A 115609-nucleotide genomic window follows, 5' to 3' on the forward strand; every position below is an offset into this window, starting at 1 on the left:
ATAGTCCCAGATATAGTAATGTACCTTGAAGGTCAAAATGACTTTTTGACAAATTATATTTCAAAACCAAAGTTGAATAAAGTAAATTAAAGTGACTTAAGTAGTTTTTATTTGACCTACAGACTTAAACAGAGCAACTAAGTTCCAGTCATTAAGTACAATCAACACAAATGGATAACATTAGCAAAGCTTTAATAAATTGAACTTAATCAGGTCATGTTAGTTCAAGCTATAGTCATTAAATTCAAGACAATAATTTACATTTATTCAAAATAATTGTGTGATGTACCATTTAATTAATACAGTTATGAACGATTTACTTAAAACATTATGTTAAAATTAATTGTATATTACCTTTTCCATTTAAGCAACTAAGTTTTGTGGGACTGGTTGACATAACTTTATTAATTAAATACACCATTTAATTTCTAAGAGTGCACTCTAAAAAAAATGCTATGTTGGCTTTAACTTTTTTATGTCAACAGTTGGTTTTAATTGACTTTTTTATGTCAACAGGTTCCACGTAACTAGGTTACATTGGATTTACGTAACATTATTTATTTCAATTAACTTAAGTTAATTACATAAGGTTAATCCAATGCCGTTTAGTTGAATAAGGTTAACAGTCTTAATTTTGTCCAAAACAATTAAGTTCAATTATCCTAAAATTAATATTTTTACATTCAACCAAAACAAATAATCCAGAAACTGGTTACACAAACAAATATTCATGCAACAATGATGGGTATGACATACCTGACACAAATCCTTGGTACGTAGTCTGGGTCACTATCAGAACTGCAGGCTTCCTCTTGGTAATCCTCTGCCAAATATAACTGGTCCTCTGGGACCTCGTCTGGACAGCTTGTGGTGTCCTCGTCTGGACAGGTTATGGTGTCCTCACAGTCTATACTACACAAAGTGTAAAAAAAAAAAAAACCCGAATAATCTGGTATGCTTTGAACAACGTGAGATCTCCCTGAAAAATACACAACCACAATTACTTACGTGGCATTCCTAAGGTCATTGAAGACGTTCTCGTCGATTGTATGTGCAGTGACTGTGGCCTCATTCAGATCAACTGATGACATACTAGAAAAGACATGAAAACAGTATCAGACTATGCCTTGGGGAATACAGCAGGGGTGTAAAACAAACATAGCTATGTGTGTGCTGCTGCAGTGGCCAATGACAATGTGTGTGATAGCAATATTCATGCGCCATGATATTTTACAAAAGTTGTCTTTATGACAGCAGGTAGTGAAATAGCGTTGTGTTTTTCAAAGAGCCCTATCCAGTGTATTGAACAACATTAGAAAGTAAAGTGCACATCCATAAGAAAGGAGGGAGATATTTTGTGTTCCTGCAACCAGGATAAACGTGAGTTCATCACAAAATTACTCATCAATGAATAATCAAAGAAAGCTCAATCGACAACAAACAAGATAAGGATTCAAGTGCTTGTAGTTATTTTGTACACACCTGGCTTCCAACTGTTCAATCACTGATAAAGTGCTCCTGTCCATGTCTTCCACTCCCTCGATGGCAAACTCATCTCTGTTCCCCAGCACCACCAACACAAATAGAAAAAAAGAGAGATTAGCACATAATTACAGTATGCATACCAAAAATGTGGACAGTAATCAATGACAAATTGTCTCACCGCCCGAACAAAGACTGGGAGCCAATGCTTGATAATTGTGGTGGGGAAGGTCTCCTGGTCCCAGCCTTGAATGGCGTGGAGGTACATTTGTCCTTATCGTAGCTGTGGCGGCAAGAAAGTGAAATGATTGTTAGAAAATAAAATGACTGAGCACTTATAGCTTTAGGTTCCCTTGTGAAAAAGAAGTGTACTTAACTGTATTGAAAGCGTACTTTTTGTGTGCTTAAAATAATAAAAGTATACTTTTTAAAAAGTGCACTTGCAGATAATATAATATCATTAAAATTAAAGCCCACTTAAGTGTACTTAAATGGAATACACTTTAATGACAATATTTCTTAACACACTTAAGTGCACTTTTTACAAATGCACTTTGTAATAATATATAATTAAGCTTAACTTAAAGTAAGTACACTTTCATGACAATATTTATAAACACACTTAAGTGTACTTTTTAAAAATGCACGTTGTAATAATGTCTAATTAAGTTTTACTTGAAGAAAGTACACTTTCTTCACAATATTTCTTAACACACTTAAGTGCACTTTGTAATAATGTCTAATTAAAGGACAACTCCGGTGAAAAATGAACCTAGGGGTAATTAACACATGGTTACCGAGTCGATTGTTCCCTGGGATGCGTTTTCATGAAAATCGGATGCAAAGAGTTTTATCTCTAAAAACAGAATAGCTTATAACGCTAGTATATGGGGCACAGAGTAAGTAAAAGTAAATCGCTAGTTAATACCACTAACAAGGCTCAAAATAGCCTCACACTAACACAGTAGCATAATGAGGGTCCCTACATGCAAACCGAAGCATTGAGAACTTTGTAAGTGTACAGACAGTTTAATAAGAAGATACTTTATAAAGACAGTACATTACGCGTTTACAGACAGGATCCATCTTGGAAAACAGTCTCGACTAATCGAGTCACGAACGCCGTGCTACGTTAGATTTCACAAACGTAATTCTACCGTGTTAGTGTGAGGCTATTTTGAGCCTTGTTAGTGGTATTAACTAGCGATTTACTTTTACTTACTCTGTGCCCCATATACTAGCGTTATAAGCTAATCTGTTTTTAAAGATAAAACTCTTTAAATTCTATAATCATGAAAACGCATTCCAGGGAACAATCGACTCAGTAACCATGTGTTAATTAACCCCAGGTTCATTTTGTCCTTTAAGTTTTACTTGAAGAAAGTACACTTTCCTCACAATATTTCTAAACACACTTAAGTGTACTTTTTAAAAATGTACTTTGTAATAATATCTAATTAAGTTTTACTTAAGGAAAGTACACTTTCATCACAATATTTCTAAACACACTTAAGTGTACTTTTTAAAAATGCACATTATAATAATGTCTAATTAATTTTATTTAAAGAAAGTACACTTTTATGATAATATTTCTAAACACACTTAAGTGCATGTTTTAAAAAATGCACTTTTTAATAATGTCTACTTAAGTTTTACTTAAACAAACATTTTAAATAATTATGATTTTATAGTGTTTTAAAATTATTAAAGTTAAAGTTATAAGTTATTAAAGGAAATTTAATTTGATGTATTGACTAATATACTAAATAAAATAAGAACTTTAAAGGTGCATTAAGCAACTTTCTGAGTTTTTGCAGAACTATGCCACCTCTGGCGGCAAGCGAAACTGCAGCCAGAGATGTGCACGCGTCGCTCATGGACCACACGCACACGCACGCTTGCACGAGCACGAGCTATTCATAACCAAAGGAGCATCAGCCGCAAATCTTTTGTTTACAATCATAATGTCTTCAGAGGTAAGAAAGTTATAAATCTGCAAGTCATTTTAAATATGTGAAAGGAAAGGCAATTGAGTAAATTACACACTTGTGTGTGAGGGAAAAACGGGGGTAGTAGAAAACTTCGTTTTTTATTTCCATCTATCTCCATGTTGAACTGTGTTATGTGTTTACTGTATCCACTTATGATTGTATTATTATGGAAACACGTTCATGAACAATATAAGTTGTTACTTTGTAAAAGCTCAAAGCTACACAGTTGGTCAAAAAAGTACACTCAATTGTCTCAAGGTAATAAAAAATTAAATGGCACTATGACGTTACCATAAAAGCCAAACAGGCTAATCCGCTGAAGATTTGCGGGGGTTTAGCCTGTTTTATTGATCTGCTAAGTAGCATATTCCAATAGCAATACATCCTAATTAAGCAGTAATTTGCTCAAAATTTGTGTCTAATTATCTAACTTATATATCAGCCTTCCCTATGTTTACTCTCGTCTGATTCCGACGCCTGTCTGAGTCCAATTTGGCCCTTTTGGTTGCACTAGACAAAAGTTTTCTTTTTTTTATCTTACGTGGAGTTTGCGTTGGTGTTTGAAATGAACTACAGTACAAGCAGGTCTCTTACAATCCATCTTCTACGGAGAATGCCGGCGAATACACAAACCTGGCAGACATAGCTATGTGAGCGTGCCGTGAACGCGCATGACGTCACGCCCAGTCTAAAATTCCGGCCCGAATCCCTCTTATTTATTTTACTTTACAGGATTATAGAGACAATCTCAGTGATCAGAGAAGGGCTCATTCAGCCCATCGGGCAATTGTTTAAGCATGTATGGGTTAGAAAACAGGTATTTTTAACATGAAAAGTTGCTTAATGCACCTTTAATGGAAAACATGGAAAATAATTGATTTTAATTACAACTTAGGTGTGTTGTCCAAAAATAATTTGTTAATGTATTTTAAATATGTTTAGTCTATAATATATATTTGTGCATTAATGCACTTGAAATGTATTTTCCAATACATTTGCTTGTACATTATAATCAAGTACAACATATTGTTGACATTTTTGTCTGTTTTATACATAATATTTGACAATAAAATGTAATTTATGAGAGGAGTCTTAGCATAATAGTAATGTGTTGTACTTTACAACAGTGAACAGAATACTTTCAATATCATTATGTTGTTCTTAGTCAATTAAACACACATATAATTGTAATCAGACTACACTACACTGAACAAAAATATTGATTTTTAGTTAGGTGAAAGAGTCAAGTTTTGTGAATTTAGGCTACAGAGTCTAACAACACAATGAGTTAGAACAACTTCAACTTAAATAGAAAAGCTGAAATAAATAACCCTTTTATATACTGTCTATGGAAATAACATTTAATCATGCATGAAATATACGAACATGTTGTTTAATGCGCATGCGCCGGAAATACTACGTCATGATGACGCACTACTTCACTAGAGTTTGAAAAATGCGCTGTTAGGAGCTGTGTGCGCCTGCGCCCTCACATCTGGTCTCTGCTAAGGATTTGGTGCGACGTGACACAGTGGCTCCTGTCTCATCAGTTTTTCCTGTTATTTTGCAGGTATTATTGTTACAACAACTTAATAATATGCACACGAGATCTGTAATGCAAATGTATATGCCGCAGATATTTCGAGTAATGACGTTCGGGGTTGTGAATATGTTGATATGCAGCTGTCCGCCATTTTGTGAACGCTGTAACACGAGGTGATTGTGAAATGCGTTTAATTCGATTCAAATTGACTCCATTTACAAGGTTATAGTGTTTATTATGAATTTACTTTAAAATTGTGTTTGGTTTATTAAGTTATGTATACATATAAAGATCGGATGCACTTTCTCAGGCAAATGTTTCAGACATACATTCAGCTGATGTAATACTGTGTTATTTCCTGCCGCTGCAGAAAGAAAAATTAATGTTAAATATGTATGGTTTACATATGTTTCAGGGTTCCCGCGGGTCCTTAAAAAGTCTTAAAATGTCTTAAATTAAAATCCGGGAAATTAAGGTCTTAAATTGTCTTAAATTTACCGTAAAGTTGCTGTAGGTATTCAATTTTCAGCCGGTGTGCTTAATGACGATAGGGAAGCACAGTGGTCCACTGTAAACATCCAATAGTTGATCAATTTAGTATGTGTGAAACAGGTGTGAAATGACAGTCTCCGTGATTTATTAGCTTATTACGGTAGGTCGGCTATAGACGCTGACGTCGGTCTGCGCCTGCGTGCTGCCATTACGCGGTTGTCGAGGTGAGGTTCAAAATGCAAAGATGGGAAAGTGTAAATTTAACGACAAGTGGATGGAAGAGGATGCATTTAGGAGGTGGTTGGCGCCGGCTGAAAATAACAATGAGGCAATGTGTAAATTCTGCAAAAAGACCTTTTCGTTAGGGACCATGGGGCTCAAAGCCGTCGAGTCGCACATGAAAGGAGGAAAGCACCAGCGGTACGTTGCAGCAGCTAGTCATAGCGGGTCCAGGTTAATCCCTGCATTGTTTGCAGCTCGACCTAACGATGTGACTAGTTCAGACGCCACCTCACAGTCGGCTATAACAAGTTTCATTTCACCGCCAGACACCCAAAAGGCAGAGGTACTGTGGGTTCTCCATACTGTGACGAGGCACAATTCATTTAAATCTAACGAGGACATACGTGACATCTTTGCTGCCATGTTCCCCGATTCGCAGCTTGCAAAGTCATTCACCTGTGGTGAAAATAAAACTGCATATGTCGCCAAATATGGCATCTCTTCATTCATCAAGAAGGAGCTATCATGCAGCGTTAGTGAGAAGCCATATGTCGTCATGTTTGACGAAAGTTTGAATAAAACGACAAAGAACAAACAAATGGACCTTCATTTGCGATTCTGGACTACTGATGATGAGACTGGCACACACTACGTCATCTCCCGCTACTATGGCTCGGTGTTCATGGGTCACTCCAGAGCCGAGGACGTGCTGGGTCATTTCAATGTAAGTAATGTTACGATTGTGTTTGAAATCGCATACTATTATTCATACGAAGTGTGGTGTAAAATTGAGTAATGTTAGTGCGGTTTAAAGCTCATATGCTAGCGGTGTAAACACCAACACTCCCCCGGTGCTCAGTGTTCCCACTCCGGGCAGAGGACTGGTTATGTGCTCCAGTCAGGTCACAGGTCTATGGTCACTTTGACAATCTAACAGGTAACAACACATAGCTCAGAGTTTTAGGGGTATAACTGTTGGTATATGTGGTTTATAGTTTAAATATGCCAAATTGTGATTTTATGGGCTGTTGGGCAAATGTAGCTGCTAATGTAGGCTGGCACTTACTGCCATAGCAACAGTAAACATTCACTTAAGGGTTAATGAGCTGTAAATAGAGATGCAGAAACAAGCTATGTTTGTAAATACACATTAGATATGTTGTATTTTACCACAAAATACATGATTTTACCAGTTAGTAAACCTATAGAAAATAATTAATTTAATTAGCAAAATTTACCATTACATTTATAGGCCACGCACATAGAAAGACCACTGTGACCATATACTGACTTGAAAAGAGCACACATTAACCAGTACTACTGTTACAATCTGCATAAAGTATTTTAATGTCAAAGCTCACATTTTTAATGTACGAAGGCATCCTGTATCATAACTAATGTCTGTCGTTTGTAATAAAACAAATCTGAACTGAACTCACTGAACATATACCCATATAACGTTACCAATTATATAATGATTAGCGTTAATTATGTTTATAATTACGTTTGTGTATGTTTGCATTTTATTGTTGTGGATTACTTGGCACATTGAGTTGATCTTTTTCTTTTTTTTTTACAAATGTGCAGGAAGGTACAAAGGAGCTGAATCTGAACAACTTGCTCTCACTATCAATGGATGGGCCTGCTGTAAACTGGAAGTTTGTTGAACTCTTACAAGAGGAACACAGAGAGCAGTGTGGTGGAGCCCAACTACAAATAATTGGGAGTTGTGGCCTTCACACGATGCACAACTCGTTCAAGAACGGCTTCGCAGTGTGGCAAGTTGAGAAAGTCCTGAAAGCCCTGCACTACCTGTTTCATTGTGCACCTGCAAGGAGAGAGGACTTTGTGTTAGTGACAAAGTGTGATACATTTCCTCTGCCATTTTGCGGACATCGATGGCTGGAAAACCTTCCAGCAGTGGAGCGAGCCATTGAAATTTGGCCATACATTGTCACCTATGTGGATCAGGTCAAAGCCAAGAAGCTCCCCAATCCAAGGTCATCGTCATATGACACCATCGCAGAAGCCCGGATGGACGTCCAGGTTGATGTTTCCCCAGTAAAACTGGTCAAGCTTGATGTGACAGACCAAAAGCTTTGGGTCAGTCCAAAGCAAGTGGACATTGGCATGGGAGCCACAGCTGCCCTCAAGGTAATATTTATCTTAGATTACTTTATCATTGTGCTATATGCGCTGCAAAGTCATTTGACTAGTGAAGTATTTATGTTGAGAAATTAAGAGATCAGATTAATTGTTTTGACATCAAGCAGTTGACCTATTAACTGGATCTGTCAAATGTTGTGTAGTGTAAGTTACACATAGGGAGAGTTTATTTGATGTTTCAGGTGATGTGACTTTTGTGCTTTTGTCAGGGAATGTCAGGCAGTCAGAGTGGTGGAAGTGAGCGTGAGGTGTTACTGTTCATGCGAGACAGCCAGAGTGCCCTGTCAAAAATTTGTCAGAACCTTCTATTGAAGTGCCCCCTGAAGTACCCCTCTGTCCGAAATATGATGTGCCTGGACCCCCAAAATATGCACAAAGAACCAGACATGTGCCTGCAAAAAATTAAGGCCCTCATCATGAAATTTGTGCAGGATAAGAAGCTGTCAGGAGGCGTCACAGCAGGTAACATCTGTAGACATATCAGAAATGTGAACAGTTAGCCTAGTGTTTATCAAAGGGAGTCTTATTTTAGATCTCAAATTATACTAGCCTATTATTTTGCAGTTCATTTTTAAATAGTATATGTATGAGTTATAATAAATGTATGTAGGCCTAATATATGTTCTTAGACATAATAATTGAAATATAGTTGAACATATGAGATGCATTTTCCAGAGTATAGTGAAAATAAATCTCTTGTGACAACAAAGTATAATTTTAACTAGAAAATATTACAGATGTGCTTGTCTTTATCTAAATGCAGGTGATAAGATTGCCCAACAATTTCAGAAGTTCCTCTTCAGTGAGGCCAGAGGAGAGGAATTCATGGCCTTCGGTGCATTGGATGGAAAATCGCGAGTTGACAGCTTCCTGCATAAGGCCATGAATGGATATGCAGAACTTTGGAGCTTTGTGGAAAAGCTGCTGCTTCTGTCCCATGGACAAGCTACTGTGGAGCGTGGGTTCCCCTTCGAGGGAACTCGCACTGCGTCGTCGTCGTGACGACACTTTGGGGAACGCCCTTAGCGTAGCGCGTCTGAAGCATGAATGAAATCTGTCCAATCCTGATTGGTGCTGCGTCATGACGTAGTAGATGACGGCATAACCGGAAGATACAAAGGGACGCCGGCACAAACACACGTTAGCTTTTTGCTCTTCAGCAAGCGCTCTGTGTGAAACTGTTTGTCCTATTTGGTGTTGTTTGTCCCATAAGAATTGTCCCAAATAACGTCTGCATTACAATATAGAATCTAGTGTCTCGATTTGCCGAGGCAGTGCATAGGTTGCGGGTCTACTCTGCAGTAAAGATTCTGTGACTGGGATCCAGCGTTTGCCGAGGCAGCGCGTAGTTTAAAGGTCTGCATTGCAATACAGAATCTATAGTGGCTCGGATCTCGCGTTTGCCGAGGCAGCGCATAGATTACGGCTACTCTGCAATAAAGATTCTGTGACTAATCTCACGTTTGCCGAGGCAGCGCGTAGATTAATGTCTGCATTGCAATACAGAATCTATTCTATAGTAGCTCGGGTCTCGCGTTTGCCGAGGCAGCGCGTAGATTACGGGACTACTCTGCAATAAAGATTCTGTGTGGGTGCGAGGCATGCACAGTCAGCTCCTGAGGGTGCTGGCTGTGTGTTCATTGAGAAAAATCTTGACGCACACGTGCGTTTCGGGTGTTTCAGCCTCGCGCCCGTTGGCTTTCTTCTCGAGAGATGAAAGCCAAATATATTGTGAACGACTCGAATCTCGCGTTTGCTGAGGCAGCGCGTAGATTACGAGTCTGCTATAAAAGGGACACATGCGATCTGTGAAATAATACTGTTTGGGTGCGAGGCATTCACAGTCAGCTCCTGAGGGTGCTGGCAGTGTTCATTGAGAAATATCTCGGCGCGCGTGCATAGAAAAAAGCCGTGCGCTGTCGAATGTTTCAACCTCGCACCTGTTGACTTTCTTCTCGAGGGATGAAAGCCGATATATTGTGACGGCTCGAATCTCACGTTTGCCGAGGCAGCGCGTAGATTACGAAACCGTATAAATCAATATTAAACAGTATTGTCTGGTGATTATGGCTGCATTTAATTCTATGGAATTAAAATGATGGAATATTATCTGACTTTGAGAAGTTAGATATTTTAATTCAGCCTACCATCCAGACCGTGTTTCACTTATCCAGTGTTTTTGGCTGCATTTAATTTTGAGGAATTAAAATGTTGAGCCTCGCACCGACAGGTGCAAAAAGAGAGTGTCGCCTCCCGCGCCCCTCCCGAGGGAGCCTGGCAAAGGAGGCGGCACTGTCTCGCGGCAAGCCTTCTGAGCTTAAGGTCGATCTTAGGGTCGATCCTTCAGGCAAAGAAGGCTTCCGCCAAGCGGTCCTAGCTGCGGCCGGACCACTCAGAGCTGTCCCCCCCGGGGTGGAGCGATCGAGGTCGCCTCCCCCCCGGAGCTCTCGGGAAATCAGTGCTGTGTTCCCGCCGTCCAGTACGCTTCGGGCCACACTGATTTCCCGTGCACGCACGCCGCTCCAGCCGCCTCTAGAAAGACCTGCGGCTGGGCAGCGAACGCGTCCGCACACTGAAAATCATTCTCGACTGCTCCCTGCCGGTCAGCCGCTTCAGGGGGTCGGGAACGAGGCTCGGTTGACACCCGAGGCTGTCGAGGCTGGTTCCCTTAGTAGATTATCTCGGCGCATGGTCATGCCTTCCGAATATATCTGCGTGGGCAATGCGTACTGTAGAGCTGGGTTACAGACTGCAGTTCAGCTCCCCTCCCCCGAAGTTCAACGGGGTGGTCTGAACTGTGGTCGGCCCAGAGCAGGTTCGGGTTATGGAACAGGAAGTTCAATCCCTGTTGGTCAAGGAGGCCATAGAACGTTTTCCTCTGCCAGACAGGGAGTCCGGGTTCTACAGCCGGTACTTCATATTTCCCAAGAAGGATGGGGGGTTGCGTCCAATAATAGATCTCAGGCACTTGAATCGTTCTCTAAGGAGATTCAGGTTCAAGATGCTCACAATTCCAGCCATCGTGAGTCAGATCCAGTTCGAGGACTGGTTCGTCACGATAGATCTGAAGGACGCATACTTCCATATATCCATCCTTCCATGTCACAGGAAGTTCCTGAGGTTCGCTTTCGGGGGCGAAGCATACCAATATCGGGTTCTTCCCTTTGGCCTAGCTCTCTCCCCTCGCACCTTCACCAAGTGCATGGATGCAGTGCTGGCTCCGCTGAGACTCCAGGGCATCCGTGTACTCAACTATATCGATGACTGGCTAATATTGGCCAAGTCGCGTGAGATGGCAGTTCGGCATCGAGATGTCGTTCTGGCCCATATCAGGTGCCTGGGGCTGAGACTCAACACAAAAAAAAGAGTGTGTTGATGCCCTCCCAGAGGACTACGTTCCTGGGAGTTGTATGGGACTCCACGACGATGCGGGCACAATGCCTCCTGCACGCATGGAGTCCATACGGGCGATGGTCTCCAGAGCAAAGCTAGGCCACAACCTCACTGTGAAGCAGTTTCAGAGACTGCTGGGGCTCATGGCAGCAGCGTCCAACGTCATACCTTTTGGCCTGCTACACATGAGACCCCTACAATGGTGGTTGAGAGCCAAAGGATTTTCCCCGAGGGGAAATCCATTCCGTATGATCAGGGTAACGCGCAGATGCCTTTGTTCCCTTGTCATATGGAGGAAACCTTGGTTCCTGTCCCAGGGACCGGTGCTGGGAGCATCATGTTGCCGGAAAACCGTTTCAACAGATGCCTCCCTCACTGGTTGGGGCGCGGTCATAGACAGCCGTTTTGCGAGAGGTCTGTGGGAGACCCGGCATTCTTCCTGGCACATCAACTGCCTGGAAATGCTGGCGGTGTACAAAGCTCTGAGGAGCTTTTTCCCGGACCTCCGCGGCCACCATGTCCTGATACGCTCGGACAACACTTCTGTAGTCGCGTATCTGAATCATCAGGGGGATCTGAGGTTGCGCCCTCTATGCAGACTGGCACACCAGATCCTTCTGTGGTCCCAGGAGAAACTGTCGTCTCTCGGAGCGGTGTATGTCCCCGGGGACCAAAATCAGGGAGCAGACGTCCTGTCGAGGCAGGGGCTGAGGCCCGGGGAGTGGCGACTCCACCCCGAGGTGGTGGAGGCCATGTGCGTGAGATTTGGCCCAGTGGAAGTGGATCTGTTCGCGTCTCAAGAGACGTCCCACTGCGGTTCTCTCTCAGGTATCCAGCTTCGCTGGGGCTGGACGCCATGATGCAGACGTGGCCGAGGCTGCGTCTGTACGCATTTCCCCCAATCGTTCTGCTCCCGGGAGTCTTGGAGCTTGGTTGTACGTTTACTCCGTGGGGCTCGGAGGATGAGGCCTGTGGCTCACTCCAGAGTCCCAACTTGGGACCTGGCGGTGGTACTTGAAGGGTTGGCTGAGGCCCCCTTCGAGCCACTGGAGTCGGCTGAGGCAAAGAACCTGACCTACAAGGTGGCCTTTCTCCTTGCTATCACCTCTCTGAGGAGAGTGGGGGATCTCCAGGCCTTGGCTATAACGCCAACTTGCCTGGAGTTTGCCCCTGGTGGAGATAAGGCCATCTTACATCCTAGACCGGGCTATGTGCCCAAGGTGCGTCTAGTGTGGCGCGGTCAGTGGTTCTTCAGGCCTTCCATCCTCCACCTCACGTGACGGCCGAAGAGGGGAGACTTAACCTGCTCTGCCCAGTCAGAGCCCTAAGGGTTTACTTGGAGAAGTCTTCTCAGTGGAGGAAGTCAGACCAGTTGTTGGTGTGCTTTGGTTCACCCAAGAAAGGGCTGCCTGCATCTAAACAGACAATCAGCAATTGGATTGTTCAGGCTATAGCCACGGCTTATCAGGTGCGCAATTTGCCTTCACCTATGACCGTGAGGGCTCATTCCACCAGGGGCATGGCCTTCTCGGTGGCCCTCCTTTCTGGCGTCTCGCTTCAGGAGATTTGCGAGGCGGCCGGGTGGGCCACCCCTCACACTACTTTCTACAGTCTGCAACTCCCTGTGACGCCTGGCGCCAGAGTGCTCGCGTCCTAAGTGTGCCTGGTTTCCCAGCATCGCACTAGGGCGGGCGTGATTACGGTGTGGCATAGTGGGCATTACGTTCCCCAAAGTGTCGTCACGACGACGACGCAGTGCGAGTTCCCTCGAAGGGGAACGTCTCGGGTTACGACTGTAACCCTTGTTCCCCGAGAAGGGAACTGCGTCTCATATCTTCCGGTTATGCCGTCATCTACTACGTCATGACGCAGCACCAATCAGGATTGGACAGATTTCATTCATGCTTCAGACGCGCTACGCTAAGGGCGTTCCCCAAAGTGTCGTCATGACGACGACGCAGTGTCTCGTTCCCTTCTCGGGGAACAAGGGTTACAGTCGTAACCCGAGACGTTCTCCATAAACAAGGAGGTGGAGATGTGCAATATGAACGAAGACACTATAGTCTCACAGAGACTAATCTGCGAATATGTGAGGATGTGTGGTGGAGTGGTCAAAGTGCCTCTAACTAAAGAGCTGCTAAATGAGTGTGCATCTGCACGCAACCGGTACAGGATCTTCTTGGAAGATGAGAGGAAGAAAAAGGAAAAGACAAAACAGATGAACAAGAGAAAAGGGGTTGAAGATGAGCTTGAAGAGCTACGCAAGAAAAGAAGAACAATCTCAACTGTGTGTGAAACTCTAGAAAAGGATGCAGATGGCCTTGCAGAGAAGGCTGAGAATACAGCAGGGACCAAGATGGCATAACTTATCACTAAATCTAATTCCATGAGAAAAAGATGCAAGGAAAAGAGAAGGGAGTTGGTGGACCTAGACCATGAAATTGAGAAGAGAGCAGCAGAGCTACGCCACATGTCTTGAGGAGAATTTTGGATGTTACAAAACAAAGAGTTTCTCTCATTAAAAGTCATGTAACAACATTTGTGTTTTCTAACAGTTATGTAGATTATTTGTCAACTTTTTGGCTTGTGAAAGGCTGTTTTGAGGACTTTCATTATTGAGCTTATTTTCAGTATTCTATTCTATATGGTTCCTTCATACAAGGCATTGTGTTGTTTAGTGTAATCCAACTTATCTGTTACGTTGGCTCTGTTCTACATCACAAAGGAACAAAAAATAGAAAAGAAAAAGGTCTCAAAGAAAAGCTGCGTTACTTACCAAGTTTACACATTGCACATAATTGATATCAAATGGAAAACTTTAAGTTTTGATTTCCATTGTAGGAGGCAATAAATTGAGTATTCCAAAGAAATTATGACATTTTCGGGTCTTAAATTATATTTGTTGAGGTCTTAAAAAGGTCTTAAAAAGCATTAAATTTTACTTTTAAAATGGTGCAAGAACCCTGATGTTTATAAGGATCTTATGCATAACATGTTCAGTCAACATAATTGTTATATGCATAAAATATTCTTTTGACTCAGATTTGAGTAGATGTACAAGAGTCTGTACAAAATGTATTGCCAAGACAGCACACCTTGATCAAGCTAAAACACTACTATCAAGTCACTAACTATCCCTATAGCTTTAATGCTTTGAATCTTTTCCACCTGTGCATTTACATATGCCCCTATAATCACCATGTATTTTACAGGTAACAAACCAAAGGAAGAAGGCTGCAGCATTGCTGTGTCAACCGTGGTAAATAGCCTACAGGAACATCCTTCATGAAGATAGCTATGTGCGGCAAGCTTAAAATTCAAGATTACCTTTCTCAATTTGCATGGGTCTTGGGTTTGCATGGGTCATTTATCTATATTTGTGTAATTGATAAGTTATGTTTAATTCCCTGTAAAGTAGCAATACAAATGTTCTCTATTTTTAATCACTTTAAGCCCAGTGTCAGTGAAGATGGTGTGGTCAGTGGAATCCTGGTGTTTGTGGGAAATAGAAGGAACCTTGCCCAGTACTACGATGTGACCCTGATGACCAGGGCCGGATTAACATAAGGGCTAGGTGGGGTTGAAGCCCCAGGGCCCGCGGGATTAGGGGGCCCATGATTGGCTGGAGGAAATGAGATTGTCAAGTCATAGGTGGTTGATTTGTGTATAATAAAATAACAAGAAGTTATTGGAAAATGTGCCTGACTGCTATAATTCACCGCCCAATCAAATGAACTCTACAATTTGCGCCATGACGTTGGGAAACGCCTCTTTTCGTTATGCTTTCATGTAGAACATGGGTATAAATCGCTCACTGGAGTTTAAAAATGATGAAAAAAAAAGTGATAGTGGTGCACAAAAAAGGGAAAACAAACTCGAAAGGCAGAAAAGGGATGCAAAAATTCCTAAACTAACTAACTACTTTGGTTCACTTTCATCCGTGCCCGTGGAAGACGAAGACCCCGAGTGCAGCGGCAGCAGCCACAGTTAGCTTCACCCTCCTGCGTCGTCACCGATCCGCGTGTTTTATATGTCGAAGAAGGTAAGCAAGCGGCTGAAGTAAGTTAATGAGTTAAGCACTATTTGGATGGTAATTGTTTCTCGTGGAGGCGTAAGGTATTTTCAATATTTATAGGGGCTATATAGTCGGTGATTTTATTGCAGTCTGAATCCAGAATGTCAGTGTTTTTTCTCCCACCACCCACCCGCGTAAAAATCCCCGGCCGAATTACTGTTTTTTGACGAACATCAAGGTCCAATATCCAAGGTACATGGGCATTTTTTTGCCCCGATGAGTTTTTGTCTTATTGTAATATTACATAATATAAAATAAATATATCACTCAAGTAAAAGCGCAATTTTCCCCAAATATGTTATGCAACAATAAATGAGTTGACCAATAAGTTAACATTGAGAGTTACGTTTTGGTTTATCGTCATTTCGCCGATGAAAATTCCAAAATGAAACCACAGCTGAAACAATCTCTGAAACTGATAGTGGTGATTCGTTACTGAATGATCCGCGTTTTGAACGAATGGGTTCATTTAATGATTCGTTGACTCCTCGTTTGCTTCGTCGTTGAATCAAACAGCCGTTTGAAATCGGTTGAATGAATGACTCGCTTATTAAGACAGTGACTTGCCGCCACCTACTGTTAGTTTTAGTTTCATAAGTAAAGTACCCTTTAATTAAAAATTAAAAATTAGAAATCATTTTATATTTAAATATTAAATAAAATAATAATCATAGCATTTATGTAATTGTAAATGCAGTGTAAATGTATTAATATTTTTTTACAGATATCCACATGAGAAACAATTACCATCTGAATAGGGCTTTAGAAAGCAAATGTTTTATTAATGCTTACTTTGTCCCTTTAGATAAAATGAGATAAATAGCCATAAATGCACTTATGGAAGGGGAGGGGGGAAAAATGTTTTATCAATAAAATGTTCCCAAAATGAACCAAGAAATTATGTGGAGTAATTTTTATCATGATGTTCCATCAAAATCTGTGCAGTAGAGGATTAATGTGTTAAATAGCCTGGACTATTTAGTGTGCAAAAATAATAATAATAAATAATGATAAAGAAAAACATTGATTAATAACAATAAAAAAAAATATTTATTGTGGTAGAAGACTGTGGCGTGGCGATCAGATGAAAGGGGGCCCTTGGTATTGCTATAGCCCCAGGGCCCAAAGTCCTCTTAATCCGGGCCTGCTGATGACTGAGGTAATTCATCACACATTCATCAACAGTTAGCAGTCAAAAGTTTACGTACGCTTTGCAGAACTGAAACTGCTTCATCAGGGTAGTACTAATTAAAAAGAGAACATATACATTTTTGTGATCCCTCTTATTGCTCAAATTAAAGGACAATTCCGGTGAAAAATGAACCTAGGGGTAATTAACACATGGTTACCGAGTCGATCGTTCCCTGGGATGCGTTTTCATGAAAATCGAATGTAAAGAGTTTTATCTTTAAAAACAGATTAGCTTATAACGCTAGTATATGGGGCACAGAGTAAGTAAAAGTAAATCGCTAGTTAATACCACTAACAAGGCTCAAAATAGCCTCACACTAACACGGTAGCATAATGAGGGTCCCTACATGCAAACTGAAGCATTGAGAACTTTGTAAGTGTACAGACAGTTTAATAAGAAGATAAAGACAGTACATTACGCGTATACAGGCAGGCGTCATCTTGGAAAACAGTCTCGACTAATCGAGTCACGAACGCCGTGCTAAGTGAGCTGGTTGATAGGAATTACGTTTGTGAAATCTAGCGTAGCACGGCGTTCGTGGCTCGTGGCTCGACTTCACATTTTGTTTGTATTAATTCATGGGTTGTGTGTTTGAGGTACTGTGTGCTTGCTTCTAAAATGATGTGTGTACTGGTAATCCCTAGGTTATGGGGACCAAATTACCCCAAAAGTATAGTAATACCAGTAAATTACATGCAAACAATCTTATAAATCCATACAGAATGATGTTTTCTGAAAATGTAAAAATGCTAAATGTTTTCTGTGATGGATAGGTTTAGGTACCTTTGTATGAGGGAGAAAATGATTGTGCATAATAAGAATCATTGTCCTCCAGACTCTTTATAAATGAGTTAAAGGGATAGTTCACTTTAAAATGAAAATTCTGTCATCAATACTCGCCCTCAAAAGTTGTTTCAAACCTGTATGAATTTATTTCTTCTGCTGAACACAAAGGAAGATATTTAAAAAAATGTCTGTAACCAAACAGTTAACTGGTCCCATTGACTTCCATAGTATTTTTTTTCCTACTATGGAAGTTAATGGGACCAGTTAACTGGTTGGTTACTGACATTCTTCTACTGATTATTCTTCAATTCATACAGGTTTGAAACAACTTGAGGGCGAGTATGATGACATAATTTTCATTTTAAAGTGAACTATCCCTTTAAGGTGTTGTAACTGTTTATGTATAGTGTTTTTTTGTGCATCAACAGTTTTTATGTATTTATTTTAGAGATTTTGTCAGTAAATGTACGTAGAGGGTTTTAAATTGAATTTGTGTTGATTGTAACTAGGTTAAGATTTTTTTTATTCAAATTTGAAATAAATTGCAACTTTATTATTATTTTTTTTAATTACAAATGTATTTAATTATATAATAGTGTACATGTATATTACATTAAAGTATATTTTAGTCCACATTAATTGCTTGTCAGTATATTTGGAAGTACACTTTTATCATATTTCAAAGTTCAAATAAAAATGTATTAAAGTCCCACTTAAGTTGTTCCAAAAAAGCACTCTTAATTTCAACTAATTTCATTTAATTTGAGCTTAATCTGTGATGCATTTGAAATCAATTACATGCAATACGTTTGTCAAAAACATTACACTTAATTCACATTTAAGTGTATTGTTAACTTACATTAAAGTATATTTTAGTTCACATGAATTGCTTGTCAGTTCATTAAACTACACTTTAACTATATTTTAAATACACTGAAAGTACTTATTAAATATGTATTAAAGTCCAATTTATGTTTAAAAAAAGCATTCAAAAGTTCAACTAATTGCATTTAATATGAACTTAATTTGTGATACATTTGAAATTAAATACAAATAAAATGCACTTAAGCGGTGAAAACATTATATTTAATTCACACTTAAGTGTATTGTTAACTGACATTAAAGTACATTTTAGTTCACATTAATTGCTTGTCAGTGTATTGAGCAAAATCAATTTTAAAGACACTAGAAGCAATTATGAAAGTAAATATAAAGTTGTATTAAAGTCCCACTTAAGTGGTACCAAAAAATCACTCTTAATGACAACTTATTGCATTTTTATTTCAACTTAATATGTGATATATTTCAAATCAATTATACTTAATGTGCATTCAGACCGGTGAAAACATTGCATTTGAGTTACACTTAAGTGTATACATTTAAAGTATATTATTTGTATAATAAGTACACTTTATAAAAGTACACTAAAGTGCTTTTTTTTTTCACAAGGGTTAGCAGGTGCGGGTGATTTGTGTGGGCATAAAGGCAAGTCAAAGTAGTCACTTCAAACAGTGTAGTGTAGTTTTACTGATATTTCATTCAAAGTGTAATGTCGCCAAGTTAGATAAATGCTTTCATAAATGGTCATGCAGAAAAAGAGAAACATTACCAGAAACGCACTATAAAACGTTTCGCCACCTGAGGTTATAACTTTAGCTTCCATACAAGGCAACGCAATAATAGCAAGATAAAGTTAGCTTCGCGTTTCCTAGTGAGCATAAATAACGGCTCTGTCGTAAACAAATTTAGTCAAAGTTGTCAATAGGCTATAAATGAACATTCAAATTCATAACAAACAGTGAGTGAAAACAATCATTTACACAAACTGTCGCCCTACTGTGAGTTTGCTTGATCATTTACAATAGAGATCGAGCGCTAGCTGCTAGAAACCTATATGGCGTTATTTTCCTGTCAAATGTCGAGAGCGCATTATTGTAGTGCGAAAGTACATTAATATAATGTGCGAGCGCGAATCTCTCTGCGCGAGCGCGGGGACTGGGCGAGCGCTCTCAGATACACGCTGCTCTTGTAAGAATTTTCTCTGGGCTGGCTCAGAGAATATGCCTGCACTTAAAACGTGTTCAGTGCAATCGCGAATCTCTCCTCTTCGCTTAAGCGTGTATGTGCTTAGACTGTGTCCCGTGCATTTCTTTCTTCTGCTGAACAGAAAGGAAGATATTTAGAAGGATGTCAGTAACCAGACAGTTTCTGGGTCCCATTGTCTTCCATAGTATATATTTTTCCTACTATGGAAGTCAATGGGACCCAGAAACTGTCTGGTTACTGACATTCTTCTAAATATATTCCTTTCTGTTCAGCAGAAGAAAGAAATTCATACAGGTTTGAAACAACATGAGGGTGAGTATATGATGACAGAATTTTTATTTTAAAGTGAACTATTCCTTTAAACTTAGAATCACCTAACAACACAGGGGAAAAAAAGGAACAGAAAATAGCCCTATATTAAAATATTAAATATCAATATATTATTCTTTTTCAATAATCAATCAACATAATCAATTTAACAGATTATTATTATTATTTTTATTTATTTTTTTAACTAATTATCAAAATAAAATATATTCCTACAAAGCTATTATTACCAGAGCATGTGATCAGAGCAGGTTATTTTACCATTGTTGCCCAGCATGACTATACCAGCTCAGCAAAAAGAAGTCTACAGAGAACTTTACTTTTCCAGTGCTCGGTACATGATTGAAGCGTTTGGGCCGTTAACGACAGAGCCGCCGACACACACACACACACGGAACGGAGAGCGCGCCGCTGGGCCGTTAACGACAGAGCGCGCCGACACACACACACACACACACACACGGAACACAGAGCGCGGCGCACACACGGAGCGGAAAAGACCCGCTCATGAAAGCTGTGCGAGAATGAAACCTGATCGCCGAACACGGAGAGGCGGGACGGCGTATTTCGGTCTTTTCAATAGCAGCCGCAACAGGAAATCATTAAAACGAGGCAAAAAAAGTGCTGCGTTAATTGCGTTATTTATTTTTTTAACGCGTTAAAGTGCAAACGACTTTTCTCCAGTGCTGTGACGTATTTCCCAGTGAAACGGAATATTGCACAGAGGGCAGGGTTTTACTCTAGCGCTCCTCTCCATCTCTCGCTCATTACAGACTAACGGTTTGAGGGGAGTGGTTAAGCGTTTCCCAAACCAAGCCGTCAAACCTACGTCATCAGAGAAGGAACGCCATTCCAGACCGGAAGTAACTTTTCAGACTTTGATTAAAGATTACGACGGCAAACAATTTTTTTCTGTGTTTTAACTTGCACGGATTAATTGTTCACCACAAGACTAGTAATATGCGCTAACAAAGTAAATAGGGTCAATTTTGATTTCAGTTGGACTTTAAACATTTCAAATTAATCGCAAAGATTAACGCGTTAATTCCCCCAGCCCTAATATATATATATATATATATATATATATATATATATATATATATATACATACATACATACATACATATAGCCTGTACATATGCTCATAAAAAATAAAATAAAAAAACAGAGCAGAAAGCTTTAATGAAATAAATTAAAAAGTTGAAACAAGTTTATTGTCTTAAGAGCTTTAAGATTCTTAGATAACGAAATGCTTTGGATGTATTATTGGACCTCTCTTCTAAAAACAATGAATAAGGGATTCTGGTGAGTGAATTTACTATGGTGAATGTGAAATTTTGCAAGGAACAATAATAGATTAATAATAAAATACTCATTAAATGTAGCTTTAGTTCCCACGCGCGAGCAGAGAGATTCGCACTCGGCACATTATATTCCGCGCGCAAGCAGAGAGATTCGCGCTCGCGCATTATATTCCACGCGCGAGCAGAGAGATTCGCGCTCGCGCTTTATATTAATGTACTTTCGCGCTACAATAATGCGCTCTCGACATTCTGCCGGCGGAGTTCTCGCCACCCCTTGACCGCTTTTCAAATGTAAATTCGGGACTTTGCCTGTTCCTCCTCCGTTCCTTCATTTTCGTTTTCTAGGACATCTCTCCTCTAGCTTACTGTACTTCCCTCCTCATGCTTCTCTCTCCTCCACTCCCCACACACCCCTTCATGTGCACGCGCACTAACCCCACCCCCAAATCATTCTTGTCGGTTATTGGCTGGAACACTGTTTGTTATGTTTCGTGGTCCAGGCTGGGCCAGTTTGTTTTTCTTGCCGTTTGTGGAGCCTGGGCTGTCTACAGAGACCGCGTTTTTTTACAGTGTGTTCAGGGGACAGGCAGCTAGCGGATAGTGAGGAGATGTTTGCTGTATGTGACAAAAAATGTTTCGGCCTAAAAAACGTGTGACATCGCTTAGAGCATCTTTAACATACTGTATATTACTGTAAAGAACTGTACAATTTTGCAACAAAAGAATGATATGGAGTGAAAAAACCCAAGTCAACAGTGGTAAGATCAGTTTTTTCATAAGGCCCAAACAGAACAATTTGTGTTTTGTCATCGTTCAGATGCAGAAAATGATTGGTTAGCCATGTTTTCAAATCTTGAATACAAGCTATTAATTGAGTATCATCGGCACATCAATGATACGACACACCAAATCTCTTAAATATTGTACCAATGGGTAACATGTATTATGAAAACTGTAACAGTGCAAGGGTTGACATGGCTGCCTGACAGCTACGCTTGACTCTCCCTCGATGTCCAATTCCTTGAAACTGGACTTGGCAGAAGGCAGGTCCTCGTCCAGACTGGAAGAAATAGCAGAGTGTAAAGACATTAGCTCAAAGGGGAAATAAAAATAATAATCCATAATTACTAATTATGATTAATTATTAATATTTGGGTCAGTTAATTAGATTAACTTTGAGGTAAGCTAATTAATATTACAATCAATTAATCAGTTCCAATGAACTCTTTGATTATTCATTTATTCTAGGAAAAGTGTATCTTTCATCGTCACTGAAAAATAATTATTCCTTAGCATGTACAGAAATTAGAGCATACTGTAACAAGATCAAAATCGTAAAAGGGACTTTGTATGCAAACAGAGGATCAGAAATCAAATTCATAATTGTGCACAAGTTTTATTAACTAAATCACAAACATAACTAACACTAAACAAACAAATACATTCATACATCCATACATATGTCACCGCTAGGGCCGAGGACAACCACCACTCCGGAGGAGCTACACCAAGAACACCACCAAAAGCCAGACGACGACTTGATGTAAAAGCTTGATTCTTTTTATTGAATATAAAAAGCACTTTAAAGGAATGTCACTGCCACAGAACTCTTCGTAGGGGCCGCTCGTCGGAACGGGGCTTTGGTGGAGGAAGGCTCAGGTCAGCCGCCAGTTGATCATCTTTTTTTTACTGAACCACAGTGTGGGGGGACAAAGTCCAACAGTTCATAACTGAGTCTTCTCTTCCCACAGGACAGCAATAGCAGAGTACAGCGGCGGATAACGGGACCTCCCTGTTCATAGCAGACAGTGGGCTTTCTCTTTTCACAGGACATCATCAGATAACTGAGCGTCACCTTTCTTTCACAGGTCAGCAGCAGTCGGATTGCAGCAGCGAATAACAGGTTCTCTCTGTTCACAGAACAACAATGATGAGTACAGAATCCAGCAGATAACAACTGAGTCTTCTTACCACAGGGCAGCGATGGCGGATAGCAGTTTCTCTATGTTCACAGAACAGCAGTGGTGAGTGCAGAATCCAGCAGTTAACAACTGAGTCTTCTTACCACAGGGCAGCAACGGCAGATCGCAGTGGCGGATAGCAGTTTCTCTATGTTCACAGAACAGCAGTGGTGAGTACAGAATCCAGCAGTTAACAACTGAGTCTTCTTTCCACAGAACAGCGATGACAGCATGCAGTGGCGGATAGCAGTTTCTCTATGTTCACAGAACAACAGTGGTGAGTACAGAATCCAACAGTTAACAACTGAGTTTTCTTACCACAGGGCAGCGATGGCAGAATGCAGTGGCAGATAGCAGTTTATCTATGTTCACAGAACAACAGTGGTGAGTACAGAATCCAACAGTTAACGACTGAGTCTTCTTACCACAGGGCAGCAACGGCAGATTGCAGTGGCGGATAGCAGTTTCTCTATGTTCACATTAATTGTTGGTTCCCCACCGGGCTGGACGATCTCCGACTAAGCTTTCAGAGTGCTGGTAACATCAAACTTTCAAATACTCGTGCATGTATCAAACCACTTTAAATCTTCACATGTGCTCACTTCAATCGTCAGACACTGCAATGACACACCACCTAACAGTGACAAGGGTACCTTCACTTCAGCTCGCCGGGCCGGCAGATCCACTATGATGATACTTTCAAAGGGAGACACCAAGTTCGATCGACAATCCATAATTCAGAGCACACTCGTGTCTTCAAACTGCCGCCTCTGCCTCTCGTCTTCTCATAACCTCGACTTTGATCAAGACCGCTCTGCTTGCCTGCACACTCTTTCAAACTGCCGCTTCTCTCTTTTCAAACCGCCACGCACTGCACTTTATCTTTCTCGTCACTTTTGCCTCTTTCCTCTCCTCCGCCCTCCTCGGCCTCGGCCGCGGCCGCTCTCTCTCGCCTGCTGCCTGCTGCCCGCTGCTCAACACGCGCTCAAATAGCTGCTTGATTATCCACGGCAGCTGTTTCTCATCACTATGGGCGGCCATGACAGGCCGCCGGAACCGGCCTGGTGTTACACCGTAACTTCTTCCCCAAGGGAACTCATTCCGTTTGTCGAAGTTCCTGTTCGTCACCCGGTGACACATACATGCATAGGTAAAGGGGTCAGCTTATTTCAGTGCACCTCATGAAATTTATACTTGCATAGTCAATTCTTGAAGTGGTTGAAGATTGAATTCGTCGTTGGGTCCTTGAGTGTTGAATGTCACTGTATGAGTTGCAATCCTTTCTTCTCCGTTGGGTGAAGGAGATAGGATGAACTTGTATTGTCGCTGTTCTCATGGCTGGAGTGCAGATTGTGGCCTACACACTCTGGGCCGGCAGGACACAAAGAGCACATGGTGAGAGTTGCGAGGGGCTTCGTCCGTGTTGAATGTAGTCACTGAACTCCTGAGGTTGTCCTTGATGCTGGAGTGAGCACATGTCCTGTTGAGGCCACGCTGGACCACACGGCATCCTTAAGGCAAGAGTTGTCCGTTTCCTTCTTGGTTGGATTTCAGAAAGGCAGTCTGACTAGGCCTGCAGAGGCCTGCAGGGCCCAGTGGGGGAGGAAAGGGGTCCCCCCCCACAGGTTTCACTTGGAGCTGCAGTTTAGGTCCGAGGACAAGAGCTAAGAGGGTCGGATCTTGTGGTCGGTGACTTTTAAAGCTTGACAAAGGACAGCCCTATGTGGGCTGGTTCACCCAATGAGAAGGGTAGAATTTCTGGCGGGAGTTTCCTCTGTCACCAGGATTTACAAGCCTTTGTCTTAAGCGTGCTCACTCGGACTGGCATGCTGGATTGGTGTTTAATGACACTACTAAGGAAGATTCTTAGTAATACTAATGTGTTGCACAGCTATTGGCATATCATGTACCCAATCATTTCGATCTTACACTGATTGTTGGTCCTGTAATACCTACATAGTATCAAAGAGATCATAGTATCAACAGAATTATTACAAGACACAACACACAACAGTAAATCATTCTCAAAATGTTCTGGAATGCATGTTAATTTCATGTTAGTCAATTCATCACTAAATGAATGCAGGAGAGTCTGTTTTGCAGAGTGTTTCTGTCTTGCCATGGTCTCTCTCTCTTGCATTTGGCCACATTCCTTTAACACCCATAAAACCTTATCGGATCGTGGTCATGACAACAAGGACCATCTTGGCTGGTTTGGGGGATGGGATCCCAGAGAAGTTTGAAAGTTTTTATGGTACATGTACCAACAATTGTGTCTGATTTGGTCTTATTCGCTACAAGAGTGAGTTTCCAAGCCAGGAACTGGACCCTCGGAGTCTGTAGAAAGAGCGAGACAGGAGCGAGGAATTAAGTCAAACTTAAAATACTGTGTTAAAAATGTATTCTAAAATACAGACAGACAATTGTATGAACAATACAGACAAATGGCTTCTGAAGACAAAGAAGCTGGTGACGCCGTGTCAGACGGCATTTTATAGACACAAGTCACATAGCGTCACCTGACTTTGTACGTGGCCAAAGAGATTGGTGCGTGTGTACACGAGATTCAGACACCGGTCACACTGAATATGTTCCCATAGCGTCAACACAATGACACAGCGTCGATGTTCCCTCAAAAAGGAAAAAAAAAAATCTGAAATATATGTATTCCACAGTTATTGGCACCCCTACAAATTTTAATGAGTAAAAATCAAACTGAAGTATATTAATATTCATTTGCTATGTTGTTAAGTTCACCTTTGTGTCACTTTTGTCATGACTTCCTGTTTCACGGGGCTCTAAATATGATGTGACACACAGGCTAAATAGTGGCAGTCAATACCGGCAGGAAATAAGAGCAAGCCACCTAATCCTCAATCACTTCCCAGGCGCCACAGCAAAAATAGCTGTCCACTCCAGGTGTATGTGTCCACGGTTTGCAGTGTGTGTGTTCACTACTCACTACTCTTAATGAGTTACTCTGCATTTAACCCATCCACTAACTTGGACGCCAAACAAACTGTATGGATCAATTAGATTAGGTTCATACCAAAACTATGATCAGACTTCACCTACCCACAACCTGTTTGGAAAAGTTGCAATAAAAAAGCCAGAGGTGGATTTGGCATATGCCCTATTCGGACAGTAATCGTTTCTCATGTGGACGTCTGTAAAAAATACATTTGCATGGTACCTCAGTGATAAAACTCATCCAATTGGATAGCGATTTTTTTTCATGGTGGAGGAGCGATACTACTATCCCGGAAACACACTGCTGACGTGATTAGTTACATGATTGTCTGCTGTAAATAAAATGTCATACTCTTTGAATGATAAGAATAAATTCATATTTAGTTTAATAATAATTGTCCCATTTATAATTTGATTATTTAAATCTCCTGTTTAAAAATAGGAAAATAGACGTGCTATAGTTGGAATGGTTTTCTGTCTTGCATTTTTTTTCTCAAAATTAAAAAAAAAAAAAAAAAAAAAAAGGAAATTAACAGAAATAATTTAATGCAGCCTCTTATTTAAATGAGGTAAACATAAAGCTGCTTGGTTTATTTTTTTAATGTAAATAATTGAATATAATACATATTTTAAAATCGTAATTATAATTGCATACCTGCTTTTCTTCTCTTTGTCCCTTTGTTCCTAACAGCTCCCACTCGCTCGTGGAGCAGTGATGAAATATTGTTCTTGTAAATACTTTCCAGCATTTCAGTAATAAAAGTGTACATCTTTAAAATGCATGCAAATTACAGTTATCGTACAGTGCTCGTCAGTGGTAAACAAGGATTTAAACAGTGAATTCAGAATTGATCTCTTCTTGTAAACTCAGAGATGTGGATTCAGGTGGCAATTAAATTACCACACGACCTTGTTGTTTGTCAAAAAAAACAGTAAGTCATTTGTCTGGGGATTTTTATGCGGATGGTGGGAGAAAAACACTGACATTCTGGATTCGGACAGCAATAAAATCACAGACTAGCCCCTGTAAATGTTGAAAATACCTTACGTTTCCTTGAGAAACCATCTCTGTCCGAATAGGGCTATAGACAGAAACATAGCCATGTAGAAAAGTACCTCATCCCCACTGAAAAGTATGGATCTTTAATGCTGTGGGGCTAAAATTTCTTCAAAAGACCCTGGACAACTTGTTAGGATACACGCTATCATAAACTCTATCAAGTACCAGTAGATATTAAATCAACACCTGATTGACTCTCTCAGGAAGCTTAAACTGGGCCTTAGTTTTGATCTTCCAGCATGACAATGATCCAAAGCACATCTCAAAATAAACAACAGAAGAGTTCACTGACCACAGAATGAAGGTTTTACCATGTACATAGCAGTCCCCTGACCAAAACCCCATAAAAACCTGTGGGATGAGCTATAGAAAAGAGTCCACAAGCATGGGCCACTGAATCTGAAGGATCTGGAGAGATTCTGTATGGAGGAATGGTCTCAGATCTCTTGCCATGTGTTCATCAACTTTATTACACATTATCCACTTAATTTTACTGGTAAGAGCTGGAGCGGCCATTTGTAATTTTAATGTGTCTGGCTTCCGGTGTCATTCGCTTCTTGTTATTTTTAGCTGTACAAAACAGCTTGTTATGCTGCTTGATATTGCAACCTGGTGTTTCTTACCATATTATTTTAATGTATTGTCTTAATTATAAACACGCTGGTTTGTAGCGCAAACAGTTTTACAGTTTATTGCACTTTGATATATTCTTCTTGCCATTTCCCTTTACTAATTATAAGTCTCACACATTCAAAGAAAACACATTACGTCCACGTTGAAAAATAAGGTGGCTAGGCAATGCTCGAAGTTGGCCGGTACCCACCAGTACACAGTAAAGAACACTTCGATATTTTAATATCCCATATAGCAACATTGTGACGGCCCAGATCCGGCCCACATCTGGCACATGTGGAAAGATGATCTGGCCCACATGCAGCGTGGAATGACGGCCCTTGGGTGGCTCACTCCTGTTTGCCAGATCTGGGCCACAAGCAGGCCATAGCAATGCCACATGTCAGCCAAAGAAATACACCAGAACTGGACCTTATCTGAGCCACAAAACCTGTGTATATTAAATATTGAGTCATTCAGCCTTAATAAGCCTGTTAACAAGCAGAATCACTGAAGGAAAGAAGAGAACAGAAAAAGAGACGAGCAGAAACACAAGAACTACAACTGACTTCAGCCACAGCCTAAGATGAAATCAACTCACATTCTCATTCCGCCCCGGAACACGAACCGAGGTGGACAACCTTGTGTCTGTGTCAGTTTGCAATCTTTATAACCAGAATAAAATCTGCTCTGAAGCAGGATAGCCATACAGCGTAGGTTACCATTGCGATGAACACTGATAAAAACTAATCCATCTTCTTGAACACAAAAAAAAAAAAAAACAGAATAGACAAGTGACCTATTTTATGAAGCCGGTTTCAGTGGCTAGTGCTACCCAGGTAAGAGTTTAGTTTAGTTTGAATTTAGTTTGCTTTTAGTTTAGTGCCTTTAGCCCCACATATTTACATATAAAAAGAGAAAAATATTCTATCAGTTCAGCCGTTATACAGTCGGTGTGAGTGAGGTCATTGCTGTGGATTCATTATTTCTCTCTGATGTTGGTGGTAAGCTGTGATCTGACTGGATTATCAGTCGTGGGATTGTTATTCTCACGCAGATGTCCTGCGCTCCAGTGCTCGCTGCTAATCTCAGCCAGAGCGGGCACACGTTCCTCAGCCCCTGCCCTCAATAATAAAGATTGTTTTTTAGTTTTACATGTGAGAGAGAAATAGGAAAAAAGTAGAATCATTGTCCTAACTGCATCCTGTTATGTAACAAGAGTAATAAAAGGTTGTCATCTTAAGCCCATCATACCTTCTGGCACTGCCTATAGATTACATATGAATATTATAAGCAGATCCTTTTTCTGACTCTAAACCTGATCCTAAACCTTGACATTAGATAGTGTTTTATTATAAACACTAATATAATAGATTATTATTTAATAAAGAAAATAATATACAAAGTTTAGCACACAGCACGAAGAAAAAGAAAGATGGCTATGCAGCATGATTGTTGTAGTCTCCAATTTTACAATTTTAGCACTAATGGTTTTCAATCACTATTACACTTTTGTACATGGTAAAGTTGAGTGTTTTACTGTATGGCTTACATTCTAACAGCACCACTAATTTTAAATGAGAGATGATAACAGCACCTGCAACCCATACAATTTCCTGGACTAGATCTTATCCATCAGAAATCATGAACTGGTGAAGACTGGGCGTTCAAAACAGAGTCCTCGCCCCTTCACGCTGGGAAAAATGACTCGGAATTGTGAGACAAATGAGTTGTACAAATCTACATTTTCAACAAACAAATCTATGTTTGGTACTTTACTTAAATATTTTCAATCAGAGGGTGACAGGACTGAATTTGCATTGCTGCATTGCTGGCAACCCAAACAAACTAAAAAAGGTAAGAATGACATTAAATCTAAATGTTTGTTTTATTTATAAATACTCCTAAATTGGCCTTGAATTACATGGTTTAGCTAATGGTTTCGCACCCACGTTTTTCGTTTTCTGTGATAGTTTTCTGTAAGTAATTGGCTATACATTATTATGGTTTATCTCCTCAGGATTAAGCATGTGAGTTAATGGATTAATTTGGATTGTACAGCTGTATTTTAGTTTGTTGGAATGGAACGGTTGGAATGGCGGAGACGTGTCTGGAGTTTGGGGAATGTGCCATGCGGTAATAGCTGTTTTTTGCTTTAATTTTAAGGAGTTTGACATCCACATTGAGTGCATTTATGACCAACGCCCTTCTCCGTCATAAATCGTGTCCGTCAGATGCCAATGGCACCGAAAAAGGTAAAGAAATACATTAAATACGAGCGGACAAAAGATGATATTACAAAGATACATGTTTATTTTATTAGCTGGTTTTACATAAATTACCCCTGTATTGCACACGGATTAGCTGAAATCGGCTAATCTACGATTTCCCGCAATGTTAATGCGACGTGTGAGAGTTTAGGGAACATGCCCATGTGGCAATCTCTGCTTTTATGGCATAATTTTAAGGAGTTTGACGTCAAAATTGTGTTCTTTTTTTTTTTTTTTTTTTTTTTTTTTTTTATTGGTATATGCAAGATGTACATAAATTGGGATCACAAACAGGGAAAACAAATAAACAAACAAACAAACAAACAAGCAAAACAAAACAAAACCAATACAGTCAGGAACTGACAGATGCGTGCGTTTGTGTGTGTGCGTGTGTGCATGTAAAGGTAACTGGGTGGACGTGTCACAGTACATACTTTGAAGAACAAGAGGTAGAGAAAAAAAAAGGAAGATATATATATACAAATAAACATACATACATAAACATGTATAAGTCAGTATATGAAAACAAATAACAGATATAAATAAAACAGATATAAAGAAATCAATCCGTGGTAAGGAGTGACTACTAAAAATACTATAACGTCTACTACTACGACTACTACTTCAACAACCACAACTACTACTACAGTTTCTACTTCTACAATAACAGCTACAACTACAACCACAACTACTACTACAATCTCTACTATTATATTAACTGCAACTACTACTTCAACAACCACAACTACTACTACAGTTTCTACTTCTACAATAACAGCTACAACTACTACTACAATCTCTACTATTACATTAACTGCAACTACTACTTCAACAACCACAACTACTACTAGGCCTACAGTCTCTACTTCTACAATGACTGCTACACCTACAACCACAACTACTACTACAATCTTTACTACTACATTAACTGCTACTACTACTACATCAGCAACTTGAATAATGACATGATAATAAGATAACAGAAGGACAAATCAGAATAGTAATAATAGTAATGAAAACAAAAGTATAAGTAATATTAATGATAGTAATGATATTAATGGAGAGGTGAGGTGAGGCCAGGAAATCAGGGAGAGGACTAATAATAATAATAATAATAATAATAATAAGGGGAAAAGGAAAGAGCAAAAAAGAAAAATAAATAAATAAAAATAAATAAGGAGTATATATATATATATATATATATATATATATATATATATATACAGTGAGGAAAATAAGTATTTGAACACCCTGCTATTTTGCAAGTTCTCCCACTTGGAAATCATGGAGGGGTCTGAAATTGTCATCGTAGGTGCATGTCCACTGTGAGAGACATAATCTAAAAAAAAAAATCCAGAAATCACAATATATGATTTTTTAACTATTTATTTGTATGATACAGCTGCAAATAAGTATTTGAACACCTGTCTATCAGCTAGAATTCTGACCCTCAAAGACCTGTTAGTCTGCCTTTAAAATGTCCACCTCCACTCCATTTATTATCCTAAATTAGATGCACCTGTTTGAGGTCGTTAGCTGCATAAAGACACCTGTCCACCCCATACAATCAGTAAGAATCCAACTACTAACATGGCCAAGACCAAAGAGCTGTCCAAAGACACTAGAGACAAAATTGTACACCTCCACAAGGCTGGAAAGGGCTACGGGGAAATTGCCAAGCAGCTTGGTGAAAAAAGGTCCGCTGTTGGAGCAATCATTAGAAAATGGAAGAAGCTAAACATGACTGTCAATCTCCCTCGGACTGGGGCTCCATGCAAGATCTCACCTCGTGGGGTCTCAATGATCCTAAGAAAGGTGAGAAATCAGCCCAGAACTACACGGGAGGAGCTGGTCAATGACCTGAAAAGAGCTGGGACCACCGTTTCCAAGGTTACTGTTGGTAATACACTAAGACGTCATGGTTGGAAATCATGCATGGCACGGAAGGTTCCCCTGCTTAAACCAGCACATGTCAAGGCCCGTCTTAAGTTTGCCAATGACCATTTGGATGATCCAGAGGAGTCATGGGAGAAAGTCATGTGGTCAGATGAGACCAAAATAGAACTTTTTGGTCATAATTCCACTAAACGTGTTTGGAGGAAGAAGAATGATGAGTACCAAGAACACCATCCCTACTGTGAAGCATGGGGGTGGTAGCATCATGCTTTGGGGGTGTTTTTCTGCACATGGAACAGGGCGACTGCACTGTATTAAGGAGAGGATGACCGGGGCCATGTATTGCGAGATTTTGGGGAACAACCTCCTTCCCTCAGTTAGAGCATTGAAGATGAGTCGAGGCTGGGTCTTCCAACATGACAATGACCCGAAGCACACAGCCATGATAACCAAGGAGTGGCTCTGTAAGAAGCATATCAAGGTTCTGGCGTGGCCTAGCCAGTCTCCAGACCTAAACCCAATAGAGAATCTTTGGAGGGAGCTCAAACTCCGTGTTTCTCAGCGACAGCCCAGAAACCTGACTGATCTAGAGAAGATCTGTGTGGAGGAGTGGGCCAAAATCCCTCCTGCAGTGTGTGCAAACCTGGTGAAAAACTACAGGAAACGTTTGACCTCTGTAATTGCAAACACAGGCTACTGTACCAAATATTAACATTGATTTTCTCAGGTGTTCAAATACTTATTTGCAGCTGTATCATACAAATAAATAGTTAAAAAATCATACATTGTGATTTCTGGATTTTTTTTTTTTTTTGATTATGTCTCTCACAGTGGACATGCACCTACGATGACAATTTCAGACCCCTCCATGATTTCTAAGTGGGAGAACTTGCAAAATAGCAGGGTGTTCAAATACTTATTTTCCTCACTGTATATATATATATATATATGTATACATACATACATACATACACACATATTAAAATAATAATAATAGTAGTAGTAATAATAAGATTGAAAGAGGAAAATAGTGGTAATTATAATATACTCATATTGATAATAATAATAATAAAATAACAACATTAATAGTTATATGAGGAGGTGGAAGTTATATGATCAGCCTTGAAGTGCATAGTGTGTGTCAGTTGCTTTGTGATGCATTAAAAAGGTGTGACGTTCAGCATGGATCAGTCCAGTGCAATGCCCAGCTTGCCATGCCCCCGTCACCTCTGAATGAAGCTTTTTTTTTTTTTTTTTTTTTCTTCTTTCTTCTCCTTCTTCCCTTCTTCCTTCTCTCCCCCCCCCCCCCCCCCCCCCTCCTATTTTTTCCTTCTTTTTTCTTTTCCTCTTTCAATCTGTGAAAAAAAAACCCCAAAAAAACAAAACCAAAAAAAAGGTTGGGAAATAAAGCAGTGTGTAAACTCTTTCTCTTTTTTCTCCTTTTTTTCCCCTTTTCTTTTTCCTTCTCTCCTTCCCTCCGTCCTCCTTCCCCTTCCCTCTCTCCCCCTTTTCCCTTCTCTTGGATATTTAATTTAAGTATTAGACACAGTTTCTATCTCTTCCTAACCCCCTCTCCTCCCCCCACCTCTTGTTTAAGTACTGATGAAGGTGTTGTTGGGGAATGACTCCAGACAAAGAGGATCTTCAATAGAGATGTATTCTGTTAATAAGTTTTTCCACAATGAAATGTAAATGGTATTTCTTGATTTCCAGTTTATGAGGATAGTTTTCTTGGCAATAGTTAGGAACACCAATAGTAATTGACCATTTGAATTATTTATATCTATTGTGGATATGTCACCTAGTATGCAGAGGGAGGGAGACAGTGGGATGTGACATCCCATGAAGTTGGAGAGTGAGTCGGTAACCTTTTCCCAAAATGTTTTAATTGGAGTGCAATGCCATAAGGCGTGAAGATAAGTGTCAGGAGTGTTTTGTGTGCAATGTGAACATGTCTCTGAGGTGAAGCCCATTTTAAATAATTTCTGTCCAGTTAGATGAGTTCTGTGAAGTACTTTATACTGTATGAGTTGTAAGTTAGCATTTTTAGTCATGGAGTATATGTTTTTGCAAATTTGAGTCCAAAAATCAGCATTGGGAGTAATGGATAAGTCTGATTCCCATTTGGTGGTTGGTAGAGCTAATGCGTTGTCTGATTTTGATATCATTTTGTATATTTTGGAGAGTAATTTTTTGGGGGAAGATATATTAATAAACTCAGAGATTTGAGGGGAAAGGTCTAGATTGATTGGTTGGTTAAGTAATTTTGATTTAATTGACGATTTGATTTGTAAATATTCCAAGAAGCAATTACTCCCGATGCTGTATGTCTGGGCTATATGGGAAAATGGTGCCAGGTTGTTATTATTAATAATATGCTGTAGTTGTGTGATTCCCTTATCTGCCCATGTGCGAAAGTTTAGTGGCTTCTTGTTAGCTAAAAAATCTGGGTTATTCCAAATTGGGGTGTATTTACATGGTATGAGTGGGGAATTTGTGATCTGATGGAACTTCCACCAGGCTGTCAGAGTTGCTCCTATTGTTGGCATTTTAAAACAGTGATGTTTTTTGATTGTTTGACTGTGAAAAGGTAATTCTGAGATGCTAATGTCTTTGCAGATTGATTGTTCAATATCTTGCCATGTGTATTCTGAAGAGTTAGGTTGAATCCATTTGTATATGTTTTGGAGTTGATTTGCCAGAAAATAATTATAAAAATGTGGTGCCTCTAATCCACCTTGTGATTTTGGTTTCTGTAAGGTTGTTAATTTAATTCTTGGGGTCTTGTTTTTCCAGTAGAATTTTGTAATAATTGAATCTAAAGATTTGAACCAGATACGAGTGGGCTGTGTTGGAATCATTGAAAATAGGTAGTTTATTTTTGGGAGTATAGACATTTTTGTTACTGATATTCTGCCCATGATTGATAATGGTAAGTTCATCCAACGTTGAAGATCGTCATCTATTTTTTTAAGTAATGGGGTATAGTTGAGTGTAAACAACTCTGGCAGCTTGGCGGAGACGTTGATTCCCAAATATGTGATGTAATTGGTACACAAAGGGATTTGTGATGTTTGGGATGTCACATCCACCCTGGTGGAATTTAATGGAAGTATAGCCGATTTATTCCAGTTAATTGAGTATTCAGAAATGTTTGAAAAGGTATCAATTAGTTTTATTGTTTCTTGTAATGATTTTTGGGGATTTTGTAAGTATAATAATATATCATCAGCGTAAAGACTTATTTTATGGTGTATGTTTAATGTTTGAATTCCTTTGATGTAGTTGTTTTGACGGACAGCTGCTGCAAGCGGTTCGATGAATATGGTGAATAGAGATGGAGAGAGTGGGCATCCTTGTCTAGTTCCCCGGTGTAGAGTGAAGCTGCGTGATGTTAGTCCGTTAGTAATGACAGTGGCTGAGGGTGATGTGTAGAGAATTTTAACCCAGTTGATGAATGACTCCCCAAAACCAAACCTCTCTAATGTGGAAAACAGGAATTTCCAGTTTACTTTATCAAATGCTTTTTCCGCATCAAGAGTGACTATGACAGATTTGTTTTTGTTTATTGATGAGTGGTGAATTAGGTTTATGAGTCTGCGGGTATTGTTTGATGCTTGTCTACCTTTAATGAAACCGGTTTGGTCGGGATGGATTATAGTTGGCATGATTTTTTCTATTCTATGGGAAAAAGCTTTAGCAATTATTTTAGTGTCTACGTTAATTAGTGAGATTGGGCGATAACTTGACGGTAATGTTGGATCTTTATTGGGTTTGAGGAGGAGTGCAATTGTGGCTGTGTTCATGGTGTCTGGAAGTTTTGATTTTTGTTTTGATTCGCATATCAACCGGATGAAAAGTGGTGATAAGATAGACCAAAATTGTTTGTAGAACTCAGCAGGGAAGCCATCAGGACCTGGTGATTTATTGTTGGGCATGTGTTTAAGAGCATTAGAAAGTTCTTGTTCTGATAAAGGCAATTCTAGAGTATCTATTTGCTGTTTGTTAAGTTGAGGTAAGTTGATATTGCTAAGAAACAGATTTATGTCATCCTGGGATGGATTCTTTTCAGGGGAATATAGTTTACTGTAAAATTTTTGAAAGATTTGATTTATTTCTTCTGGTGAGTTGGTGGGTGTCCCTGCTGAGTCCTTAATGACTGATATAGTTGTTTTTTCTTTATTGTGTTTGATTTGATTAGCCAGGTATTTACCAGATTTATTACTATGATGGAAGTGTTCTTGTCGTAGTCTGTGAATAAGGAATTGAGTATGCATATTAATTAGTTTATTTAATTGTGATTTATATTTTCTTAGCATATCCTGTGTTTCTTCTGTTGGGTTATTTATGTTGATGTCTTCTAGTTATTAAATTTTTTGTTCTAGTGCATCTTGTTGTTCTTTCTCTTTCTTTCTTTTGTAAGTAGAATATGAAATTATTTTGCCTCTTAATACTGCCTTTCCTGTTTCCCACAGAAGAGATGGGGATGTTTCCGGGGAGTCATTCATCTCTAGAAAGCAAGCCCACTCTCTTTCAAAGTAGCTGTTGAAATCGTGGTCTTGTAGAAGTGAGGTATTAAATCGCCATCTAAAAATGGGTTTATGTGCAGTGGTTATATTCAATTTTAATGTTAATGGAGCATGATCACTAATGATTATTGGGTGGATCTTTGATTCGGAAATATTGGATATAATAGAATTACTGGTGAGAAAAAAGTCAATGCGAGAATATGAATGATGAACTGGTGAAAAAAATGAGAATGCTTTAATGTCCGGATGCTGGAGGCGCCAACTATCGCCAAGACCAAGATCCCACATGAACTGTTTTATGGTTTCTGCAGATTTCCAGATGCGTTTATTGTCAGTGTTGTTACATCTATCTGTAGTTGGATCTAAAACTGTGTTGAAATCACCTGCTATTATGATTGGACAATCAGAAATATTTGAAATAGAAGAAAAAAAATTCTGAAAAAAAGATGGGTCATCTGTGTTTGGGCCATATAAATTTCCTATTGTGACTGAGTTGTTTTTAATTGAAATGTTAATTATGATAAAACGTCCCTCTGGGTCTGTAATTGTGGTGTTATGAACAAATGGTATTTTTTTATTTATTAGAATACATACCCCTCTCTGTTTCGTGTTGTAGTGGGCAGAATATAAATGATACTGTGATGATTTGATTTTGTTTTGATCAGATTCAGATAAATGTGTTTCTTGGAGAAGACATATGTCTGCTTGTAATTTGTTTATATGATTAAAAATTTTGATCCTCTTTGTCTGGGAGCCAAGTCCACGGACATTCCAGGATAAAAAAGTGATTGGCGACATTTCTCAAAAAAATACAAAATGAATAAATAAATGATATGTATGTATATTAATATATGGGCTTGTTAGTACTGCATATGTATATATGTGAGTGTATGCATTTGAAAAGGTGTGAGTGTGTGACAACGCAATGTTATTGTTATACTGATAGACGTACAATTTAGACATAGAGTTAACAAAACGTACATAATAGAACAATGAACAAACAAAAAAAAAACTTAAAGACCAGCATAATCTTTAAGGGGGGGGGGGGATGAGACCTAAGTGCAATTGCAAAAACATAACTCAGTTATATGAAGGAGCTGAGTAAAGAGATAATGCAGAGTGATGTGTTCAAAAAAGCCAGGGGGTAATGTCCTTGTCACGATATAATTGTCCATCTATGTATAATTTGTCCACTGTTATGATTGCACGTTTTCCTTCATTCATTTTTTGTTTTCGGATTGGGAAGAGTTGTTTTCGATGTTCGAGGATGTCCTTTGGATATTGTTCGTTGAGACCGTAAGCTGTACCTTTAAGTTGTCTGCCTTGTTTTTGAACCAGTTCTTTGTGTTTGTAGTGTTCAAATTTTGCGATGATAGGTCGCGGTCGGTTGTTGTTTTGTTGAGAACGGATGCGATGGACACGGTGAAAGGTGATGCTTTGTATAGTTCAGCTGGTAGTTTGAGTTGTTTTGTCATGAAGTCCTTGATTAATTTTTCGGGGTCATCTGGCGTTTGATCCGGGATGCCTGTGAACACTAGATTGTCTCTCATACTGCGTGCTTGTAAGTCCAGAATGTTTTCTTTCATCGATTTGTTTTCTGTGACAACGGAGGTGAGCTGGGCGGAAAGTGTGTGAACTGAGTCCTTTAAAAAGTTATTTTCTTTAGTGAGAGTGTCTATCTGTTCTTGGCTGAACTCTAAACTTTGACGTAGTTCTTGGAATTCCTTGTGAATGACTTCTATTAATGCGATTCTTGTGTTGAGTCCGGAAAGTTTGTTTTCAATTGAGCGTAATATATCGCTTACCTCGGCACAGCAAGATGGTGAGGATGGTGTTGAATTTAAACTTGCAGGTGAATCAGTACGGGGTCTCTTGGAGATTGAAGTGGGATTACCTTTGTTATTTGGCGTGTTCATGTTGCAGCCGAGTGTGTTGTAGTGAGCGTCGATGTATTCTTCGAGTTGATCCAGGGTGAACAGTGGAGGGAAAATAGTCCAGTTGTGTTGATTTAGTCCAATTTTCAATGTGCGGAAGAAAAGAAAACGGTAGAAAAAGAAAACACTGAGGTTGTTTGTTTCTAGCAGACGGACGCCGCCACTTTACGTCTTGCACTCGGTCTCGCGGGTTCTCGCGTTACTCGGCCATGCACACCCGCCTCTCTGTGTTCAAAATTGTGTTCTTATTTATGACCAGGCACTATAAGCAAGGGTCAGAACTAAAATCTTCCCCGTAAGAGACCAACTGCACTGAGAAAAGTAAGAATCACATTAAATATGAGCAGTTTATGACAAGGTTGTCAAAATTATCACACACACACACTAGTTGTTGTTTTTTTTTTTTTTGGTTGGTTGGTTGGTTTTTGTCTGCTTACAATGTTGTTACTCCACAGAGGAGCTGGATGAAGAAGATGCCTTGCAGATCAAAGAAGACATCACTTCCCAAGTTCTGAAGATTGTCGTCATCAGCAAGGGTGCCAATGACCCCAGTCCCACTGGGGATTGTCATTGAAGGAGCAGAAGCACTTACAGATGTCTCAGATGTCCCCCAAGCATGTGCCTTCCTTATGGGTCTTGTATATGCTTTGAACCTGAGGTACTTTAAAGCCCAGCGTATACCATCTGGGTGATGTAATTTTTGTCATCAGGAGGATTCGCGGACGTCTGTACACCCTGTCCAAAGTCGTGTCAGTACAACTTTCAAAGTATACTCAACCGCGGTGCAGGTAGAATAGTGCATGCGCAAGAAACACAAGAGACAAGAGAGACAAAAGTCACAACAGTTGTGCTGCGCATGTGTCAAACTCGGCCATCCACTCTCTTCCGCGGATGAGTATGCCTTGAAAGCTGTGTGGACACGACTGCACACGAGATGCGTCCGGACGCGGAAATTGAAGTATACCCGGACCTTAAAGGGGACCTATTATGCCCCTTTTCACAAGATGTAAAATAATTCTCTGATGTCCCCAGAGTGTGTATGTGAAGTTTTAGCTCAAAATACCCAACAGAATTTTATTTACAGCACACTGTTATGAAAAACACACTGTTTTAGTGCTTCTCCTTTAAATGCTAATGAGCTGCTGGTTCACGTCACAGGGGGCGGAGCCTAAGCAGCCAGAGCTAGAACAGGGAAATATGATAATAATAAAACAGACAGTCACAGTAATGGTGTTCATTTCGACCATAAAAATGCCTACAGAGTCAGAGAATATATGCTGTATGGAGTTGGAAAAGGTATAGTTTAGTTTAATTACGATTATAACCTATTTGGCATTGCTATACACTATTAATGCAAGCCTGCTGTAGGACTCCATCTGACGATCTAATTGTCTGAATGATGACACAAAATATACTGATGAGTTTAATAAAGTTTACTGTATGTCACACAAAAGATGAAGGATCAGTTTTTCTTCAGAAAATCACTGTTAGAGCTGAGTAAACAGTATAAGAAGTGCATAAGTAACTTACATAAATTTCTGTAGAGTTGAGGGAGCATTTTCTTTGAAAACAAAATGAATCCACCTCGTCTTCACTGGCTGGCAGATTTCAAGAGTAAATAAAGAGAGCTATGTGAATGAATACATCCTGCTACAACACCTTCAACGCTTGGGAGATGCTTCGACGCTTCTCGTAAGTGCATTGCTGCAGCAATGGCTGATGTGTACAACTCGCAGTGAACTTGATCAGGGCGGGTCTAAGTTATAATGGCAGTGTCAGTCAACACTCGTGGGCGGGGCCTGTGGCTTTAGTGATGTCACTAAAGCCACATTCTGAAAACGGGTCGTTTGGAGAGACTGCTTTTGATTTATGGAGATTTTTATCACTGTAGGGTGGTTGTGTACACACACTGCCAACACACATTTATGTCCAAACACCATACAAAAGTGAATTTTGCATAATAGGTCCCCTTTAAGAAACTGAAATACACTTTTAAAGTTTTAAGAATAAGAATTCAAAATTGTTCACAGACTTTGAGAGTTCAGGTTAAATGTGCCTTCCTTTTGTGAATCATTTATTCTTTAAAGGTGCTCTAAGCAATGTCACACGTTTTTTAGGCCGAAACATTTTTTGTCACATACAGCAAACATCTCCTCACTATCTGCTAGCTGCCTGTCCCCTGAACACACTGTAAAAAAACGCGGTCTCTGTGTCACGATCCACACACAGGAAGCAAGGGAGAAGATCCAAAGATGCGGTAAGTTATTTATTGGGGGAAATCCGTACTCACAAACAGTCCAGGCAGGGGTCAAAACCAAAGAAGCAATCCAAAAACATAAAACAATACAAACTAGGCAACAAAGCAGACTCGGAAGTGGTGTGATAATAGACAAGGACTCCGTGACACATACTAAACCAGACAGGGTATATATACACACAGAACTAACAATGAAACGGAACAGCTGGGAACAATGATGACGGGAAACAGCTGAGTGCAATAAACAGTGATTGGTACAGGCAAGGATTGTGGGGAATGCAGTTCAGAATTGTGACAGACACCGTGGGGAAGGAGGACATCTAGTGGTGACCCAGGGAACATAAACCAGACACTGTGACATAACCCCCCCTCTACGGAGCGGCTACCAGACGCTCCAAGACACAATACACAACAAAACAAGAGTCCAGGAGGGAGGTGGAATGGTGGAGGATCAGGGGGAGGGATGGAGGGATGGAGGGCCAGGTCCACGGAGGGAAACGGGGACAGGGAGTGACAGTTCATCTGGCGGCCAGGGCGGAGACGACAGTCCATCTGGCGGCCAGGGCGGAGACGACAGTCCGTCAGGCGGCCAGGGCAGAGACGACTTTTCAGGTGGCCATGGCGGAGACAACCTTTCGGACGGCCACGGGGGAGACAACCTTTCGGGCGGCCACGGCAGAGAAGACCCCTCGGGCGGCCACGGCAGAGCAGACAGTCCCTCTGGCGGCCAGGGCAGAGCAGACAGTCCATCGGGCGGCCAGGGCAGAGCAGACAGTCCATCGGGCGGCCAGGGCAGAGCAGACCCCTCGGGCGGCCAGGGCGGAGACGGCCCCTCGGGCGGCCAGGGCGGAGACGGCACCACCGGCTCAGGAACTGGAACTGGCACCACCGGCTCAGGAACTGGAACTGGCACCACCGGAACTGGAACTGGCACCACCGGCTCAGGAACTGGAACTGGCACCACCGGCTCAGGAACTGGAACTGGCACCGGCACCACCGGCTCAGGAACTGGAACTGGCACCACCGGCTCAGGAACTGGCACCACCGGCTCAGGAACTGGAACAGACACCACCGGCTCAGGAACAGACACAGGCACCGGCTCAGGTTCAGGAACAGACACCACCGGCTCAGGAACAGACCCCACCGGCTCAGGTTCAGGAACAGACACCACCGGCTCAGGCTCAGGAACAGACACAGGTACCGACTCAGGAACTGGAACAGACACCACAGGCTCGGCGGCGGCCATCTTGTCCGAAGACCCAGGCTCGGCAGGCGTGACGTGAACAGGCTCGGCGGCGGCCATCTTGTCCGAAGACACAGGCTCGGCAGGCATGACGTGAACAGGCTCGGCGGCGGCCATCTTGTCCGAAGACACAGGCTCGGCAGACGTGACGTGAACAGTCTCTGCGGCGGCCATCTTGTTCGAAGACACAGGCTCGGCAGGCATGACGTGAACAGGCTCGGCGGCGGCCATCTTGTCCGAAGACACAGGCTCGGCAGACGTGACATGAACAGTCTCTGTGGGGGCCATCTTGTCCGAAGACACAGACTCGGCAAATGTGACGTGAACAGTCTCTGGATCAGCAGAAGTGATGGATCGCTGAGGTGGCGCAGGCAGTGTGAGCAGCTCGGGCGGGGCCGGCAGAGCAAGACGCCTGGTCGGTGCGGGCAGAGCAAGACGCCTGGTCGGCGCGGGGAGAGCAAGACGCCTGGGCGGCGCGGGCAGAGCAAGACACCTGGGCGGTGCGTCAGGGACGGTAGTCACCTCCGGGATGGTCTCCGTGTTATGAGCCACCGGACTCGGGACCACCGGCACTGGGACCACCGGCACTGTCACGAAGGGAGTCTTCCTTCTCCTCCTCCGTTTCAGGACCACCGGAACTGGGACCACCGGAACTGGGACCACCGGAACTGTCACGTAGAGAGTCTTCCTTCTCCTCCTCCGTTTCGGGACCACCAGACTCGGGACCACCGGACTCGGGACCACCGGAACTGGGACCACTGGACTCGGGACCACCTGAACTGGGACCACCGGCACTGTCACGAAGGGAGTCTTCCTTCTCCGTTTCAGGACCACCGGACTCGGGACCACTGGACTCGGGACCACCGGACTCAGGACCACCGGAACAGGCTCTGTGCTGGACGGAACCCGTGGCGAAAGGGGCACTGGGCTGGACATCACCAACCCAGGGTCGAAGAGGGGCCAGAGTGGAGAGTGGTGTCGGGACTCCTCTCGACCACCTCCTCTACTGCGGCCTCCACGGGTCCCGCGAAAAATGACTAGGCGGGTTCCCTCAAAACAAATCCTTCTCTCCCGCTCGGTGGCTGGGGAAGAAACACCGGAAAACATACCGCTGGATCTTTGGCGACGGAGTCCTTCTGTCACGATCCACACACAGGAAGCAAGGGAGAAGATCCAAAGATGCGGTAAGTTATTTATTGGGGGAAATCCGTACTCACAAACAGTCCAGGCAGGGGTCAAAACCAAAGAAGCAATCCAAAAACATAAAACAATACAAACTAGGCAACAAAGCAGACTCGGAAGTGGTGTGATAATAGACAAGGACTCCGTGACACATACTAAACCAGACAGGGTATATATACACACAGAACTAACAATGAAACAGGGAACAGCTGGGAACAATGATGACGGGAAACAGCTGAGTGCAATAAACAGTGATTGGTACAGGCAAGGATTGTGGGGAATGCAGTTCAGAATTGTGACAGACACCGTGGGGAAGGAGGACATCTAGTGGTGACCCAGGGAACATAAACCAGACACTGTGACACTCTGTAGACAGCCCAGGCGCCACAAACGGCAAGAAAAACAAACTGGCCCAGCCTGGACCACGAAACATAACAAACAGTGTTCCAGCCCATAACCAACAAGAATGAATTGGGGGTGGAGGTTGGGGGGTTAGTGCGCGTGCACATGAAGGGGGGTGTGGGGAGTGGAGGAGAGAAAAGCATGAAGAGGGAAGTTAGCTAGAGGAGAGATGTCCTAGACAACGACTGAGAATTTTTATATGGCCGACACACAACCAAAGAGACGACGTTCCGATGAAGAAATAGCAAAGAAGAGGGAAAAGGAGAAGGAATGCACAAAGTCACGAATTTACATCGGAAAAGCCTGTTTCAGGAAGCACGGAAGGGAGGGGGAGGTGACGGGATGAGGAGGAGGGAGGGACAATACTTCAAACGTCAACAAGAAGTGGCGTCACCCAACATCGCTTAGAGCACCTTTAAATCTGAGATACTAAAGAAAGAAATGGAATATACCTTAGAGGTTTTGGGACTGTTTCTTTAAAAGTGTTTTAAATGCACAGATTTTGTTGCTGATGAGCTCGTTTGTCGTTCCAAACCTGTACGACTTTAGTTCATTTTCAAAACATGAATAAAGATATTTTGAGTTAAAAATGACAGATTTGCGTGATAGACAGATATAGCTGACACGTATACTTTTAAGGTGGAGGGGGACAACCCCGAAGAAAACTTTTCTTGAAGAAAATCTAGCACTGAACCAACTGGGCAGTCAACTGGATTCACCAACTGGCCTGTACACCACGCAACGAAAACTCTCCATTTTAGGGCATAAATCCTCCTCGTAGAAGGAGCTCTGGAGTGCAACATGGTCTCCACTACCTCAGTAGAAAGACCTGAATCTATGAGCTGAACCCCCTCAGAGGCCAGGCCCACAGTTTCCACAGCTCCGGACGCGGGTGCAACACCGACCCTGACGCCTGGGAGAGAAGGTCCCTCCTGACCGGAATTTCCCACGGAGGACCCTCGAGGAGGGACACAATGTCTGACAGCCACACTCGGCCCGGCCAGAACGGGGCTATCAATAACAGCCGAACCCCGTCCTGGCGTACTCTCTCCAAAACTCCTGGTAGTAATGCCAGAGGGGGGAAGGCATACAGACATAGCCTCGGCCATGTCTGTACCATGGCATCCAACCCCAGGGGGGCTGGGTGCGTTAGGGAATAATACAGGCGACAGTACGTTGTCTCTCAAGATGCGAACAGATCCACCTGAGCTTGCCCGAATCGGCTCCAAAGGAGCTCCACCACCTCGGGGTGGAGTCTCCATTCCCCCAGCACCACTCCCTGTCTCGACAGAGAGTCTGCCGTCTTGTTCATATAGCCCGGAATATAAAGTGCTCGAACTGATAGCAACTTCCCCTGGGCCCAAACCAGAACTCGTTGTGCCAACTTCCAAAGTCGGCGAGATCGTAATCCCCCCTGGCGATTTATGTAAGAGACCACCGCTGTATTGTCCGTGCGAACCAACACATGGTGGCCCCTGAGGTCTGGGAGAAAGTGTCTGAGTGGCAGAAATACGGCCATCAGCTCCAGCTGGTTTATGTGCCAGGAAAGCTGATGGCCGCTCCACAGACCCTGAGCTGAGCGGCCACTCATGGTCGCCCCCCAACCGGTGAGGGAAGCATCCGTCGTTAGCGTTAAGCGACGACAAGGAGCTCCCAGCACCGGACCCTGGGACAAGAACCAAGGATCTTTTCACATAACTAAGGCACGTAGGCATCGCCGCGTGACCTTGATCATGCGAAACGGAGTTCCCCTCGGGGAGAACCCCCTGGTCTTGAGCCACCACTGTAAGGGTCTCATGTACAGCAGGCCAAAAGGAATTACGTTGGACGCTGCTGCCATCAAACCCAAAAGTCTCTGAAACTGTACTACAGTGAGTGACTGGCCTAGTCGTATCCTGCGCACGGCTTCCAGGATCGATTTTACCCTGGCAGGTGCCAAACGGGCTCTCATGGTCTTTGTGTCCCATACTACGCCCAGAAAAGTGGTATTCTGTTGTGGAACTAACACGCTTTTCTTTACATTTAGCCTTAACCCCAACGTCTTCATATGAGCTAGCACAACATCTCGATACTGAGCCGCCTGATGTTCTGACTGTGCCAGGATGAGCCGGTCGTCTATATAATTCAGCACGCGGATGCCCTGGAGTCTCAAGGGAGCCAGAGCTGCATCCACGCACTTTGTGAACGTGCGGGGTGACAGTGCTAGGCCAAACGGAAGAACCCGATACTGGTACGCTTCGCCCCCGAAAGTGAACCTGAGGAACTTCCTGTGTTGCGGAAGGATGGGGATGTGAAAGTATGCATCTTTTAGGTCTATTGTGACACACCAGTCCTCGGACCTGATCTGACACACGATCTGTTTTAACGTGAGCATTTTGAATTAGAATTTTTTGACTGCTCGATTTAGCTGGCGTAGATCTAAAATGGGGCGCAACCCTCCACCCTTCTTTGGAACTATGAAGTACGGGCTGTAAAACCCTGACTCTCTGCTGTGGGGAGGAACCCTCTCTATAGCCTCTTTTTGCAGAAGCGTCTGTACTTCTCCTTCCATCACCAGGCAACATTCTAATCTGAAAAATGAAGCCTACCCGGAAGTGCGAAAAACTGCAATACATCGAAAATCCGCTAGAGGGAGGTCCCAAAAGGGAGCAAATGTCCATAGACCCCATGTTAAAATGTCCGTTTTCACAGCATAAATTCATGTTTTTACAGGTTGGTCCCATGGACTTTTATTGTATTTTGAGGGGGATAAATTTTTTTCTAACTCGTTAGTTTAGATCGTATTTAGATATAAAATGTATGACAAATAAGGGCGTGGTTAACTTTGATTGACAGCTTGATTGACAGCTTAGGCTGCGCCAAGGAGAATGACAACATAAGAATCACCATTTTTTAACACAGTTGAAATATAATACTACTGTTTCTGTATCATGAAATGTAGTTTTAAGAGTTTTTCAGGCGAGAATGTAGTTGTTTAAAGCTCAAATCTGTGGTTTATTTAAAGATTTATGAAAATTTTATCCAGTTGTGAGATCCAGCGATGACCGGGCGCTCGGCATTCATGTACCCCGCCTGGTACAGCTTTTCCTCGGCTAGTCGTTCTGGCGTTTGCCGCGGACTCCGGCGTCTCTGTAGTGGTTAAACATGAGATATAATTCGTCTTGTCTATATCTAACGGGCGATTTTTGGTCTCGTGAATCTATAATTTGTTCCCTGGGCAATCGTTTTGGCTGTGGGGAAGTTTCATAACTTTATAAGCTATTACTTTACCATTGTATGATTAGACTAGAGCACTGATGTTTGACTGAATTGTTTGCTTTATTTGTATAGCTTCTTCTACCTTTTACTTATACTTTTATAATGGCTAATATTGATAAAAGTGAAATTTAACAAAAAGAGACTGGGTTGAGTTTTGTCATTTTAAATTTTAATACAACAAAGATGATCTGTAAAGTTGTTTACTGCAAAATCTGTTGTTTAGTACAAATGCACATATTGCCTGGACCATTTTAAAATGTTTAATATTTTTATAATATATTTAAAACGAAAAGAGGCAGGTTTGTGTTTTATATTTAGTTTTTTTATAAATAGGCAAACGTTATGTGCAGTGAATATAATCAATACGCGTTGCCTGAACCACATTTGTGTGGCTATAATGTTTAAGATTTCTTTAAATGAAAACGAAAAGAGTTAGTATGGTGTTTTATAACATATTTCGTTGCCTAAAATATACACAGAGATAACCTGAGTAGCAGAGCGAGCTGAGTGACGCGCACTGCGTCAGAAGGTGGGCGGGGTTAGGATTTCCCAAGATTTTCCAAGATGGCGCCGCCCATGCCCCCCATAAACAGCTTCAAAACCGTTCTTCAGAAAGTCTATGGGTGACGTCACAGACGCTTTGTCCATATTTTTAACAGTCTATGGTACTACCCCGTTGAACCTGGGCGGGCGTGACCCGAACTGAATTCTGTACCCTTTTTTTACTGTTCGCAGGACCCAGTCTGAGACATTTGGCAGAAGTTTCCACGCTGCCAGATAATCTACTAAGGGAACCAGCCTCTTGAGGCTGGCCTCTGATGTTATTTGAGCGGCCAGCTCGGTGTCCTGAAACGGCGCACCGGCAGGAAGCAACCGAACTGACCCACTTCGAACCCTCCTCGGAGGGTGCGAGCTTCCCCACGCCACTACGTTTCCGGGCGGACATGGAGATTTGAACTCGCTGAGGACCGCTGCGCCCTGAAGCACCAGAGGTGGCAGGGTTGGCAACACGGCCCCCTGATGGCACCGAGAGGAGGCGAGTGCCTCGACACACCGCTTCCCCTCGGAGGGGCTGCCATCAGAAGAACTTCTTCGCCGAGGCCTTCCTGGAGATAATCACAGTCCTCATATTCTGCTTTACCTCGGGAAGACCTCGGCTGAGCGCGTTGTCCCGACCCCCAGTCTCTCTGTGGGGGAGCACGGGCAGCCACGCTCACTTTTTGCTCGGCTCTATGAGAGGAGGGTGTACTCGACTGGGGCTGCTCCCGCCCAGCAGCCCCAGAGACATACATTTTTCGGGGGAGAAATTTTTGGAAAGCCGCTGCCTGCTTTTTTGCTTCTTGAAACCTATCGACGACTGAGTTTACTGAGTCGCCAAAAAGGCCGGCAGGGGAGACAGGAGCATCTAACAAGAATTTTTTATCTCTTTCCTTGATGTCAGATAAATTCAACCAAAGATGCCCTCTCCCTGGTGGCCCGAAGAGACAAATCAGCTGCCCTCCTGATCTCCCCTATTGTTTCTCTCCCTACTTCTTCACACTCATCATCTATGTCTTTTAGCAGGTCCGCCTGATATGCCTGTAAGACCGCCATAGTATGTAAACTGGCAGCCGCCTGACCTGCTGCCGAGTATGCCCTACCCACTAAAACCGATGTTGTTTTTACTGGCTTAGTGGGCAGCTGCGGGGCTTTCAGCGACGATGATGCAGACTCAGGGGAGAGATAGCTCGCAAGCGTCTCTTCCACCTGAGGCATCGCCGCATAACCATGTTCTTTTAAACCCATTATATTTGAGTATTCAGATGTTGCTGGGTTAAATACTCTAAATGATACCGGTCTAATCCATGACTTCGACACCTCAGTGTGGAGGTCAGGAAAGAACGGTAAGCCCCGCTTTGGAGGTTGTGATCTGGATGGCAGAAAGTGTTCATCTAATTTGCTTTTTGACTGACGGGCTTCCTGCTCATCAGCTGGCCAATCTAAATTTAATCTAGCAACAGCGCGAGTGACAACCTCCAAAAGCTCCTCTTGTGTGTGTGTGCGTGGTTGTGGTGGTGAAAAACTTTCATTTTCATCTATTTCCAGGGTTACAACATCCAGTTCCTTGGAACTGGACTGTTGCTGCCCCTGCACTTCAGCGCGAGCAGAAGAAACCGCCGCGCGTGCTTCTGACTCGTGAACTGAAGTGTCAGATCCAACGGGTAAAGGAAGAGATAGGGGATCTCCCGTCTCTAGCCCCGCCGTTAGATCCATCTGCGAACCCCAGGACGCGCGCCTCCGCCGTGCCTCGGCAGCAGCGGGACCCGAGCAAAGAGTGCTCGGTGGGACCGGAGAGTTTTCATTGCCAGCCTCTCACAATGCTCGCAGGCAGCCCCCTCGAGAGCTGACTGAGCATGCTCCGGTCCCAAACACATCACACAAAGCTTGTGTGTATCCCCAACTGTGAGAAAACGAGGGCAGGGAGTAACACACTGCTTAAACTGCTGCTTGCTCATTTTTATATATATTTATATTGAGAGACAAACACACATCAAATAGACAGAACGATTTCACATAGAGCGCTTGTGAAGACACAGAAGCTGACATTGTTTGGTTCAGGGGTGCTTCATAGTTTCCTGGTCAATGACGTCACCCGCCTATGACGTCTCGTCACGCCATTGGACTGATTTCACGAGTGCTTCATGACGCAATCACGCAGGGGCGTTCCCGCAGCGCTTGACGCAGCGCGAGTTCCCTTGAAAGGGAACCGCTAATTACTTAATGTCGCCACAAGGGGTCACCAAACAATTATTAAATGATCAAAACAGTAATTTTGGTGAAATAGTAAACAATTTTTTTAACCCTGTTGCATCAATAGTTGCCTTGGTTTTAGTGTGTAAAACGGGCACAGTAAGTTTTACAGTGCAGAAACACTTCCGAGAGAGCTTTTCAAAGGGATGTTCAGAACCTCCCCACTTATCCTAAAGGAAATACTTCTTTTTCAAATCTATCAAGATTTGCTATGATTTCTGTAACATTTAGGGCAGTGACTATTTATACTGAGTGCAAATAGCTTATCTTGTTGGCAAAGGCTATTTTTACCTCCTCAGCCCATCATTTCAGTAGCATGTATTTAAATTGAATTAGGCCATCTAATTTGTAACTTTCTTAATATAAGAATGGGGTAGGAGTTTATAAGATTTTTTTTCTTCATCCTACTCCTGTTCTTCTTGTCATGGAATGTGTGTTTGTTGGATTGTTGGATTTCGTGTTGTATTACCATGAAAAGAGAATAAATAAATGAAATGAAATGAAATGAAATGAAATGAAATGAAATGAAATGAAATGAAAAATGAAATGTATTAGTAGCATATTACACCTACTAACATATTCAACTATTAAACTACAGATATTATATCTAATGCTGGGTACACACCAAAAGATTTTTTACATCTTATAAGATTTTCAAAATGTGATTTAACCGTTTTGCTCCTATAGTGTGTGGTGTGCCATGATGTGACAAAGACCGTAGATTTTCAACCAGAGTCTCGACTGTGAACACAGGAAATCTCGCAAAATCTTGCGAGACCTCAGAATAAGCATGGCGGACGATATGCAGGAAGAAACTGCGATGATAGTGTCTGTAAAGGTTTTACACAACACGTTGTTTAAACATTTGTGCTGTTGCCACAAATCAACAAGCTGATCCTCCATCTCTGCTGTCCACATCAATTTCACTTTGTGCTGCGCCATGACTGCGTTTGTTATGCTTCCATATCACTCTTCCCCCATAAAAACTCAGCTGCCACCATCTTGTTAGTGACTGTATTCAAAATGACCTTTGAGGACTTTACTGTTACCGCCTTGTTGCAAGGCTGATTGTTTTGTACTTTTTTTTTCTTAACAGAAGTTTTAAAATAATTTACAGAAAGAATAAAAAATAATTTCAACTCAAATCTATGTTTCATGCAAACATAGTTATTTATTTGATAAGTAGCCAACTAATAAGTGGGATAATTGTGACAGTGACGGGACATCACCAAGTTTATTTTGTAAAAATGACCAGTTTACAATGCATTTTTCTTACATTTTAAATTATTTCTATGGAATAACATGCATTGGTGGATTGTGCATATGGGATGTGAGTGATTCATAATATTATTTGCTGGTAGACTTTAGCTGCAAACAATAAGGCTGAAAGTTTCATATCAGAGTTACAGAGGACTGAGCAAATAACAGGACTACCATCCCAATTCTGCTGTGCCACCCTTGAGCTCTTCGTACAGAAGACGCTGAACTACATGCAGGGGGATTTTCCCATACCCCTAATTTCTTTGAAAGACACTAATCACAATTGACATTGCTTTCAGACCTCACTTGTAGTTTTGTTAGCAACCAGAAGGTGGCGCACAGGTCATGTTTAGGAGCATGTTACACATGTAATCTCAGCACTGCAATCTGAAAGTGTGAGCTTTAGCTTTTGAATTTAACCACATTGACAACAATAACACATTGACAGAGATCATGAGATAAAGGACCGACCAGCTATACATGGATGGAGGCTATTACAAAAGTCTGATTTGTCTCAAGATGCACACCTGGCTTAATCCTGGCTTAATCTAAGCCTTGTCTGTGAAACCAGGCGATAACACTTCATCTGTGCATACAGGGCTTAGAGTACAATTAAAAATTTTATTTGCCAGTATTTTCACAAGCACAAGCATATTGTCATCTTTGTGGGGACAAATTGGACAAACAACATTTAATGTGTCACAGAAATCCACGTTTTCATAAAACACATGATCAGTGAACTTAAAATGACACCACAGCAGAGAAAGTTTAACCTTCATCCTTCTCTGTAACACATCTTTCCCTTGCGGGTCAAAATGACCTGAAGCCCTAAAATTATACTTAATTTTTTTTTTGTCCAGAAAGCTTATTTTATATAATTTTGATCATATTTTTACATTTTTAATGCATTTTTTTGAGATTTTTTTATTTTATTTACCTTTAAATGACTAGATTTGATCAATAAATAATAAATGAATAGTAATTTAAGCACATTCCTCACATTCGTTCAACTTAAATTCAAAATAACTCACAATTTCATGCATAACCCTTTTAATTCAGCTCAAAATATCTTACATTGGGTTTCTTTGCCGACCTCTTGTGGAAAAAATAATAATATAACATGATGTTTCATGACTCTATCCACTAGGCCTTATAGCTCTATATGGAGCAAATGAGCTTTTCTGCTGGGTCCTAATGTCAGTTTTTCTTCACTATGCATTCAGATACACATGTAGACATTACAAAATATATATATATATATATATATATATATATATATATATATATATATATATATATATTTTTTTTTTTTTTTTTTTTTTTTTTTTTTTTTTTTTTTTGGCAAAGTTTTAGCATTTTTAGTTTGAATTTTGAGCATTTTTAGGTTTTTCTATGTGTCCTGAAGCATTCCTCGCATTCCATTCATTCCTAAGGGGGTCAAATTGATCCGCAAGGGAAGGAATTGTTACTTTTTTAAATTTCAACCACAAAACTCCTCGAATCCATTAAAAAAGTGTTTTTGTATATTCGTGGTTCAAGTGCAATAAAAGTCCTTGGGTCTTGGACCCTCTGATGAACACTCAATATTTTTAAAAAATTTAAAAAATGATTTGAAATGAAAGGAAGTTAGTGAGCGTTCCATCAGTTGTCCCAAATCAGCTTTCCCTCACACTGACTCTAGGCTATCCAAATAGTTGAGCTATAGTATATGACCGGATACAAACTGTTTTTCACAAGAATTAATTCCAAAGCTGAATTACAAAAAGTGAACAGTTGAGTTGTTTCTGCAGTTCTGCGGTCAGTTTTTCTTTGCAACCTATTTTTTTAATGACATGATTGTCATCTTGATTTGAGGCAGACCTGGTCTAACCTGTTTGACAAGTTTAGTGAGGCAGTTTAATCAGTGCTTGAAGTTCCCTCATATAAACCTAACCAACCCACACTAGCCCTCTCTGTCTGCCCAAACAAAGTCCCCTCATCGCCTCAGTATTTTTGCATTTTTCCCCTTTCTCATTCTTTTAAGAACATGTTTGATACTTTCTGCCTCCTTTATCTCCCCCTTCTCTGTCTGTATATTTGTGTGTGTGTGTGTGTGTGTGTGTGTGTGTGTGTGTGTGTGTCTGTGAGAGAGAGAGAGAGAGAGAGAGAGAGACAGAGAGAGAGAGAGAGAGAGAGAGAGAGAGAGAGAGAGAGAGAGAGAGAGAGAGAGAGAGAGAGAGAGTGCATGTGTGTGTCAGAGAGAGAGAGAGAGAGAGAGAGAGAGAGAGAGAGAGAGAGAGAGAGCTTGATTCCTTGGTTTCTTTTGAAAAGCAAGGACACAATGGGGTCTTTCTCAGATGGGTTCTGTCTCCATTAAAGACCCTGGGAACACTGCACGGACCCCTCAACCTCCTCTTAAAGGGCCAGAGAACTCTCCATCCAAAACAACCTGAGAGCGCAACAACAATCCCATGCGTTTTCATGGGAAAAAGTAGGAATCAATTATTCATGAAGGATGCGTGAAGCCCACCTATCTTACACTCTCCCTGAGTTCGCCCAAACAAACTTCACCCATATTTATTATCTTTCCCAAGCCCTGTATGAACATGCTGTACTCTCTCACCCGCAGACATAACCATGAGAGCGACATAACAAACTAGAAAACAAGAGATTATACACACAGAGACACACAAAGTAGCGTGTGTCTATTTTTATACTCAATGTGACTGAAGTTTAAATGTCCTCACTTGAGCAAAGATCATCAAAACATCATATTCTTAAAGTGATTCATGAATTTTTGGAATATTTTCTCTAGATTGAACAGGTTTTACACAAATATACACAACCAGTTACAAGATTAGATGATGTATTATTATTAGTCAAGTCAAGTGTGCAAGTCAAGTCACATATAGCGCTTTTTACAATACTGACTGTTTCAAAGCAGCTTTACAGTGATAACAGGAAAATAATGCAACAAAGTTTGTTTCGGGTGTACAGCAGATCTAGATCAAAAGATCAGATACTGTCTAACACATTTGAGTACTATTAAAATCATTAAAACTATAAAATAACTCATGTGGGATTTACATAGTGTTAATTTGCCTAGAGTATGGACTATCTTTCAGCCAAACTTTAACTTTAGTCATTACATAAAACGACTCACCCTTAGACAATCTCAGTCAGATTTAAAGCAAGCATGTTCTATCTATATTTAGTGTGTCCTTGGGTTTAGTCGAGTCTGCTATAGGTGAAGGGGGTTGTTGTGTATTGGAGCACTGAGAGGGAGGGCGAGATGGAGGAGGAGGAGGAGGAGAAAGAATGGACAAAAGTTGAGTGGAGGAATGTGAGTTTGTCTGAAGGGGAATAAAGGCGTCCTGATGGGAGAGAGTTTTGGAGGCAAAGGGAAATTCTGACACAAATACGCGTCGTGATTCCAAAAATAACAACTCTGACTGGCTGGAAAACTCTGGAGCGCTTTTTTGGTTTTGGCTTCTCGCGCTTCAATAGCTCACTTCACGTTCAGGATTACTAAATCTTTTTTAGCTTTAAAAAAAAAAAAAAAAAAAAAAAAAACGAAATAAAAGAAGTTAACGCTGCTTTTGGAAACAGATTTTGATGACAATTTTGGGGACGACCTGACAGCTTCTATTTTGAACTTGAGGATTCGAGTTTTCCTCTGTTTTTTCTTCTGAAACTTTTTGAAGTTGAATAAGGAATCTGCCAGAATCGCTCATCTGTGGGAAGTTGAAGCGCTGGAGCGCTGGAGCGATGCGATGATGATGATGCGATCTAAGTCCACCGTCACTGAGTCCCACACGACACCGAACCCGAACACGAAACCAGACAAAAGAATGACCGGGTCGAACCTTTTCACTCTGTTACTCTTGCTAGTGTTGCGCCTCGGGTCCGCGGAGCATGTGTCAGGTACGAGATTTGTGGATTCAAAACTTTTCAAATCAATGCATTAACGTTTGAAAGGTTTCCTGAGCTTCACCCTGATTTAATATTAGTAGGATAATCGTAAAACAGTTGTCTGAAAAATTATTCGGACACTATTGGCTAGTTAGTCTTTAAACATGTTTGAATGTCATTGAATTAGAAAACAAGAGTTAAGGATGAAGGTAAAGTATTGTGAGGCTTTTTATTTGAACATGTTCGTAGTTAAATGTAAACTACATGTCTACATATGTGGTTACTTTGCAGTGTAACTGTGAACTTGAGGGGAACGTTTTATACTCACTACAAATCGCCAAAGGAAAATGCAAATAATTGCAATTCAGACAAATGAATACAGTTTTAAGAAAATATATTGTGACTAAAGTGTCCAAAAACTTTTTGGGGCCTGTATAGCATCTTTTAGATCCCATATGTCATGTCATTGATGACAGTAATAAATAAACAGTGAAAGATGCTTGACAACATAGGCATGTTCACTCTGAACTCATGTATGGACTTTGCTCTATTTATGTCACACCGGTTTTGCTCAGTGGCTAGTTTTAGAAGTTTGTGTGATATTATTATAATTATTTCAATTTTCAAAACAATTGGTCTGTTTTCATCTGACAGAGCAAAGCTAAATCCTACATTGAAGGAGGGACCTGAGGTATATCTTGAGACAAGAATATCTTATAGACTTGAGGGTGGGCTCTTTTGACTTAGTAAGGTTCGTAAGAAACCACCCCCTAACAACACCCTAACAATAACATTGCATGACCTTAGCAACTAGCCATCCTAGCAACCACACTGCGTCATGTGTGACTTTTGCAACCAAGCATCATTTACATTTTCCTCAGGATACGTAAAAGTTGTTTGTAACACTGTCTTGCACAAGATAATGGGTTTGAGTGTTTATCAGATACAAACTTAAAGTTGTTTCAAGTTGTCAATGAGTGGCCCTTATGTGTGCTGTCAAATTGAGCGAAGAATCTGAGTCTGGTAGAGCGGACACTTGTCAGACTCTCCCATCAAATCTCCCAGACTGTGAAGACAGGCAGCCTAAACATGCAGCGTGGATAATGTGGGGAAGTGGGGACCGGTGAGGGATTTCAGAAAGAATGTGACTCATGGGCCATGCTGAATCAGACAGGGAAAATGATGGATTGGGTTTGGGGCAAAGGGACGGATGAGGGGATGAATTGAATGAAGAATGGAATAAAAATCCACGGGAGGAGACACAAGTGTTTGGTGGACAAGTGAAAACATAAAGGAAGAAAGAAAAAGAGATTTGTGTTAGACTGGGCCGTAATGGAGAGGGGTGCTCTCCTGCAGGTTAGTAGTTGTCTTTGACAGGTTTTTACTGATGAGAGAAACACCATGACATTTTACAAGAATGTACAATATAGTGTTATGGAGGAAGTGCTATAATGAAAAATGCAAGTCAAAATGAAATCAAAATTGGCCCTATTTTTTTGCTTATTGCATTAATTTAGTCAACTTTTAGGAGTACACTGTATATAGATTACATATAGTTGGCCTTAAACCTAACAGATATGTCATGGACTAAAAGATAAAATTTTGACAAACTGAACTGATCATTGCAGAACGTCTCGGTTACATATGTAACCCTCGTTCCCTGAGTAGGGAACGGAGACGTTACGTCGGATGATGACGAATGGGGTTTCGCTTAGAAAGCCTGTCATCTTCGAGTATATAAAACGAGCCAATGGCAATGAAATGCCATGGGTCTGCGGAATTTGCATAGCGTAACTCCGCCCTACCCTGGGGGTATATAAGGAAGTGCGCTAGCAACATGCAGATATGTCTTCGCTGAGGAGCCGAGACTGAACTCAGGCGTTCCAGCGGTACAGCGGAAGTGGCAGGGAGACGTAACGTCTCCGTTCCCTACTCAGGGAACGAGGGTTACATACGTAACCGAGACGTTCCCCTTCGTAGTCACTCTGAGTTATGTCGGATGACGACGAATGGGGTTCCCAGTGTAATCACGCCACCTCTCGACTGTCTTCCAGTGCCCTGCGTAAGTCTGAGCTCCCTGTCGTGAGACTAGCATGGACGAAGGAGTCCTACTTAACACAGGGATACTAAGGTACACTGGGAAGCATATCTCAGTGGAAATATGCAATTATGCCCAGCCCGAAGGGGGGGACTTGAAATACACATATGACCCCGGGGGGCTGCATATGGAGTATCACTGGGGTGTCCAGCCGCAGGTGGAATATTTCAACCCCAGGGGTGGCAAGGTGGCTTGCCAAGGGAAAGACACATGCTCAGAGAGGCTTACAGTGGAATACACATGTGGGGGTCACCCAGAGGGGGAACCATGCACATGGAAGCACCTAGCCAAGCGCGAAAGCTGCCAGTGGCATAACTCTGGCGTTGACGTCGTCAGTGCTGGAGGAGACTCAGGGCTTATTAGGCTCACCTGAGAAGAATATCGCACGTATCCCATCCGTGGAGAGGAATGGCGAGCAAGCGAAGACACCTGAGCAGAATCTCTTACAGGCTAGTTGAAGCGAGTACATGAGAAGAAACTGGCTCCACTCGGAGATTGTAGAATCTCGCGAATGTGTTAGGTGTCGCCCAGCCTGCAGCTCTGCAGATGTCTGTTAGCGAGGCGCCATGCGCTAGAGCCCAAGAGGATGCCACACTCCGAGTGGAGTGGGCCGTCACACCAAGGGGGCATGGTCGACCTTGCTGCTGGTATGCCAAAGCAATGGCGTCCACTATCCAGTGAGACAACCTTTGCTTGGAGAGAGCCTTTCCCTTCAGCTTCCCACCATGACAGACAAAGAGCTGATCTGAGGTCCTGAAAAACGCGTTCTGTCTACGTAAGTACGGAGTGCACGTACTGGACAGAGCAGTGCCAAGGCTGGGTCTGCCTCCTCCAAGGGCAGCACTTGCAGGTTCACCACCTGATCTCGAAAGGGAGTGGTGGGAACCTTGGGCACATATCCAGGCCGGGGTCTCAGGATCACGTGAGAGTTAGCCGGTCCGAATTCCAGGCACGCTTCGTCAACCGAAAATGCCTGCAGGTCCCCTACCCTCTTGATGGAGGCCAATGCAACCAGGAGCGCTGTCTTCATTGACAGGAACTTAAGCTCCACTGATTGCAGAGGCTCAAAGGGAGCACTCTGCAGGGCAGTTAAAACCACTGAGAGGTCCCAAGAGGGAACGAGAGGAGGGCGAGAAGGATTCAGTCTTCTCACTCCTCTCAGGAACCTGATTATCAGGTCATGCTTTCCCAGAGACTTACCATCAACTGCGTCGTGATGTGCGGCAATGGCGGCAACATACACTTTCAGGGTGGAGGGAGACAGCCTTCGCTCCAAGCCTTCTTGCAGGAAGGAAAGCACGACACTGATCGGGCATTTCGTGGGTTCTTGATGTTTAGAAGAACACCAGTTGACGAAGAGGTTCCACTTCAATGCATAGACATGTCTCGTGGACAATGCTCTAGCGGAAGTGATGGTAGCCACCACCGCTGGTGGTAGGGTACTCAAACCTGCCTCGTCCCGTCCAGGAGCCACACGTGGAGGTTCCAAAGATCGGGACGAGGGTGCCATAGGGTGCCCCGTCCCTGAGAAAGAAGGTCTTTCCTCAGAGGAATTGGCCAGGGAGGTGCTGTCGCGAGGAGTATAAGTTCTGGAAACCAGGTGCGGTTGGGCCAATACGGGGCAACCAAAATCACCTGCTCCTCGTCCTCCCTGATCTTGCGCAAAGTCTGCGCAAGAAGGCTCACTGGGGGAAATGCATACCTGCGGAGGCCCCGCGGCCAGCTGTGCGCCAGTGCATCCGTGTCGAGCGTGCCCTCGGTCAGGGAAAAAAACAGGTCGCAATGGGACGAGTCGTGGGAGGCAAACAGATCTACCTGTGCGTCCCCGAACTGATCCCAAATCAGCTGAACCGTCTGGAGATGGAGTCTCCATTCTCCAGCGAGAGGCCGAAGCCGAGACAGCTTGTCGGCCGCCTAGTTCAGGTCTCCCGGGATATAAATGGCTCGAAGCAACCTCAGATGCTTCTGACTCCATATGAGGAGGTGGCGGGCGAGTTGCGACATACGGCAGGAGCGTAGACCACCTTGACGGTTGATGTACGCTACTGTGGCGGTATTGTCTGATCGGACTAGTACGTGTTGACCCTTGAGCAACGCATGGAAGCGGTGCAGGGCAAGGCGTACAGCCAGCAACTCGAGGCAATTGACATGCCAGAGGCGCTGGGGTCCTGTCCAGGAGCCCGCGGCAGCATGTCCATTGCACATGGCGCCCTAACCCGTGGTGGAGGCATCTGTCGATACAACAACATGCCTGGAAACTCGTTCTAAGGGAACTCCGGCCCGTAGAAAATTGAGGTTTGACCACGGGGAGAAGGTCTGACGGCAGGTCGGAGTCACTGGGACTTGGAGCGTGCCGTGTTGCCATGCCCACCTCGGGACTCGATTGCGAAGCCAAAGCTGAAGCGGTCTCATATGAAGCAATCCGAGTGGCGTTACTGCGGCTGCGGATGCCATATGCCCCAGGAGCCTCTGAAAAAGTTTCAGTGGAACCGCACTCTTGCCCTCGAATTGACGAAGGCAAGTCAGCAGTGACTGCGCGCGCGCTCGCTCGCAAGCTGCGTGCACATGGCGACCGAGTCGATCTCCATACCGAGAAAAGAGATCCTCTGCACGGGGCAGAGTTTGCTTTTCTCCCAGTTGACCCGAAGGCCCAGACGAGCTAGGTGCCGGAGCACAAGGTCCCTGTGTTCGCAAACCTGGTCTCGAGAGTGAGCTAGGATCAGCCAGTCGTCAAGATAGTTCAGGATGCGAACCCCGTGTTCTCGTAGGGGAACAAGGGCTGCCTCGACGACCTTCGTGAAGACGCGAGGAGACAGGGCTAGCCCGAAAGGGAGCACCGCGTACTGGTATGCCTGCCCCTCAAAAGCAAACCGAAGAAACGGTCTGTGTCGAGGAAGGATGGAGAAATGGAAGTAGGCGTCCTTCAGGTCGATCGCTGCAAACCAATCCTGTGGCCGTACGCATTCGAAAAGGCGTTTGGTCGTAAGCATCTTGAACGGCAGCCTGTAAAGGGAGCGGTTCAAGACGCGCAGGTCCAGGATAGGTCGTAATCCACCGGATTTCTTCGGTACAATGAAGTAAGGGCTGAAGAAGCCGGACTTCATTTCGGCTGGAGGGACAGTCTCGATCGCACCCGTCGCCAGTAGGGTGGAGGGTATGAGAGGAGCGTGGCCCGTGGGCCCTGCCAAAGTACCCTGGCCACCAGCCAAAGTATCCCCTCTCGAGGAAGAGATAGATTGGGTGTGGCAGAGGGGACTCTCCCACAGAAATCAATGAGTCTCGATCTATAAACATCGCGATGGTCATGTTCCCGCAATGAAAACATGACTCATCCACGAGCGCTGCCGAGCGTGATTAAGCCCAACACGCAAAACAGCGCTCGTGACCGTTAGACATATGAGTCACGCGCCCACATCCAGAAAATACACGGGCGAGCCGTCTTGAAAAAGACGTGCCGCGTGCAGCTCTTTTAGAGAGAGAAAAAAGCTCAGCAGAGTGCTGAAGCGCCCAGGGAGAAACACACACACTGTCGGCAGATCACTGCACAGATCAGCAGCAGGCAATGCGATCTCGCTGGAACACGCCGTCACACCAACACACTGAAGAGCCGCTCGTCTCGTAGAGTGAAGATGATACAGAATGGCTTGTAGGAGTGAAGAAAACTCTTGGCTCCGAAGTGAAAACATATCTGCATGTTGCTAGCGCACTTCCTTATATACCCCCAGGGTAGGGCGGAGTTACGCTATGCAAATTCCGCAGACCCATGGCATTTCATTGCCATTGGCTCGTTTTATATACTCGAAGATGACTCCGATAACTCGGAGTGACTACGAAGGGGAACTGTCATATACAGGACACTTTTCACAATACAATCAGTTCTAAATGGAAAGATTCTTCTTGTTAAATAGACAAGAATACAGAAGTTTCTTCTTGATGAGCAAACAGTTTCTTTACAAAAATATGCAACATCAGGAAAAGTAAAAAGGATGACTTTTAACATTCATATCTAAAAGGAAGCTGTGTGCACATAAAGAGAGTTGAGGTTAGAGTTGACTGGCCACATTCAGGCCATCATAAAAGGAGAGATGGTAAAAAGAACTAGTGAAGGTAAAAGCCACTAGACTATAGCAATATATATAAAAACTAGCTATGACAGGAGGGTTTAGTGGGCCTCATTTTAAACATCAACTTGGGACTCACATCTCTGAGTGAGTGAGTGTGTGTGTGTGTGTGTGTGTGTGTGTGTGTTCTCCTAAACCTTCCATGAAAGATTGACTGTGTCAACATGTTGTTCAGCCCATTCATATTTGAACAAACTTCAGATGCATTGGAAGAAATGAAAAAAAAAATATATCCTTTAACTTAAATTTGTACGTTTTGTGTTTCTGTTGAGTGTGCCCCTGAATGTGAAGAGTGGGCCGAAGTTTCCGAAAGTCGGTTGAATAAAAAAAAAAAAAAAAAAAAGTCGGTTGGTTGAGTTGTTGAGAAAGTAGGCCCACATAGAAGAGGGATGATTGTGTTAGTGCTTTGGATGCTATATCAGACTGGGTGAAATAATTTTCATAGGGTCAAAGGTTAAAGGGTCAGGGCAGTGTCTGACAGGTTTGAAAGTCCAAAACTTGAGTTATTAACACTTTCCCCGCCATTGACGGAAATTTCAGTCATTTGTGAGAAAACGCTTCCCCGCGATTGACAAAAATTCCTAGCTTTCCGTGTTTTCACTGTTATACGGTAGGGGACACATCTTCTGAAAGAGCGCTGAATCTCCGGATCAAAACACAGGCAGGATGCAGGAATAAGCGATAGCAAATGTAAGCAGATCATGCATATGTAAAATAACGTGATCATCAACATTAAACAGCATATAAATCAAAACTGCGTAATGTTACTGAATGAAATGTCGACCCAGGATGTGCTCTAGGACTGTGAAGCTTTTAGGGTGTTGATGAACTCGATCTACTCCATCTGTGTTTGATCATCATCGTTCTGAATCTGATCTGGATGGGGTTGTTTTTATGAAACTCATACCCGCATTCAAATGTTGATAAACAATGAATGCATGAAGCTAGAATAAAATGTTTTTTTTTTTTTTTTTTTTAAGCAGAGGGTCTGTTCTTTCTTTTTGATATACTGCATGTTCAGATATTCATACAACAAAATATTCTGGGGGCCATGAAAAGTTGGTGAAAATGATCAAAAAGCAGTGGCTGGCAACTTTTTTTTTTTAAATCCCTGGCGGGGAAAGAGTTAAGCCGGAAGGAATTTGGAATGAGTTGCATCATCCGAAGCTAAACTACATGGATCTGGCCGGATTACATGCCTCTGGTATCTCTCAGGCTTCAGCTGCAGAGCTTGTTATCCACTCCATGCTGACCAAAGAATTTAAAACATTCCAGTTCTTCAGGCAGATGGGCATGCATGGAGCCAGTGGAAAGTGGACCACCGTGGCCAAGCTGATGTTTGACAGAGAGCTGATTTGCAGTCTTACCGTCTTACTTTGTTGCCTCGCCTACAAAATCAGTTCACAGACATACCCCACTGGCATTGAAAAGGAGGTTTGTCTGATAGGTTCATGTGATGTTCACTTGGATTGAGACAAAGAGGTAAAAAAAACCCTTAGACTTCAATGGAAGGGCCTGAGCCATAGCATTGACACTTTGGGGTGAACTCATTGTAACCCCTAAGAAGAAGGGTGGTTTTTAGCCCATGTCCTGGACTCAACACACCTGATTCAGCTTATCGGTGACACTACAAGATAGGTGTGTTAGATAAGGACCAGGGCTGGGAAACACTGAGCTCCACAGAGAAATACCCTAAAAATACTTACAACACCTTAGCCACCGCATACCAATGAGCCTTGCAAGAACCGTGCAACGTTTTCTTCAGGGAATGTAAACAGCAATTTTTTTTAATAAAGTCATCATGATTTTTTTTTATCTTCTGATGAATGAACCCTTTCAATATGATAACCAGCTCTTGTTTTTGTGGTCATTTACCATTGTAGTGTTTTGACGTACTTTGGAGCACCATGTAAAAGTCTTCCCGTGGCAATTATTTAGCACTATGTTTCAAATGACCAAAAATTAGCTTAATTTATCTTACTCTTCAAAACTAACATAGGTTGTATAAGCTGAAGTGATGGACTTGACTTTACCTCTGACTTAATGATTTTTCCATGGTCTTTCTGCACTGCGCAGGGCTGAGTTTCGTGGAGAGCCCTGGGAATGTGACTTCCTCTCTGGGGAAGGCAGTGGAGGTTCGGTGCATCCTGCGAGCAGACGGGGTGGACCTTGGACCGCTGGACGTGATCTGGCTGAGGGAGGGAGAACCGCTGCACCTTACTGAGCTCAACCTGATTCAGATCCCCATAGATGAAAACAGCTGGCAGGTTACCAGTAAACTGAAGTAGGAATGCCGTCTTTACCGTGCATATCTGTTTCTTTTGGACATTTACACTGCCATTCAAGTGAATTGGTTTTTCTGTTTCCTCTGTCCATGATTGGTGTTGGCACCATTACTTTTATAACTAGCGTGTTGCGTATTATTGCGTTAATGCCTGATAAAAAGACTGAATTACGTTAAATCCTGAATTTTTGGACAGTAACGTGATAGTTACAGTACACAGAAAAATATTTTGCTTATTAGAAAAAGCAACAAGGGTCTTATTCTATAAATTCTAAAAGTAATATATTACTTTACTTGCTACTTCTGAACGTAATCTCATTATATATATATATATATAAAAAAATAACTTCCTTGTGCTTTCTCTAAAGCTGATTGGTACAACAGCTCATAGGTCTGATCCCCAATGAACACACATACTGATCAAACTGAAACCTTTTTAGTGTTTGCCAAATGAATACATCAAAATGTGACTACAATGTCAGATTAAAAGCATCCACTTTCTGCTTACAGGATAGAGAAGGTAACGCTCTCAGATATGGGCTCCTATCAGTGTGCGGTTTACTTCGATTCAGAGGAGACATTATCCGATGAGGGGTACATCCAAGTAGAAGGTATTATCTTTCTTTAGTGTATGTTACTTAAAATACAAGGTTCTCTTTAAATCACATGGGCTTTGTGATGGGAATATATGTGCAGAGAGGTGGAAACAAGCTTTGGGAGTCTGGCCTGGGTTGAGACTAACAATAGACTGTACTGTTGGGAACTCCTCTATAGCACATTATTGATACATTTATAGATTTTCAACCTCTCTATTTTCTCCTTCAGGTCTCCCTCATTTCTCAGTGGAACCACACCATTTGTCAGTAGTGGCTAATGTAGAGCTGAGTCTGCACTGTGAGGCTCATGGTCCTCCTGAACCTGTGCGGGTCATCTGGCTACAGGACGGGGCTCCTCTCAATAACCTGGATGACCCGATATCACTGTCGCCCTCAACACTCCACCTCTCAGGTATCTATCTTGACTCAACTATATACTGTTATTTACAACTTGGCTTTCCTAACAACAAATTCCTTGTCGCTGTCTGGCGGAAACCTTGTGTTCCTCTCGTCTTTTTTTTTTCATAATCATTGCTTATTGATCACCCTTGAAGTCTTTCTGTGAGTTTTGCAAATATTTAACCAATGAAATGTTGACAAAACCTCGAAGCTCCACCTCTGTTTTGAATGACGTGCCACAGACAGTTTGAGCAGTTTCTGCACCAACAATGCAAGGGTAAATACAGAATTGGTAAAGCGTTTTCTTTACACAAACACTGTGCATATAAAGGCAAAATTTTCATGTATTTGAGGAACAGAGACGAGAGTCTTAGGCTAGCATTTGCTGTCTAGTCATAGCCAGTGTTGGAGAAAGTTACGACTGAAAGTAATGCATTACAATATTGTGTTATTCCCTAAAAAAAGTAACTAATCGCACTAGTTACTTTTTTATGGAAAGTAATGTTACAATTGCGTTACTTTTCCCTCATCTGGACTGGGCTTTCTTGTATGTTTTTAATGGCAAAAAAACAAATAAGCCTCAGGCTGAATGAAACGCAGATTCACTTCTGTGCTGTAGAGGGCGCAGCTCCAACAAACCTTTAGCTGTGCTGCCATTCTGGATTGTAGAAGAATATTACACAGGAAAAGTTCAACAATTATACTTAAGTAAAAAAACAAAAAAACACAAATGTAATGTTTATCTAAAATCATTTTTGCTTATTTATAAGGTTGAATTGGATCATCAAAGGACAGCTGCAGAGACATTGGTTAATAAAATGAGATAACATATACTTGTGTAATTTAACATATTTAATTATTGCAGGTTTGCATTTTACTGTTTTATTCATTTTGTGTAATACTGGATCAGTTTTTTGTGCAGTGAGATGAGTAAATGCTCACACTAATCCAGAACTACAATTAACATGTATACACAGCGCACAAAACGCCTCTGCACTTACTCCTGATTTCTCTCAACATGGGGACAAGGACAGTCAATAAATGGGAAAACAAAGTGACTTGAGTTGCTTATTTGAAAAATGAACAGATATTTTGTTATTCAATTAAAAATAATGCATTACTTTACTAGTTCAACTCAAATTACTTGTAATGAGTTACCCCAACACTGGTCATAGCTGGGAAAACTTAAGGCTCACACAGATACTATACACACTGTAACCTGTAAGTTGATGAAAACACACTGCATTACACTTACTGCCTCAGATGTGCTCACACTAATGACGGACAAAACACATGGACAAACAAGGTTTCCCTCGACAACGCTGACATGTAACCCTTCTCACTTCAATAATAAATAATGATGCGGTAATGCCATACACTATAATTATTTGCTGCTATTATTAGTGGTGTTTGCCAGTGTTATAAACACTACCCTTACATAACAAAAATATATGGGAATATTTTGTGTTAAAAACTAAAATTTGGAGTTAAAAAACTACTGTCAGGATTTACTAAAGACAAGCAGTGAAACATTTGTGAAAAGGCGTGGACAGGGTTAGTTTTGCAGCTGAACTTATTGCATAAGCATTTGTAGGAGTTTCCCTTCCAGACACAATTTATAGGAGGAGAGTATTTAAATGAATCATTACTAAGGTTTGCGCTCGTCAATGTACCGGTGTTTGCGCCATTATTTACCTCCCAAACAAGCATGTCTTAAACCAGACGCTAACTGATAGATTGTGTTGGTCATTATGGACATGATCCGGTGTCTGTGTTCTTTCATACGCGTGTCGTCACTAGATCACGCTCAGAACTTTCCACTCCCATCAGCACTTTTTTGGAATTGCGCTCTCACGCTAATTTGCCCTGTTTAGTAAATCTGGCCCTAAGTATTAAACTTTGGTGCGTAACCCATCCTGTAGTGTGAAGAAATTCCCCTAGACTTGACGGAGATACCCAAGCCATACCTGAGGCCTTTTGAATAAACTGCTTAGACTAATATTACAAGTTAGTCATCTATTTCTTTCTTTAAGACATTCTTTCTTTAAGACCAGTCTCTCTCGTGCGCGCACACACACACACACACATACATACACACACTCTTTGTAGCAGGCGGCCTGTCTGGCTGTTTTCCAAATGGGAATCATCCTTTGAGACGCTGGCCTTTGCTTACTGGTGAAAGAGCAGCAGGAGATGAGAGGAAGGCCGGACAGGAAGAAAGAGTGGAGGGGGAAAAAAGAGGAGGAGGAGGAGGAGGAAGAGGAGGAGGCCTTTGAAAACCTGCCACAGCAGAGTGCCACATACAGCCTGTGTTGTTGTTCCAGCTGTACTGAGCTGGAGAGAGAGAGAGAGAGAGAGAGAGAGAGAGAGAGAGAGAGAGAGAGAGAGGGAGGGAGAGAGAGAGAGAGAGAGAGAGAGAGAGAGAGAGAAGAGAGAGGGAGGGAGAGAGAGAGAGAGAGAGAGAGAGAGAGAGAGGGAGGGAGGGAGGGAGGGAGGCTTTGACTCATCATAGATAACTGACCATTAGTTGTGCATTCACATCTTTGGAATGAAACACTTCTGCTTGCACTCACACACACACACACACACACACACACACACACACACACACACACTGACTCACGCTCATTCAAGAATTTCATAAACTAAAATGGCGGTTCTTTCCGTCCATAACATTCCTTCTGTCAGTGCAGCAGCACAATCCTCACAGAGAGAACATTTAACTCTTCGTAAAGCATTCAGTGCTGTTTGCTAAGGCAAGCAACAGTAATTACCATATACTTATGGTCAGGGGTTTGATAAAGCAACATTAAGTAGGCTATTACATTTTGAGGAGACGTGTGCTATTACATTTCCAGGCAATTAGGATTTCGGCCTAACAGATAATAAAACAAGAGAAAAAAAACCACACAAATAAATCTGCTGATAGTCATACACAGCACCTTCATAAACACAGAGCAAATGCCCACAATACCCTATCATCACGACCACACGTTTTGCAAAGGCACTCCAGTTTGTATTTGATTTCCTTGGCAGTAAAGTATAGCTGCAAAATTAGTAGCATGCTTCTTAAATGTGATAATTTTGTCTTTTGTAGTGGAAAGGTCATTTGTATAGTGGGAAAGTGTATTATAATGCAATGACCCTCTTCCAGGTTTGTATGATATGGCAAAAACATGGTTATTAGTTGAGTATCTAATGGGTTTAAAATAAGACTTGTTTTTCTTCAATGTGTGCTGATGAAAACAGATTGTGTTTTGGGGAAGGAAATAGAACGAGGTGAAACTAGATGTGTCTTGTGCTCTCTCTCTCTCTCTCTCTCTCTCTCTCTCTCTCTCTCTCTCTCTCTCTCTCTCTCTCTCTCTGAGTGACCCTTGATATTGAACTTCTGTGGCCTTTCATCAATGGACACATAGTGTTCCTGAATGACACACATAAGCGCTATTTTCTCTGAAAGTGCGAAGAATGCTGTGTGTGAGAAAGAGAACCTTCATTTGACATGTTTCTGTGAATGTCAGCATGTGAAGTGTGTGTGTGTGTGTGTGTGTGTATGCGCTCTCCTCTCCTCAGTGTTTTCCTTAAAGCAGAAGTTGCTCTTTTCAAATCAGCTCTTTTTATTTTCCAAAATGAATGAGTTTTTAACCAACAAACACATTCTGAAACTCAACCACAACCACAACCACAAGCCAACACAACTTTGGGTAACACTTTAGACAATCTGTTGACTAAAGTAATGTTGCAACTACATGTCAACTAACTCTAATTAGTATTATTAGAGTATACTGCTTAATAACTGTTTATATTGATGCTCCTCAACAGACAATCTACTGACTATAAGTAACTTTGCAACTACATGTCAACTTATTCCACTAAACCCTAACCTAACAGTCTACTAATACTCTACTAATACTGTACTGAAAGATAGTTAGTTGTAGGTGCAACATTACTTATAATCAACAGAAAATGAAGTGTAACCCAACTTTGCAGATTTTTGTTGTTTAGTCTCAGCTTTCTCATGTTGTTTCACTCCTCAACAGGTCTGAATAAAACCAGCTCTTTCTCCTGTGAGGCGCACAATCGTAAAGGTGTGGCATCCTCTGGCACGGGCACTGTGACGGGTAAGTGGACCGGACGTCCTGAAGTGAGGGTGCTTTTATGTGCTTCTAGCCAAGACAGTGTGGAAGACAGCTCATGGCTCTCTCACCGCATGAGAGTCGTGAGCCACAACTGATTCCAGTAATATTTAATGCTGCAATAAGCTAAAACATACATAGTACATTTCATTTATAAGGTGATGTGCAGTGGGAGACGTGTGAAATTGGTGAGCAGTTGAGGACAAGTTGGAAGAGAGGGACAATGTAAATATGTATGATACGACTCCTCAAGGTTGGCTTGTATAGCGCTCTCGTTGTAACACAGCTCAACTACCGGTTTGTAAAATCATGCCGAATTGTGATGAATGACGATACGTGATGTGAAAGTCACAAGAATCACTGAGATGACTGTTCAGACGGAGGCTGCGTAACATCAGACCTGTCTCTGTGCTCTTCACACTGTTATGAAAACGTTGATCTCAGTCACATGTGAGCAAAAATATTTGCATATTTTGCCTGCCGTCTGAATGTAGACAAAATATGCAAACATTTTTTTTTTTGCGATAAATGTTTTATATCTATCTTTGATCTTTCTGTCTAGTCCTTCCCTCTCAGCCCCATGACATTAAAGCCGAAGATGTCACTAATTCAAGTATCCGTCTGTCTTGGCACATGGGCTTTGGAGGAATCTATCCCATCAGCCTCTGCTTTGTTCAGGTACCTTCAAAAACTTTCTTTCAGTAGATCGATCACAGAATGAGTGAGTGTGTGTTTGTTTCAAACTGTTGTGTCGTTTGACTTTGACAAGCCTGTGGTGTGTTTGTTTTGTTCCACAAATGTGAGTCAGAACCCTTGTACCCACATACACACGCTGCTGAATCACGCTGCAGACTACAGGATCACATTTCACACTTTAAAAGAGGCCCCGTACGACTCACTTTTGAGGCCCAGTTCCCCCTGTGTTCTGGGGCCCTGGTAGGACGTGTGTGTGTGTGTGTGTGTGTGTGTGTGTGTGTGTGTGTGTGTCATACACTCCCCTTGGCTTGAGCACCACCCCAAAGTGCCTGGTTCTAATAAAAGCAGGCTCTTGTGTCTGAGCCTTCGTCCCTCCTCTGGTTCCCCAAATCTACAGAACCGAACGCTGTAAACTGAGACAAAACACACTAACCTGAGGAAACTGAAGGATAATAAAAAAGAAATGAGGAACAATGGAAATGCCAGAAAAGTTTAACATAGCTCAACTGATGCAATACAGATTTATTTATTTAGTTATGAACATGTCCATGTACAGTACCAGTGTGAAGTAATTCATTGCTTAACTAATAGGGGTGTAATAATATAGCGTGTCACAATATATCGCAATACAAAAATGCAACAATATGTATCGTGGATAGTGACAATATGTATTGTGTAGTTCACCCAAAATAAAAATGACTGTGTGAGAAAAAAGTTTACAGAGTTTTAGTGTCAGTACAGCATTAAACTACATTATTTTAAATATATCTAGTCAGTGACAGAGTGCAAGCATATTCATCTAAAATAATTCTGTATTTTCAGCTTCATAATCATGGATATTTGAGTCACTATTGTCCTGTGCATTGGGTTTCCAGCACAAGTCCAAGCCTATTCATTTACACCCACAATTTAATACCAAATTTAGCATTTTAATCAACAGTACATTTTTTGTTAACCGTTTACAGTATCATATGTCTTGGAGTATCGCAATAATATCATATTGTGAGTCCAGTGTTGTGATATGTATTGAATCGTGACATGAGGGTATCTTTACACCCCTATTAACTAAACATACTTTTGCCATATAATATTTAAAAAATCAAAGACAAACAAGAAGGTGCATGATAATATATTTGGCCACAGTAAAATTATTGTAATTCACAAAGCTCAATCAATAGAGGAAACAATTTATGTCCATCTGTGAACCTTTCCAATAAAATGAACACATTTAAGAAACATGCATCTAAGCATATAGAGATATCATTCAGCTCAAATACAGAAATATGTCTGGACAGAGTTAATCTAACCCATCGTAGGGGAATTCAGCAGCTGTGTGAGTCAGTAACCAGCAGTGCTCTTTTCATTGACTCTCTCTGAATCACTGAGTCCTGACTCACGTGTGACTCCTCGCTCCAGAATGAAGCCCTTCAAGATAATCAGGAGGAACAACCTCTGCATTGAGCTTTGAGTGCGATGACACATCTTCCCTTTCGTACCGCAGCACTGATTCAACCACGAGTCGGTTCTTTCATTCACCCCATCAGAATACATTACAATAAACTTTATACACATTATAAAGCATGACCTCTCATTTTGTCCAGCTTGTGTTCTTCCGGCTGTATCGCTCTTTGGTAGCCACGCGTTTGAAGCTTGTTTTCAAGTGAGGTTTTTAACACTGCCTCAGAGAATCTAAAAAGAAAAATAGAAACAAGGAGACACATGTTGTGTATACATGCATTTTTAGATTCATATATTGATATATGTATGTGTGTGTGTATGCGTGACATATTTTAATCACCATATCCATAGTGAAAATATTAATTATACTGTATAATTATCGACAATTTTAATAATTTTATCAAAATTTTCTTACGGTAAAAAAGCAATAATGGTGCACTGCAATACAAACTACTCTGACATCGCTTGCTTTTCATTTTACATGACTGAGAATTGGGAAGCAAGATTTGCTTATTCCAGAATTATGTGCACATAACCTTAATATAATTTTCTTTGTGCAAAATATTATGCAACATATATAATAATTTTTCTATGCAACATATATAAATGTTTATTTATTTTTAAAATGTAATTTCTTGACAGTTTTCGTGAGATTCACACATTGCTATTTTGTTCTTGCATGCAACCTGAATTCTGTGGAATTCTTGTAATCATTACTAGTCATGCCAATAAAGCTTTTGTTCATTTATAAAGGCCACGCTTTCTTTCTTCTCTGTGATTCCTACAGCCGAGAACGATTTGAGGCAGTATAACTCTAGGTAGGTGGTTGGTTATGAGGGAAGTTTGATGTTTTGAGGCTTTGCATCGGCAGCATGTTTCTCCTGCTGAGTGAGGTGTTTTCATGTGTCCTGCTGTGCCAGCAGCGTGTGTCCAGCTGGAGATGACTTTATTGAAGATGTGTGTATGTGTGTGCTAACTAGGAGTGTGCCAAGACCCGCTCAGGAAGATGGCTGCATGATTATGAGGAATGTTAAAGGGGTCCTATTATGCCCGTGCACGAAGTCTTGATTTAGTTTTTGGGGTGTACTAGAATATGTTTTCATGCTTGATTGTTCAAAAAATATTATACATTATTTTATACAATATTATAAATATTATAAATATTTTACATTGAAAAAAAAAATATATATAAAGCTTGTATATAAAGCACACATTAAAGCTTATCAGCCGATCATCTGCTTGGCATTTCCCAGGCTTAACACAACTGTGTTATTCTTTCCGTTAAAGATACAGCAACATAACATCAAAACAAATAACTGTATGTTACATATGCACTGGAAAATAGTAGGTTTACACATGTACCAACAATGAATGTGACATAATTGTGTGTTTACACAGAACAAACGTGTAAGATTAATCCTGAAACTCTTCTATTTACACTGACACTAGCACAGGAACCTGGGGAAAGGAGAAGTGATAGAGGCCGCTTCTTCTTTGCCCTGAACAGAAAGTGAATGTCACACATTTGCCTAGTAATTTGTGGCTTGTTCCCTGTGTGTGTCCACTCACCAATAAGGAAAAAGTTACTAAAAGTTACTTCTTCTTGCCTCAAAATAAAATAATAACAATAATTTTCCATGGTCGTAGGATGTCCATTCAGCATACTAACCACGTGAGAGTGTTGTTGAGTGGATTTTCATTCCTTTAATATTTTGCATATCCACGGTTTGCAAAAAAAACTGAAAGTGTTTGATCATTTTAAAAAAGATTTATTTTTTTTACAAACAAACATTTATTGCATTTTGGTGTTGGGCAAAGTTTTTGTTTAATAAAATTTTTTCAAGTGTTATAGATGGCACTAGGAAATTATAAGTCAATTAAAAATCATCTGATTATTAAAATCCAATACCTTTCAGGTTAAAGCTTCTGGTGAAGACTCTGATCAGCTGATCTACAACCAGAAGGTCAGCGCACCAGACACCAGCCGTCTGATCTCAGATCTGGAAGCGTTCAGCCAATATGATGTCAGGATGGCCTGCCAGAGCAGTCAGGGTGTCTCCAACTGGACGGCATGGGTTCCCATCAGCACCAGCGAAGGAGGTAAGCACGTTTGAGAGAGAGAACAAGCCGTACTCGTGTTCAGATTACAGTGTTACAGTGCAGTCTTCTGCTGGAGTCAGTAGAGCTTAAGTGTGTTTACAGTAGCTGGATGTGTGAGGTCTGTGTCCGCTAAACACTGAACGCTGTTTGGCATGGAAACTGTCAGGACGGGAAGAGCAGGGACTGAGAGAGACAGACATGAATGAAGAGGTGTATGTGCTAATGTACATTAGGGATGAGCCCAGAGTACTTGGAATCCATCGGGAAAACACATAGGAATGACTAAAATGCCGTTCCATAATGTGCACATGTCCTGAAGACCTGTCTGTGAATGTGCACTGTGAGGCTCATCTCCAGGTTTTGATGTGTGTTTTCTGCTCTGGCTCTGGCTCTCTGTCAGCCGTAACTGTACTTGAGCTGTAGTAAGTTTTTCCATGCCAGATTATAGTTGAAGGAGTGTTTGTGGAAGAGAGAGTGAGGTGGGCATGTGGGTGTTGGGTACTTTCCATAAATTGGCATTATGAAATGTTTCTTTGAAACAAACGGCTGAGAGTTCAGCTTTAATACACACAGACAGAAAGAAATGGAGACATGGGTCTTATTTATAAAATGTTGCATAGAAACCATCCTACATTTGATCTTCCGATCATTTCTCAAATGTGCGTTCGTGTGATTCGGAGAACGAACGTACGCACAAAAAACATGCTTATGCCTCTCTTCCGGATGTGAAATCTATAATTTGCAAATGATTTATAAAAATTGTGCGCAGCTGAATGGTTTCAGATTGCCTAATTAATGTCATTAACATATAAAAGAGCACCAGTCAACGTCCAAACTCTTTACTTGAGCGAGAATTGCTTAGATTTCCAAATACCAAGTATGTCTAGACCCTGACAGGGCACTAAGCCCTTTTCCACGTCAAAGACTGCTTTTTATAAATTATGAACGATGGCATGGATTTTAGTTCAAATCTGCGCATACGCACGCTTTATAAATGAGGCCGCTGGCGAGTTAATGCAAGCACAAGAAGAATTTCCTTCAAGCTCCTGGAAAACACTATTCCTCAGCGATTGCTCTTTCATTTGTTCATTTCGTTTTGACTCCTTTATTTAAAAGAGATGTGTGTTATTTTTGTGTGTTAGAATACTTTTTCATATCCCAGCTTAAAACAAAGAGACAACAATAAATAGCCATTGATTCTTTCATAAAATGTAAACAGCTGGACGTTTTAGCACTACCACAACATTGATCTGTTTGTTTGATCATTCCAACCAGCCCATCACAGCAACATCAGCTCAATGGCGATCGGTTTACCTGACCAATAACAGACGTTCGGGAAGCCTGGTTGAAAACAGTCATAATCCTTGCAGTATCATTTGGTGACATTTAAAAGCTATGAAATGAATGTGGAGAGCATAGTTCAAGAACTTTTTTTCAAGGAATTTGATGAGAAATGTTCACATTCATATATCCGACTTTTGATCATAGACTTGGGAAATCTGAGCACAGTCTGAGATACTGCTGAAGTCTCTTCTGAAGCTCTAGAAGAGACACATGGGATGTTGTTCGCTGGAAAGCAGGACACTTCAGCTAAAATGCTCAATTAGCTCTCAATATAATATCTTTACTGTCCAGGTAGTAATAGTACCAATTACGTTCCAATTTTGAACATCAAAACGAAATGATGTTTTATTTACAAAGTTTGGGAGGAGCACGTTACAATGATATTATATATATACAGTATACAGCCGACTCTCCTCCGTTCCTCGACAGTCATTTCTGCATCCCTCCGCCACCCCGACTCCTCACTCTCGGCTAGTTCCTATCCCATCCCGGGATACGGGGAGTACTCTGGGTTCGAAGCCTACCCCCCGGAGAGCACGCCAAATAACCATACTCTTTTACTCTATCTAATTATTTGTAAGTGTGAACTCGTGAAATCAGAGTTTGACTGTGTGTTTCCTAATACACATCATAGGTTTAGTTGTGCATAGGTAATGCATAGTAAAATGCATCCTTTCCAATGTTTTTTCCGACATTTGTGTGCTGTTGTACTGTAGCCGTGATTATGTGCAGTACTCCAGTACAATTATGAGTTAAGTTGATGTTGAGTAACTAACAGTTCATCCAAAATTTGTCCACGTTGTATACTTGTTCCGTAGCAATGAACATAGTTCCAGAAGAAGTCGATGCTTCAAGCATGTGAGTGGAGCGACAGCAATTGTCCATCACTGCTCTATAATCACTCCGCTCCAACTCCACTGCGGCTTTTCCATTTCTTGCTCCAACACACAATGCACTCTTGGCTCCGCGTCCACTCACATCTGGTCTACAACGATACAAACACTGACACGTATTATCCAATATATGGACGTAAAATGGGTTTGTCATGTTGTCTTTAAAAAGGTCTTACTTGTGATTCTCTTTCTCTATGTCTTCTGCTTAACCATATTTACTTTTATTCGACTTTTCAATCTCCAGTGTATAATTTACGTCAGTATGTGGGACGGGTGAGAGACAGGAATAATGGAGGAGAGAAGGAAATGTTTCATTTTTTCCAGGATTGGTTTTTGGTCGTGGACAGCTGTACTGTGTTATGTGTGTTTATATGTGTGTGTAGGTGTGGTGTTGTTTTTGGTTATTAGTGGCGGACTCAAAGCTTTTCTTTAGCACCTCTTTTGCTGTCCCTCTGTTCTGCTTTTTCTCAATCTTTCTCCCTACAAGAAAGATGCGGGTTATCTGTTGGTATATACCACGTTACAAATGTTTGATATCATATACTGCAGTATATATATTTGCACAGCAGATCCATAAGACCTCTGTTATTTCTTATATTTTCTTATATTTTTTTCCCATCCATTGAAAGTCCATGCACCCAAAATCTTCAGGCTTCGAATAGTTCATAAAAACACAGTAAAAGTAATCCATATGAATGGAGTGGTTTAAACCAAATCTTCTGAAGAGACACGGTCACGTTATATGATGAACAGATTTAATTTGTGACACACCACATACACACCGTTCTTGCGTGTGTATGTGTGTTGATCAATGTTCTTATGGATGTGTGGGAAAGTAAATGGCGACAGAATTAAAAGTTTTGGGTGAACTAACCCTTTAAGGGATGAAACACATGAGTTCTGCTGATCAGCTGATCACAAGTGTGAAATATTTCAGATTCTTCCAAGACTAAATGATCTGAGTTGCTACATTACTTTTATAGCTCTAATGTGTGTCAACAAATATTACATTTGTGTCTATTTGAATTTTCCTATTGTGACATTTTAAAAGAAACATCTTAGACAAAGTTAATACTTAACTGAGAACAACACCATCTCACTTGAGCTTACAAAAAAGAGCAATATTTTTTTAATCTCTTGCTCTACTAATCCTACAAATTATCTTCAAGAAAGAATTTCCTGCCTTCCCAAACACGCTACATTGGTTTCTGTCCCTCCCCCGTTTCATGTAGCGGCCCCAGTCTCATCTGCCCTGACCTCACATGACCTTTGATTTATTCTTTGATTACCCCCCCCCCCCCCCCCCCCCCCCCAAAAAAAAAAGAAGGAATGAAATACAGACATGCACACACTGTGGGAAAAGTGAATGGGGCAGAGGAATGTTGTGATGGATAGGACAGGAAAAAAAGGAGGGGGTTTGTAAAGAAGAAAAAACATACTCTTTGCTAGTTTCCCAGAGTCCCACATTGCCCAAGGGATGAGAGAGAGAGAGAGAAAACAAAGCTGATCGCTGATATCCCAACGAATTTGGTTTGGCACTTTCTGTTTGAACGGATTAACTTAAACCTGTGAGCTGAACTTACATAATCATAATCACATCTGCTCGTCTCCAGCTATAAACGCTGTAAACGTACAAAAGTTAAAGTAGTGGACCAGTTATTTACATTTACATTTATATTTATGCATCTGGCAGACGCTTTTATCCAAAGTGACTTACATTGCATTTCAAGGTACACATTTACATTATTATAAGTTATGAACAGCAGTGTTTACCTCATTATCTTGCTATTAGAAAAATGTGTCTTGAAAATGTTCCTGTGAATGAACTGTCTGGACTGAATCACTACAGTAGGTCAGACTTTCAGTGCCACGTTTGAGGATGTTTTACCAGAGCATTTCTGATTGCTCATTTCAGCTGTAAAATGGCATGTGAAATACAATGTAACAACGACAACAACACTGGAACTGGAACTGAAAAATGTACATTGTTTTGAAAAATGCTGAGTTATTATTTTGCTACTGAAAATGTACGCAATTTAATGTCAGTTATTATTGGTTATTCCCTAACACTGTCCTTCACATATTACAAGTGACAGTCTGCCACACTATGGCCATGTGCACAACCACATTTAAATACGGGAGTGAATCCCCTAAATACAGTGGTAGAAAGAGTACTGAAAAAACATACTCAAGTAAAAGTACCATTACCTTCTAAAAAATGTAGTGTGAGTAGAGTAAAAAGTACTTGTCCAAAAAACTACTTTAAATAACCTTAAATAAGTAGCTTATTTAAAAGTACTCATGAGTAGTGAGTAGTGAGTACTGAGCTGTGGATTCTATCCCTTATAGTAAACACTATACACTACAATTAATAAATTAAAAGAACATTGTACATACTGTAATACACATTATATTTTGTTCTTTGTCAGAAAGATTGAATAATATATATCATCCATCTTTTTAAAATGCATCAAAACAGTACACTCATCACCATTTAAATCATATTGTTTGAAACAAACAAAAAACATTTAAAATAAGGCATAAGGCCACTGAGCCTGAGCATGCTATTGTTGCACATAAAATATCAATGTTCATAACTGTGCAAATAATTCAAAAAACCCTTTAGCTCTCATGGCATCACACACCATGAGATGAGTTAAATAGAGATTAAAAAATACCCAATTTCTCTACAAAACGGTACCAGTTTTTCTGTTTTGATAAAGAAATGAGAATCCCTAATATTATCAGATTACCTCACCTAATGCACTGAAAAAAGCTAAGATAGTGAGCTAACACTAATTACACTGTAATTCCATGCCATTAAATATATACAATTTAAATGTAAATGCACATTGTTCTAGAAGGGGGGTATCATTCCTTACATTTTACACGGCTCATTTACTCACATTGTAATGCTGATAATATAATTTGTAAGGAAAATTGTGCATTAAAAAGGGAAGTTATATCCAGGAAACTTTTACAAAAGAAACAAACACACACACACACACACAAACAAATGCGTCTCCGTAGTCTCGGCGAAGCTGTTTTATCAGCAGCATCCACACACACACGCACACACACACACACACACACACACACACAAACAAAAGTTGAACATGAAAAATGTTTTTGCGCAAGTGCACTTGCCAAATGAAGACGGATTATATGAAATGGATAAATAAAAAAATAATAAAAAAACTTTTATTAACAAGCTCTAGTCACGCACTGACAGAAATGCAGTTCAAGTTAACGCCATGGTTTATAAGGTGCACTGCATACTGAATGGCTAGCCTATATAAATATTATAGTCAGTGTTGGGAAAGTTCACTTTCTACATGAACTAGTTCAAAGTTAAGTTCACAAATTTTAAAATGAACTAGTTCAGTTCATAGTTCATACTCAAAAGTTTGAACTAAGTTCACAGTTCCAAAAATTAAAGGGGGGGTGAAACACTCAGTTTCAGTCAATCTCATGTTAATCTTGAGTACCTATAGAGTAGTATTGCATCCTTCATATCTCCAAAAAGTCTTTAGTTTTATTATATTTATAAAAGAAAGATAGGCTGTACAGAGTCTTTCCGGAAAAAAACGAGCGGCTGGAGGCGTGCCGTGTGGGCGGAGCTAAAGAATCACGAGCAGTTTCAATAAACAAACAGACACCTACAGTGGCCAGCTAAACACATGTATTTAAACACACACACACCATACATTGCATGCTCCATAGATACATTAACTATACGTGATCATGTTGTTTACTTGCTGTGCTTACGCGCCGATAGCTAACAACACACAGACATTTTGAAGCAGTTTTACTCACCGCCTGCGGTTCCAACGCACGACCGTGAACCTTTATCGTTGGGACTGCTCCATCCTTAAGCATTAGATCTGCAAATCCGGCGTCAAACTGGGCCTTGTTTATAAAACAATCATCGTCGAAATGCAGGGAACAAACAAAGTCCTGTGAGTGCAGCGAGCGCAGCGCTTAGATGAGGTACTGCTTTCGCTCTCTCGCTCTGGTCTACGGGTGCGCGCGCGCCCTTCCGGGAGAAGTGCCCTTAGGACCGTATAAGGAAATTCCGCCCCATCTGACGTCACACATGCCCATACTCGAAAAAACTTTCCGAAGCTTGTGACAAACCGGAAGGAGTATTTTTGGTAATGAAATACTCCATCAAACGTACAACTTAATTTTTGAAACTTTGTCCATGTTTAGCATGGGAATCCAACTCTTTAACAGTGTAAAAAACTCAGTATGCATGAAATAGCATTTCACCCCCCCTTTAACTAGTTCATCGTTCTTTTTTCCATGTTGCTGCGAGATATTATTTTTCAAAATGATTGTCACAGCCCATATAGAACCACAGACAATTATTTGATCAGTTTTAACACTGAAGCTATGCGTCAGATTTTTCTCATTTTCTCCGACCTTGTCATAAAACTCGTTTAAATGATCATAGGACGCCTCCTTGCTGCTTTTTGTTTTGATTTGTAACGAGTTGTTCATGAACGATCCATTCATTGCGTCTGTCACGTGACAAATGAACGAAAGACTCGGAAGGTAAAGTAATTATTTATGTTCCCTGTAAACGATTTTTGACTGCATTATAATGATTTCTTAATTCAGAATATGATCAAGATTGCGTAGGTGGATGTGTTCTGTTAATATTATAACATTTAAAGCCCCTTAAATGAACGAAATGACTCGAAAAAAGATTTGTTCATTTTGATGAACGAGATCGAACAAGAGAGTCAGTGACACTGGTGGCTGGTGTTGCCAGATTGGGTGTTTTTTTCCACTACATATTAAGGCCTGTTTACGGTGTGTTTTAGCCGGGTTTTCGCCTGGAAGGCTCTATAGAAATCTGGCACTCTATTGAATGAAGTTAAACTGAGAGAACAGACACCAGAATGAACGAGTTCACAGTAACGTTCATCAGGCAGTAATACAGTACGTTCAGTTCATGTTCACCCAAAATATGAACGAGTTCATGAACTATCGTTCAATGAACGCGTTCAGGCACAACACTGATTATAGTAAGCAGAAATGTGAAATGTACTATATTAGAGGAAGACGCTGATATCTCGATTGAATTGATGCTTGAAGAATGCACTTCCACAGCAGCCATGAGTAGGCTAGCGGTTAAAGTTTTCTATGCAGAATTTGATTTGATGACAGTCACGAGACCGATTACTTGATCCAATCACGTTGATGGATAAAAATAAAATGTAAAAACGAGCATGTAATGAGTAACGACCACAAACGGAAGGAAAATAGCGGAATAAAAGTACCGATGCATCACTTAAATTGTACTCAAGTATAAAGTAAAATTACACAATTTTTAAACTACTCAAAAAAGTAACATTTCTGAAAAAAAACTACTTAATTACAGTAACGTGAGTATTTGTAATTCGTTACTTCACACCCCTGCCTAAATATCAAGTTCTGTGTGTTTATGAAATACCAATCACTTCCGAAATTGTGATGATTGACTGCTCATGATTTGTTTAAGCTCTGAAGGCTGCTTCACAGAGCGCACTCTTGAAGTGTTGACATCTCCACTTATGAGGCATTTTGGTCTCATTTTCAATATAAAGCATTTGGATTTGTTTTGATTTATTATGGTATTTTTTGGCAAGATCTGGCAACATGAATGAGTCACCTTTTTTCCTGTGTTCTTCTTGCCCATACTTGTTTAAATACAGCATTAACAACTAGTTGTTCAGTTCAGTTCAGTACACACTGTATATCATTTTGTGTGAATGCGATTGTCTCTACCTGAATTTTTTGGGGAGTTAATTCGGTTGTAGAATGTGGTTGTCACTCCCGTGAATCACTGAAGTGTGTGTGTACAGAACAGGATTAAGCAGTAGAAGGTTAATTGGCAACTGAGTTTTTCTGTAGTGTGTGTACGTGGTGTGTTTTCCTATAAACACAGCCCCGTCTGCACGAGAGAACAGGCAAAGAAAACCTTTCTGAAAGCACATTTTACACCGTGTGCAACCGCAAACAGTAAACAAAGCAATTTGTGACTAATTGCTTTAAGACTGAGGTTCTCAGGCCTTGTAACGCAGCACATGTGCTCAAAGAAACACTCGACTCATAGTTTCATAGTCAAAGTGCTGACTGAGGTTTACTGGTAAAACATGGCCTGGTTACATTTTAAGTAGTGATGAATAGAGTAGGATCAAAACTGCAACAACCCCAACAATACCTATTGGTCCTTCCAGTTTTAGTGACAGCCAGTTTCCTGTCCCCCTATTTATCCTGGTTTCTTTGAACGGTCTGCTTGATCGTACTGAAAATTTAAAAGAAGAATTCCCAAAAGGAAAGTTATTGAGAGAGAAGGTTAGGCTGTAGAAATGGGAGAGGAAGGCAGAGCGCTTTTCACAGCCATGAGCCAGAGACACATGTGGAAACAATCAGACGTGAAACTCCTCCTGATAACATCATCTGAATGCCACGCCATGATCCTCGACGTCTCCAGCGCAGGGACGAGGATTTACAGGATGGAGTGACAAAGAATAAGCTTTCTATCATACCTGAAATGGAGAAAAAAATATACTAAGAAACTGTTTTGATTTGTTTTGAGCCTGATGTTTAAGAGAATTCTGTTCTGGGATGTTGGCAAACACACACACACACACACACACACACACACACAGTCAGAGCTATTTCCAGCCCATTACCGCGGCCGTTGCCAGTCTGTGTTGTTATTTCTGCTGCTCTGGATTAGAAACAGAGACGGCAGAAGTGCAATGAGTTTGACAAAGAAACCGAGAGAAAAGTAAAAGAGGCTCTTTCTTACACTTTTGCAGAATATATCAAAAGCGTAAATTTGTTCAGACTGTAATACAATCTTACTACTTGCTGAATACCACAGAGAACACTTATAATATCTATTAATTAAAAAATGTGAAAGAGTGTTACACTAGGCCTTGTGCAATGTTTCACATTGTTGTCGCATGACCACATCACATCACAAGTCACTGGCATGTAGTTTTCATCTTGGAAATGGACAGTTATTTTGCATTGTTATAATAATGAGTTAATATAGCAATATAGAGATCATGCCATTAAATCAGCTGGTAAGTGTAGCGGCGATGGACAAACGTCACGGTAACACTTTATAATAACTGCACGCTATTAATCATTAGTTAAGCATTAGTAAACAGTTAATTCATCATTTATAAAGCATTAATAGATATTAATAAGCAGTTTATAAATACAGTTATAAATGTTGTATTCTTGATTTAAAAGCATATCTATAATGTGTTTAATAATTGTATTTTACAATAACTGACCACTACTAAATGCTTTATAACTACCTGAATTTACTACATTTACTTACACTTTCTAAGTGATCTTATGAATCAATGACAACACCTAAATAACTGGTTTATAAATAATGCTATACTTCATTTAAAATGATAAATTGATCATTAATAAATTATGAAAATACAATTATTAAGCACATTATATATATGCTTATAAATCAAGATCAAAGCATGTATAGCCGTATTTATAAACTGCTTAATAATGTATATACACTGAAAAAAATTTGGAGTAGGATTTACTTGAAAAAAGCTAGGCAACTTTTTTCACTCAGAAAATGCTAGTAAATTTACAAAGATTTGCCAAGTAAAAACCTAAACATATTCATCAGTAGCTTTAATTATAAATCTTTAAGTTAAATTTACTTGGAATATGGAATTAAGTAAACTTTACTTAACCTAGTTAAGTGAAAGTAACACAAAAAATAAGTAATTTTAACTTGGCTAGTAAAAGGTTGATTAATATCGATTTAGTTGAAATTTCCTTTGCATTACATTTCACTCAAACAATAATATTGAATTATACCAGTCATTTATAGTATGTGCTTTACTTAGATTATCTAAGTAATTTATACTACAGCATGTCAGATGTTAAGCATCATGTGAATGCAAAGACCTCAATACTTGGTAGACAATACACAATGACGGTAACATTTGATGGATCGTTTTTGTGTTTGAATGTGTCATTTTGAGCAGAAAATTTACTCGAAATGTCACAAAATGGCAAGTTACTAATCCTGACAACAAAAGCAATGATAAAACAGTGTAAATACAGCTGGAAACCAGTGAAAAATTAACCTCATTAATTATTCAAGGTCCAGTGCATGATGGGAACCCCAGTATCAGAAAAGTTGAGTAATTTTTACTTAATTTTATTGAGTTGATATTTACGCTTTCATTTCTACTCGCTTGAATTAAGTACTGATATGGAATTTACTTGGTTTTTTTAATTCTTGCCTGAACTAACTTTTTCATGTAAATTACATTGTTTTTTTCAGTAGTATTTACTTCACCAAAAAATCTTTTTTTACAGTGTATTAATGCTTTATAAATGATGAATTAACTGTTTACTAATTCTTAACAAATGATTAATAGCGTGCAGTTATTATAAAGTGTTACCAATGTCACTAATATGTGATGCTTTGATTTTCTTGCATTTTTAGAGTAAAATGTGTTTTTGAAAATATATATTTCATATAAAAATTGAAAATAGTATTTTTGTGCATTTTCACTTTAGCAATAATCTTCTTTGAAAACAGATCCAACTTCAGTCTGTGCTCTTCAGCATTCAACATTCACGACAGTTTAAGTTGGAAAGTCCATTTTCAGGTCTATGCTCAAAAAGTGAATTAATGGATTATAAATCATTTTTATATATATATATATATATATATATATATATATATATATATATATATATATATATATTAGTATAGTAAATATAATAGTACCAGAAAAACCCCTAAAAATAGAAAATATTAAATAAAACACACTATCAAACTGAAATATAGTACATTCATTTCATTGAAATAAAATAAAAAATTAGGTAATTTTTGACCGATACGTGAAGAGCACCAGAGGGTTCATCTATGTACAAAAAACTAAACAAAAAGACATTACATTTTGTCTGTTATATTCCTGCATATGATGTATATACGTGATTCGTTAGTAGTAAGTGTCTTCCTTTGTCACAACTCTCTCTTTGAAACTCATTTTTGGGACACATGAACTCTCAAGTGAAGCTATATATCTCATATGTTGTAGAGATGAGCCCCTAGCCAAATGAGTGTAATCTTTATAAATGAAATGAAAGCATGATCGCAAATCTAGCCGCATCGAGTCTCTCAGAAAATAGGGCATCTAAGCATCTTATCCACTGAGAAGCAACAAGAGTGTAGATGCTCTATGTTGGTTCTGTTGGTTTTCTTCCTGTCACACAGTTTTGATTATTGTTGTTGTTTTATTTGTTTTAGTTCCGGATTCGGCCCCAGACAATGTGACGGTTGTGGTGAACGGAACAGAAGTGTTCCTGAGATGGTCCGAACCTTCTGGAAAGATTAACGGCCAACTGCAGGGATACATGATAGAGTACAGTGCGCCGAGTGTGGATAAGGTAACTGTAAACAGTCACACAGACACACACTCGCACACACACGTACGCACACACACACACACACATTGGTTTTTATGTTTAATGGGAACTCTACCATTGACATAATGGTTTTATACTGTACAAACTGTATATTCTCTCCCCTTACACTAACTCTACCCCTAAACCTGCTCATCACACACAACTTTGTGTTTTTACATAAAAAAACAAACAAACATCACAGTATGATTTATAAACTGTTTTCCTGTTCCTTCAGACAAGGATTTCAGACATTTTGTCCCCATAACGTATAACCCCATAGCTGTGTCGATCCATCAGTTTACAGAAATCAGTGTTTCATGTTGACTCGAACATCTTATTTGCTTTGCTGAAAATCCAGCATAAAGCAGCATGAACTCCATGTTGTTCCAGGCTGGTTTATGCTGGTTAGAGCTGGTCTAGTGGTCCCACGCAGGTCCCAGCATGAAGAACATACCTAATGCTGGTGACCAGCAATGCTGTTTTTTTCAGCAGGGTTCAATTGTTGTCATATCGGGCCCTATCATACACCCCGTGCAATGCAGCGCCAGGCGCAACGCAAGTGTTTTTTGCTAGTTTCAGCCCGACGCAGTTATCATTTTCACATCCTGCGTGTTGTTTAAATAGCAAATGCATTTGTGCTTATCTGTGCGCCCATGGGCGTGCTGGTCTGAGAACGAGTGTGTGTTCTGCCGCATTGTTGGTGCGTTGCTATTTTGAGGCACTGAAATAGACTGAGCCATTGACCAACTGAAACCTGGTCTAAAGTCAATGGCGTAATATTTTTTTTGTTATTTAAAGAGCGTGTTAGTAATGTGCTCCTATAGGCGGGTCCACAACGCGCATACACTCTGCTTATTACACACACAGGGACACACAGCAGTACACAAACATGCCAAATATTAAAAATAAAAGGATTACAATGTAAAAGATTATTATTGTGTACATAAAGATATGGTGGAATTAATCCGGCTTGTCCCGTAGATGTTCTGCTTGCGAGCTTTAACCTCGCGCATGAGCAGATCCTTTTGCGCTCTGGAGACGCATTCGGTCTTTCCACTATCAAATTCCGTCATGTAAATTGCGAATCCACCATGGCGTGAGCGCAACTGGCATTTTAAGGGAATGGGAGATGAGACTCTGATTGGTTTATTGCACCCCAGTAAACAATTACCGTCTTTCAACGTCGAAATATGGTTGAAAATAATTCGGCCTTGGACTGGTTTTCAGCATGATTTCAATTAACCCTCTGAGGTCTGAGCTGTTTTCTGGGCCCTGGAGGTGTTCTGACATGCTCTGACATTTCTGGTTATTTCTGTTACTTGTGACATTTTCATGGCTAAAGTCTAATTACACTGTATTCAGCACAAACTCTGCTACAAAAATATATCAGCAGCATGTATGTAAAAGTTTGTAGTTTTGAGATATTGACATTTATGCGTGGTTTGTGAAAATACAAAAAAAAATTCTCACTGAAATAAGGCCATGAAACCCATACTGATTATTTCTTCACAAGACTTTTGAAAATTGTATGATGTAGCCTAGAATATTTGCTCTAAAACTATGTGAAAATCACCCCGACTGCTCATTCAGATAAGACAATACATTGATTTAAAAATTTTACAAGGTTTGTTTCTAGTGGAATTTATTGATTGATAAAATAAAATTAAATATCCCCAAAATATCCCAACATAATCCAAAGATACACAACAAATGCCAAAAAAGCACTTATTGAAAACAATGATCCAAAGACAGAGACCTTTGTGCCATTCCTAAAAACATTGTACATACCTTTCATTTCCAAGGTGTTTGATTTTCACTTTACCATGTTCATGTACAGAGACTCATGTGAATGTTGAAGTCCTCAGTGGCATCTGGGCCCTGAAAAAAAAAGTGAACATACTGATATCAAGAGAAAGGCCTGCACGATTTTGGAAATAAATATTAGATTTTTCTGGTTAAAATTGCTTTTTAAAATTCACAGAATACACACACACACACACACACAAATGTTTCCAACAATATATAATATAATGAACACCAGGTTTGTTGTGCCTTGTAGGCATAAGCTATGCGCAGTGCTGGATAAAATAATAATAACAATAACCTATAGCAGCCTGTAAATCTTCCAAAAGATTTCAGTAACAACTAAGCTAGAGAAATATATATTGATTATCATGTTACTTCAAATGTTTCCATTCGTTATGATGATATGAAATGAGATAATAGTAAAAACATGAAGCCGTTTGGTGCGTTTTGCTTTTCAAATGCGATCGCGATCCAAAATATGATACATTCAAACGCGATCACGATCCAAAATATGATACATTCAAACGCGGTCGCGCTCAAATATAAAACATTATGGTTACCATATACATATCTACGTTTGAGCAGATATCCACAAACACAGTAACAGTAAACACGGGTCTAAATATTATAATATTCCCCATATATCTAGCAACAGTTCAACTGCAATGTGACATTTATGCAACAATAACAAACTAATATGTAAGAATTTCTTACCTTACATCTTTCTTGTCTTCAAATCGCGTTCTTCTTCTGATGTAAATCCAATGTAAGCTCAGGCGCGTCTTTCAAACTCGATGAAAAGTGAAGTGAAGTGTTTTGGTGTTTTGTTGTTGAGGTAACGAGCGCGTTCGCGTTCCATGTGGAGATTTGCATGTGAATCTCTTTTGCGCGAGTGGGCGTGTTCAAATTAAATATAATGAGCAAGCGTTTGAGATACTGGACATCTTGTTGGTTTTATACAAATTACTTAAACAGAGAATATTTGTTTTCGTTTTGGATCCGATCATTTTAAAGTACACACTTAAATGTTTATAAAGGTGTATGGCTCATAAATGTGTGACAAGTATTCGCTGAGTTTGGTTTCAGTTTATAGACGTGCTCAAGAAAAAAAAGTTCACCGAGACGGAGAGGCAGAATGCACACCCTGTTTATTTTCTTTATTTTACAAAAGCACAATGTTTTGATTTGATTGTAAGTGGACACATACAAAAGTAGAAATATCACAGATTCTTTTTTTATATTTCTTTTTTCTGTATGACCATAAATGACGGAGTAATTTAAGTTTATAGTGCTACAATGTGGAGAAAATCCAGCAAAACGCGCCCGCGCGTTTGCCGACCTCAGAGGGTTAAGTAGTTTCGGCCAGACTGTTTGACTACGTGTTTTCAACTGATAATCTAAGACAGGATAAGTCTGTTATACATGCTAAAATAACGGAGAAAAACAAACTACCAAACCATGTTCATTATTATCTAAAATAAATTTAAAGAGTTTTACATATTCCATCACGACGATGAAGATCGACCTGTTTTCAACGTTGAAAAGTCATAATTAGACGTTGAAGATTTACGTCTATTCAACGTCTAATAGACGACTTTTTGCTAGCTGGGACGTTACGCCCAAAACACACCCATTACTCATCAAGAGAATAGGGACAACCCTTTTAGACCATGTGCCGGGTGCACCGACCATTTTTGCGCCATGCGGTTAGGTCGTTAAAATAGGGCCCATCATTTCACTGATTCGTCTGTATATGTCCATTCTGGCAGGTTCTGGTGGACACGGGTTTGGACACAGAGATGCTTGTCAATCTCTCAGCTCCTCTGTCGAACGTTTCCTTCAGACTGTGTGCGTACACCGGTGCAGGACAGGGACCATGGACGCCCCTCCAAACCATCACGCTCTTTCATCCAGGTATGAAAGCACACAGACGATAATCTAAAATACTCAGTGCTGGTCAAACATTTCCACTCAATGTTAATGGTCTCTTTTCTTGCAATGTTTTGCAGAAACCGGGCAATCTAGAGGTGAGTGACATGCACATACGAGTGAGAACTTCCCATTGACTTTTATTAGTCTTTCATTAGTCTTTTTATATTGATCTAATTCTATTTGTTCTACCCTAACCTAACCCTGAAAGAAACCTTTTTACATGTGTATGTGTTAATCAAGATGTTATTTTACTGAGACATATATGTGATTTGGTGCCACAAGAAATCCGGACCCACACAAGATATGGAAGTGGACTTTTCCTTTTACTTCCCTTATTTAGTGCCCTTCTTGAAATGTTTGCTGTTGCTGTTTCAGAAAAAGAGGAAGAAAAAGACAAATTAAGGAAAGAAAGGAACAGAAAGAAATGAAATGAAAGGAAAGCAGTTACAGACAGAACTTGTGAGGAGTTTTGTTGAGTGGGAGGCATGTTTAAAGAGAAACAGAGACTTTAGGACGATTTTTAGGACGATTTCTAGAAGTAGCACACCCTGTTGCAAATATGGACATCATGCACTGAGGTCATTTAATGAGCTAACCCAACCAATGACCAACTGAACAAAACACACATCCACCCCCAGACACACACACACACACACACACACACAGGTTACCATGTTTTATGGGGACTACCCATATGATTTTTATACTATCCAAACTGTATATTCTCTCCCCTTACACTAACCCTACACCTAAACCTGCCCATCACACACAACTTTTTTTACATTTTCAAAACACTACATTTAGTATGATTTATAAGCTGTTTTTTTTCATGGGGACCAAAAAATAATTGTCCCCATAAGGTCAAGATTTGCTGGTATTACTATCCTTGTGGTGACATTGTGTCCCCATAACATAGGGAATACCAGGTACACACACACACACACACACACACACACAGAGAAAGAGAGAGAGATAGTTTCTACCCTCTTACAGATGTGCTTTAAGGTGACCAGATGACCATAAAATATTAATGCACGTCAGATATTGCTCTGGTGAGCATAGTGCAACACTATTTATTCGTGCAAGCCATGATTGAATCTAGCCTGGTGTAATTTGACTAGATGATCCTGTTTAAATTCACAATTGTTTGTAAGGATCAGATCATGGCTTCTTCAGTCATTTAAACTAATCGTGACTAATTTACAACAAGTCTGCAGTACGAAGTCGTGCATGCTCTTCTAATGTAAGGCTATAACTATAACTAGCCACTGACACTACAGCAAATTTCAGAACTGTTTATAATCTGTCTAACCATTTGCCAAGTGTGCATCCGGTTCTGACAAGTGAAAGGCAGCAATGAGCAACAAGAGGAGTGAGGGCAATACATGAATGAATAAATAAATAAAGAACTAGGAGTTTATATTCAGAGCCAATAGCCAATGCAGCAATGATTAGACTGGGCAAGTATGATACATTTTCCAGACACTGTTGCTTCTGCATTTTGATTAAATGGAACCAGATTGTTTATAGAGACTACAGGAAATTCAGCCAGCAGTGCATTAAATAATCTTGAGTTCATGAATGCATGGACTAGCGTTTCAGGAACAGAAAGCATGTTTCGTAACTTAGATTTCTCAGGAAGGAGAATGTTGTCAAGCAAAAATATATCAAGCTTGACATCCGGGTAGAAATAGGGATCTCAGTGCATTCATTTTTGTAGCAGCTTATGTTTAAAGGTTTCTTTATTTTGTCAGAATTTGATTCAAGTTCACTTTATTTATATAGCACATTTACAACAGCCACTAGGCTGACCAAAGTGCTTTACAGAACCACCAGATAAATAATAAGAAAATAATACCTGCATAAACTTAGCTTGATTGTAGGAAATTACTGACCATGAGAAGCGCCACGCCGCGTTGCATCGTGAGTAGGACAACACAAGGCAATTTGCGTGCTCAACAGTAAATCAGTCACTATCAGTGTTGCCAACTATTTTCAATGGAAAGTAGCTAAATGCCATTAGATGATGTGCTAACTGTCAGATCTTTACAACCGTTTTCTCTCCTAATCCATGCTCATATGCTATATTTTAATATAATATATAGTCGATCGTCCAAAAAAGCTATTCTGATTTTCAAATTTTCTGTCAGACAATGGAAAAGAGTATGATATACAGTAGTGGTTGACTACGTTTACCAGCAGTCCAAAATGTCCCTAGATTTGTTGCTAGTTACTTTTTTGAAAAAGTCGCTAAATTGGTCTGAAAAGTCGCTATGTTGCCAACACTGATCTCTATTATATATGACACACTCTTATTCACTGTTAATTTCTCTAATGTGGAGACTTGTTGAGATATTCTGATTCTGAATCCATTCGTAGCTTTGTAGAGATGGAAAAGGAAAAGCACCACTCTTTCTTCAAAAATGTAAAAAGTGTCTACAAAACAAAAGCACAGACAGAAAATACATTACACTCAGAGGTTGTCATGCTTTGAAATCCTGTTTAATAGGCAGTTTGCTAGGTTTTGAAACAAAGCTATACATACACATCAGTGCTTGCATGTTTTTCCTCTTTATACTCAAGTTTAAATGGAAATAATTGTCTTTTTACATCAGGTCTCTCGAGTCCTCCGACGTTCTCCTGGCACTGGTGGTACGTGGTGATGGCCATCGCCGTCGCCGTCGCTCTAGCTGTGCTCTTGGCTGTGTACGTGACCAGGCTGAGGCGGAAGGAGACACGCTTCGGGTGGGTGGTGATAAGGCTTTTACCGTCTTTTCCATTCAGTGGCCACACACATTTTCTGTGCTTTTCTTTTCAGGATTCTGACAGCAGAGATGTCAATGCTACTATTAAACTTAACTGAAAAATGGCAGGAAACTGATTGACTGATTAAAAATTAAAGTCGTGCAAACAGCCACTTATTCTCTATATCAGTGTCAGTGTTTCTGAACTCCCTGAAACGCCTCCAATGTAGTCTTGAGTTTCTTCCGGGAACGAACACGTCACAATATTCCTCATTTAAATAATTAATGCACAGAATAAAGGGGCGGGGCCTGGTTGAGTTAGTTAGTAGTGTGTTGAAACTGGCGGTTATGGTAAGGGGCGGGATATTTCCCAAACACACTCGAAGCGCTTAACCAATCACAACACACTGATCCATCCAACCAATCAGAGCACAGTGTGCTTTTCAGAAGGAGGAGCTTCATAGAGACAGGAACTAAACAGGGGTGCGTTTTCCGAAAGCATCGTTGGCCAACTATGGTCGCAAGTTCATCGCAATGTCCATTGAACTCTATTGGTAACGACGGAACTTGCGACCATAGTTGGCCAACGATGCTTTCAGGAAACGCACCCCAGAGCGTTACTGACAGACTGGGAAGAGAGGAGCTGCAACAATGGAGAATATGGAGAAAAATAATCTTTTTTTTTTTTTTTACATTTAAGTATGAAACCTGTTTTAGTAGAGCCCAAAAGACTTTGTAAAAGGGCATAATAGGTCCTCTTAAAGATAGAAACTCTTAAGATGTAATCCTTGTTTTTCACCCAAATTGTTCCACAATTGACTAGACACGATGACATAAATTTTGCAGCTTGCTGTTTACATCATTGGACAAAAAACTGTATGCACCCATGAGTTGGTGATGATGTCATCAATGTTTTAGTTTATTTTCCAAGAAAGGGAACACTGTGCATTTTAAGTGCATATATCTGTAGGAGTTCTTTCCTGACTGTCATAACTTTAGCTTGCATGAGGAGTTTGCATGTTCTCCCTGTGCAGGGTTTTCCCCACGGTTCAAAGACATGTGGCACAGGTGAATTAATTGTCAGTAGCTGTAAATGTGAATGTAAGTGTGTGTCTGTGTGTATTAGCACTATGATGGACTGGTCATCTGTCCAGAGTGTTTCTCTGCCAATGGCCTAAGATGCTGGAAATAAGCGCCATCATCCATTCATAACCTTATATAGGACATGCGTTTTAATTGCAACATAATTTTGATTCCATGGGGTCGGGCATCATTCTTTTTAGTAAAATTAATTAATGAGAAAATGTGGAATATCTGTTAAGTGTACATATTTTTGTTTAGTAACGTTTACTATAGGTATAATATAAGTATTTAACATTACCAAAAAATACACTGACTGAATAAATGAATGGAAAATACAAAGGGGTTCTGTTTCATGTGAAAGATGTATATTTGTGTGTGTTGTACAGTGAGGCATTTGAACCCATGATGGAGAGCGGTGAACTCGTGGTTCGATACCGAGCTCGTCGCACGTACAGCCGACGCACGACAGAAGCTACACGTGAGTTTGCTTTTTCTCTAGCCATTTATGAAACTGTCTTATTCTGAGTCTTTACTTGCACATGAAGCTGTAACTAGAACAGTAACACCTGGTCAAAAATGGATCAATGAAAGTCTTAGATGGGCTTCAACTCCACATCTTAGATGGGCTTTCTAGTTTTAGTTTTTACCAAACTTATACTGCTAGTTAAATTGTAGGTTTGAAAATCTCCCTTATACTTTTACGCTGTAAATGATGTCATGGAAAGGTTAACATACTGAGTTAGTATTTTATATCCTCCCATTGTCGCCTTTACAAAGAAAAGACGCTGTTGTGTTGTATTGACTCTCACACCTGTCTGACAGAAAAGTTGAGTGTCAGCATTACATTCGCACAGACTGAAGACTAAAACCTAAACTTTAACACTTTTCTTTAGCTGTCTTGTAAGCAGTGCTATTTCTCTCAGGAAACTTACTATCATAAAATGCATAATTTCATGATGATGTGAAGAATATATGTAAGTTAATGGTCTCAACAGTATTTCATGAAGGAAGATCAGCCAACCTCGCTTCTGAGTACACTTGAGATGTGTTCACTGTTGTTTGGCAGAGGTTTGAAGGAAATAAGCATGCACTCATAACCTGGCATCACATTTCACCCTCAAACTGCTGGATCTATTACTGACAGGGACAGATTGACACTGACGTGCCTCAACATGCAGGAGCAACAAAACTGGATAGAAAGAGGGAGAAGAGAACCTTGAGAAAAACAGATGAAGAAAAACATTTTTAGCATAATATAGAAACATGATAAATGGGTGTTGGCTTTGAAACCTGACATAACCCAACACACACATTCTCGTACATCTATCTTTGTAAGGACATTAATTGACAAAATGCAATCTCTAGCTCCTTAACCTAACCCTACCCATCACAACTAAGTGCCTAAAGCTAATATAACCTTATCGCTAAAACCAAGTCTTGACCCTCAAACAGGCATTTAAAGGGGTTTCAGAAAGGACTGGACAAAATGTCCTCTATTTACTCTATTTGTCATCACTTTGATGGACTAAAACTCCCAAAGATACAGTAGTTTTACGTGCACACATGAAGAACCTGATTTCACAGAGTAAAACATGTTCCTGGATCAACATCTTTGTTGATCCTGGAACAACTTTCCAATCAATCAATCAGATTTGAGGGAGAAGTTTACAGTTTATGTCAAGTTTAGGCTTACAACCAGGGTAAGGTGCTTCTACATCAGTGTTATTCATCTATCATTTCCCTCTGATTTTAGGGATAAGTTATGAGTAGGGTTAGGTTTAGGGGTTGGGATGAGGTAAGGACTACTTTTTCGGACAGGAATGTTGGGAATGAACAAAATATCACAGGAATGAACAAAATATGTTGACCCAGGAACAAGTCCAATTTGACAAAATTAGGACATGAGAGAGAGAGAGAGAGAGATTAACTGTCTCTTAACCTGAAATATTCCTTTAACATCAGGGATACACATCCATCCAAGTGCATTTGAATTGAATGAAAGTAAATGAGATGTGTAAAAGTATTTACAAATATTGGCTATACTGTAACCCTCATGCATATCTCAGTGCTGTCATGAGTTCAATCGCTGAAACAAAAGCTGAGTGTTGCTCTAGAGTAGAAACATCTGCATTATCTCAAGGTCTGGTATCTGATCCAGAGATTTCCAGGGAAGCCTGACGTCATGTGTTGTGAGATAGTGAGAGAGTACGGTCATGATGGCGTTCATATGAATGTGATCTTGTTTTGTAGTAAAAGGTGGAGGGTTTATGTCATCTGGACAAGTTCCATAATATTTTGTTTTTGCTCTCACTCCCTTTCTATCTTGATTTCCATTCGGGGTTCATTTGTAGAGCAAAACAGTCTTGCAACATCATAGAGTTCTTCAGATTTCTCTTTGGCAGTGTACACACTGCTGCTAAATGCAGTTCCCTATCAGTCGCTCACGTTCGACGTTACGTCCCCCCAGTCTTCAGTGGCATTCAGTTCACCCGTGTTCAGGCGGACAATGCCCCTGCGCTCCAGGCAGAGATTGCAGTCCAGTCCCTCCAGCCGATATGAAGACCGGCTTCTACAGCCCGTACTTCATTGTACCCAAGAAAGGCGGTGGGTTATGACCAATCTTGGACCTGCGTGTCCTGAACCGGTCCCTTCACAGGCTGCCGTTCAAGATGCTTCCACGGAAACGCATTTTCAAGTGCATTTTCAAGTCCCCAAGATTGGTTTGCAGCGATCGACCCGGGTCAACTGGGAAAAGAGCAAACTCACCCCCGGGCAGAGGATCTCTTTTTTCGGTATGGAGCCAACTAGGGGTGACCCCAAATAGTCGAAGATTCGATGCTTCGATTGGAGGAGCCTGATTCGACTACCGATCTCACAGTCGAATCTTCGCAGTGGTGTTATGAAACGAGGATCATGCCACTTTGGCTATATGAGGGCGCTCAATGTCTGATTTCACATAGAACTACCGGTTTTCTGTCAATACGTTAATATTCAGCCTATTATGATAATGCTGTATATAAAAATGTGCAAAGAAATAAGCTTTTAATAAATATTTTTTAACGTGCGTGAATAAATCCAAACACCCGCGTCCGCGAGACAGATTTAAGTTTCACTTTCAATCCGTAACCGACAGAGGAGCGTCTTGGCGGCAAGGATTTAAATCTTTAAAATAACAATGTCTGGGATAAGAAAATATAAAGTGTGGATGTACACCGTCAGAAAGGATATTCTCCAAGGCTGGATTTAGCATCAGGAAAACCATGATCGCACTTCTGCCGGCCAACGTTAACAAGTTTCACGTTAGAATGTATTTTATCCGCGCGCACAATTTGAAAAGACTCCAACGGACACAGACAGAGTGAAAGATTGGATTTGTTCTCTCGATCAGGTAGGGTACAAGTGATTTCAAAACTTTTCAGCCGGTTCTAATTTGATTTTTGGATGCTGTGAGTGTGAACATTTTTAGCTAAAAAGACTGCCACTCCAGTTTAGCATATTGTTGTTTCTGCAGTTAAAAAGACAAAGTTGAAAATTCTGGCTACTATCGTTATTTTAATAATTTCTTTATTTTTATTTTATTTATTGATCTGTCAGGGTTATCTAATCTAACTATTTGTGGCTTGTGTTTTGAATATATGTTCCCCTGCACTTTAGGCATTTTGCACACATTTGCTCATCTATGATTCTGATTTATTTCGTTTTGTATTTTTATTTATTAGAAAGGTATATTCTGTTCTAATTTAATTTAGTAAATTAATTGTTTATTTTTTCGGTTTATCGATGTTGTGGTGTATAGATCCTGCTCGCACAGGTAATTTAGCCGATTTAATTTGATTTGTATGTGAAATGCAAATCCTGTCTGTGGCCTTTCTGGAGTTATTTATGTTATTTCTTAGTTTTATTGATCCAAAATGTTTTTATACATTTTCTTCTATATCTTTGTGTGATTTTCTGTACATCGCGGCTTTGAAATGTTAAAGACACCCCTTCGGCAGTCGGACGTTGCGGAGCGTCCGACGCCAGGCCTAGTTCTGATTTACTTTTAACTTGTGCTAGGCTGGGTTCCAAATGTGGTGATCCCTGTGGCGATCCCATATAAGTATTCTTCCACGATCAGCTCTCTGTGGTGAGCTTGTGTCTTTCCCTTGGCAGAGTCCGCTCTGCCGTCACTGTCCGGTGTAATCTCCCCCTTCACCCCAGTGACATTCAATATGTCGTACTGCCCCTAACCGGCCAGTCCATATGTGTATTCTCCACATGTTGCCTCCCTTTGGGCAGGATGTGGTTTCCGCAGCGTCCCTCTCCCCTGGAAAGGCACGCTTTCCCAGTGTTATCTAAGAGTTCCACTGTGTGGGTTATAACGGAACAGCAGTTTGAACTCCCTCTACACAGGCTTCCGCCCCAGTCAGTTGGGGGTTGGAGAGTCTTGCGTAGGGCGCTGGATGTGGCGTTTTCCATAGGGATCCCAATTACGTTGTCACGTCGACGTAACTTCGCCACGGCTGCTGACCATAGCTGCACGGCCATCATGATCTCGGCTCCTCAGGGAAAAACAAAGGTGCGTGCGCCCGCTTCCTGTTTATACCCGCGCTGCGGGCCGGGGCGCGTGACACGATTCACGCACGCCAACGTTAATTGGCTCGTTCTGTAGACACTCGAAGATTATAGGGCTCCCTGAAGTGATCCAAATTACGTCGTCACGTCGCCGTAACGTCTCCTGTTCCCTCCTTCTCTCAAATGTTTTGCGTTCCCCCAAGAAACCTTGCGTTCGCTCACAAAACCTTTTGAGCTCTTTGCAAGCAAAACCAAATTTTCTCGAAAGGAATGCAAAACATTTGCGAGAGAACGCAAAAGCATTGACAAATACTTTTTCCTCCATCTCAATTTTGTTTTCCTTCACCATGTCCCTTTAGGGGCTCTGTACCATTTCCTTTTGCTTCATTGTATTGTTCATCAGGTTTTAATCCACTTTTTGATCTCGGACCACCAGAATATTGTACCATTATTGTTATTTTGTTCATTATTATTATTATTAGAATATTATTAAGCAAGAGCATTTTTTCTGTAATATCTTGAATTTGAGATGGGAATTCATGGGAATAGCATCATTCTTTGTTTTCGTACAAGACATTTAACTTTCAATCAAAAACACAACACGATAAGCGAACCCTACACATACGATTATCATTAGGGTTGGGTACTGAACTCTAATGGCACTGACCGAATTACGTCGGTACTACCAAGTAACGATTCACATTAAATCAATCTGTGCCAAATTTCGGTACCTGAGAACTCATCTGGACGCGAGAGTAATATTTAAATACTATTTAAATACGAATCCTGCATGTTCAAAAAAGGTACCGGTTAAAATGTGAACGGTACCCAACCCTTATTATCATGCATTTAGTGTCAACAGATATCACCTTTAACTCTAATAATAATAATTAATCGAAAAATAATTTTTAAGGAATAATCCCACTTTTTCTTCTATGTTGTAATTTTAACAGTATAAAGCTCAGTTGTGCCGCATGTTGTTTGAAAAAAAAGTTTAATTTCATATAAAAGATCAATTAAATTAATGTTTTATGTCTTCATTTGATTTTTTTATTATTATTACTAAAATGGTTGTTTTTATTAATATTCAACACATTCATCAGAGACAATGGCAGACAGCGACCAAGGCAGCTCTGGCATAATGTCAATAACACTTATATAAATGACTTACAGTTTCTGTACAGTTTTTGAGGTAAACATGTCTAAAGTACCGAAAAAGGTACCGGTACCGGTTAAAATGTGAACGGTACCCAACCCTAATTATCATGCATTTAGTGTCAACAGATATCACCTTTAACTCTGGTTGATAGTGTGTCACTTGGTGATTGTATTACAATACAAAGAGAATATTTCAATGTCAAAGACAAAGACAATATTCTCTCTAAAGAATAGGACTATATTGTTTGTATGGCATGATGTTGAAAACACTCTCAAAGAGGCTTTGAAAACTGATGCTAATCTCTCAGGTGGCTCGTTCTTTTCTCAGTAAACTCTCTGGGGATCAGCGATGAGCTCAAACAAAAGTTACAGGACGTGATGGTGGACAGACATAAGCTAACGCTGGGAAAAACACTCGGGGAAGGTGAGCGTTACATGACTGCTGTAGGGATCTGTGACTTGTATTGTCCGGACTCACGATCAGATCAGATAAAGGCTTGTGTGTGTGTATGTGTGCAGGTGAGTTCGGCTCTGTTATGGAGGGTTTACTCACTCAGGAGGACTCTGTGCTCAAAGTGGCAGTGAAGACCATGAAAAGTGAGTCAATAACGCCCACAGCATCTCTGAAAACACATGCAATCATTTCCATCCGACTAACTTCATCCTCCTGCTGTGTTTTGGTCAGTTGCTATCTGCACTCGCACAGAAATGGAAGATTTCCTGAGAGAAGCAGCGTGCATGAAGGAGTTCGATCATCAGAATGTCATGCGGCTTCTAGGTAAGTGGGGTCACACTTTCAGTAAAACACTAAACAATCTCCTGACATAAACCTACAAGAAAGTTTTGCTCATTTCTCCTCCATGTCACCAAATACAGTAACAGGAGATGGTCACATGACACCACTCCTATTGGTAGTCAACTAATCTTCAGTAGTTTGTAGATTAGCTTAGTCTAACTGACAATTTTTTTTGTAAAAACAAGGTATTGCATATCGCTAAGACATTTCTCAATACTCAATACTTCAAAACTCATTACACAATTCTCCTAACCAACTTTCAACTTGGAACAGCAATTCATTTCACATTAAAAATGCACTAAAACTACCAAAACACTTCATAGATGTCTCAAAACTTTATCTTTTGTAAAATTTCTTTACAAAACAAGAATGACACTCTCTACTGCTTATGATTGACTGCAGTTTGTTACATAGTCCATGTTTACATTACAGTACAAAATTATTCCTGAGTTTTCCCCTTTTGTATAGATGGTAATTAAATTGAAATTGTGTTAATTAAATTGTGTAGGTGTTCAGATACATCTAATTGCTTGATAGTATTTCATTTTTTAGACTTAGAATATATTTCAATATGGTATTACTGTAGAAATTTAGCGAATTTGTCTTATTCAGTTTTGTATTATGCTAGGTTTTGAACTTAAGTTTAATAGTTTTGAAAAGAGTATGTAAACGTGCAAATCGGTCTGTAGGTTCAGTGGGTTTTGGTGGTGTTTGTGTCTAAGTGAGAAAAGAGGTGATGTAATTTGAAAGATGTTGTCATTGAATGCATTTGTGCCAAAGCAATGATAAATGATCCAGAGTTTAGCCCACATAGACTGCTGTTTTGATCATTGAGTGAAGAGTTGAAAAAGTGACCTAAGTATTGAGAAATGTGTCTTAGAGATTGTAAAAACTGGGTTACACTTTATTTTACAGTATGTGTACTTACAGTGTAATTTCCAAGAAAGTACTGATAATATAAGGTAACTACCTGTACATGGGTTAAGTTTAGGGCTAGGTTCAGGGTTAGTACTTAGTTATAACCAAGCGGCAACCATCTGGTCTCTCTCTTGAATCCAACCTGGAAGTGACTTAAACTGCAATTCATCGACTGACTGCTAGAGACAGGCTCCAAAAGAGTCAATCCCATAGACCCCCATGTTAAAATGCTCAACTTTACAGCAGAAAAACAACAGGTTTACAGCCTGGTACAAAAATTGGTTTTGGTCTATATACAGTAGCTAATTTTGCCCTTCATGACAATTGTGAGGGTGGTGATTTTTTTTACAACTCATCCGTTTAAATTATATTAAGCCTTAAAGTTCTGCATAATTAAGGGCGTGGCCACTTGAGTGACAGGTGGATTGCCGCTGATGTCACTGCTAGCCGTTTGTCTGCTAGCGTCACTTCACCTCAGCTAATCCTAATCCAGCTAGTCTCTTTGCCCATTTTCGTTTATCCGGGAGTGACGCTGCCAAGATGGCGACGGCCAGCTCCGCCCACTTTGGCCTTAAAACATGCTCTTCACCCAATGGTGACGTCACGGACACTACGTCCATATTTTTTACAGTCTGCTATAATAAGTACAAAGTATGTACATGCGGAACAGGACTCTAAAATAAAGTGCTACCAAAAACTGTAATAGAATTATTAATTAGCTCAAAATATAAACTGACATCAAGTCAACATTTTGATCTGTGCCTCTGCTTATGAATCATTTTTTTAAAAACAGAATTCTTTGCCCTGACGTTAGCCCCGCTCGTCTGCAGGGTCCTCTTTTTTACAAAGCTCTCTCCATTGGCGTGGTCGATCGTCATGTCTTCCTTCAGTCGGTCGAGTCGGTCTAGCTGCGCATCTTTGGTCGTCCCCATGGTCGGCGTCTTCGGGGATTTATCCGCAGAGCTGTTCGGGCCACTGAGTCCTCCGTAGTCGCGCTTCTGGCATCTTCTCCTTGATTATGGTCACATGGATCATCCATGCCGCAACTAACCCGTGCTTTTGCGTCGAGGTAGAACGGAATATTCAGTGTGAAATAATGCTGGACAAGACTTGATTTTTTTTGCTTCAGAATTTGATTAGATCGTGAAAATCCACGTCATGTCATAGGCTATGTTCTTATTAGTAGCTTTACAATTATTACAATTATTTACAAATACGTTCATATTTAGGGTAAGGAGGTTGTTTAAATCACATGCGTGAAGAATTAAACTTTGATGTGTAACTTGTCCTGCAGACATGAATGCTCAGGCAGTTTGATGAGGAGAAGTGTGCTGTTACTTTACTGAGTCGTTAGACTGACGCTGTATTCAGAAAATGTGAGAAATGTGTTTGTTTGATATGGTTGTGTTTGTGTGATAGGTGTGTGTCTGCAGACAGTGGAGAGTGAAGGCTATCCGTCTCCTGTTGTCATTCTTCCCTACATGAAGCATGGAGACCTGCACAGCTACCTGCTGTACTCCAGACTCGGAGACACTCCTGTGGTGAGTTCACTCGCACCGAAACACTGGAAGAAGAGAGATCTGGAAGAGATAAAAAGTGAAAAAGAGAACCAAAAAAAAAAAAAAAGGATTCAGCATGGGCTAACCTAAAAGAATGGCAGTTCCCTTTAAAATAAAGAAATAGCTCTGTCATTATTTACTTGCCCTCATGTCATCCTAACCGGTGTGACTTTCTTTGTTCATGCTGCTCTTTTTCATAAAAGCAATATAAAAATATTCACACATTCATGTGGTTCCAAACCCTTTTTTGTGAGTAAATGAGGACTTTTGAACTATTCAGAAAGAAAAAAAAACAGTTAAATATTTTGGATTTTATGCTCAGATTTGAAGCATTGGCTCATACAGACACATCTGTGATACAGCCTATCCTATCTAGCACCAACACTACTAAAACAAGTCTTTTTTTCACAGTGGTTACACCATTGGTTATGAATGCAAACACTGTGAAGCAAGTCGTTCACAGTGAATGATTCTGTCAAGATGAAACTAATGACCAGTTTGTTTTGAGGCACATTCTCATGGTCAGAGTTGGGAAACTCCTTTGCTATCATAAATTAAGTTCCTCTAAAGGACAGACGTGAGGCACACGCTCACAATACATTGTCTCAGGAACATGTTGTACCGCAAAGTGTTTTTTAACGTCCACTAGTCTATAATTTTTGTTATTGTCAATGTACGTGTGTGAGGTCAGAGCAGTTTCTGGGAGAGTCTCTGGCACCACCTGCCTGTCACACGAAGAACTCACAAAAACATCTAATGACAAATGTTACATTACATTGGAAGATGCATTAGCTTTCTACAGCAGTTTGAAGACCAAAATCATTACTGTTTTAAATATCTAAAATATCTTTGTCTCCTGTGTGTAGTATCTGCCCTCTCAGATGCTGGTGAAGTTCATGACAGATATCGCCAGAGGAATGGAGTACCTGAGCGCCAAAAATTTCATTCATAGAGACCTAGCAGCTCGAAACTGCATGTGGGTGAAATAAACACAGACACACACACACACACACGCATTCTTGTACATCTATCTTTATGAGGACATTCAGTGACACAATGCAATCTCTAGCCGCTAACCCTAACCTTACCCATCACAAATAAGTGCCTAACCTGACCCCTGACCCTAAACCGACCCTTAACCTCATTATAACCTTAACCCTAAAACCAAGTCTTGACCCTCAAACAGGCCTTTAAAGGCTCTCAGAAAGTGAGGACCGGCCAAAATGTCCTCACTTTACTCTCTTTGTCCTCACTCCAATGGTCTAAAACTCAAACTGGTCCTCACAAAGATAGTTGTACAAGTACACACACACACACACATTTTCTACTTACAGTACTACAGATATGGACATGCAATATTGATTCGAGTTTTTTTCTTCCCCTCTCTGCTAACCAGGTTAAATGAGAACATGAATGTGTGTGTGGCTGACTTTGGCTTGTCTAAGAAGATCTATAATGGGGACTACTACAGACAAGGGCGCATCTCTAAGATGCCTGTCAAGTGGATCGCCATTGAGAGTCTGGCAGACAGAGTCTATACCACTAAGAGTGATGTGGTAAGATAAATAGATAAAGACTGAGAAAGAACTGATTCATATCATTAGTAGTGGACATGATTTTGATCCCAATTGGAGAGATAATTTCAGTTTTGCAGCCATAGGCGGAAGGTGAACCAACTCCAGGATAAGACTAGGAAGATGTGCTTCGCATTTAAAAACACATTTCAATAGATTTCCTTGAAATAGTTTCAAGTTATGTCTCACCGCACAACCTCCACATCCCAAGCCAGAGTTTTTGTCCAGTCATTTTTTACCAAAAAATTAGACGTTTTGTTTTTTGTACGAATTTTTTACTTCAACGGAGTGTTACAAAACTTGGTAAAGGTTTTGGCACTTGCTATGTGAACACAATTTGGAATTAAATTTGGAACACAACTAGTTTAGGTTTATGGCTTTGATTTTCTCAGATTTTTAGAGTAAAACATATTTTGGAAAAAATATTTCATGTCAAATTTAAAAATAGTATTTTTTATGTATTTTTCATAATGATAAACTTAACTTTTTTTTAGCTTTTAAGATTTTTCACTTCAGCAATAATCTGCCAAGTTTCTTCTTTAAAAAGAATTTCAATTCAATATTTACAACAGTTTAAGTTGGAAATTTCATTTTCAGGTCAATGCTCAAAAAGTGGATAACAGGCAATATGTTCACAAACGTAATTTCGGGAGGAGTGAACCCATCTAATCTTTCAGTTAACTGCCGGAGCATGTAAGCAGCCGCTCACCTTGTTCTGGCATCCGCTGTTTGGCATTCCTCCACCTCCCCACCTCCACCAACATCATTTAGGCGTCTTGCTTCCTCAAGGCCCTCCACTGCGGACACCAAGCCAAATACGCTTAACCTTATTAGCTTAAAGATTATATGGGCAAACGAACTTGTGAAATGGATCATAGCTATTCCATAAATATAAGTTAGTACCATAAAATCCCTAAAAAATAAAAAAAATATAAATATTATCAAACAACAAAAACACATTGGATCATATTACACATCTGTTTCGCCTATATGCTATTATTACGGAGAAAGCAGATCCTAGAACAGCATAAAAACAATTACAAAGTACAGAGGGATTCAGAACTGAGCTTAATAAGTCTGCCTGGTCTTATTGTGAATGATTCATCAGAGCATGTTATTCCAAAGACTCCAAAGACAGTTTGAGTATCATTTGCTGTTCTCTTTCTCAGAGTTCATATTGTTTATGAAGATGCATTTGTGTGTCCCGCAGTGGTCATTTGGAGTGACGATGTGGGAGATAGCGACTCGAGGTCAGACGCCGTACCCTGGAGTGGAAAACAGTGAAATCTATGATTATCTGAGGCAGGGCAACCGTCTGAAACAACCTCCAGACTGCCTGGACAGCATGTGAGTATGCCTGTCAACAACCTGAAAGGCTTTTTACACTATGCTTAGACCTGGCTTAACATATTTTTAACCCCTGGTTAAAACCACTTCCAACCTCAGCTTAAGGACTGCTTCACACTTGTCATTATGAAAGGAGGTAGCACCGCTGGGTAATGAGAGTAATAAAATAAACCAGGGCTAGAATCTTAATGCAAAAAAGACACCTGATTTTGTACACGCTTAGCTCTTTAAAAGCTTCTAGTGACACCAAAGGGAATTGAAAATATAATGATAGTTTCCAAACTGGTGAACAGTTCAGTCAGTGGATTTGGTTGTGACACAGCTGTATAGCCCATTCGGACGGGACGAGTTTAACATGGAGAGGAGGGGTAAAGTCATTATCACCAGAGCTTCTCAGTGATTTTAGTCCCGTCCGAATGTGCATCTCAGTGATCATTACGGACAATAGCAATAAAGATTACGCCGATTTTTACCTTCAGTAAAAAGGTCTGGAAAAATGACCTCAGGTAATACTGATCCTGTGCGAATAAACCCACCTTAAATATGTATGTAAATATTCTGTAATTTCCTGTTTAAAAGTAGTTTTCCGTGGGTTTTCAAGTCTGGATGCGCTTGAAAAAGCATTCAGTTGCGTTCTAGACGCTGGGACAAGTCTGTGGAAAAACTCAAGTGTTCTCCACACAACATTCATATCAGAAATAAGGTTGAAAGCACTTCTTTTAGTGTTAGGTAAGTGCCTATTACCAATATAATCCAACCTTAATTTAATTAATACATCATTAAACTAGACCTAACTGTTTATATATAAATATAGGTTAAATGTGTTTGCGCATGTGATATCAGAAAGCAACGTAATACGCACATGACGACAGGAAAGTGACGGTGGTGCGTAAATCGAGTTACCCCTCCCACTTCTGATAGTTTTACTGAGATTTCTTATCCTGTGCGAATTGGCCATTATTATTACAGACGTCCTCTGGTAAAATTACTTTACTCCATCTAACGTTGTAAAACTAATCCCATCCGAATAGGGCTTATCACTATTTTATTATAGTGTTCTGCTCAATATGCAGTTTTCAAAAAAACGGTACTGATTAAGAACTGGCTCTTGATTCTCAGCCCTACTCATGTGCTATATTACAAGTCTTATAAAGTCAAACCAGAGCAAACCAAACCACATTTCAAGTTGTTTTTTTAATGAAAACCATCCCCTCTACCATTGCTCTCAAATATTTTTCATGTTACACAACATTGAAACACACCGCGTCCAATCACGAGACGAGCGATGTTTGACGTCCTTGACATCTATGTGTCTCTCTCTGTTTTCCACAGCTATTCCCTGATGTTTTCCTGCTGGCTGTTGAGCCCGAAGGACAGACCGAGCTTCCAGATCTTGTGCGGTGAGCTGGAAAAGGTCCTGGAAGATCTTCCGAGCCAAGACCCGGATGAGATACTCTATGTCAATATGGAGGAGACCTCTGGAGAGCTGGGGGCCGTGGGGGGCCGTGACCCCTTAACGGGGGGTGTCCCCTGTGTTCTCGGGGCCCTGAAGGGTTCGGGCTCTGTGGCCACTGTAGAGGTCCACCACCCCAGCCGGTACGTGATCTGCCCCCAACATGAGAACCAGCGCCTGCTCACCGCAGACTCCCTGGAGAGCCTGAACCTCACGGGCTCCGCACCCGTCCCGCTACTGCAGCCCTCGTCCTGCTCCACTCCAGTGCCGCCCTCGGAGACTCAGTCCTCAGAGGAAAGAGACGAAATGAAGAAAGTGCCCTGGCAGGGATGATGCTGCCCAGACTGCTGAGCTATTGCTCCTACCCCATCACTTTTGCACAGACACTCCACACACTCCACATTCAGCGTTTAAATATGCAAATATTTGCATTCCAAATTGTCATTTCTGTTCAGTGTAGGTTATAAGAAGTCATAATCAACTTTCTGTCTTGCACTGTGTCGTAACCAGAAAGGATGTGATAAGTTTCCAGTGAGAAAGTCATTTGTCTGTGCGCAGCAACAAAACAAAATTGCTGCTCACTGGCATATTTAGCAGTGTTTGCTTACTATTTCTCATACTCAGGGTTGGGAATTTGAACACCCCCCTAGCCGTGTATATTACACTTCGGCTGTAAGGCTTGTTGCTATTACTTTTCAATGAGACACAACTTTGAAGAGTTACTTAGACTTGCATTGAAGGAGAGGCCTGAGACATATCTAGCGATTGAGGCTTGATAACCACGTAACACCCTAGTAAACACATGGAAATGCTACTCCATTTGCTGTGGTAGGGAAATCTTGTTCTTATCTTCAAATCTTGTTTGCTTTTATCACATCACAACTGGTTAGGACATGGTGTTGGACTCTAAAACATTCAGATATTCAGCAGCCCTACTGCAGCCTTATGAGACTGATATCAGTCAACTGGGATCTGACCAGTTAAAGCCCTTTTCTGTGAGGTCTAAGCTCATGGTATAGTTAGCATGCTGCTGATACTGATCACACCAACTCAGGAGGTGATTGGATTCACAGTGACCAATGACACAAAGCTCAGATTCAGCAAATGCCGGGGAACTAGCTTGACACTGCCACTCTGTAGACTGGGATGGAACTGGTCAAAGACTGAATCTGTGTCCTTGACACAAACTCTCTCAAGTCTCCTGACCAGCATCTTTTTCCAAAGAAACACATGGAGGATGACGATTACATTCCATGTTTGGTCTAACATGTCAAACCAAATCCTCAGTGAGTGTGTGCGTGACCTGGAGACACACTCGCGCTAACCTACGTGCTAGCGTACATTTTGATAACTCTGTTTCAAAGGTTTTCTGAGTCAAAAGGTTTGTTTTTTATGCATTGATTTGAGACCAATTTTGTGGTTTCTGTCAAGATTCGCAGGTTTAGAGGAGTAGACTAGACTAAGGTCTTTGCTTCTCAGAGACCCTGCCCCTGACTCAAGCACAGTATTTTTTTACATGTTTCCTAATGGTTTTTTTTGTAAATTTGATATTTTGCACTAATCAATTTTTTGTCAGTGTATTGTTTGTTTATATTTTGTTTATGCATTTTTATCTGATATGGACATTTAGACAGTGTATGGTAGAAAAACATTTACCATAATATTATCATATTATGATTTTAAAAAAAAAAAAAAAAAAAAAATCCAAATAAGGTCAAATGCAGATGACATTTAGCTGATTGTTATTTTGCCATTTTATTTGCTAAAAATGGTCTTTTGTTAAAGTCATTTCTTCCACTCAGCCTTTAATCTAATCTGAAATTGAAATAAGTGAATTAAACGTTCTGAAACGATCATCATAGAACCAATGTTTGAAAAAAAATAAGATGATTATGGATGTATGTGGTACTAGTAAGATTGACTGAGGTACTTTAAGCCACAGTGCTTTAGTTACATACAGCATTTGATGACAAATTATATACTATCTAAATGATGTTCATGTATGCCAGTGCACAGTTGGAATCATCTATGTAACATTTTTTGCAGTCTACACACCTTTTAGTGTTTGAAATATTGTTCCAACATTAACTTGACAGCACCATACCCCCTGCAAAATGTTGTCGGTCACCTTTTGTGTATATTTGCATGCTCACATTTTCAGCACATTTTCTTTCATGATGTGGAACACTGTGTGTAAATACATGGATTTGAAGTGTCTCATCTGACCTCAGCTGAAGAGGACAAATTGAAACCCCTTTTGCGTGTGGTATTTCAATGCAAAAACCTGCATCTTATTCGCTAACTATCGGCAATCTGGAGGCCAGATGAATGGCCATCTATGAGTCGTTCAGTTTAAATTCATTGTCATTTGTTGTTCACACAGACAGTCCTTTCCCTAGGTAAATTAGGCTCATTATAGACTGTGCTTTATTCACAAATACAGAATTTTATTCAATATTACATTTAATATTATGTTGATTGTCAGTAAATCAGCCAATGAGGATCAAATGGTGTGGAAAAGAATTATAACCAGACAATTTTTATGTGCCGAAAAGTGCAGTGACATAAGTACAAATATTGTTTTATCAAAATATGAATTCATAGACAGAAGCACGCACTTCAAAGTGCCTTTGAAAGCCAGTATTTGCCTTAAAATGGCTGTTATGGTGCACAAATGTTTAGTTTTAGGTGTATATGTCTAATGTTGTCTAGATAACATCAATGTCATTATTGTGATTTTGATAAGCTTTGTATTAAAATAAATACTACCTGCACAGTTGAGGATTTGTGTGTGTGTGTGTGTGTGTGTGTGTGTGCGTGCGTGCGTGCGTGCGCGTGCGTGCGTGTGTGTGTCTGTTTCTTATAATCATTGCACAATTAATGTAAAAAATAGACTTGTTATTGAGTGTAACAACTCACGGACATTGATCACAACATTAGTTGATGGAAATATGAATATTTGTGAATATACAAATGAATATAGCAGAACCGGAGAACACAATGGTAAGTTTATTTATGAAGGCAGCAGGATTAAAGCAATGCAGGAGTGACTTTGATAGTAGAATAGAGGATTGAAAGGCTGAATTATAACTGGTTTCTTGGCAGGCAGGAGATGATACATGCACACACACACACAGACACACACACAAGCAGACGAGACGAAGATCACGGAGAGGAATACCAGGAGATAAGGCGATCCCCTTACGGAAAGAAAATGTATTTCCACTTCCATATTTCCATCAATATATTAAATGGTTAAAACACATTGAAAAATATATGGAGTAATATATTGCCTTATATATTACAATGTATTGAATAATACATAAGAAAATACTGCTTTTCATATATTGAAAAATATGTGACAATATACGCTGTTTTTACTATGTTGCACTAATGTGTATTCACAAGAGTTATTTTTTTTAACTCTTTGTGTTTCTGCTACACAAAGTTTTTGAGTTGAGTTTACGAGGAAGGTTAATTGGTCAAACACAAATTAGTTGAGTTCAAAATACTCATAATTCTGATGCAAATATTTGCCTTAAATATTAAACAGTTAAACAGAGGCAATATTTTTACAGAGTGTGGAAACCGACTGTCTTAAATATCTCAGGCATGTTTTACACAAAATTTCAAGTTGTAAATTCAAAGACATACAAAACAGTGTTGGGACAATGATAGACCGTTTGGTTTGAATTATAGTGACCATTAGTGATCAGTGTTTGCTTTAGTTGAGCTCTTGACCCTTGACTTTTTAACGTTAGCTTTTTTCTGGCTGTTGTAACTTTGTAAGGTATATTTGCTATGGCAAAAAATAATAATAATAATAATAATAAAAACAATGAAAATCCTGAGGATGACCTGTTGCCGAGAGTTTTAGTAAATAAGGATGTCCTTTATTTACTGATGGTGTCATCATCATGTAGAGTGATTCACAGTCTAAATATATAATATATAACATGGTATATTGTCATGGTCTGCCTGTTTGTTTTCATTTTCATGAACTTTTAGTTTGTATTTCCTTAGAATAGTGAACAAGCAATCACATGCTGTGGAACAGTGAAACTGAGATTCACTTCTCTCTTCTGCAGAATATTACCAGATTGAAAAATATTAAGAATTTAAACAAATTTACACAGCAAGAAAAGAGATGCCTATGAAAGAAGACAACTAAAATAAAAAAATTGTTTTGCTTTATCAGTAAAATCTGTAAAGTTAGTTTATACAGTATATAGGTATAGAGAGGACTGAACATTTAAGCTCACATGTAGTCATTTCTATAGCTTTATCTATTGATTCTAAAGCTCATTACCCTTATATATTTATATTCATTTAAACTGCATGCTTAATAATAATCGATCAACTTAAACTGTACATGTGTAATGGATTAAGGGTATAATAATTACATAAAAAATGTAATATAATATTATCATAAATGAGCATTGCTAAAAGACAGACAATTTTTTCTTTAAAAATCATTTGGTACATAGTGACATATAATTTGGAGTTGAAACAAGGGGAGTGACTTTATTGCATTAAACATGTGACACTTTGCTAACATCTGATTGGTCCAAATTATGGGCTTGAGCTCAGTTACCTGGAACATAACCTGCAGGTTAGGCGTGAGTGTTAGTTACTATGGCGATGAAACCAGTTTCATGGCTAAAACCCAGGGTTGGCACAAACTCAACTTATGTAAAGAATGTGCTTTCTTTTTCTGCAATCCATCCAAAAGTTCTTACATTTGCTGACTCAATTCCCAGCAGTTTACCAATACTTTTTTTTTTTTAATTATACAAAATTCATGATGTCCCTTTACTGCCATCCAGTAGGCCAACAATAATACCGGTAGTTTACACATTTCTACCTGTAGAGCAGGAATTGGAGATCTAATTGCCCTAATCTTACAGTAAATTTAGTAGGAAAAGTAATACACTTTGAGCTTTAATCTTACACTAGAACTTGCTCTCATTTGTGAGAAACAAATAACCAGAGTTTTAGATACTGATAAGCAAAATCTCCACTTATCAGCACATTTTCCTCACCTCATCACCTTTTCAACTCCTGCATCAACCTGAAAAAATAAAAATAAAAAAAAATAATGAAGTTCTTGACCTTCAGACAAAAAGAGCAGGTGCTGAGAGTGGCCAGGTCCAAGGGGATGGTTTCATACAAGGAACACACTCTTCATTTTCATCCAGATGTTTCTGAAGTTCACAGTAGGCAGAGAGCTTATGATGGTGTCAGACAGAGGCTACGAGAGAGAGGAATCAGTAAACACAGGATCATCTACCCTGCTCATCTACTTGTTACACACCAGGAGAAATCAAGGGTGTTTGACACACCGACTGCAGTGGAGAGCTTCGTTGAAGAACTAGACAAAGAATAAAGGTGGGCTCAGTTCAGATGGACTGTTACAGTCTGGAAAGAAGGTCGCTTTGAAATAATTCAGATTATATTCCACAAATATCGTTATCCTCTTTTTGTGGTGAGGACTGAATTAGCCTAACAGTAATTTGTTCGATCTTGACTATAATTAAGCATATTCAGTTGTTATTGCTCTATGGAGGTGTGAAAATGTGTGTTTATATTTTAATGTAAGTGAGAATAATTTTATAAACAGGGTTGTGATAAAAAAATAGATATAGGCTTAAAGGATTAGTTCACCTCAAAATGAAAATTTCCTGATAATTTACTCACCCCAATGCCATCCAAGATGTCCATGTCTTTCTTTCTTCAGTGGAAAAGAAATTAAGTTTTTTGAGGAAAACATTTCAGGATTTTTCTCCACACAATGGAGTTTAATGGCAACCAGAATGTTGAAGTTCAAATCAATGCCGTTTCAAAGGGCTCTGAAGTGCTTCAAAGGGCTCTGCACGATCCCAGCTGAGGAATAGGGTCTTATCTAGAGAAACGATCTGTCATTTTCTAAAAAAAAATAAAAATGTATACTTTTTAACCACAATTGTGAGCTCAGAGCTCTTTGAAACGGCATTGATTTGAACTTCAACATTCTGGTTGCCATTGAACTCCATTGTGTGGAGAAAAATCCTGAAATGTTTTCCTCAAAAAACTTAATTTCTTTTCCACTGAAGAAAGAAAGACATGAACATCTTGGATGGCATTGGGGTGAGTAAATTATCAGGAAATTTTAATTTTGAGGTGAACTAATCCTTTAAGCCATATAAGGAGTGTAAGGGGCAGGGTTTAAATGCAGTAGCATGGACACTACTGGGGAAAACGGGGATGTTGTTGAATATGTAACAAACTTCTCAGTATTTAAGGTATGTGTGTCTATAAAAGGGAATGTGCCTCCTAATAGGAAATGTAAAGATTATGGCGGAGACAGAGAATGTGAAATTTTTCCATTAGGAAGATATATTATGCTACAGTGTACCATTTTTTCAGAAAAGATCAATTTAATTCATGTATATGGTCCAAATGATGACAACCGCAATTTTTTTTAATGATTTGAACTGCTAGTTTGCCTGGATACTATCTTATCGCAGGGGATATGAATTGTGTACTAGATCCTACCAAAGATCGTTCCACAGGGATTGATAGAACGCATACTAAAGCTAGGAAGTTGATACAGAAATTTATTAATTTATATTAATTAATAATATAAATTAATTTATCAGACCTTAATTTATCAGATGTTTGGAGGGATCTTAACCCAGCAGCAGTATCATATTCATGTTACTCTGGTATGCATCAGACATGCTCACGTATTGATTATTTTCTTATATCGGCACAGCTGCTTAACAAAATAACAGATTGCATATATTACAGCACAGTCATCTCTGATCATGCAGCGGTATCCTTATCATACAAAACTACAAAATTCATAAAGAACCCCCCTAGATGGCGCTTTCAGATAGGATGGCTTTGGGATCCAGAGTTTATAGAATATGTGAATAAACAAATTGATCTGTATTTTGAAATTAATCATTCTGAAACATCTGCTGGTATTAGATGGGAAGCATTCAAAGCTTATATTCGAGGACATATTATTTGTTTTTGCAGTTCAAAAGCCAGGAGGTCTAGACAGGAAATGAAAAAATTAGAAGATCAGATCAAACAATTAGAAAATGATATTTTCCGGAAAGCTACAGACACAGTAGAAGCAAACGAGAAATTATTATTACTCCGGTCCTGATATAATGAATTATCAGCAAGTAGAGCAGCTTCAAAAGTTTTGATATTGAAACAAATGTTTATGAATATGGAGATAAAACTGGTCGGTTACTCGCATGACAAATCCGACAACAACAAACAGAACGTACCATCACTGAGAGTTCAACAGGAACTATAGTTGACCCTATAGAGATCAATGAAGCATTTAGAATTTATTATTAAAAAAACTCTATAGTTCAGAGTGCTCATTAAATTTGGATACACAGACGCAATTTTTAGATAGTCTAAATATACCACAGATTTCAATTGAAGAAAAAAATAATAATAATTGGATGAAGACCTCACATTACAAGAAATTGGAGAAGCCATTGATTCTATGAAACCAGGAAAAGCTGCGGGCCCAGATGGGCTTCCTATAGAAATGTATAAGAAGTAAAAAAAAAAAAAAAAAAAGTTATTAACCCCGTTTTTGGAAATGATAGTGGAGGCCTATGATCAAGGCCTTCTTCCTACATCAACGAGAGGAGCTTTAATCACATTATTACCAAAACCAGGAAAATCAAACACAAAGTGTGAAAATATGCGGCCAATTACCTTGTTAAATTCCGATACAAAAATATTATATAAAGTTCTAGCCAAGAGGTTAGAAGGTATTCTACCAAATTTAATAGGAGAGGATCAAAATGGTTTCATACAACACAGGCAAGAATTTCATAATGTTGAAGAGTGCTAAATATTCTTCATGAACAGAGGAGTGAGCGAGATACTGCTATCATTGAGTGGTCTTATTTGTTTGATTTGTTGTGTAGATTTGGGTTTGGTGAAGGGTATTGCAAGTGGGTTAGGTTACTTTATAATAGCCCTACAGCAGAAGTGTGGACAAATAATATGGTTTCAAAACCATTTAGCATATCAAGAGGGTGCAGAACAAGGTTCACCCCTTCCTCCTCTTCTTTTTGCCATCTCCATCGAGCCTTTTGCAATAGCAGAAAAAGACATGTGGAATTAACAGGCATTAGGATTAGACATAAAATAGCATTATTCGCTGATGATGTAATTCTTTTTCTAAAACATCTTGATACATCAATAACTGCTTTATTAGATCTTATTAATACATTTGGAGAAATTTCTGGATACAAAATTAATAATTCTAAAAGTTCCATTCTATATCTAAATGAGATTGACAGACAGCAACCTATAAGTGTGCTGCAACCTTCAATATCATTGATTGTTTTACATACCTGCATGTAAAAATTGTACCAAAATTAGAAGAAGTTGTGCAAGTAAATTATGATCCACTTCTTGAAAGTGTTAATAGCTCTATAGAAAGATGGATGTCCATACCCATATCCTTAATTGGCAGAATAAATATCTCGAATATGAATGTTTTGCCAAAATGTTTATTCCAGAACATTCCTCTGCCTCCCCCTAAAACTATTTTTCAAAGACTTAAATAAAATATTCTCTAGATTCATCTGGAATAACAGATGTTCCAGACTCCGTATGACACTTTTGTACTTGCCATATGAGAGAGGAGGTCTACAGTGTCCTAATAACCTTCTTTGGTATTATTGGGCTGTTCAACTTAGAACAATTATGTTTTATTTTTTATCTCAAGACTGCCCACCATGGGTGGATATAGAATCTTCAGCAATCAAATCGGACCTGCCTTTATATTTAAATATACTAATATACAGTTTTTGATGGAGTTTGGGGACCTTTCAGATCGTTCTTATAAATGTGGTGGACTTGGAAACGTGTCAATAAAAGACTAAGAAAAGAGGAGGTATAGAAAATCAATGTAAAATACTGAGAAGCTGTTTTTTTTTGGGGGGGGAGGGGGGGGGGGTTGCTCTTACTTTCTGTTACATGGAAATGTATATGTTCATATGCATAGTTAAAAAAAGCGTCGTTACATTAAAAAGAATAGGACACACACTACATTGAGGAGTACCGTTTTCTATGTAATATGTTTTGGAATATGATGATCTCACCCTAATTTGAACAGATCTGTCAAACAAAAATTATGAATCCAGTTAAACATTTTCCCTGCAATACCCATACCTATCCAATTTAACTAAAAGCCTTCTTTTCTCAACATATCATAAACTTTCTCCACATCCAAAAACACTCCTAGAACTTCCTTGTTGACGTGAGTCTTCTTAATATCAGACTCCAGACATAGTGCCGAATCCATAGCACATGACTTGACATAATAAAACCATTCTCTCCATAATCTTGCACAGATTAGACACTAAGGCAATAGGTTTAGCCACTGAATTGTCCTTTCCTGGTTTTGCCACTGGGACAATTATCCCATGTTTCCAACTTGTTGGAAGAATCCCCTTTTCCAAACTTTATTAAAGAGGCATGACATTATATAGAGATGTTCTTTCTCAGTCTTTTACTCTCTGGCATAAAGAAATCTCCAACCCAATACATATTCCCTGCCCGCCCTCTAGTGGCCAAGAATGACAACTAAAATAGGACACATTTGACTGGAACATTTAAAAGAATATGATTATGGGCTGGTTTCAGTCATTAATAGTCTAAAACACTTACAAACAAAAACAATGCACTTAAGAAGGAAAGGCAATAATGCATGTGCCAAATATGGACCTACCCTTACAATAATTATACTAATAATTATAAGTATACTTCAAGTTCATTTTTATTAATTATACTTAAGTAATGTTCAAGACAGTATATTTTAAGTATATTTAGTAAATACACCAATATCAATGTACTAGTAGTATACATGTACTGCTTCAATACTAGTGACTAATTTGGCCCACTTTTTAGTGTATAAAAGTATACTTTTAAGTATACTTTAGGTGTAACAGTAGTAAACTTTGAGTACACAATTAGTTTTCAACTAAGTGTTTGTACTGCAACTATACTAAAAGTGAACATAGGTATAGCACATTTTTTAGTTTATGAAAGTACACTTTGAAGTATACTCTCAATATATTTTTATACTGCCAGTATACTTGTGTTTTCTTTAAGTGAACATAGCGTCATACTTAAAGTGCACAAATAATATATAAATAGTAAACTATAAGTATACTACTATGTTCTTATATAGATATGCATTTTTATACTTGAAATATACCTTTAACTGTAGCTACTTTAACTCTTTACATTTTAAAAACATTTTATTCTAGCTTCATTCATCCTTCTTTATCAACACTTTAATGTGGGTAAGTTTCATTTTAAAAAGCAATATTTTATCAAAACTTAGGTTTTTTAGCTTTTGGTATGAGTATGTTAGCCTTAAGGTTATGAATAAGCTGGTGTGTTTCAAAACAATGACACGATTCACATTTAGGAGATATAAGCATTCAAATCTTACAGTCTCTCACTTCCGCTAAAATAGATCAATGATTTTAATAACATCACTGAGGATTTCTAGCCTAGAAATCTAGACGCACCC

The 115609-nt window shown here is 40.2% G+C and overlaps 1 protein-coding gene across 1 annotated transcript; it reads left to right on the forward strand.

The window, feature by feature from the left end:
* The first annotated feature begins 53825 nt into the window (after positions 1 to 53825).
* axl (AXL receptor tyrosine kinase) lies at positions 53826 to 106927 on the forward strand. Its single transcript, XM_084126238.1, has 20 exons — positions 53826 to 54546; positions 62830 to 63037; positions 63548 to 63648; positions 63863 to 64045; positions 68070 to 68150; positions 68728 to 68843; positions 72236 to 72419; positions 83961 to 84100; positions 87694 to 87838; positions 87934 to 87951; positions 90472 to 90601; positions 92070 to 92161; positions 97724 to 97819; positions 97915 to 97992; positions 98081 to 98173; positions 100529 to 100650; positions 101535 to 101644; positions 102065 to 102224; positions 103453 to 103589; positions 104922 to 106927. The coding sequence occupies exons 1-20, from the start codon at positions 54396 to 54398 to the stop codon at positions 105373 to 105375; spliced, it is 2799 nt and encodes a 932-aa protein (XP_083982364.1). The 5' UTR covers positions 53826 to 54395; the 3' UTR covers positions 105376 to 106927.
* Positions 106928 to 115609: the final 8682 nt, after the last annotated feature.

The sequence above is a fragment of the Abramis brama genome (genome assembly GCF_963993115.1).
Source record: "Abramis brama genome assembly, chromosome: 10".
NCBI lineage: Eukaryota > Metazoa > Chordata > Actinopteri > Cypriniformes > Leuciscidae > Abramis > Abramis brama.

Coding starts and splice junctions, on each gene's coding strand:
- axl (XM_084126238.1), top strand. CDS start 54,396: ATGATGATGATGCGATCTAAGTCCACCGTCACTGAGTCCCACACGACA. Junction 63,038..63,547: donor CAGGTTACCAGTAAACTGAA/GTAGGAATGCCG, acceptor TTCTGCTTACAG/GATAGAGAAGGTAACGCTCT. Junction 92,162..97,723: donor ACGCACGACAGAAGCTACAC/GTGAGTTTGCTT, acceptor TTCTTTTCTCAG/TAAACTCTCTGGGGATCAGC.